Source organism: Phocoena sinus, chromosome 9, assembly GCF_008692025.1.
Source record: "Phocoena sinus isolate mPhoSin1 chromosome 9, mPhoSin1.pri, whole genome shotgun sequence".
In the NCBI taxonomy this organism is placed as follows: Eukaryota; Metazoa; Chordata; class Mammalia; order Artiodactyla; family Phocoenidae; genus Phocoena; species Phocoena sinus.
The window spans coordinates 75903320-76029874 of record NC_045771.1 but is presented as its reverse complement, the minus strand read 5'-3'; the positions used below and the strand labels follow the sequence as shown (position 1 = coordinate 76029874).

Here is a 126555-nt window from a genome sequence, read left to right as displayed (position 1 = left end):
TGGGGACAGATCCCACAAAGTCATAGACTGAAAAAAATTTGGGAAACACTGATATTGAGGAAGAAGAGCGGCCAAATCTTCTAAAAGTATATAAAACCCACCACATCATAATACTCTCTTTACAGAGCTGGCATTTCGAGATTTCTAGGTTTAAAAATTATATTAGGGCTTCCCTGGTGGCGCAGCGGTTGAGAGTCCGCCTGCCGATGCAGGGGACACGGGTTATTGCCCCGGTCTGGGAAGATCCCACGTGCCGCCGAGCGGCTGGGCCCGTGAGCCATGGCCGCTGAGCCTGCGTGTCCGGAGCCTGTGCTCCGCAATGGGAGAGGCCACAACGGTGAGAGGCCCGCGTACCGCAAAAAAAAAAAAAAAAAAAAAAAAAAAAGGTATATTATTTTTCTTGCTATTACTTGTCCTTGTTTGATTGTGTCTTCATTTGCTCATCTGCTGAACTGAGTGTGCAGAGGTTCATAAACAGAATGTGAAACACATGAGTCGGGAGAATCAAAGGGGCCACCTGTTGGGGCAGGCTGCCAGAGCCGGCGGCTCTGAATCACAAGGGCCCGGATCACATGCTGGGCATTGGTTTCACATCTCTCTGGAACCTGTGTGTTCACATCCTGGCCTTTCTTTCCTACACGCAGCAGCATGCTTTGGTTGGAAGCCATTACTATCGTCCTGTTTGATTGCTTGTTTAACCGTTGTGAAAGAGCACTCCCGTGATCCTGATGGACCAGTCATTATGCATATAAGAGTTTTGACTATAAGAGGGCAGGCTGTGGGATGCTATTCAATTTATGGCCTCCCACCATGGGACTCTGTGCAGCTGAGGGGCCTGACTGTGGACCGTTAAATTTCATTAGAAAAGACCATGCAGAACTTGTAAAAGCTACTCAGTCAATTTTGGTGCTTCTACAGTTTGAAAACCATCTGAAACTATTTGAAAAGTTTATTCTCTCTTAAAATGAGTTATCAATCATAGGGAAGGTTGGAATCAAGCTATTGCTTGGTTCCACTCAGAAAAAAATAGCTCAAATTTTTGGGTTGCCTTTCCAAGTTCAAAAATCAGCCTCATCGTTAGTTAATCCTTAGGCAGACGCTATTCTTTGCCTACTCCAAAGCCATGCCTTATTCCTCGTTCTCTGATGCCGTTTGAGTTTTGGGTGGAGATCTCTAGCTCTCAAGGAAGGGGGATCCAGTCCCTAGCCTAACTGAGCACATGATCCACTTCTGGCTAATACCAAGGGGGGAAGTCTGCTGGGATGGGGGTGTCTCAGGGAATATTTTCTTCTCCTATAAGAGAAGGGTATACCAGGTCATTTCTTTGCCCTTGTTGCTGCCAGTTTTCTGTCTTTGAACATGGTCACTTGAAGAAACTCTCTGAGGAGCTATCTCTATTCTCTTGCAACCCTGAGGGGACAGGGGAAGAGACCTTGAGCTGTTGAATCAGTGCCAGCCCTATCTCTGGATTCCTTGTCACGTTAGAATTAAAAACCCTATCGGTAGGGTATTCTGTTACTTGAAGGCAAAAGTAGTCCTATGTGTTATAAATAGCACTGGTTACCTGCAAGGCCCTGTGCTAAGACATCAGGGAAATAAAAGACCTATTGGATACGACTCCCATCCTCAAGGGGCATGCAATCCAGGTGGCAGACCTTTTCCAGTCAAGGGCCAGAGAGTCAATACTTCAGGCTTTGGGAGTTGTACAGTCTCTGTCACGACTACTCAGCCCTGCAGCTGCGGTGAGAAAGCAGGTGTAGACAAGATGGAAATAAGTGATTTTGGCTGGGTTCCAACAGAACTTTATTTATGGACACTGACATTTCATAGGTTGTTCAAGTGTCACAAAATATTCTTCTTCTGTTTTTTCCTCAACCATCTGAAAATGTAAAAACCTTTTTTGGCACACTGTACCAAACTGTGAGGTAGGCTAGACTTGGCTCATGGGCCATAGATTACTGACCCCTGAGCTGGATGAAGGAAAACCCTAGAAAAAAGACTATCTCTTTGATTTACAGGAAGGACGAATTGAAAGTTTTGTTGTTCCACTTTTGTTTTTAAACAAAAGATAACCTCTCGGCAATTGAGAAGGGCTGACCAAGAGGTGAGGGAGGACTGGAAAACCAAGGTGAATGGAAGAAATGTTCAAGGACTTTCATGCTTTTGAGGTTTAGTTTAAGAAGTTCTCTACTCCGCCAGGTCACTTAGATAGTCACCCACACCTACTTCTATTAATCCCATTGTTTCAGCTTTCGGATATTGGTCTTTAATTGATCTAGAGTTCACTTCGTACGTAGTGGTAGGTGGGGATCCAATTTTATTTTCATCCACGTAGTAGCAAGATTTCCCAAGACCATCTTCTGAGAACCCCTCTCTTCCCTGGTTTGTTGTAGAGGATGTTTGGGAGCAACTTGGGTGTCTGTCACCTGAGGACCAGGAGAATCAGATGTAAGGATGGGTGCTCTGGGGTACTAGGCAGCAGGGAGAAGAGAAGCCTAGAAGTCCTCACAGCCACGTGGACCTTAAGACGGTAGGGGGAACATCACACACAATACATGTGTAACTTAAAGACATATGCATTCACCACTGCCACACCGCCTTTTCACAAAGCCCGAAACAGAGAGTCACCTTAAACATAGAATGCTGGGGTGGGGGAAGATGGGAGTGAGGAAAGTGAACAAGAGAACAAGGAAAATATAAAACAAGGGAACAGACTTATGTGGAGACTAATGAGAATGTGCTTCAAACAGAGGGATAAAGTTAACTCAACTTTCCATCTAAGTTAACATTTTTTAAAAGTTTTTTAAGTTAATGAGGACCTTGAAAAACCAGATCTGTTTCATGTTGTGACCTGGAGTTTCTTGATCATTTCTGCCTTCTGAGTGAAAGCCTGGTGATTTATCCTGCCACAGAAATGAAACTTCCCCCAAGGGGGAGTGGCAGATCACTTGATGAATGAAAAAATGCCGGAGGTTTTGTCAAGTGTGGGCTAGTGTGAGAAAAGAAGGTAGCAGTGCTGCAGGAAGAACATTCTGGCAGGGCTGTGAGGCTAGAGCAGAGAGAGTTAATGGTCATCCACCCAGGATAACAACAATGGCAATGACAATGATTGTTTTCCATATGTTGGACAATAATTTTTTTTTGTGGTACGCAGGCCTCTCACTGTTGTGGCCTCTTCCGCTGCGGAGCACAGGCTCCGGACGCGCAGGCCCAGCGGCCATGGCTCACGGGCCCAGCCACTCCGCGGCACATGGGATCTTCCTGGACCGGGGCACGAACCCGCGTCCCCTGCATAGGCAGGTGGACTCTCAACCACTCCGCCACCAGGGAAGCCCATGTTGGACAATAATTTAAGTGTTTTACATCCTCACAACAACCCACCAAGGTGAGGAGAGGAGACAATAGGTACTCTAATTGTTCTGATTTTTCAGATGAGGGGACTAAGGCACTGAGAGGTGAAGCAATTTGCCCAAGGTCACACAGTAAGTACTAGAACTGAGATTTGAACACCTGCAGTCTGGTTCTGGACTCTGCCACTGAACCCTCTTGCTGGGCTGAGGGTTTCACTAGGTGTTATCAGTACCTGATGAAGCTATATCACTGGTACCACTTAACTTATGCTTGTGGTATTAGTGGTTTAACTACAAAAGATTTAACCTTTTAAAAATATGGGGGCATTCAGTATTACAGGGGACAATATATAGATTTTTTTGCCTTAAAATCTTCTTTCAGGAATATTTGTTCTGTGGTTTTATTTCTCAATAAATTCATATACCACCAATTATTTTTAAGTAAAAAATATTGAGGGTCATATTCTTTGCTGGTGCCACAATATACTGTGAAGTGTTCTTCCTGGGTTTGGATATTGAGAATGACACAGGTGAGAAGGGGCCGTTTTGATGGAGGTACAGCTATGACAAATTAACAGGTTAACTGGACCTCTTAATCTCTAATTATATTATTCATAACTGAATCAATGGAAAGGATCCTGGCATGTCTTCATTAGCCTCAAAAACAAATGGTTGCATTTTACACTACCAAACAGATAAAAATACTGTCAGTGAGCAGAATAAATGAAGAGGAAAGAAAACGATAGAATAATGTCAGTGAGCTGTAGCAAAGGGAAAGTTAAAGATTTTTGTATTCAGTGCTGTCCAGTGTTAAACTGATCTTTCAGGCCAGTGTTTTGGAGTGTGTTCAAACCACGAAAAAAGAGCAACATTCTTCATTAGCTGGAGATAATAAGAGGCATTTTCAGTGGGATTTAATGCTGGGTAGAGACTGCACCAAGCATGGAAATAACTGAGTCTGAACTCATTGAACTGATTTGTGCTGTTTACTGATGTTCAAAAATAAAAAGACCCCATTGATTCAAGTTTTCTGCGCCCAAATCCTTTCATCAAGTGTGCAAGGAATTGGCATGACACTCAAGGCCACAAAGAGCGACACCATGAAAAAGAGACTCGTAAAGGAAGTGGACTTTTCTGGCAGGAACACGCCACGGCCTGTGAAAGGGAACACTGAATGTCTGTAGGGCCAGGCCAGGGGCCACAGCTGTCAGATGGGGCCTGAGCGGACACATGGCTTCTGCCGAAGGAATCGGGTTTCTGAGAAAGAATTAAGGCTCGGCCGAGGTGCCGGAGGAGAGCTCAGAATGGTGAAAAAGACAGCTGGGGTTGGCACCAGGAGAGCACGCCAGGCCCCCTGAAAGGCAGCAAATAAGGGCCATTGTTCAAGGGCATTCCAGCCCCCAGGGGCTCAACCAGACCTGCTGAGAGGAGGTGGCTGTCCCCCTGTGGGGGCTCACACTGGGCTCCAGGACACACAGAGCTGGAGTTTGCAGGCTTAATCCAACTTTTAAGAGGAGAAGATTATAAAAGTATGCTTTAATAGGGACATCTTTTAGAAATACAGTCCACCCAAAGGGGATACCCTCGTGAGACAAATGAAAGCGACAATTAGGAAACATCAACATAAAGAAGGAAGAGGAGAAACGGGCTTTAAGACAGAATTCTCTCTCTATACACACCCATCTATATGTATTTACATTTTAATATGAAAAATTTCAGACATATCTGAGAGCAGAATAGCACAATGATTCCATGTATATCCATCACCTGGATCTAGTAATTACTAACATTTTACCGTGTTTTCTTCATATATTTTTATCTATTTATTTATTTACCATTATTTTAAAATAAATCCCAGACACTTCCTGCATATTTCTGTATGTATCACTAATAAAAAATCACCTTGTTTTTTTAAAGTTGGAATTGCTTTCACTGGGGTGAGCACCGCTGACCCGCCGTGGTCAGGTTAGTGTTCTACCCCAGAAGGCAGTTGAAGCCTGGCGCATCCACCCACCACCTCCCTGGGTCAGTGGAACATGCAAAGCCCAGTCAGAGGGTAGAGGCAGGGGTGGAAGCCACCAGGACCTGGGGCTGGATGAACAGGAGCGGGTGGCATCGGGCTGGGCTGCCTTGGTCAGCACATACTGTCCAGGCAGCGTCACTGGGCCCAACACAGGGGTTGAGGCTCTCTGGGAGAGGCAGGCAGGCAGCACCCCAGGGTAAAAAGAACATGTTTTGTAACTCCAAATTGTAACAGTTCTAACTTAATAATTCCTTAATATCACATCATACTTAGCCAACTGTATTGGTTATATGTTGCTATGTAACAAAACAAATATAGTGGCTTAAAATAGCACAAATTCATTATTTCCCAGAACCCATGATATGGAGGACCACCTGCATTATTAATTAAACAATAATTATTAATTAAAACAATAGTAATTATTACTAGAGCAAACACACTTCTTCTGTGACAGGTATTGTTTTAAACACTTTACAAAACTTAACTCATTTAAGTCTTCATAGCAACCTTACTTAGGCAAATGCTATTACTATTCCCATTTTATAGGTGATAAAATTGGAGACACAGAGATGTTAAGTAACTTTTCCAATGTCACACAGCTAATAAATGATATAGGTATGATATGAACACCAGCAGACTGGGTTCAAGACCCAGACCCAACCCAAGACCCAGAACCTGTGCTTGTACCTCTATATTATGCTGCAGCATTTTATTCCCCTGCCTACTATACACCTCTACTATTATATCTAAAAGATACCTTAAAGCTACCGTGTTCAAAACTGAACTCCTGATTTTGTCCCCCAAACAAACTCTTTCCACAGTGTGATGGGTATTGTGGATTTGCTTGCTCTACATCTACCCCAAGCTCCTTCTAAAGTACCTTCCAGGGCTTCCCTGGTGGCGCAGTGGTTAAGAATCTGCCTGCCAATGCAGGGGACATGGGTTCAATCCCTGCTCCGGGAAGATCCCACATGCCGCGGAGCAACTAAGCCTGCATGCCACAACTACTGAGCCTGCGCTCTAGAGCTCACGTGCCACAACTACTGAGCCCGTGCTCCGCAACAAGAGAAGCCACTGCAGTGAGAAGCCCGCACACAGCAACGAAGACCCAACACAGCCAAAATAAATAAATTAAAATAAAGTGCCTTCCAATACTGCAGAGGCTGGAAAGCTAAAAACTACATTGCCCAGACTTTCTTGAAGCTAGAGTTCCAGATGTCAGTTAGGTTTCGACAATCAGTTGCAAGACCTGAATTTGGAACTGATTTTATGAGGAGAGGCGGGGCACATGCATCTCTTTACTAATGAGGAGCGCAGCAGAAGTGGTAGAGCTCTGAGGCCTGCAGAAGTCAGGGTGGCTTCCTAGCTTAGCAGAGGCAGCTTGCTGACTCTGGCTTGGTCATGAGACTGAGAGCTGTTCCTAGAAGCTCAGGGTAGAGCCTCTATTGTTACATCATTTTATACTCTGAAATGTCTTTTTCTGCTTCAACTAGAGTGGAATTTTCTGCTAGAGTGTATTCTGTTCTCTGCAGCTGAATCTTGACCAATGATGTAGTCTGCCATCCCTCAGCAGCAATTCCATTCTTCCTGGATATGTATGTGTGTCAAAGTTATTTAACTGTACACGTTAAATATGGGCAATAATTTATTATTATTTATTACTATTTATTATGCCTCAGTACAGCTATTAAATTAAATGTGAAAATGAAAGTATGGTCCATTTGAATTAATTTTTATGTATGATGTGAGGTATGGCTCAAAGTTCATCTTTTGCATGTGAATATCCAGTTGTTCCAGCACCGTTTGTTGAAAGACTACCCTTTCTCCGCTGAATTGCCTTCAGATATTCGTCAAAAATCAGTTGTCCACCTCTGCTTAAGGACCTGGTATTAAACAGCCCTGTGAAGCCACCATGCTGCATCCTAGGGACGTTATTGAGGATGCTATTGAAGGCATCACATGTACACTAGAAACTCCTCTGGTCTCAGCACATGGAATGGTTAGCCTTGTCCTGAGCAGCTGTTTGTTTGTGTTCTCTTTTTAGGAAAAAAGTCAGGGTCACTATGGGCTCATCACTCATTGTTGCCTTCACGCTGTGAGGAAGCCTAGAGGCTCCTGTGCCACCACCGCTAGAAAGCGCAGAGCCCGTACTGCAAGCATGTTGGTGACAGTCCTCATTCTTGGCTCCATTTTATCTTTCCTGCTCTCACTTTCCCTTTTTTTTTGCGGTACGTGGGCCTCTCACCGTTGTGGCCTCTCCCGTTGTGGAGCACAGGCTCCGGACGCGCAGGCCCAGCGGCCATGGCTCACGGGCTCAGCCGCTCCGCGGCATGTGGGATCTTCCCGGACCGGGGCACGAACCTGTGTCCCCTGCATCGGAAGGCGGACTCTCAACCACTGTGCCAACAGGGAAGCCCGCTCACTTTCCTTTTGCCCTAGTTTCCTCATCTACTTGTTTAAAGTTTTATCTTACTGTGAATATTTTTGTAAGTCATCTCATATCCTTTCTAGAATAAAGTTATACCTGAATAAATAAATAACAATTGTTAAAATAAAATAAATTAAGTCCTACAAGATCAAGCACCTTCTTCCCATAAAATTCTTATAACATAAGAAGATTTTTCCAGGACCTACTCACTTGAGCAGTATCATTCACAGGGGCATTCTGGCACAACAGTGAGTGGGGGCAGTCCCACGGAGTCATGGGATTTGCTCTGCAAGGGCCCGAGCCTGGTGTTGAAATGCCTCCAGGCCAGCAAGTCCTGTGACTCTGAGTCAGCTGCCCAGGGCTCCTGGAGAGAAGATCATTACCTCCCTCTTCGTCTTTCTCAAAAGTAAAACAAATGCCAAAGAACTCACTAGCCACTGAGCAGATAAATGACCGGCATCTTCTCTGATGCCCAAATTCAGCACAGTTAGTTCAGCAGGTGGGTTCTGCTTTAGCTGCACCAGCTACGCAGGAAACAGGGAGCACAGAAAGCCAGCCACTAAGTTAACTCACCTTGCCTGTGGCAGACTATTTGAAATATTGCAGGAAAAAGGATGGATGAGGGTCAGGTATCACACTATTGAACTCTGATGAAGGACCATAATGTTTCAGGCAGCATGAGAGAGAGAGCAGGGTCTTCTCAACCTCAGTCACCCTTGTACCACCTTCCTGATTTTTGTCATATCTGTGTACTTTTTATTGTAGTTTTTACTTAATATTTATCTTTGGATCTACTAGTGATACTTTAATCTCACCCTAAGCAATAGTACTCATGAACTCAGGAGTTTGACACGCTAGCTATGTTTTTTTCTATCTGTAGAAGAATAATCTACTGTAGCTATAGAAAAGTAATCTATTGTAAAATAAATATTGGAAACCGGTTGAAATTTAAAAATGTGTTCACATACCTCCAAAAGTCATCTCAGGTACCTCCGGAGGTAGACATGCCGCACTCTGGGACAAACCAGAGGAAAACAATCCTGGATCTCATAGGACTGCAGAAAAGTGTTGGCTCCAGTGGGACTTGGGGGATCAGAGAATCTGTTCTTTAAAAGAGTCATATGTGGGACTTCCCTGGTGGTCCCGTGGTTAGGAATCCCCTTTCCTAACGCAGAGGACGTGGGTTTGATCCCTGGTATGGGAACAAGATCCCACACGCCTCGAGGCAACTAAGCCCGTGTTCCTCAACTACAGAGCCCACGTGCTCTGGACCCACGCCACAACTAGAGAGAAGCCCACGCGCCGCAACAAAGAGCCCGCGTGCCACAAGTAAGACCCGACACAGCCAAAATAAATAAATAAATAAATATTTAAAAAGGAAGGAAATTTAAAAAAAGAGTCATATGTACATATGTGCATTATTATAGACTGAGACATTGAATACCATAAACGTAATTCACCACCCCCCAAATTAATCAAATCAGCAAACATTCGTATATTGATTCACCTTCTTTTTTGTTTGGCCACGCTGCATATCACGTAGGACTTAGTTTCCCGACCAGGGATCAAACCTGTGCCCCCTACATTAGAAGTGTGGAGTCTTAACCACTGGACCGCCACGGCAGTCCCTTGATTTACCTTCTTAATTAGGTAATGGAAATAGGCCAGCTGGGGTTTCTTCTGCTTCAAGCCTTAGTTATTTTCTTATTTTCTTTTTTTTTTTTAAATTTAGTTTCGGCTGCGTTGGGTCTTCGTTGCTGCGCATGGGCTTTCTCTAGTTGCTACGAGCAGGGTTACTCTTCGTTGCGGTACGCAGGCTTCTCATTGTGCTGGCTTCTCTTGTTTCAGAGCACGGGATCTAGGCATGCGGGCATCAGTAGTTGTCGTACGAGGGCTCAGTAGTTGTGGCTCGCGGGCTCTAGAGCGCAGGCTCAGGAGTTGTGGTGCACGGGCTTAGTTGCTCCGCAACACGTGGTATCTTCCCGATCCAGGGCTCGAACCCATGTCCCCTGCATTGGCAGGCGGATTCTTAACTACTGCGCCACCAGGGAAGCCCGCTTAGTTATTTTCTTACTAGAAATTTTGTTTCAAGTTGAATAACTTTCCTTTTGAGCTCCTCTCTTCTAAATCTTGTGAGTAAATGGGAATTAGGGAGCTATGCAGTGATAAAGTGCTACTTTCACAGGATAAAGAATCACTCATGTATGCAGGTCTAGAAAAAAAATTACGCTTTGGAAAACCAAAATAATCACAAGGCAGGGACTATAACTTGCACACCATTCCTGATTCTGTTTTGAAGCTTCTGATAAAACTGAGTCTTTAAAACAAATGTGTTAACTAATGTCAATAGTGCAGTGTTTGTAACACCCTTTAGAAACAATGCTGGCAGTTGTAAGTTCTCTCTATATTTTATGAGTAGTACTTAAAAAAAAATTATTTATTTGGTTGTGCCAGGTCTTTAACTGTGGCATGTGAACTGTTAGTTGCGCCATATGGGATCTAGTTCCCTGACCAGGGATTGAACCCGGGCCCCCTGCATTGGGAGCACGGAGTCTTAGCCACTGGACCACGAGTGAAGTCCCTATGAGTAGTACTGATACTCGTTCATTCAGTTTACTAAGTGCCAGTAAAAGAAAGTTTCATTTACAAAATATCAGCAAATGTGACCCGAGGGAAGACCGTGTTCCAAAGGGGGCTGGGATTTTCCCTGGGAACCCCTGTGGAGTTGCAAATGCTGAGGGAGAGGGGCAGGGATCCCATCAGAAAGGGCTAGGAGAGAGAATATTTTCAGTCTGTGTTTTCACTCTCTGCTGGGCATGGGGGGAGAAGGAGGACAAAGAGGACTTTTGTTGTAAGGACGGGAGAATGGGGTTGGTGGTGTTTGGTCACGGCACTGAGCATGTACAGGCACAAGAGAAAAAAATGCAAAAACAATTTTCCACAAGTCAAGGAAGAGAAAGCTTATTTATCAACAATAAAAGGACAGGAAGGGGCCTCCCTGGTAGCGCAGTGGTTGAGGGTCTGCCTGCCAATGCAGGGGACACGGGCTCGTGCCCTGGTCTGGGAAGATCCCACATGCCGCGGAGCGGCTGGGCTCGTGAGCCATGGCCAGTGAGCCTGTGCGTCCGGAGCCTGTGCTCCGCAACGGGAGATGCTACAACAGTGAGAGGCCCGCGTATCGCAAAAGAAAAAAAAAAAAAAGGACATGAAGTGTAATCAAGTATTAACTGCAGACAGATCTGGATAGTGTTAGAGCTGAGTTCTAGGACTTCTAAACTGAAGCTAGCCCAGAGAGGTTTGTAAAGATATTATTTTTTAAAAAAATCAGGCATCAGAAGCAGAAAGAACACATGACATTCTGAGAGATGCTCCATTTAGTTAACCAGAAGTGCTGATTTACAGCTTCAGAGTGATGGGTTGGCAGGATAAGGGCATTGTGGGACAGGCAAGGCCAGTACCACAGAGCAGGGGATCAAGACAAGGGCTAAGACATCAGGCATTGGTCTGGGGGTGCTGTCACCTCCTTGAGGATGGAGGTTGGAGGGATGTGGTAGAGGCTCTCTCTGCAGCTTGGGTCATAGCAGCTCTTAGACAATGGCAAAAGAAGGGAAACGGGAAATTTCAAGGTTTTTAACAGTTCCTGCGAACTGTTATGGTGGAAACAGAGGCTACAGGGCAGAACAGATTAGGAGAAAGTTGCCTCCCCCTGTACCCCCAGGTCACCCAGAGAAATTAGAAGGCAACTGAGACTTCCATAGAAATTTGAAGCTTTTTTTCTTCTAATTTTAGGTTAAACTTCATAGAGCTCCTTTCTTGACAGCTGGACTACATTTAGTGAACTGAAGGCAGTGAAGACAAAGTCTAGACATTGCAGCCTCCAGTGTCCCCTCCCCCCTTCTCTTCCACATAGTGGTCACAGGAACATACAATGTGACATGTTGGTGGTGTGATGGAAAGATCCTCAAAAACACAAAAAGCACAATTCAGCAGTCATGAGCTCTATGAGTTTGGTGAAGAAAGAACTGTGTGAGTATGAGTGTGTATGTAGGTGGGCAAGGTCTAAGAAAGTGCCTCCTGGCATTATTTATGTTAGTAAATTGCTAGAAAAACCCAAATGTCCATTAGCAAAGGAGAGGTTAAATGAATAATGATACATTCATGCAATGGAATACTATGCAGCCATTAAAAAGGAGACCTTTGTATCAGAGTTTGGTCAGGACATCAGAAGAGCCTCTGTGTATTCCATGACTGATCCAGGATGGGCACATAGCCCTGGGCAGAGCCAGAGAGGCTGTGAGAATTTTGCTTGGAATCTTTTTTTCTTCACTGACTTTCAGAGAAGATGTAGAGTCTGGAGCTGTGGCAGGAATGTTGTCAGATGAAAAGAGAGCCTGAAAAGAAGCCTAACTGGTAGTGAGACCTTACCAAGGACAGTTTCAGGCGAATGGTGGGTGGGAGACAAATGGGTTGAAGAGTGAGAGGAGACTGGGCAGAGGAGGGGAGCCATCAAGTGAAGCTAACATTTAAAGACACATGGCTGTTACAGGGAGTAGAGAGCTGGAGTGGTGGCGAGAAGATGAGATGGAGAGCATTTTGCATTTGTTTCTCCACCCCCCAAGCAGGGAGGAGATGCTACAGCATGTGTGACATTTATGGGAGACTCGGTGAAGGGGGAGTGGATAACTGGTGGTGTCAGATAGCATGTGTGAAGGGCTGGACTTGGAGTGCAGAAGAGAATGACCAATGTCTTCTTGGATGGCTTCGAATTCTCTGTGAAGTATGAGGAGGGGGTCATTCTTTCAGAGAGAAGGTAGATTAGGCGACAGTGGAGAACGGCTTAGTTGGGAACAGTGTAATCAAGTATTAACTGCAATCAAGTATTAACATTTCGGTACTGGCCGAGCCCCCTGGAGGAACTGTGTGGATTTCTGGGCAGTGTCACCGAGATCGTAGATCGTGACTCACAGCGCAGCTGTCTGTAGCACCACTCTGCCCTGCAGGTGTGTTGGTCACAGGAGACAGCCTCTCTGGGTTTCAGGTTGGCCAGGCAAGTACCTGGAGGAAGGGGGTGCAGAAGAGTTGCAGTTACGTATCTTTAAGAGTGATTGACTGATGGGCCATGGGCTCTAAGCTAGATAAGGAAGCATGTGAGGTCAGGAGGTGCCTCAGTCACTTGGGGATAGTTCTCTCTCCCTTAGAGTTTCATTTACCTCTTCCTTTAGCAGCTTGTTAGAAGCTGCTTGGCCAGTTAGAAGGCTAGGGTTGTTTCTTAAAGCCATCCCTGTCCAATTCTGCCCCCAGCAGTGAGCTGCCTAAGGTGGTACTTTCTGCCAAGAAATTTTTTTTTTTCCTTTCTGTTTTGATGAGATTCCGCTGTTTGGTCAAGCACAAAAACTGGTCTGCAGGGCAGATGGCATCTTCAGAGCAGTTGGGAATCCTGTCTCTCTGGGTCTCTGGATTGTTCTTTTTGTTTTTTTGAAGGTAAAAGAAAAGTTTTATTTTTCTTACTGTTAATTGATCTAACAAATATCAGTCTGCTCAAAATAATAATAGCAACAATGTATCTGATTATGTATGCATATGGATGTATTATATATATATATACGGATCTCTGGTTTTGATGAAAAAAAGCACATAAGACCTGAGGCAATGTCCATAGAGGACTGGTCCAGGGGCTCACTGGAAGGGACTTACGGCAACGCTGCTGATCAGTCTCCCAGTCTTCATGGCTATTATTGCTGTATATTTTCAATGACAAAAAATTCATCATCTATTATCCTTTGAAATGCGAATAGGTTATGTCTTCTGTTTTCAGCACCTACATGGTGGGGAGGAAAGTGGAGAGGGATAAATCAATAAGACTTTTCAAAGGACAACTTAACAAACTCTATTAAAATGAAAAATTTTCAACTCAGCACTTTTGCTTCTTACAAAACACTACCACAATGCAAAGATATATGTTCTAGAATGTCCTAGTGAAGGACTGTTGGTCCATAAATAGGGGCCTGGTTAAGTAAATTAAGCAATGGACACACAGTGGAATACTATGTGGACTTTGAAAACAGTGAGGTCAGCCGCTCTTGCCTTTTGAGATGGCTCGCACCCTGTATGTGGAGCATGTTTCTGCTGGGGCCACTCTCGCCTTTTGGGACAGACCGCATTCTGCCCATGGAATGTGTATCTCTGCTTTCAGTTTATTATGGCTCACTCTTGAATTCTTTCCTGTGCGAAGGAAAGAATTGGTGGCCCATCCCAGGGACCCACCTGGGACATGACCAACCTCTTGTGTCCAAGTTTCCTGCAATAACTTTACAAAGGAAGAGGAAGAAGGTGGTCTTTTCTCCCTCCCCACTTTTCCTTTGATTATAAAAATGTAGCCCACTTAGTTCTCGGGGCAGAGCTCTCTTGCTTGCCTGCTTCTATCCTTCATAAGCATCCTATATTAATAGATCTACTTATCTAAAAAAACAAAAAACAGTGAGGTAAATCTATATGTACTGACATGGAAGGTTCTTCAAGACGTTCTGTTCAGTGACAAGATGCAAAATAGTATGATAGCATCGATAATGATAATAACTATCCGAATGTGTATAAGGAATAAAAATGGAAGAAATGCACACAAAAATGTTAAAGACAATGTTATTGGGAACATGGAGTATAATTTTCATTTTATGTATTTCTGTGTGGTCTGAATTCTCTATAGTAAACAAGCATAATTTTAGTGAATAATGGAATTATTGAACATAATTTCCCTCCTAAGCATGTTACATTCACTACTGATCACACAATCTCTGGGTGGTGAATATTACCTATTCTACAGATAAGAGGATTAGAAAAGTTAACCTGCCCAAGCTCACATTTAGATCATCTGAAGAGATAATCTTTTCAAACTCTATATCATAAAGTGAATATAGTCTTCCCAGGCTCCGCTTATTTCGCTTTAGAAGCTCACTTCTGGCCCTTTGAGCTATTTCTCCTTCCCATTATGATTTCACTTCTCTCTCAAAACTATTAAAATTCATTTCCTCTGGGAAGTTGCCACAGGCTCATGGCTCCTCGTGACTCCATTAACCTTACTCTGTAGCATTTTGATATACTCACTGCAGTGCTTTTGTATATATGTTACCGTTTGAATTTGATTCTATTCTCCTTCATCTTCATCTTTGATGATGAGCTCCTTGATAGACTTGACACTTTCTTTAGAACTTCCCATAATCCTTCAGAGCCTGTTTCCAAACCTCAATAGGTCTTAGGACTGAATCCTTAGTGTAACATTTGCATTTGGTGGGTCCTTAATATTGATGATCAACAATTCCTATAAATCAGGCAAACTTTTTCTTACACAGCACTGTATGTTTTCTCTACTGAATTATGTAAATGTCCCTCAGTTGAATAGCTTCTAAATTAATAGATAATTCCAGTAAAGTCATGTCCTCTTTTGAATTTTTTTTTCTTGGTGTAGGGGAGATGTGAATCATATAGAGTCAATAGAAGGTTTCCAAATGGAAAAGCTTGACAACCATTGTGATAAAAAAATGTCAGTGGCAGAGAATTCCTCTATTTCTCCACTTCAATGCTTACAGGAATAAATGCTGTTTACGTTATAAATCACCAAGGAAATAAGACTAGACTTCCAGTTGGTTGATAACATATGGTTGAGAAAAGAGCCTCAAGGTTATCATAGTGATTCTAGATTATCTTCCTTGTCTGGCGTAAGTAGAGAGACAAACACATATTCTTACCCAAATAAGTGAATCAAATGTAGTTTCCATTTTGCTCCACAAATATTTGAGTGTGTACCTTTAACATTTCATTAGCAGCAAAAATAACATGGTCTACATCCACAGTCAGTTGTTCTTTAGAGTAGTCTTACTCCTTGTACTTCAGTACTTGAATGAATGGAATCTTCAGAGTGGAATATTTAATTCAAGACTTGGAAACAATTTGACAAACTAGTTGATTCATAGTGATCACTTCAGAAATCTAAAAGCTACTCGATAATACAAAATTTAGGGTGGGAAAGAAGGCATTCCTTTTTTTGTTTTTCTAAATTAAACCTTTAAAAATTTGTAAACTTATTTCAAGTACATGGAAAAGTACAGAAAAAATATAATGAATAATTATGTACTCATCACCCACTCTATAAAATTTTACTATTGTCATATTAAGTTTAAATTTTTAAAAAGTCACAGATATAAAGCCCCCTGTATATGCCTCCTAAATCTCATTCTTTTTTTTCCCCACCCTGAACAAGCTCTATTCTTGCTTATTATTCTCATGCTGTTATTCCTTTACTATGTTTATAAATTCATAAGCAATATATAATATTGTTTTGTACTTTCAGTGGTATATTATACATATCATTCTGCACCTGTGCTTTCTTGGCTGTTTATACATGTAACTCAAGTTGTTGTACAGATGTGTCCTATTATACCAAAGTGTATCTGTTATCATGGGCATGAACTTCTGGTTTTTTCCAATGTTTTGCTACTACAAGCAATTCTATTTAAAGTTTTATACATGTCTCCTTTTCCCATATGCAGTAATTTCTCATATATTCATGTGCATATAATCATCTGGTGAATCTTGTTAAAATGCAGACTCTGATTTGGTAGGTTTGGGATGGGGCCTGAGATTCTGCACAGTTTCCAGATGGTGTTGATATTGCTAGTCCTAGGACCATGCTTTGAGGAGCAAGGGCCTTGCAGAGGAGTAAAACTTCTAGGTTGTAGAGGATGATCATCTTCAAAGTTACTAGATATTGCCAAATGGCTCTCTGGAGTGCTTGCACCAATCCATACTCCTATCAGCAGCTCACCAGAGTCTCCACAATGTTACATCTTCATTAACACTGTTATTGTAAGACTTTGATTTTTGCCAATTTGATGGGCATGAAGTGGTATTTTGTTATATTAATTTACCTTTGATGAGTATTATTGAAGTCAGACCCCATTGAGTTTCTTCTTCTGCAATAATTTTTTTTTTTTTTGCAGTATGCGGGCCTCTCACTGTTGTGGCTTCTCCCGTTGCGGAGCACAGGCTCCAGACGCGCAGGCTCAGTGGCCATGGCTCACGGGCCCAGCCGCTTCGCGGCATGTGGGATCTTCCTGGACCGGGGCACGAACCCGTGTCCCCTGCATCGGCAGGCGGACTCTCAACCACTGCGCCACCAGGGAAGCCCTGCAATATTTGTTAGCATAAATTAATGTTTTGGGTAAAGAAGATGTCTTCATTCATCTGTTTCATACTTTAAAGCATCCTTGTGCAGCCATGGCCAACATTAAGTCTTGAGACTTTCAGGCTAGAAGAAGGAGGAGCTGCTGAAACAGATGGATGACCTGAAAGTGGAGCTGTCCCAGCTGCATGTCTCCAAAGTGACAGGCAGTGCAGCTTCCAAACTCTATAAGATTCGAGTTGTTTGCAAATCTATTGCCTGTGTTCTCACTGCCATTAACCAGACTCAGAAAGAGAACCTCAGGAAATTCTACAAGGGCAAGAAGTACAAACCCCTGGAACTGCAGCCCAGGAAAATATGTACTATGCACTGCCAGCTCAACAAGCATGAGGAGAACCTGAAGACCAAGCAGCAGCAATGGAAGTAATGGTTGTGACCACCATCGAAGTACACGGTCGAGACCTGAGCATTGTGGTGTCAATAGAAAACAAACTGGCTAGGAAGAAAAAAGGAAATACTGAAGGGAGTCCTTCAAGTTAAAGCAGAAGGATGATAAAGAGCAACAAAAACCATACAAAAATATAAAACTCCTTGGTAAAAGTAAACATATAGATAAATTTAGAATTATGTAGTATTGTAATGTAAGTGCATAAATCACTTTTAAATCTGGTACAGATTTAAGAAAACAAAAGCAAGCATAGAAAGTACTTATAAATTTATGTTAATAAATATGCAATGTTACAAGAGATAATTTATGTCTCAATAACATAAAGTGGGTGAGGCAGAACTGTAAAGGAGCAGAGTTTTAATGTGATTAAAGTTGTTTTCAGTTTAAAACATATTATTGTAACTTTAAAATATTTTATGTAATTACAGTGATAACCACAGAGAAATTATAGAATATACACAAAGGGAAATGAGAAGGGAATCAAAATATGTTACTACCAAAAAAATCAGCAAAATGCAAAATAAGGCAGCAGGATGGAGAGAGGGACAAAAAGTTTATAAGATACAGAAAACAAAATGGCAATATAAGTCCTTTCCTGCCTATAATTAATTTATATGTAAATCGATTAAATGTACCAATTAAAAGACACATTGGTTGAACGGATAAAAAACAAGAACCAACTAATATGCTGTCTACAGAGACATGCTATAGGTCTAAAGACACACATAGGCTAAAAGCGAAAGGATGGAAAAAATATTCCATGCAAACAGGAACCTAAAGAGAGCAGAGGTGGCCATACTTAGATAAAATAGACATATGAGACAAAGAAGGACATTGCATGATGATAACAGGGTCAATTCACCAGGAAGATATAACAGTTATAATATACATGCACCTAACATTAGAACTCCCTAATATACGAAGCAAACATTGACAGAACTGAAGGGAGAAAAAGACAGCAACACAATAATAGTAGGATACTTCAATATTCCACTTTCAGTTATGGATAGAACAGCCAAACAGAAGATCAATAAGAAAACAGAGGACTTAACACTATAGAATAATTGAACGAAACATATACAGAACACTTCACCCAACAATAGCAGAATACACATTCTTCTCAAGTGCACATGGACATTCTCCAAGGTAGTCCATATGTTAGGTCACAAAACAAGTCTTAGCAAATTTAAGAAGACTGAAATCATACAAAGTATCTCTGACCACAATGGAATGAAATTAGAAATCCACAGCAGAAGGAAAAAACATAAGTATGTGGAAATTAAACAACATACTCTTAAACAACAAATGGATCAAAGAATAAATCACAAGTGAATTTAGAAAACACTTAGAGACAAATGAAAAATACAACATACCAAAACTTACGGGATGCAGCAAAAGCAGTGATAACAGGGAACTTTATAGAGATAAACACTTGCATTAAAAAGAAGAAAGATCTCAAATCAATAATCTAATTTTTTTTTTTTTTTCGGTACGCGGGCCTCTCACCGTTGTGGCCTCTCCCGTTGCGGAGCACAGGCTCTGGACGTGCAGGCCCAGCGTCCACGGCTCACGGGCCCAGCCGCTCCGCAGCATGTGGGATCTTCCCGGACCGGGGCACGAACCTGTGTCCCCTGCATCGGCAGGCGGACTCTCAACCACTGCGCCACCAGGGAAGCCCCAATAATCTAATTTTATACCTTGAAGAAATAGGAAAAGAACAAACTAAACATAAATTTAGCAGAAGGAAAGAAACAATAAAGATTAAAGGAGAGGTAAATGAAATAAAGAATAGAAAAACAATAAAAAAAATCAATAAATCCAAGAGTTGGTATTATCAATAAAACCAACTGAATGTTTGTGCCCCCTCACCTAAATTCATATGTTGAAGCCCTGACCACCAAAGTGATGGTATTTGGAGGTGGGGCCTTTGAGAGATAATTAGGTTTAAATTAGGTCATGAGGGTGGGAACCTCATGACGGGACTAGTGCCCTCGTAAGAAGAGGGAGAGAGAAATCTATTTCTTCATGCACATGCATGACAAAAGGCCACCTTAGCACCCAAGAAGAAGGCAGCTATCTGCAAGCTAGGAAAAGGGTTCTCACCGGAACCTGACTATGCTGGCACCCTGACATGGACTTTCAGGCTCCAAAACTGTGAGAAATAAAGATCTGTTTTTTTAGCTATCCATTCTATGATGTTTTATTTTGGCAGCCCAAGCAGACTAAGACATGGTCTTTTAAAAAGATCATCAAAATCGACAAACCCTTATCTAGATTAGCTAAGAAAAAGAGCTAGAAGATTCAAATAACTAAAATTAGAATTGAAAGAGTAGATAGTGGGCTTCCCTGATGGTGCAGTGGTTGGGAGTCCGCCTGCTGATGCAGGGGACGCACGTTCGTGCCCCGGTCCAGGAAGATCCCACATGCCGCGGAGCGGCTGTGCCCGTGAGCCATGGCCGCTGAGCCTGTGCTCCGCAACGGGAGAGGCCACAACAGTGAGAGGCCCACGTACCGCAAAAAAAAAAAAAAAAACACTCAACAAACTGGGGAAAGAAGGAAACTACCTCAACATGATAAAAGCCATATATGAAAAGGCCACAACTAACATCATATTCAATCACGAAAGACTGAGTTTTTCCTTTAAGGTCAGAAACAAGGCAAAGTGGAGCGACTAAGCCCGTGCGCCACAATTACTGAGCCTGTGCTCTACAGCTTGCAAGCCACAACTACTGAGCTGACGTGCCACAACTACTGAAGTCCGCATGCCTAGAGCCTGTGCTCCGCAAAAAGAGAAGCCACCACAATGAGAAGCCTGCGCACTGCAATGAAGAGTAGCCCCCACTCACCGCAACTAGAGAAAGCCCATGCGCAGCAATGAAGACATAATGCAGCCAAAAATTAAAATAAATGAATTTTAAGAAAAGCAATTAGGATTAAAAGTGTCCATTATAAAAAAAAAAAAAAAAACAAGGTAAAGATGCCCCCTCTCACCACTCGTATTCAACTTAGTACCGAGTGTCCTAGCCAGAGCAATTAGAAAAGAAAAAGAAATAAACCCAATTCCGAAAGGAAGAAGTAAAGTGATCTCTGTTCACAGATTCCATGATCGTATATGTAGAAAACCCTAAAGACTTCATGCACACACACAAAAGAACCCTGTTACAATTAATAAGTAATTTCAGCAAAGTAGCAGGATACAAAATCAACATATAAAAATCAGGTATATTTCTATACACTAATAATGGCTAATGTGAAAAGAAAATTAAGAAAACAATCACATTTACTATGGCATCAAAATGGATAAAATACATAGGAATAAGCTTAACCAAGGAGGTGAAAGACTTGTACACTGAAAACTATAAAACATTGCTAAAAGAAATCAAAGACGACACAAATTAATGGAGACATCCTGTGCTTATGGTTTGGGAGACTTAATATTGGTAAAATGTGCATATTACATAAAGCGATGTTAAGATTCAATGCAATTCATATAAAAAACCCAATGTCATTTTTTTGCAGAAGTAGAAAAAAAATCCTAAAACTCATACGAAATTTCAAGGTACCCTGAATAGCCAAAATAATCTTGAAAAAGATCAAAGTTGGAGGCCTCACATTTCCTTATTCCAAAACCAGCTACAGTGCAACACCAGCTGAGACAGTCTGGTACTGGCATAAAGGCAGATATACAGACCAATGAAACAGAGACTAGAGCCTAGAAATAAACCCTTGCCTATATAGCCAAGTAATTTTTGGCAAAGAGGTCAAAACTACAAAATAGGGAAAGATAGTCTTTTCAACAAATGGTACTAGGAAACCTGTATATTTACATGCAAAAGAATGAAGTTGGACACTTACCTTATACCATGGACCAAAATTAAAATAGGTTAAAGACCTAAATGTATAAAACTACTAGAGGAAAACATAGGAGAAAAGCTTCAGGACATTGGACTTGGCAACGATTTCTTGATTGTGATACCAAAAACACAGACAATAGAAGCAAAAATAGACAAGTGGGACTATATCAAACTTCAAAACTTATGTGTGTCAAAGGAAACAATCCACAGAGTGAAAAGGCAATCTGTGGAATGGGTGAAAATATTTGCAAATCATATATATGATAAAGGGTTAACATTCAGAATACATAGGGAATTTCTAAAACTCAACAAGAAAACAAATAACCCTATTAAAAATGGGCAAAGGAGTTCAATAGATAGATAGTGCTCCAAAGAAGATATACAAATGGCCAACAAGCATATGAAAAGATACTCAACAGCACTAATCATAAGAGAAATGCAAATCAAAATCACGAGATATCACCTCACACCTATTAGGAAGGCCACTGTCAAAACAAGGAACTAAGTGCTGGGGTGGATGTGGAGAAACTGAAACCCTGCTGTTGGGAATGTAAAATGGTGTAACTCCTATGAAGGGCAGTGTAAAGGTTTCTCAAAAAACTAAACACGGAGCTGCATATGATCCAGCAAACCCATTTCTGGGTATATATCCAAAAGAATTCAAAGCAGGATCTTTAAGAGATGTTCATTAAAACATTATTTACAGTAGCCAAGAGGTAGAAGCAACCCAAATTCCATTAACAGCTGAATGGATAATCGAAATGTGGTTCATACAATACATACAATGGAATATTATGCAAACTTAAAAAAAGAAGAAAATTCGATCACAGTCTACAAGGATGAGCCTCAAGGATGTTATGCTAAGTGAAATAAGCCAGCATAAAAGGACAATTACTGTATGATTCTACTCATATGAGGTATCTAAAGTAGTCAAATCATAGAAACAGAAAGTAGAAATGTGATTGCCAAGTACTGGAGAGAGGAGGGAGGGAGAATTAATGTTTAGTGGGTAAACAGTTTCAGTTTGACAAGATGAAATAGTTCCAGAGATCTGTTGTACAACAATGTGAATGTAACTTAGTGCTGCTGAACTTAAAAATGTTCAAGATGGTAAATTTAATGTTTTATTTTTTTAACCACAATAAAAAAAAAACCAAACAAATCTGAGCTATTATTAATTTTAGGCTTTTTCCTCCCATGAATATACACTTTCCCCCCAAACTGGACCACATTGTACATGCTGTTTTATAACAGGTTTTGTCCATTGACTACAGAGTGAAAACTTTCCAAGTTTATTCCCTATTCTTCTAGGTCATTTAGAAAGGCTGTTTAGTATTCCAATATGTGAACCTACCACATTAACCAATTTCCTGTTGTTGGACACTGGATTGAATTATTTTACTCTTATGAACAATACTATGTAGCAAAATCATATTATGCCTTTTAAATAGTTTTAATATCAGCTTCTCTCTCTCCTTCTAGTCAGCTCTCGGCTGTCACACTTCTCCCCTTCTAATCTGTGATCAGATAATCAACCGAGTTAAATCAGTTTACTTGTAATAAAACCTTATATACAATTCTGTCCCTTGCTCTGAGTCCTAGGTAAAAGGGACAGCTGTTGTAGAAGCTGTGAAGGGAGGCTGTTTGTGCTTACTTTGGGTCTACTTTCAGTTCAACCAGCTCTGCTAGAATTGGTTCTTACCTCACTGAATAAATCCAGATGGTGAAAAAAAAAAAAAAAAAATCCAGACGGTGGCACTTGCTCTTGTGCCTTGCGGTTGCCTTTTCCCTTCCACTCTCTCTTAGGGTCTTGAAACTCAAACTACCTTTATGCCTTGCCACCACCACCTCAGTGTTACCTGTTTCTGATTTTCTGAAGCCCTGCTGCCCCTTAGGGCCTGTCTAGGAGTTCCTGGCCTCCTTGGACTCCTGATACCAGTATGCATGCATACTGCTGACTTCTACTTTGTGGACTTCTTTGCTTCAGTTTCTCACACTTTTAAGGAACTCACAGCACCTATTTGTACTTTTTGACAAGTGCACTATCTGACAACTTTGGATCTCATTTTTGTGTGTGTGTGTGTGAGAGCACAGAAAATAGACTTCCAACAATTACAACTCCCAAATTGCATATTACTAAGTAGCCTAAATGTAGTTGGATAGGCTAGTTTCCCAAACTTGCCTGAAGGATCTCATGGGTCACTTGGTAAAAAAAAAAACACATTCCCAGGCCTAGCCCAATGGATATATTATTTAATCAGTACCCCAGGTGATCCTTACAGTCAGGCAGATTTAGAAACACTGGGCCCTTAATCTGCATCCTCAGAGCTTCCAGGACATTGGGAAGTTCAATTGGGACCCAAGGGAGCCTGGTAAGCCTGTAACCAACCTAATGGTAGCACAGGGTTCATTCCATCAGGGTAGGACAACTCTAGGAGTCAACTGTGTTGAAAAAAACATTGGAAAGTCTTTAGAACTTACGACCAAAGCAGGAACTTAGGGTCTATTTATCACCTCTATACCAAGGATGGTTTCAAACATACACCCCCTTGAGTAGGTTTTATTCTAAATGCTGGGGTTCCACAACTGTTAGTTTGAGTCATACAGTTCTTCAAAAAGTTTAACAGAGAACCTGGATCCCATGAGGATTAAACCCTTTGCATATATGCTAAAATCACGTGGAGTGCATATCTTTTAAGTTTTTATTTTCACTTAAAAAAATGACTTCAATGCCAGATCTGTGTCAGGAAACTGTTCTCACAGTGCTAGCTGTGTAATTTTTGAGGCTTGAGAAAGGAACACAGAACTCTGACACATATGCTTCAACTCATGACAGGTCTCTGGGTATTTGGATCAACCATATGTAAGATATACAAGATATTACTCCCTCAATCTGAGGACACAGGGAGATCCAAACATGTCTGAGAATTCTAATAGAAACTCTAGAAACAGCTGGTGAATCCTCACCGCTCTACATAAACTATTTGGGGGAAGCAGGGAGAAGATTACTGAAAATTTTAATTTCTTTGTTGGAAATTTCCAAATTTATTATAATAAACATATTTTATAAAAAAGTGTTTTAAGAAATATACCATAAAGGAATAAGAGCATACCGTAATAATGTAAATGGAGGCGGAAGAAAGCAGCCTAGATTTGTTCAAAAACTTTTTTCCAGTTATAAGTCCCTTCTCTGTTACTTAAAAAAGAAGTCTAGAGAAGATGCATCTTGAATAAAGAGTTATTTGTTAGTTTAAAAAAAATGCTTTTCGGGCTTCCCTGGTGGCACAGTGGTTAAGAATCTGCCTGCCAATGCAAGGGACACAGGTTCGAGCCCTGGTCTAGGAGGATCCTGCATGCCGCGGAGCAACTCAGCCCGTGTGCCACAACTACTGAGCCTGTGCTCTAGAGCCCACAAGCCACAACTACTGAAGCCTGCACGCCTAGATCCCGTGCTCTGCAACAAGAGAAGCCACGGCAATGAGAAGCCCGTGCACCGCAACGAAGACCCAACACAGCCAAAAACAAAAAAAAAATAAGTAAATAAATTTATATTAAAAAAAAAATGCTTTTCAAAAATGCAGCTAGAAAAACTAGCTTCATCTTAAGTATCATTAAACTTGCCAATAATGTTGCTGTTTATAGTTGAAAAAAGCTTCCTAATCCTTTTTTAATTTTCCTGATTTTCTTTCAATTAAAAAAACAAAGTAATGCATGTACATGGTAAAATATTCAAACAGTTCAAAATGGTATATAAAGTATTTCTCCTAACTCAGACACCAATTCTTTTCCCAGAGGTAATCATTGTTAGCAAGTTTCTTAAATATTCTTCCAGAAATGTTTTATGCAACTACAAAGGATATTTATATACTATTTATTCACAGAAGATCATAATTTCTACTCCTCTTACAATCCATCCACTTGATGGGATAATGTGAGGAAAAAATAGAATTACATAAAAATTAGGCCAAGATAAAAATTAGCCCAGAATTGTTGAAGAAAACTCAAATGGTCCATGAGAGAGCCAAAACTGAGGAGGAAAAAATATGAGGGGAAAATGCTTCTTAGGTCCTAAAAAGTTTTCACCCTTTAAATATTGTTATTTCTCTCTTTAAGAGAATCTTCTTTAACATGAAGTTTAAAGTCATGCTACTGATGTTTATTTGGTACGTAGGCTAAACATTTAAGCATTTTTTCTCTGCTGGTTGGTTCTAGAAATTATCTCCTTCCTTTTAAAAAAAATGTTTAAATGTAAAATTTTAAATGGTAAGAGAGTAAAGTGATGTAGAATAAGAAAAGTACTTTATTCACTGCACCCTGACAGTTTTTTCAGTTCCATTCATAATTATAGCAAAAAAAAAAAAAAAAAAAAATCCGTTGCTGAGTTTTTGTTTTACTTAAATAGTTACACTCAAGAAAATGCTAAATATAAAAACTCCTATTATTGAAAGTTTATACTTCTTATAAATATATATGTATATATATAATATATATGTATGTGTATATATATATCTGCCCTTTTATATGAACCACTCAAAACAATTTTAAAAGCTGTTCTTTTCTGTATTTAAAATTACTCTTTTAAATATTTAGAAGTTCCACAGGAGGTGGCTTTAATGGAATTTTTCCCAGAGTAAATTTCTTGGATTGAAATTGTTCCTGTTCTCCTGCTGTTAGTTGATCCCTGGGTGTGAATAATACATTATTTGTTGTGGTGCTGCCATTTGAGAATGAGAGAGAGGTGGATATGCTGCTGTTTCCAAAGGTGCCACTGGATGACTTGGAAAAAGCAGTGTGAGACTGTGAGCCTGGACTACCAAAACCAGCTGAAGAACTGCCGCTTCCAAAGGCTGGGGTCTCTGGAGCTCTAACAGGTCCTGCTGCCATAGAAGCTGGAAATCCTGAAAATCCGGATGATCCAAAACCAGAAGCTGCAGGGCTTTTAAATGAAAATGAAGCAGCAGATGTGATTTGGGGTTTCCCAAGTCCAAAAGCTGGAGTAGAAGCAGTGATGGCAGAATTGGCGGAGGGTACAGCTCCAAATGCTGGAGTACTCCCAAACACAGAAGGGCTTCCAGAAGGGGCAGTAGCAAATCCAGCGCTTGGTTTAAAACTAAAATTCTGAGCATTAATGCTGCTGTTGTTATTCACTGGAAAACCTACAAAAACCAGAAAAAGAAAAAAAGAAGCTATTAATCAGAAAATGTAGCTATATTACTACTCCCCACCCGCCCTTTTTTTTCTTATTTCTGCCATATTTAGATGATAATTAACTTATTGGAAGGAAGAAGAGAAAAGTGAAAATGAGAAACTAGGACAAACCCACTAAACCCTGTTGTCCTGTCTTTCTGCTACATTGATCTCATTTGCACCATAATTTACACTCAAGGAGGCAGCTCTTGAGAAACCTCAGGGATTAGGGAGTAAACCTTCACTTCACCTGTCCCCTCATCTCATCGGAACTGTCATTTGAGGACAATACTATGCTGTTATATACAGGGACAACAAAGTCCTCAAAGGTGCTGCTACCCTAACTATGTATTCCTATGGAAGTCTTGAAAAACCATTCCTAAAATATACTTCTAAAGCCTGAGCCATAGGGTCTTTCAAAGACCATGCCCATTCTGAATCCCATTTCGCAAATGCTTGATGAGCCAAATTCTTTGAAGCTCTATTATGGAAGGTGGTAGAATTTGCAAGAGTGACTTAAAATGGCACTAAACAAAACTTCAGGCTTTATATTTGAAACCTATAAAATCCTATTTTTTTGAATCAGTGAAGTCCTTCATTACTTTGTCACTTACCTGGTGACCCAAATGTTACTGATGGCCTACTGCCAAATCCAAATGCAGGTGCTGCTTGATTTACTCCACCCTTTATATCAGAGAGCTATTAAAAAAAGGTAGGCAAGTGAATAATTCTCAAGTACCTTTTCTATACACTTTATAGCCAAATTCGATTTTTAAAACGTGTACTTAAAAACGTCTTCATTTTGTTTAATATAGAAAAATGCCTGCAAGTGAATGTTCATAGGAAAAAATGGGCCAACCTCAATGAGTTCGAAGTGATTGTGTGGCTGATGAATTATGAATGATTTTAATTTTACTTATGCTTTTAGAACACTTTCTAAATTTCTTCAATGAACACATATTAAAATCAGGAAAATACTTTTTAATTCTGGATTTTAGTTTCTACTGGTTGATCTGCATTTATCAAAAAACCTAGATATTAGGTAAAGGACCTTTAGAGGCTACTCAGTCCACTTACTCAAATGCTTGAACTGAAGTTAATTTGCAATTACATTATTAAAAGCTTACCACTAAAATCTATTAAACATTTCCTTCTCCCTGAAAATATTTTATGCTCTTGCTATTTTCTGCTCTAGAAATGTCTTTTGTCTCTGCTTACTGAAATCTTAATCTCCTTTTCAAGGCACTGTTCACTTAATCCTTACCTCTAAGAAGTCTTCCCTCAACAACCTAAGTACATAAGATTTCTCTCATTTTAAAACCCTATTGGCATTTTTTCTTTAAAAACAAAATCAACTTTACTGAGGTACAGTTTACACAAAATAAAATGCGTCCATTAAAACAATCTATCTATATTTTGATGAGTTTTGACAAACTTATAACAACCACTACAATCAAGATTTAGAATATTTCCATCACCCATAAAAGTTCCCTTGTGTCCCTTTCCAGTCAACACTCTCCCAAGCTCTGGCCCCAGGGAACCATTCACCTACTTTCTATTACTAGAGATGAGGTTTGTCTTTTCTAGAGCGTCATATAAATGGAATCATATAGTATGTACTTTTTCTTTTTTTCGTCTAGCTTCTCTCCCTCAGTCATTAACAGGTATGTGGATAAACAAATTATATCCATATAATAGATTAAGGAATAAAGAATAAACCACTTGGCGGGGACTTCCCTGGTGGTCCAGTGGTTAAGAACCGCCTTCCAATGCAGGGGACGTGGGTTTGATCCCTGGTTGGGGAACTAAGATCCCACATGCCACGAGGCAGCTAACCCTGCACGCCACAACTACTGAGCACGCGGGCAACAACTAGAGAGAAGCCCGCGCCTTGCAATGAGGAGCCTGGGTGCCGCAGTGGAGGATCCCGCATGCCGCGATGAAGACCCCGCTAACCGCAACTAAGACCCAAAACAGCCAAAAATAAAATAAATAAATAAATATTAAAAAAACCCCAATCACTTGGCATGAAGAATTGACACATGGTAAGCCAGTTGTAGGCAGGCTGTCCAAGATTCTCACCTACAGAAGGGCCCCTAGGAAGGTGGCAAAGAACATGGAACTTCCAACCTTGAAGGAAGCTCTGTAGTTCTCTGGACTCAGTTATCCCTTCTACATCAGCAATGGTGATGGCGGGCCATCTCTCATCTAGAGAAAAAATACTTCCGAGGAGTCCTACTGAATTCAAATGGCATTACAACAACTGAAAGGTAGAAGAAATTAGCTTGCACAGAGTCTAGTCATTTGGGGGGGTGTGAGGAATTGGGACATTGGGGTTGACACATATACACTATTGATACTATGCATAAAATAGACAACTAATGAGAACATACTGTATAGCACAGAAAACTCTACTTAATGCACTGTGGTGATCTAAATGGTAAGGAAATCCAAAAAACAGGGGATATATGTATATGTACAGCTGATTCATTTTGCTGTACAGTAGAAACTAACATAACATTGTAAAGCAACTATACTCCAATAAAAATTAATTAAATAAAATGCAATGGCCCCCAAAAAAAGACTCTAGTCATTTAGGAGCATATATTTAAGAAAAGAGTAGGGGGACTTCTCTGGTGGTGCAGTGGCTGAGAATCCGCCGGCCAATGCAGGGGACATGGGTTTGACCGCTGGTCCGGGAAGATCCCACATGCCGCAGAGCAACTAAGCCTGTGTGCCACAACTACTAAGCCTGCGCTCTAGAGCCTGTGAGCCACAACTACTGAGCCCGCGCGCCACAACTACTAAAGCCCATGTGCCTAGAGCCCGTGCTCAACAACAAGAGAAGCCACCGCAATGAGACGTCCGCGCACTGCAACGAAGAGTAGCCCCCTCTCGCCACAACTAGAGAAAGCCCACGCGCAGCAACGAAGACCCAACACAACCATAAATAAATAAATAAATAAATAAATAAATAAATTTAAAAAAAAAGAAAGGAGTAGGGTGTCAGGACTTTCAAACAGTCATTCACTAACTTTAGACAGCTACTACTCTCATAGCCTTTTTCAGAAAGTACAAAGAAAAACCACCTCGTAGACTGGAAATATCAAATTCTAAATGTAAATATCTTATTTAAAAATAATATTCTTAAGAACTTCTTATGGGGGTAGCAAAATAAACTACTGACGGAGATAATGAATATGCTGCAGTAGGATCATGTATCTTTGGGGACAAGTGGGCATGTATCTCCTAAAGGCATTTCTGTATAAGACAAGGAACATATGGTCCTTCAGTCACAAAAGTATACATTAGTCTAAATATGCATTCATATTTTTCAAAGCAATTTCTTTTTAAACGCTGATAACCTGGCATACTTGAATTTATGTAATATTTTCCAATTTTTAAAACTAGTACCACCAAAGTTAAACATCTTATCCTAAAAATAGTTTTAGAAAAGCATAATTATCTGTGCTTTTCTGACTAAGGAACAGAGAGAAAACAATTCCAGGACCGTGACTCTAAATGATAATACAGTTCTTGAGAATATGTGTATCACAATTCTTGACAGAGAATTTTAGCTTTGCTTTCCAAATCCAAAGTGAAATTCTGCAAAAAAGCAATAGATAAGACGTTTCCCTGTAGAAAATTCTCCAATACTCACCAAAGCTATTGTAGTTGATGTATTTAGACTTTTCAGTTCATTTACCTTGTTCCTCCACTGATTTATTAACTGTTGGATGGAATGTAGCTGGAGAGAAGACAGAAAAATGATGAGTCAATATTGAGTGTTTAAGATAATCTCTCCAATAACTTCATGTTTATATTTCCAAAGTTACAATAAATTTATAAAACATTTTTACAACCCATAACTTGTAAAATTTGCATTGACCTACCCCTACTTGCTAAAGATACTCCAGCTGTAGACCCCCTTCCCTGTTCTCCAACTCCTTGTATCACCTAGTTAAAATCACAAGTACCTGGCAGTACAGAGACAAACATGTGCACTAGTTGAAACACATGATATTGACTGTAGACAATAGAAAAATACATGATTTATGTCATTTCCTTTAGGCACTGAACTTATTCAAGCCCAGCTTTTCAATTTTTTGATATTTGATATATGAGAATGTTAATCTATATACAACACTGCATTTTATTTAAGTTTGTTTTTCTAGCATTCATTGTGGTGTCTGCACCTAAGACATACTCCATAGATGTTTGCCAAATAATGAAAGGTATGATTTCTGGGACTGACTGCTGGATAACCCGTAATAAAAATAATGACATTCCTAGTTACTACAGTCAAAGTATATTATCACCATTTTAGATAACCAACCAATTTCAAAGAAATTCTAAAGTTTAATTTAGAATATAAAAATAGCCTTGTTCTGAAAAAAAATTATAGACCTCATCCACTTTGCCAACACACAAGCAAGCCACTACAGAGAAGACAATAATTAACAGCTAATCGGTTAGGTAGATGAATAGGAAACAAACTTACATAACTCTGTAAGCTATTGCTGGTTAAGAAGTTATGGTATTCAAGTCTCAACTCCTCTGGTGAAATATCTGTAAAACCTGAAGTGAGGAATCAATTGGAATCTTTAAATACCAATACTTTTGATAGTAGAGTAAAATAAGAGGTACTAGACAGGAAAATATGCTAATCTTGATCATTAGAAAAATTTCATAATCATAAGGAAAAAATACAAAGCCTATACTCTATTTAATAAAGTATAAAATTAGAATAAAATATAGTTGTTAACTGATCTTTGAAGGGGAAAAATTTTCTAAAGATAAATGGAGTAGAAAGAATAATAAACAAAAGAAACAAGAAAGAGTTGACTACATATACGTTCATACTTCTAAAAAAAATATTCTGTAAGTCAGAAACTACAATAGCAAAATTGAAAGGCAAACAGTAAACTGGGAAAACCATAATTGCAACATATATAACAGGAGAAGAGCTAACATCGATGTATAAATAGCTATTACAAATCAGTAAGAAAAATTAGTATGGGCAAAGATAATGAATGGGCAATTCACAAAACAATTCAAATAGCCAGTAAATAAATGAAATTAAAAAGTTCACGCAAAAAAAAAAAAGTTCAATTTAAAAATACAACTTAAATAGAGATACAATGCTTTATTTATCAGACTGACAAAAATTAATAATGAATAATTGTTATTAAGGATGTGGTGAAATGGACATTCTCCTAAGTCGCCATTATGGAAATCAAAAAGGTAAACTTTTCTGGGAGGAAAATTGTCAATAAATGTCAAATGCCTTAAAAATGCTCATACCTTTTGACCTTAGAATTTCTAGGATTTAACCTCAGGAAATAATTAAATGTATAAACAAAGGGTGTTACATAAAAATATGTTCATTCTAGTATTTTTAGTAATGGAGACACTGAAAACAAAGCAGAATACAACACTAGGTTATGATTCCTAATTATATATATAAATAAGAAATATGTGTGCGCATGTTTTGAAAGAAATACACTAAAATGTTACAGTTGTTATTTCTGAGATTAGTTGATCTTTATTCACATATTTCTGTATTTTCCAAGTTTTCTATGGCAACAGCTGTAACTTTCATAATTAGGAAAACTTTTTAAGAAAGGGAAAAAAAGTTCAGGATATTTTTCTACAGAGAATTATTTATAACCAGACACCATTAACTCCAAAGACCCTTACCTCAGAATAAAGAAAAGACTAAACATTCAAATCAGAATCCTGGAGTTCTCTAACAACTTGTCTTTACCACCTTTATTAACTGCTCAGGCCACAAAACCTAGAATCACTTTGCATTTCTCTCTTTCCCCATACCTAATTAATAAGCCTCTTGCCAGTACTAGCTCCAAAACAGAACACGAATTTTGACCTATTCTGTCTCCACTGCTAGTAACTCTCGGTCATCAGCAGTTGTCTCCTAACTCATTGCCCTGCCGCTATTTTGCCCCCCAACAGACCATTTCTTTTTATACAACAGTCTAAGTGAGCTTTTTAAAAATTAATTAATTAATTTTAATTATTTTTTGCTGCATTGAGTCTTTGCTGCTTGTGCGCGGGCTTTCTCAAGTTGCAGTGAGCAGGGGTTACTCTTTGCTGCTGTGCGCAGGCTTCTCAGTGCGGTGGCTTCTCTTGTTGCAGAGCACGGGCTCTAGGCGCACGGGCTTCACTAGCTGTGGCACGCGGGCTCAGCAGTTGTGGCTCGCGGGCTCTAGAGCGCTGGCTCAGTAGTTGTGGCACACGGGCTTAGTTGCTCCGCGGCATGTGGGATCTTCCCGGACCAGGGCTCAAACCCATGTCCCCTGTGTTGGCAGGCGGAGTCTTAACCACTGTGCCACCAGGGAAGTCCCTAAGTGAGCTTTTTCTAATCAGATCATATCCCTCCTCCTGCTCAAAGCTCTTTCTGGCTTCCTAGTGCAATTAGGCCCAACATAATCTGGCCCCTGGCTGTCTCTCTCTGGCCTTATGTCATATTACTCTTTCTCTTATTTACTCTCCTCTGGCAAATTCAGGCCTTGCTAGACGAAATACATGGCAACCTTGTTTCCACAAGTGCCTCTGCACTAGCTATTGTACTGTAAGGAACATTTTCCCCCAAATCTTCCCATAAGTGACATCTTCTCTTCATTCAGGACTCAGCTCCAATACTGCTTCCTAAGAATAGATAACCACTCTCTGTGAAGAAACACTATCCCTCTGGCTACTTTCTCCTCCTTCCATCTGTTACTCATCTGAACCATGAAGACAGAAAATGATTTGAGTGACTATTTCCTCAATTCTTTCAAGGGTGGTACAAATGTAGTATCATTCTAGCTGCACAGGAAAAATTAATTCATTATAATGGATGCCTACAGACAGTGATTCTCCAACTTTCTGGTTTCAGGACCCATCTACATTCTTAAAAATAAATAAGGATGGCAGACCTTTTGCTCACATGGGTTACATAAATCAATATTTACCATATCTGAAATGAAAACTGAAAAATTGTAGAAAATATTAATTCACTTAAAAATAAGAAATATATCAACATAAATGAAAAAACTATTTTTCAAAACAAAAAATAAAAATTTAGTGATATAAGTGGCATTGTCTTATGTTTGTAAATCTCTTTAATGTATGGCTTCATAGAAGACTGTTGGATTATTATATCTGCTTCTGCTGTTCAATCTGCTTCAACCTGTTTCAGTATATTCCCTGGTTCAAGTATATGAAGAAAAACTGTTCTCACACAGATGTGTAGCTGGAAAAGGATGACTTTAATGGCCTTTTCAGATAATTGTGGATATCCTTCTTGATACTATACCAAAACTTGACAGACAGTAGTTTCTTAAAGGTTAGCTATAATGTGGACTCAAATCATATTAATGAAATCATATTAATAAACCAAAACTATTAATTGTTTTATCTTGCACTTAGAAAGGATTTTTCAAACATGCATAATTTTGTAACGTCACACATTGGTCATCTGGAAAATATTGGTTCACTGAGTTATCCAGAACCTCCAAATGTTGGCACATGTCATCTTACAATATCAAAAAATTTGTTAATGTTACTTTGTGTGTGCTTCCCATTTTGTCACACAGAATATTTAAAAGGTGTACACTTAAGAGTCAATATTTAATAAACTTAATAATTTTTACCTCTTCATCAAGGACATTCTTAAGTGAAAATGGCGTTAAAATTTTTTTATTGACTATTATAATCTGCTAGTACAGTTTGTTGCCTGTGCCTCATCAAAGCTTTTGTAAGAACACTGCAAATGTCAACACAGTGAAAATGGCAATTAATGTCTTAGTATTATTATGAAAATATTTCTAAACTTGTACAGCCCCTAAAAGGATTTTAGCAATAGGGTTGCCAGATTTAAGCAAAAAAAAAAGAGGATGCCCAGTTAAATTTGAATATTTGACAAACAACAAATACTTTGATAAAAGTACAAGTATGTCCCGGGAATTCCCTGGTGATCCAGTGGTTAGGACTTGGTGCTTTCACTGCCGTGGGCCCGGGTTCAATCCCTGGTCTGGGAGCTAAGATCCCACAAGCTGCACGGCACAGCCAAAAAAAAAGTATAAGTATGTTCTAAATACTATATGGGATATTCATATACTAAAAATAATGTTTATCTGAAATTTAAATTTAACTGGATGTCCCATATTTTATCTTACAACCCTGCTTATGGATCTACATTTCACACTGAGAACCACTGCTCTAGGGCATTAGGCATTATGTTCAATTCTGAACTTTTTAAAAAAGGCTTAACACTTATTTTCTTTACAGAAAAATCACTATCTAAAAGTATCTTATTTATTTGTATTACTTATTGCCTCCATCCCTCAAGAACATAAACTTCATAAGGGATGGATCCTATCTATCTTACTCATTGCTATATCTCTAGCACCTAGAATGAGGCCTGGCACAAAAGAAATTCAATAAGTATTTGTTGAATGATTAAGTAAATAAACAACTAAGGAGTGGTGTGACACAAATGCTCACAGAGAATGAGCAGGTAGAGCAGAGACAGACAGAAATCCCAGAGTTCTGAAAGAATGAAAGGGCTCTCATCTTCTAGGCACTTGCTGTTCAACTTAATAGGGCCCAGGACCACCCAGAGTAGGCTTATAAAACTGTGGTGGTCTAACGCAAGAGGGAGGGGATATGGGGATACATGTACGCATACAGCTGATTCACTTTGTTATACAGCAGAAACTAACACACCATTGTAAAGCAATTATACTCCAATAAAGATGTCAAAAAAACAAAACAAAAACAACTGTGGTGGTCTAGCTTTCAGCCCCAAAAAGGGCTATGGACAAAAGAAAATGGGAAGGAAAGGAGTATTCTAAAGAAATGCTATCTCTGTAGCCCAGCTAAGGCTCCTTACCTTCAAATATTACCCCCAGAATAGATCTCAACATGCTTTATGAAAAGTAACTATCCTTAGAAAAAAAGATAGGGGAGAAAGAGCAGAATCAGGCAGCCAAAGCCTTGGCATAACGGGACTCTTCTATTCACTGCAGGCAGCTAAAGGGTTCTGAAGTTGTATCTACAGGAAACCAAGGAAGCAGAGCCTCTTCTTGGGCTTACAGAATTGGAAAGGTGGTGGTTCCTGATTCTACTATTTTTCCCAAGGGATCTATATATCTTGAACTATATCTTCCAACCTCAATCTCTGAATTATGAAGTTCTGCTAGAATACTTGGATACCTTAAACAATGTCCAAACTCTCCTAACTGTAGCTAAGTTTGTGGTCGATTTCTTTATTTGACATAGTCTTGGTTTTAGAAAATAATAGTTGTAAAACACATTTTAAAAACACATAATTTCTAGTTACCTGAAATATTAGGTTTCTTTTTCACTGGTGAATAAACAGAAAACATCCACTGCCCTGATGATTCCCAAACCTCCATATCTTTTACAATTCCTTCCCTGAAAAAAAAAAAGGGCAAAAGATCTTTTTCTACTGATTGTTAAAATTTACCATTTATAATTTTCAATGATTGAAATTTTAAATTGTAGTAAATATATAATTTTAGGTTTTTCCGTTATATTTTCTGAGGAGTGTTCTTTAAAGCAGAAGCTTATAGAAATATGAGCTACCTTTCATGATTATAAATAATATCAAAGTTCATAATTTTGGTTTTCCAATACACTGAACCATTAACTGATACATTTACTGAGAACTCAACTATCATACCATACATATCTTAAAGAACTGAAATATAATAAAATACACAATACTAAGTTTAATCTTTCTTTGTTCATTATTAACATCAATGATCATTTAACTGGGAAAGAAAGAACCAGTAAGTAATAAAGAACCATAAAATATTTAAGTGGTTAGGACTTCAGAGATCATTTTGTCTAATTTTCACATTTTGCAAAAAGGGAACAGACCCATGTCCATGGTTAACTTGTTGGCAAAGTCATGGATATATCTGGGTCTAAATTAAATATTTTCCCCTTATCCAGAATAGCAGAATTAATCAAATAAGAATAACTGATAATAAAATAATAATAAAATTTAGGATTTTTATGATGACAACATCAAATATAGGAAGGAGGGTTTCTTTTTCCTTTTTTAATTTTTTTAATTTGGTTTTTTACTTTATTTATTTATTTTAATTTATTATATATGGTACATGGTTCAAAATGTTTACAACTAGTCTAATTTAGTTACGGGATGTAAAAGACTAATGAGTATATTTAAGTTCTGTCCTAATTGCTGGGGGCTGACGGAACAGTTATACACAGCCAGGCACTGTTTCGGCACCAATCATAAATTCTACTATGAATGTTCTCAATAAATGGTAAGAAATCTAGTCCACAATAATGAAGGAAATCAAATGAAATGTTTACATGGGCTTACTGAAGTAAAAGTTTTAGAAAGAAGAATACGAGATGCTATAAGTGACCTCCAAGATTACAAGTTGCTTTAAATCACCTCATACTTTGTAAAGAACTCATAATTTAATATAAGCAGGACTACATTAGAAAGATATTCACCGTATGGTGTTATCAATAAAAAAGTGGAAAAAGCATAATTATCCCCAAGAACTCATTGTATCGATAAAGAAGAATGACGTTTTTAAGTGAAATAAAGTCTAGTATGATACCTGCAAAATAGTAAACTCTGATCATGGATGTTTTTTCTGCTTTTTGCTTATTCTGATTTTTTAATAACTTAATAAAGTAATAATAACATTACCTCTTTTTTAAGGAAAGTACTGTAGGTACTTTTGAAAAAAAATAAGCAAATGGGAAGGAATTTTTCTGAAGGCTTTCACTTACAGAAGTTTCTTTTCATCTTTCTGCCCATCAGAGCTAGGTGAAGCAAATGGGTTCTGAGACAATCCAAACCCCCTGTTCCTGCTAGCTGACGCTCCAGAATCAAAAGCAAAAGATGGCTTTTCTTGATCTTTGCTGCCCCCCCATGGTGTGGATCTGGAGAAACTGGATGGCTGGATAACACTAGAATATCTCTGGCTGGTGGTATTCCATCCTCGTCTGTTACTACCTGAAATAAACAACAAAATAAACAATTTTACTAGCGACTCATTTTTAGAATCTCTTAAAATTTCATTGTAGTTTGTTTTATTATATGTGCAGACCTTATGTAAAGATTCAACAAGCACTACATTTCCACTCATTTTTTTTTTGCGCTACGCGGGCCTGTCACTGCTGCGGCCTCTCCCGTTGCGGAGCACAGGCTCCGGACGCGCAGGCTCAGCGGCCGTGGCTCACGGGCCTAGCCGCTCCGCGGCATGTGGGATCTTCCCGGACTGGGGCACGAACCCGTGTCCCCTGCATTGGCAGGCGGATTCTCAACCACTGCGCCACCAGGGAAGCCCTCCACTCATTTTAAATTACAAAACTCTTCACTTTCAATTTATATAGGTAAGTGTAGTATCAACAAATCACATAATGGTCTAACTTAACATGATTGAGAAGACTGTAAATCCACAGAAAAATAATGATATATTACTAAATTCAGCTGACCTAAGTTTATTAGGTAAACAACTGTTCGATAATGGAGTGGATAGAAGGCATGTACCGAAATCATAAGCTCCTTCATGATAAAAAGATGTGTCTGTATCATTCTTTGCTCCCCAACTGGGCCCTATATATTAGTAAAATCTGAAAAACAGACAATGTATTGAGAAGTGTATTGAATATAAAAGATTAGAGTCTACCTTCTGTCCTTGAATAGATGGGTTAATCTATTTGACTCAGTATTCTCTCTGAGAAAACAACACCAACCCACCTACCTTCCATAGGGAGATTATAGAGGTAATTTACATATGAATAAAGTGTACTGAGTTCCTCTATTATGAGCAAATTTTTAGTATTCTACAATTATCAAAATGAGCCAACATTTTTATCCTCTCTGTCTCTATATTTTACAAAATTTTTTCACTTCTACTGTCTCAATTATTCATCACTTCTTAGTTGGGGTCAAGATAATTCACCTTGTTTCTGACTGAATTAGGAGATATGCCATTAAATACGTATATTAAAAACTCGAGGGATGGGAGATACACTCCTTTATGAAAATTCACCTCCCAATTCTAAAACTGCTTAACGAAACCTAAGAGGAAAGGGGGCAGATTGCTAGACCAGATCCCTCAAGTATGGGTTAATGATATTTTATTTTCCTAGAGTTTCAAATCCTTTGCGGGGATGACACAACTGAAGAAATTCATTCCATCTTTTGTATACAGCTTTTGGTCTTCATACTTACTAATTCCATAAGCATTTATTTGTTTCTGGGCATTAAATACACTGTTTACTTGACTAGTTTTATCTCCACTTTTAAAATCCATTAACATTTATCCATTCAACATTTATCCTCTAATTACTGCATTTAGAGTGAGTCTCAACAGAATGTCATATTACGTTTTGTTGTTCCTGGAAATACTCGCACATTTATCAGATCCTGAGTCTTAATTTTTGGTTTGGAATATTTCACTAGACCAATTGTGGGTGATGCAAAAAGACTGCCCCCAAGAAGAGGAATCAGACGTGAAACCACAATGTAACACAAGGTTTAAGGGTCAGATGAATAGCCCTAAAGGAGGAAAGAGAAGGGAGAGGTGGTCAGCATCTTGTGGTAACTTTAAGGACTAAGTTTCAGTCCTAAGGAAACCTAACGATTCATCTGACCTCTAAAACCTTGCATTGTACTATGATTTCATTTCGGACCCCTCCTCTCCTCGAAGACAGTCAATCCTTTTGCATCATCCACAATTGGTTTAGTGAAATATTCCAAAAGCTTCGACAATGACTTAGGCCAGGAAGCAGGTCAACGTAGTCCTGCACCCCCTTCCCTCATAGCCCAGAGTTCTTAACTGAGCATCCCACTCTCGATTTTACCCCAAATTTTATGAGCATGTGCATTTATCTGAGGTTAATGGCTCTGTAGCTTTTATTAGATCTTCAAAGGTGTTTCCCAAAGTTAAGAATCCTTTGACCCCAGTTGCTAGCCTCTCCCTAGAAAAAAAGTTTAGAAAAAATTATATTCAAGGCATCAAGGGGAAAAAGCAAGTACGCAGAAAGGTAGTAAAGTAGTAAAGAAAGGAGGCGTCTGGGTCGACCTATGCCAATTCTGCGAACCACTGCTGCCCAAAGACAAGGTTAAGTTCTGACACGTATTCCTGTTTTTCATTAGTAAACAGGACCGAGCCCATGCCTCCAACCGCTCAACAAAAGCCAACCGAGCTCCCAATAAATGAATAAAAAAGCCGGTGGGCGGGGCGGGCGAGGGGACGACGCGGGCACGTCCGCGTCACCTGACTGGTGCGCCACGGCGCTGTGCCCAACGGCTGGGCCCACGAGGGACGGCCGTTCGTCGCCGGCTCGGCCCCACGCCAGGCCTTCCACAGCTCGGCTAGGGGCGAAGGACGGAGGAGAACGTCACCTGAGAGCTGCTGCTGCCGTCCTTCGCCCGCACCCCCGGCGCCGGGATGTTCGTTCCAGCACCGATCTCCGAAGCGACACCGGCCTTGAAGGAAGAACTGACAAATGGTCATGGCGACTGCATCGCGGACGGAACTGTTTTCAGTCGACACCCTCAGCCAGCAGAGCCCAAAACAGCCGGAGGTCGCGGCTCCGCTACTGTGACGTCATCTTCTCGCGCCTGGGAAAGGCCCTTTATCTCTTGTTCCGTCCCCACTGCGAAGAGAGGCGTGGATTTTACCCAATAGGATTTGAGAAGAGTGGGACCGCCCCCCACGCACTGAGCGTGGCCTGGGAAGGCAGGATGATTGAAAGGTTACGTGGAGAAAGGCGTCGAAGACCGTGGTGCAGCGTCTCGTTCATCAGGGGAGGCTTGAGGTACAAAATGAGAGGAAAGAAAGTTGGTCGGACAAACCCATAACTTCAGCAAGGCCTGAGAGGAGGATCAGCTGTGGTTTGAGAGGCCGAGTCGTATTTTTCATTTGTAACTGCTGAGAAAGTAAAAATCTGCCCAGCCATTCATCAGGATGGGTAACAGTATAAGATAAAGCCAGTTGTAACGTTTACAGGAAAGTTTCTTTTAAGGACAAACTGCAACTAAAAAGTATCATAACAACCCGCGTCTTTGGATACATTCTTACACGGAGAAACCTTGTTCTTTAAAGTACATGTAAACGTTGCTATTTGAAATTTTATCAGTAAGAATGAAACATTCCACTTTTGCCTGGAGGATCTAAGACACTTTGACACAGAGAAGCAGCTTCTATTTCTAATCAGGTGCAGAGCTGCAGACAAGGGGTTCCTGAAAAGAATATTACTTATTCTCTTAACTTTGTGGTTTCCAAGGGAACATGATCCTACACCCACTTCTCACTCCAGATGTGATGTTGATGCCTCTTTCCACCGCTCTGCTTTGCTTTGAGGCTATCAAAACTGTTTCATTTAGATTTTATCTTAACTCCACCTTTCCCACAAATCCCACATCTACCTTTTCCATTGTGTGGTGAGACACCCTACAGTTCCTCTAGTGTGCGGTCTCCTTGGTTGCAATGCGTCAATAAATCTGACTTTGTTGGCTTACAGGTTCGTCCCGGGTGGTTTAAGATGACTAGCCATTGTTCTTGCTCATATACTTTGTTTGGATTTTGATGACAGCAGAATCTACAGGAGCACTGGTAATAACTGGTGCAACCTAGTTTATTATTTTTTTAAATCAGTTTAATTCATTTATTTTGAAAAAAATTTATGGAGGAGTTACATGTATATATAGTACAAAGATCTTTTTCCTGAACCACCTGAGACTATATTGCAGACCTCATGCCCCAACACCCAATTATTTATTTTATTTCCTACAGACAAGGACATTCTACTTAACCACAATATAATCACCAAAATCAGGACATTAATATTGCTGCATACTACTATCTAATCCTTAGATTCTATTCATATTTTGCCTTTAAAGGAGTAATGTCCTTTAAAGGACAAGGATGCAGTTCAGAATCATTGTTGCCTTACTCATATTTCTTCAGGCTTCATTCTGGAACATTTTCTTAGTCTCTCCTTGACTTTCATGACCTTGACACAAACATTACAGCTAGTTATTTTGTAGAATTTCCTTAATGCAGACTTATCTGTTTTCTAGTGATTAGATTTAGATTATGCATCTTTGGCATCCACGGTCTTCACGATGTACCTGTCGAGTTGTGCACAATTTCTGTTTGTCACATTGTCACGTTCACTTTGATCACTTCAGGTGTTGTCTGGCAAGCTGCTCCACTGTAAAATTACTCTTTTCCTCTTTGTTAGTAATAAGGATTTTGTAGGGAGAGACTGTGAAAGCATATAAAAACCTCATTCCTCACCAAACTTTTAGTTCACTCATTTATTTATTCCTATCAGTATGACTTATGGTTTCCAATTTTATTCATTGGGTTATAATTTGTTACTATAATTTATTGTGATGCTCAAATCATCCAGTTGACACATCCCATGATTCTTTGAGCACTTCACTTCCTGACCTAAAATATGCTCCAGGGTCATTTGACACTTTCCCTGCTTCAGTCCTGGAATCAGCCTGTTCTCCAAGGAGCCCTGAGTCTTTTTTGGTGGCACTCAGAAGCCAAGATCTGAGCTCTAAATTTGCTCATTGCTATTGTGGTATCTTTGTTCCCAAATCCTTTCATGGGCATTGCTAGACAATACATACTATAGACAGACACATTTACATTAATACATATTCCTATATCTATATGTCTATTAAAAACTATGACTGCACACTGATAACCTCCAATTTCAACCCAAGATCACAGAATTCATTTTTATTTCCCCTTTGTATTTCTTTCATAGTGAGAAACTTAGCTCCCATCATTCTTAACATATCTATTTTGAGCAGTCCCCTTGTAGTAATGAATCTCTCACTGTGTTCACTGACTTTTCATCCATGTAAATGCCAGCATGTGTAAGAACTTTGCTGGCATCAAAGACCTAAAATAATACCAGTTAGGCTGAAGCTTAAACAAGGGTGTGTATGGTGCTCCGTGAAGGTGGAGAGGTGGGCAAAGCCGGAATCCTGACTGAAATCATCTGGATAAAGTGCTGTGTGAGATGATGACGGCCTAGGGCTGAGGCATGTAGAACTCAGTAGTGATAGGGGAGGGGTAGATGGAAATCAGGAGAGTCAGGTCATGGGAAGGAAACGTCTGGTTTCAAGGTGGCAGAGTAAAAATGCCTCTGCCACCCTTTCCTCTTGAAAATATCTCAGAATGAGGGGGAAAACAAGCAAAAACATCATCTTTGATTATACTAGGAGATAACTGTAATTTCAAACCACAATTTATGAAGACTGAATGCACATAGAAGAGTACATAGTAAATTACTTAGAGGAAGAATCATATTCCTGTAAGATGGACAACTGATGTCCCCAGAGAAGGCTGAAAAGCCACAAGAATTAAGAACCACTAGGTATCACAGAACAGTGGACTGTTTGAAAATCTGTATGAGGTTCAGTTAGAAATCCATTAGGTGACTATCCTTACCTGTTGGGAGATAGGTTCTTTTCTTGAAAAAAGGGAACAAGAGAGGCTTTAGGGTCCAGGATGTAAATATAGAGGGTCAAGTTATGGTACTGACAAAAGAGGAACCGAACTCTGCCTGTTGAATGGCGCTTTGCCTGAGCTCCAGAAATCCTGCAGCCAGGCTTATTGTCAGTCTCTTCCCAGCTTGCTCTCCCACACTCAAGGGGCAGGAGTTTTTAAGTTTATATTCTGGAGAATCAAACATCCCAGAAAAAGATCTGTGGATCTCTTACGGATCTCCAACAAAAACAGGCAGCCAGGGGCTTCCCTGCTGGCACAGTGGTTAAGAATCTGCCTGCCAATGCAAGGGACCCGGGTTTGAGCCCTGGCCTGGGAAGATCCCACATGCCGCGGAGCAACTAAGCCCGTGCGCCACAACTACTGAGCCTGAGCTCTAGAGCCCGCGAGCCACAACTACTGAGTTCATGTGCCACAACTACTGAAGGCTGCATGCCTAGAGCCCGTGCTCTGCAACGAGAAGCCACAACAGTGAGAAGCCCGTGCACCGCAACGAAGAGTAGTCCCCACTCACCACAACTAGAGAAAGCCTGCGCACAGCAACCAAGACCCAACACAGCCATAAATAAATAAATAAATTTATTAAAAAACAGGCAGCCATTTCCTTAACATATGATGAGATTCACTGACAATTCAGCTCAACTGAATTAAAAAGTTCACAACTTTTTAATGTCTAATTTTAAATATAAAATGCACAGCCAGGCACCAGATATTTGAGGAAAGACTCCAACAGGAAAGAGCAAAGCAATCTAAAAAGAAGTCAGAGGAAAGAGAAACACACCAAAAATATAAGTAATGTTAAGGAAACTAAAATATCCTCAGACAGGGCAACATGAAACAAGACCAGCATGCTATATAAAAGGACAATCCTAAAAAGAAAATGCTCTTGGAAATTAAACATGGATAGTGGAAACAAATTCAATGGATGGCTGGAAGATAAAGTCAGGGAAATCCCCTACAAGAACTGAATAAATTATACTCCAATGAAGATGTTAAAAAAAAAAAAAAGAACTGAATGAACCAGACCTTGAACCCCATTTTACAGCTTTGTTATCAGAATAGGTTTAAAGCTCTGGAAAGTAAAAAAGCTTTCTAGTTAGTAAGGATGACATTTCAGACAATTTCCCAGTACAGATTTTCTCCTAAAGTAGTTTGAATTACCTTGGGAAGGAGGAAAGTTAGGAAGATGAAAGTAGGTTCAAGCTTTTAAAAGTCTTTTGAGGCAACTGTAAGGAGAAAGGGGGTTATTTAAAGGAATGATTTATCAAGTGCTGAATGATGTAACCTGTAAAATATTCTTTCATGTTAACAAATTACGGGGACTTAGTGAGAGCTGTTTTGGTGCCATGTTTGAGTGGATTGAATTTTTGAAGTTGTTGATGTGTGTTAACACTACCACCCTTAAAAAGCAAAATTTCCTTCAAATATCTCCTTTACCCTGGCCTCTGCAGCAAATCCAAAATATTTGCCGTTAACAGTGTATGAGGCAAAAGGAAAATAGACTGCTGCTTTTAAAAAATGGCTCTTTTCATGACTCTAAATTTTCCATGACACTATATGTCACATTTTTGAACGCTAGGTCACAATTGTAATTAATGACTGTTTTTGACAGCAACAATTTTTTTCAAGACATTAAAATTTCATGTTCACACTGTGATTTTCAAAAGTAAAAGCTAAACTGCTATGTCATCAAAGTCGTGTCACTGTAAAAAATATAACATTAACAATCACATATCTACTAAAAAGAAAGTAGAGCACTATACAGAATAGGAATTTTGGGTGGGGGAGTAACAGAAAATATACTCGCCAATATATTGTATTTTTACTCATTATCATGATATTGACAATATCATAGACTATTTCCAGGACAGAAAACAGACACTAATTAGAATTACTAAGATTACTAAGGAAAAAAACCACACACACTTCATTATAACCTACATCAAAGCTGTCTACATACTTATCGTAGTGTGCTCTCGTCAGCAGATACAGCCTAAAGGAAAGGGTAGTTATTTAAAATACCTTAAACAGCTGCACATTCCCATATGGGAAATTATTGTATCAAATTAAGTAATATAACCATTATAATATGATAAATGGATATTCTACCCTCAAAAAACATTGACACATTTTTTTCAACGGAGAGGAAAATTCAAAATTCAACATAAAAATGTTCAGAATGGGCAAATCTAGAGACAGAAAGATTAATGGTTACCTAGGGATGGGGTGTTTGGGAGATGCAACTGGGTTGAATAATGTCTCCCCAAAACTCCAAAATGTGACCTTATTTGGAGACAGTGTCTTTGCAGATGTCATTGGTTAAGATATGGTCACAATGGATTATGAGGAGGGTAAGCTAAATCCAATGACTGTTATTCTTATAACACCACATGAAGATGCAGAGAGACGAGACACACAGGGAAGAAGGCCCTGTGAAGACTGGGGCAGTGACTGAAGAAATGTAGTTATAAGCCAAGAAACACCAACATTTGCCAGCAGCCATCAGAAGATGGCTACAGGAGAGGCATGGCAAGTTTTCGCCTCAGAGCCTCCAGAAGGACTCAACCCTAACCGCACCTTGATTTAGGATTTCTGGTCTCCCAAACTGTGAAAGAATAAATTTCTGTTGCTTTAAGCAACAAAGTTTATGGTAATTTGTTACAGGAGCCATAAGAAGGTAATGCAGGGAAAATGGGGAGTGACTGCTAATGAGGATGGGGTTTCTTTTTGTGGTGAAGAAAGTGTTCCAAAATTATGGTGATGGTTGCATAACTCTGTGAATATATTAAAGACCATTGAATAGTACACTTTAAATCAGTGAACTGTATGACGTGTAAATTATATCTTAATAAAGCTGTCATGTACATAAAACCTTACATAAATAGAAATATATCTACCATAATCTTTTTATAATTCCTTTTTCATATAAACATTTTTAGGTTTTAAGCTTTATAACCCCCATTATAAAGAAAACAATAAAAATTTAAAGAGAAACATTGTTTCTCAAGTTCAAAAAACAACCATTACCTAACACATTTAAAACGAAGAATGAACTTAGCGGTCTACTCGAAGTTTAAAAATATTTAATATTACCAGGTAAAAACATGGATGGTGACAGCTTTACATGGCTCACTCCATACATTTCATAATGTAAAAGGGCAAAACATTACTAGGAAAGAAATGAAGAGTTGGTTTTGTAAAAGATTTACTGACCACATATAAGCAATTAATACAAGATGACAGATATTTAACTCAACTAAAAAACTTTTAGAGACAACTGGGTCAAATATCAATGATGTGCTCTGCTAAGGAAGAGAAATCATGTACCTTTCTAATCTGTAAGAAGTTCAAAATGTATAACTATCAGTGCTATTCTAGTGACCTAGAAATTTGCTATAAGTAGCTTTCTTTTGCTAGGTAATAATTCTTATAATGATTGGACTTTATTTAACAGAGTGAGCACTGAAGAGGCATAATCCCTTTTTAACCCCTGGGAAAAAAAGTGATATAAATTAGTGATGGGTACTAGGCTTGACATTTTGTGTTAAAAAGATGGAATTATTTAATTGGACAGAATATATTTCATGAGGAGTTGGGTACATTTTTAACTCTCAAAATGTGTTTATGTAGTTTTGTGAGATATAAGTGTATGCTTTGACTCACTCTGGCTTGCTTTTAAAATGCAATACATTTGGCACTAAATGGAACAAATGAAGACAAGCAAAATTACGTGAGACTGAGCTGTTCCAACAGAACTGCCTATCTTTGACTTACAATTCATACTATTTCTTAGTTCTTGACTGAACAGAAACAAACAGTCCTAACTACACAGCACTTCTATGATGTATGAAAATAGAATCTAGAGCTAAGATGAGGTTGCTTCTATGGTGAGTCAATCCCCCATTCTGCCATAATCATAGTTACAAATGTGAAATTCATTTAAGAATTCATACTTTCACCAAGTGCTTATAACTTTACAAGTTTTCTTGCTAGATATGTTCTTGGTTATGTGGCCAGCTGAAATATGGTCTTTGAATGAAGTAAGAAATCCCATATAAAAGAAAATCTATTTTATAGGAATCTTACTTTACTTGAAACTTCCTTGAAAAGAACAAAACACCAAGCTAACACTTTGTAACCAAACTCTTGGAACAAAGCACACTGGTGGCCATACTTTTGAGTCTCCAGTGAGTCTTGAAGTTCACTCATTTTTCATGTTTCAAGGGTTTCTTCATTTGCTCCACAAGTATCAACAACACAAATTAAACAACTTGTTACTGGAAAAGCTCGGACTTTGGAGTTGGCGATCCATTTGTCTGTTTCAGTGTTATATTCAAGGATGTGTCCTAATCGACCCACACCCTGAAAACCAGCCAAGACATAAACTACAGAGCCGACTGCTGCACACTTGACTGTTACACCCTTCCATGGCATTGGTGAGACCATCTTCCATTCGTTTAATTTAATATCGTAATATTCCACATTGTCCAGACCACCTTCAAAAGAATAAAACGTGAACAGCTATATGAACAATTCTAAGATCTCTTAAAGTAATAATTCTTTGTATTTTTTCCAAACCTCTCATTATGAAAAACTTCAAACATGCAGAAGAGTTGTAAGAATTTTACAATGAATCCTCACATATCTACCATTTAAATTCCTATTCCTACTTGAACATAACAGAAATTTAACTTAATTTTCATTTGTCATTTTAGAATCATAAATACTTATATTTATTCTATAAAATTAAAGATGTTCTATCTGCTCTGGAAACATTAAAAAGTAGACCAGTGAAGTTTCCTTCTGATTAAGTTTGATTATAATCATTCAAATGTCCTCCTTTTTCCTTCTACCATTTATCTGTCAGCAGCTTATGAAAAACAGCAATGGATAGAGACAGAAGAAGGAAATAAAGCTATTTCTTTGTTATACTTAAGTAGTGATTAAAGGTACTGACTAAAATAAGCTTTGTGGAATCTTTATCTATAGATTCAGTCCAAATTCTACATTATTAAAAGCAATTTTTTAAGATTCTTTAGTACAACATTATTTAAGAAAATAAAAAGATCAAATTTACTCATTTAAAAAAGTAGTACCGATATTTTCATGCAACGTTTTTAAAAAATGTTTAGGAAACACTGCCATTCAGAGCCTGGATACAAGTCCTAAAAGTTAAATTAAAAAGTTTTAAAAGTTATATTAAAGTTCAAATGTTTCTGTCACCCAACAGTTTTGTTTTGTTTTGCTTTTAAATATTTATTTATTTGGCTGTGTCAGGTCTTAGTTGTGGCATGTGGGATCTTTAGTTGCGGTACGTGAACTCTTAGTTACAGCGTGTGGGATCTAGTTCCCAGACCAGGAATCGAACCTGGGCCCCCTGCATTGGGAGCATGGAGTCTTAGCCACTGCACCACCAGGGAAGTCCCCACTCAGTAGCTCTTAAGCTAATGTGATGTGATACCATTCCCCAGAGGGTATTTGGAAATGTGCTAAAGCCACCTGAGACTGTCACAATGACTGGTGGCTATTACCTACATTCATAGACAGAAATGTTAAACGTATTACAATGTTTCATAAACCGTTAGTTCACAGAAACTATTAAAAAAAAAGTCTATGGATGTATGTGATCAAGAAACATTTTCATAACTTAAGATAAGGAAATATCAGCAAATTCATTGCAAAAGTTGAAAAAGTGAACTAATTTCACATACCTAAGCCATTCTGACCACCCACAGCAAATATCTTGTCTTTTACAAATACCAGTCCATGATTCTTCCTGGCTTCAATCATTGGACACAGCTCAGTCCATCTGAAAAAACAAAGGAAAGTTTTTAGTATACATGTTCACAAGAAGTAAAAGGACTCATACGAATTTATAAGAAAGGTCTGTTATCCCAAGTAAGCGCTCATTTACCACTCACATATGTGTACACATGCACACACACACACACAAATGTGCGCCTGCACGTCTGGAAAGGTAGAAAACAAAAGTTTAACAGTGGTTTTCAGTAAATTATAGGTGGGGTAAATAGGGATTTTATTCCTTTCAACTCCAATAGGATATGGGAAACAGAGGATATCCGGAGACTATTAACATGTCTTTGGAAGACATCCATTTCCTATAGTTCACAATAACTTGTAAAACAGTAACAAACAAAACAGGGAAGATATGTAAGAAAATATAAGGTACTAATATGGTTTTAGTCACATGTGGTTTTAATTAATATTTACATACGGTAAGTATAACAAATTTATCATGGGCCTCTAGCAATCAGCAAATTAGCATATCTGTTACTATTCACACATACACCTTTAAATATATACACTTAGAACTTCAGGCAGCTCCTATCATTCTGTCACGTTTAATAACTTATTAGCATGTTGCTGTGATCACAGGCACTACTATAAAGAAAGAGATTGAGAATATAAATGTGGACACAAGGGTTGAAGGCTACTAATTCATAGGTAGCAGCATTAAACACACAGACAATTTTGTTATTGTTTTCTATGAGATTCATCTCTCTTTTTTTTTTTTTTTTTTTTTTGCGGTACGCGGGTCTCTCACCGCCGTGTCCTCTCCCGTTGCGGAGCACAGGCTCCGGACGCGCAGGCTCAGCGGCCATGGCTCACGGGCCCAGCCGCTCCGTGGCATGTGGGATCTTCCCGGACCGGGGCACGAACCCGTGTCCCCTGCATCGGCAGGCGGACTCCCAACCACTGCGCCACCAGGGAAGCCCCCGTCTCTTCTTTTGCATTTACTCCCATACAGATAACTGACATCTGTGATTGTGAAGGTGCTACCAGCACACAACTCTTAACAGCTGATATAAATCGAAAGACTCCAAACAAAAACAAAAAAAAAGGGCAATTTGGCATAAGTGTAATGCTCTAATATGGTTATTATTTATTTATTTATTTTTTGCGTTACGTGAGCCTCTCACTGTTTTGGCCTCTCCCATTGCGGAGCACAGGCTCTGGACGCGCAGGTGCAGCGGCCATGGCTCACGGGCCCAGCCGCTCCGCGGCACGTGGGATCCTCCCAGACCTGGGCACGAACCCGTGTCCCCTGCATCGGCAGGCTGACTCTCAACCACTGCGCCACCAGGGAAGCCCTAATATGGTTATTCATAACTCTTCTTTTAAATAATTTAATACATTTAACTTTTCAAAACATAATTAGAGCATAATGATGAACTCTGAAATATCAACAACTCTTGTTGCCTTATATTTACATACTTTTGGTTTGTTTTAAAAATGGTTTGACAGTCACCACTTCATTTTCTGAGCATTCAGTTAAAGTAAGTCCTCCTGTTTTTCAGGATGAACACACGTGCTCTTCCAGCTGAAAAGACCGGCATTCAGCTCGAAAGTGGGAGAGCCAGTACTCGACCTCCACAGCCTCTCCACACAGTGAGCTGTCAGTGTGTTAAACAGAGGATCTGACTTGGAAAAATTCAATATACATAGCCCTTTCTTCTCTAAATATGTCTATGATATAAAATAAGAGAATGTTTTATGTATATCTAAGTCTCCTCAAGGTTTAGAATTAAGGAACTTCGTGAAACACTCTTCCTTCCTCCTATAATTCACATGCAGAGTATGCACTAGGTCTCTGCTCTCTCCAACCTGAGTTTAGTGTTCAGTAGCTTTCCTCAAAATTCTAACTGTGTTGTGTTGTTTCCATAGGTTTCATTTCTTAGCTTCCAATCGAACATATTCTAGTTAAAAAACACATTAAAAATTGTCAAAATTGGGAAGAAACAGTTTTACAAAAAATACGTTGGATGGACACAACATATTAGAAAGGAAATCATAGTAGTATATAACATCTTTCATTATGAGATTTGGATAATTATATTCACACTAGCTTTTCACTTAGGAAAATTTAGAGAATATAGAGAATTCAAACTTAATACATAAGCTCAATATATACAAAAGAAATGCTAAGTTGTGTAAGTTTTAAAATATTCCCTAAACTGATTATATTCACCTAGTTTTAAAAAATATTGCAGTTGTAGAATCCCTTTATACTCTTTCTCTGCTACTATAAACAAGAATATATTGATTTACACTGATACTGCCTGAATAAAGATCTCAGAATTTAGAAGCCTGGAGTTCATATGGTATGGGTTCTACTCTAAGATATTTTTTAGAAACGAAACAATAATTAGGCAGCAGAATGAATGAGATTACAGTTTTCCAACTAGTATGCTGTAATACTTTTTGAGTATAGGATTTATGGGAGGTAAAGTAGAGACTGATACAGGAGGGAGGACAGTTGGTATATACCCTGCTCCTATGGTTTAGGATAAGAGGGGATGGATAGATAGCTGGATGGATGGATGATGGGATTAGGAAAAGGTGTATCCCCAGTGTGCCCTGGCAAGTACAAAGGTACAGTCTAAAAAAACATTGGGAGAGAGAGACTTCCGGGAAGATGGCGGAAGAGTAAGACGCGGAGATCACCTTCCTCCCCACAGATACACCAGAAATACACCTACACGTGGAACAACTCCTACAGAACACCTACTGAACGCTGGCAGAAGACCTCAGACCTCCCAAAAGGCAAGAAACCCCCCACGTACCTGGGTAGGGCAAAAGAAAAAAGAATAAACAGAGACAAAAGGATAGGGACAGGACCTGCACCAGTGGGAGGGAGGCTGGTGCAACGTCACGCGGGCCTCTGCCACCGCAGGCTGCCCTGAACTCCGTGACCCTCCCTACCCCGGGCCTGAGTGAGCCAGAGCCTCCGAATCAGTGGCTCCTTTAACCCCGTCCTGTCTGAGCGAAGAACAGACGCCCTCCGGCGACCTACAGCACAGGCGGGGCCAAATCTGAAGCTGAGCCCCTGGGAGCTGTGAGAACAAAAAAGAGAAAGGGGAATCTCTCCTAGCAGCCTCGGAAGCAGCGGATTAAAGCTCCACAATCAACTTGATGCACCCTGCAGCTGTGGAATACATGAATAGACAACGAATCATCCCAAAATAAGGAGGTGGACTTTGAGAGCAAGATTTATGATTTTTTCCCCTTTTCCTTTTTTTGTGAGTGTGTATGTGTATGCTTCTGTGTGAGATTTTGTCTGTATAGCTTTGCTTCCACCATTTGTCCAAGGGTTCTATCTGTCCGTTGTTTAAAAAAATTTTTTCTTAATAATTACTTTTTATTTTAATAACTTTATTTTATTTTACTTTATCTTCTTTCTTTCCTTCCTTCCCTCCTTTAGACAACGAATCATCCCAAATTGAGGAGGTGGACTTTGAGAGCAAGATTTATGATTTTTTTCCCCTTTTCCTCTTTTTGTGAGTGTGTATGTGTATGCTTCTGTGTGAGATTTTGTCGGTATAGCTTTGCTTCCACCATTTGTTCCAGGGTTCTATCCATCCGTTTTTTTGTTTTTTCTTATTATTTTTTTATTTTAATAACTTTATTATATTTTATCTTACTTTTATTTTACTTTATCATCTTTCTTTTTTCCTTCCTTCCTCCCTCCCTCCTCCTCCTCCCCTCCCCCTCCTCCTCCTTATTCTTATTCTTTCTACTTTTTCGCCCTTTTCTTCTGAGCCGTGTGGATGAAAGGCTCTTGGTGCTCCAGCCAGGAGTTAGTGTTGTGCCTCTGAGGTGGGAGAGCCAACTTCAGGACACTGGTCCACAAGAGACCTCCCAGCTGCACATAATATCAAACAGCGAAAATCTCCCAGAGATCTCCATCTCAACACCAGCACCCAGCTTCACTCAACGACCAGCAAGCTATAGTGTGGGACACCCTATGCCAAACAACTAGGAAGACAGGAACACAACCCCACCCATTAGCAGAGAGGCTGCCTAAAATCATAATAAGTCCACAGACACCCCAAAACACACCACCAGACGTGGACCTGCCCACCAGAAAGACAACATCCAGCCTCATCCACCAGAACACAGGCACCAGTCCCCTCCACCAGGAAGCCTACACAACCCACGGAACCAACTTTAGCCACTGGGGACAGACATCAAAAACAACGGGAACTACAAACCTGCAGCCCGCAAAAAGGAGACCCCAAACACAGTAAGATAAGCAAAATGAGAAGACAGAGAAACACACAGCAGATGAAGGAGCAAGATAAAAACCCACCAGACCTAACAAATGAAGAGGAAATAGGCAGTCTACCTGAAAAAGAATTCAGAATAATGATAGTAAAGATGATCCAAAATCTTGGAAATAGAATAGAAAAAATGCAAGAAATATTTAACAAGGACCTAGAAGAACTAAAGATGAAACAAGCAATGATGAACAACACAAAAAATGAAATTAAAAATATTCTAAATGGGATCAATAGCAGAATAACTGAGGCAGAAGAACGGATAAGTGACCTGGAAGATAAAATAGTGGAAATAACTACTGCAGAGCAGAATAAAGAGAAAAGAATGAAAAGAACTGAGGACAGTCTCAGAGACCTCTGGGACAACATTAAATGCACTAACATTCGAATTATAGGGGTTCCAGAAGAAGAAAAGAAAAAGAAAGGGACTGAGAAAATATTTGAAGAGATTATAGTCAAAAACTTCCCTAATATGGGAAAGGAAATAGTTAATCAAGTCTAGGAAGCACAGAGAGTCCCATACAGGATAAATTCAAGGAGAAATACGCCAAGACACATATTAATCAAACTGTCAAAAATTAAATACAAAGAAAACATATTAAAAGCAGCAAGGGAAAAACAACAAATAACACACAAGAGAATCCCCATAAGGTTAACAGCTGATCTTTCAGCAGAAACTCTGCAATCCAGAAGGGAGTGGCAGGACATATTGAAAGTGATGAAGGAGAAAAACCTGCAACCAAGATTACTCTACCCAGCAAGGATCTTGTTCAGATTTGATGGAGAAATTAAAACCTTTACAGACAAGCAAAAGCTGAGAGAGTTCAGCACCACCAAACCAGCTCTACAACAACTGCTAAAGGAACTTCTCTAGGCAAGAAACACAAGAGAAGGAAAAGACCTACAATAACGAACCCAAAACAATTAAGAAAATGGGAATAGGAACATACATATCGATAATTACCTTAAATGTAAATGCACTAAATGCTCCCACCAAAAGACACAGATTGGCTGAATGGATACAAAGACAAGACCCATATATTTGCTGTCTACAAGAGACCCACTTCAGACCTAGAGACACATACAGACTGAAAGTAAGGGGATGGAAAAAGATATTTCATGCAAATGGAAACCAAAAGAAAGCTGGAGTAGCAATTCTCATATCAAACAAAATACACTTTAAAATAAAAAATATTAGAAGAGACAAAGAAGGATACTAAATAATGATCAAGGGATCGATCCAAGCAGAAGATATAACAATTGTAAATATTTATGCACCCAACATAGGAGCACCTCAATACATAAGGCAAATACTAACAGCCATAAAAGGGGAAATCGACAGTAACACATTCATAGTAAGGGACTTTAACACCCCACTTTCACCAATGGACAGATCATCCAAAATGAAAATAAATAAGGAAACACAAGCTTTAAATGATACATTAAACAAGATGGACTTAATTGATACTTATAGGACATTCCATCCAAAAACAACAGAACACACATTTTCCTCTAGTGCTCATGGAACATTCTCCAGGATAGATCATATCTTGGGTCACAAATCAAGCCTTGGTAAATTTAAGAAAATTGAAATTGTATCAAGTATCTTTTCCGACCACAACGCTATGAGACTAGATATCAATTACAGGAAAAGATCTGTAAAAAATACAAACACATGGAGGCTAAACAATACACTACTTAATAACGAAGTGATCACTGAAGAAATCAAAGAGGAAATCAAAAAATACCTAGAAACAAATGACAATTAAAATACAACGACCCAAAACCTATGGAATGCAGCAAAAGCAGTTCTAAGAGGGAAGTTTATAGCAATACAATCCTACATTAAGAAATAAGAAGCATCTCAAATAAACAATGTAACCATACACCTAAAGCAATTAGAGAAAGAAGAACAAGAAGGAAAGAAATCATAAAAATCAGATCAGAAATAAATGAAAATGAAATGAAGGAAACAATAGCAAAGATCAATAAAACTAAAAGCTGGTTCTTTGAGAAGATCAACAAAATTGATAAACCATTAGCCAGACTCATCGAGAAAAAAAGGGAGAAGACTTAAATCAATAGAATTAGAAATGAAAAAGGAGAAGTAACAACTGACACTGCAGAAATACAAAAGATCATGAGAGATTACTACAAGCAACTCTATGCCAATAAAATGGACAACCTGGAAGAAATGGACAAATTCTTAGAAAGGCACAACCTGCCAAGACTGAATCAAGAAGAAACAGAAAATATGAACACACCAATCACAAGCACTGAAATTGAAACTGATTAAAAATCTTCCAACAAACAAAAGCCCAGGACCAGATGGCTTCACAGGCGAATTCTATCACTTAGAGAAGAGATAACACGTATCCTTCTCAAACTCTTCCAAAATATAGCAGAGGGAGGAACACTCCCCAACTCATTCTACGAGGCCACCATCACCCTGATACCAAAACCAGACAAGGATGTCACAAAGAAAGAAAACTACAGGCGAATATCACTGATCAACATAGGTGCAAAAATCCTCAACAAAATACTAGTAAAGAGAATCCAACAGCACATTAAACGGATCATACACCATGATCAAGTGGGGTTTATTCCAGGAATGCAAGGATTCTTCAATATACGCAAATCAATCAACGTGATACACCATATTAACAAATTGAAGGAGAAAAACCATATGATCATCTCAATAGATGCAGAGAAAGCATTTGACAAAATTCAACACCCATTTATGATAAAAACCCTGCAGAAAGTAGGCATAGAGGGAACTTTCCTCAACATAATAAAGGCCATATATGACAAACCCACAGCCAACATCGTCCGCAATGGTGAAAAACTGAAAGCATTTCCACTAAGATCAGGAACAAGACAAGGTTGCCCACTCTCACCACTCTTATTCAATATAGTTTTGGAAGTTTTAGCCACAGCAATCAGAGAAGAAAAGGAAATAAAAGGAATCCAAATTGGAAAAGAAGAAGTAAAGCTGTCACTATTTGCAGATAACATGATACTATACATACAGAATCCTAAAGATGCTACCAGAAAACTACTAGAGCTAACCAATGAATTTGGTAAAGTAGCAGGATACAAAATTAATGCACAGAAATCTCTGGCATTCCTATACACTAAGGATGAAAAATCTGAAAGTGAAATCAAGAAAACACTCCCATTTACCACTGCAACAAAAAGAATAAACTATCTAGGGATAAACCTACCTAAGGAGACAAAAGACCTGTATGCAGAAAATTATAAGACACTGATGAAAGAAATTAAAGATGATCCAAATAGATGGAGAGATATACCATGTTCTTGGATTGGAAGAATCAACATTGTGAAAATGACTCTACTACCCAAAGCAATCTACAGATTCAATGCAATCCCTATCAAACTACCACTGGCACTTTTCACAGAACTAGAACAAAAAATTTCACAATTTGTATGGAAACACAAAAGACCCCGAATAGCCAAAGCAATCTTGAGAACGAAAAACGGAGCTGGAGGAATCAGGCTCCCTGACTTCAGACTATACTGCAAAGCTACAGTAATCAAGACAGTACGGTACTGGCACAAAAACAGAAATAGAGATCAATGGAACAGGACAGAAAGCCCAGAGATAAACCCACGGACATATGGTCACCTTATCTTTGATAAAGGAGGCAGGAATGTACAGTGGAGAAAGGACAGCCTCTTCCATAAGTGGTGCTGGGAAAACTGGACAGCGACATGTAAAAGTATGAGATTAGATCACTCCCTAACACCATACACAAAAATAAGCTCAAAATGGAATAAAGACCTAAATGTAAGGCCAGAAACTATCAAACTCTTAGAGGAAAACATAGGTAGGACACTCTATGACATAAATCACAGCAAGGTCCTTTTTGACCCACCTCCTAGAGAAATGGAAATAAAAACAAAAATAAACAAATGGGACCTAATGAAACTTCAAAGCTTTTGCACAGCAAAGGAAACCATAAACAAGACCAAAAGACAACCCTCAGAATGGGAGAAAATATTTGCAAATGAAGCAACTGACAAAGGATTAATCTCCAAAATTTATAAGCAGCTCATGCAGCTTAATAACAAAAAAACAAACAACCCAATCCAAAAATGGGCAGAAGACCTAAATAGACATTTCTCCAAAGAAGATATACAGACTGCCAACAAACACATGAAAGAATGCTCAACATCATTAATCATTAGAGAAATGCAAATCAAAACTACAATGAGCTATCATCTCACACCAGTCAGAATGGCCATCATCAAAAAATCTAGAAACAATAAATGCTGGAAAGGGTGTGGAAAAAAGGGAACACTCTTGCACTGCTGGTGGGAATGTGAATTGGTACAGCCACTATGGAGAGCAGTATAGAGTTTCCTTAAAAAACTACAAATAGAACTACCATATGACCCAGCAATCCCACTACTGGGCATATACCCTGAGAAAACCACAATTCAAAAAGAGTCATGTACCAAAATGTTCATTGCAGCTCTATTTACAATAGCCCAGAGATGGAAACAACCTAAGTGTCCATCATCGGATGAATGGATAAAGAAGATGTGGCACATATATACAATGGAATATTACTCAGCCATAAAAAGAAACGAAATTGAGCTATTTGTAATGAGGTGGATAGACCTAGAGTCTGTCATACAGAGTGAAGTAAGTCAGAAAGAGAGAGACAAATACCGTATGCTAACACATATATATGGAATTTAAGAAAAAAAAAATGTCATGAAGAACCTAGGGGTAAAACAGGAATAAAGACACAGACTTACTAGAGAATGGACTTGAGGATATGGGGAGGGGGAAGGGTAAGCTGTGACAAAGCGAGAGAGAGGCATGGACATATATACACTACCAAACGTAAGGTAGATAGCTAATGGGAAGCAGCCACATAGCACAGGAAGATCAGCTTGGTGCTTTGTGACCGCCTGGAGGGGTGGGATAGGGAGGGTGGGAGACGCAAGCGGGAAGAGATATGGGAACATATGTATATATATAACTGATTCATTTTGTTGTGAAGCAGAAACTAACACACCATTGTAAAGCAACCATACTCCAATAAAAAAAAAATTGGGAAGTATTAAGTTTGATGATCTCAAGAGATTTCCTAGTCTAGACACTTAGCAAAAGATAAGTTTCAAGATAAGCTTCTTTCAATTCTATCCCTAACAGGGGTGACTAGTTGAGCAAAAAATGAGAAAAGAACAATTGTAATTGCACTTTTCTTTGGGAAAGGAGTTACTGATTTTGCTTCCTTAAATCCTTCAAAAATAGGTGTGAAGCATAAATAACTACAAATGACAATCATATTTTATAATTAAATCTTTACTCTTAATTTAATAAAAGCAATAGCTGGAGTAGAAGACTTCTATGTTTTGTAGCCTGGAAATACTTCCTAAGTACAAAATTTGAGTATAAGAGTTTTGGTGCGGCTCTTTGGCATAACATTTAAGTTGAACATAGTTGCCCAATAACTTGTTCTAGTAAAGGAAGAACAATCCTTTCAAATGAGCAAGTTAATTTTCTTATTGAAGGTCTTTGGATGTTTCTGATTATCAACAAAAGGTCTGATTGGAACATCACCTGTCTTCATTTTCTTGTTAGTTAATTACACTATACTTACCACCTCCCACTATCAATAACTGGCTCATATACTTTGGCTGTATTGAATGGGTTCCATCATTAATTACAAGATCAGAAAAACGGGCTAACCGTTTATTTCTTTGTATTTTGCCTTTTAAAAGCAGTTATTTTACTTCCCAGTTGACTTAAGAATATTTTACTTAGGGACTTCCCTGGTGGTCCAGTGGTTAAGCCTCTGTGCTCTCAATGCAGGGGGCCCAGGTTTGAGCCCTGGTCAGGGAACTTGATCCCACATGCCGCAACTAAGACATGGCACAGCCCAATAAATAAGTAAATAAATATTTTTTTAAAAAAGAATAATTTTATTTAATAAATATGAATCCAAACTTACTTTAGTAAGCACAAACTCAAAAAAGACATTATACCTAGGGGTATGATTCATTAATGCCATGAACCAATACATAATATTTCTAATTAAAGGCAAATTTACTTCTGGTCATAAATTGTTTCCCCCTCTCTACACTTCCCGATCTCTCAAACAAAAATATTTTGAGTTTGATGAATCAGTCATATTTTCTTATTCACAGACATTTATTTATTGCACAAGCAGGAATAGAAAGAGAGGGGCTCCCACGGGGTATAAGGTCAAGCTATTTCTTAAGGTGTAGAGGAAGGGTCAAGGCTATAAACATGCCCCTGACCCTAGCACATTCAAAAATCCTTCTGCTGGGTTCCTTCTGCCTTTTGACATCTTCTTCCATTGAGCTTATAGAATACAATTAATTGTGTAGCAAGAGTTTTAAACTGATACATACGTTTCTGTGGCAGGATCATAAACTTCACAGGAATTCAGCACTCGCCCAGAAACATTGTTCCCTAAACTTCCACCGCAAACATAGATCAAGCCGTTGGCTTCCACCATCCCATGGCTGCAGCGCTGAGTCAGCATGCTGGGCTTTGTGTGCCAGCTTTCAGTTCTTGTATCATAGCACTCAAATAAATACAGAGCCGAGTTTCCTGTAAAAGAAAAGGACCCCATCTTGCTTAACTTAGTGTGTATGTGGGCCTGGAGTGAGTTGACTGTAGAGTTGAATCATTAATTACTGGAGGAAAGAATTTAGGGTTGTAGAGTCTTTACTCAATCAACAACAACAAAACGTAGAAATAGTTTCAGAAAAAGCTACCCCTGTTTGTATAGACCTTGGAAAATATTCAGAAAAGGATCTGCTGGAGAGACTTATTAATTGGTAATTAAACAACAAAAAAAAGAAATTGGTTTGATTTCAAAAGATTTTCAAATAAAATAAGAAACACTATGTATGTCTTCCAGCCCAGTTATGCATGGTGGGAATTAACTGAACCTCAAATGTTTATAGAGAGGGGGAAAGACACAGCTGTTTACAGATGGTTAAGTCTATACCTTAAAATATGAAGACTACTATCTGAGAGTATCCTCAGGCTTGTCATTTAATGTTCTACAACAGCCACTGCATCATTAACAAAACTGTTCTTCCTGACTGCTCTCAGCAGTTGTGTGGGTAGGCCCTGAAGTCATGGCGGTCCATGCTTGAATATACACTCAAAGTATCGTTATGTGTTTCTGGTGTACTTTGATTATACACTTTAACGGCAAAACACACCCATCCTGTTTTGCAACTTCTGCACATTTTAGGAGCTCAATAAAGACTTTTAGAAATGATACCATTAAAGATCAAGTGCTTTTTTTCTTTCCCAAGAAAAACGAAGCTAGAACTTTATCAAATTATTGCTCCCTTCCCACTTTTCTGGACTTTTCTAACGCTTAAAAGCAGTAACACCCTTGTAAGTCTCTATCAAAACCAAAGCCTATGAAGAACAAAGTTCAAAGAGTAACCAACAGAAGAAGTAATAGTCATGACTAACAGTAACTTCTTTTTAACTTTTTAAACATTTCAAATTTGGCAGATTCAGTCAGTTGACACTAAAGGGAAATATAAAGTATATAGCAGATTAAAAAGAGTTACCATTTAAGTGAAAAACTGACTTAGTAGAGTAAATGCTGAAGAAATGAAGTTATCTACTAATACTTTCCACAAAAAAGTATATCTATAAGACACTCAAGTGTTTTAGAAAATCATAATCTTTTATGATTTTCAAGTCACATTTAGAAAATCATAATCTTTCTTGTATTCATTTTGCATCTAGTGGGAGTGGGGGTAGAAACTTAAAACAAATAAATATGCTGACCAAAAGTAAAACAGTCTTTGGGCTAATATAAAAATCATAAAAGAAAACAAAAAGACAACGTTTAAATTCCATACTTTAGATTTACTTGGTCTTCCTAGTTTTCTTTATAAGCCCATTATTTAGCTAAAGAGATTACTTGCAAAGACGAAAGCATATAAAAGCTAGTCTGCATCTAGAATATTCATTTAGAAAAATTATTCATTTAATAAACGAACACTAGTGGACACTTATAAATTATCTGTCAATGAGAAAGGTTTTTATACCCATACCCACACCCTGTTCTGATCAATAAGCTTAAGATACCACTACCAATCATTACATTAAAAAGTTAAAGAATAGGGAGTTCTCTGGTGGTCCAGTGGTAAATAATCTGCTTTCCAATGCAGTGAACACTGGTTCAACCCCTGGTTGGGCAACTAGGCCCACGTGCCTCAACTAGACAGCCCGAGTGCTGCTAACTACAGAGCCCGCGTGCCACGACTAGAGACAGAAAACCTGCACGTCACAACTAGAGAGAAGCCCACGCGCCGCAACAAAGATCCCGCATGCCACAACGAAGACCCGACGCAGCCAAAAGAAAAAAACAAAGTTAAAGAATAAAGCAAATGAAAAAGATTATTCTTACTTTTTTCTGATACAAAGAAAGCAAAGATAATACAGATTTTAAAAGCCTGAATGTGGGTCTATGAGTAAGCCAAACTCCAAAATCTTTAAAGCAAATAATATTACGTATATAAAATAACTAATCCAGATGGCAACAATGAAACTAAAATCCAGATGACATCAATGAAACCGTTGTCATGACAAAAAATGGACAGTTAACATAATCTAGGGAGTTGAAGTTCTCGTAAATTAATGACTTAGAAAGAGTAAGGTAAACCTTCAGGGAAATGTGCTCTAAAATATGACAGATCTGTATTTAAATTTGTCAAAAAGTATCTGAACAAATAATACCCACTCTGTTTAAATATGAAAGCCAAGACCCTCAGCTTTAAAGCACACACAAATACTGAATAAGTCCTTACCAACTTCGGAACCTCCAGATGTATAAATTTTGCCTTCTGCAGCGCAGGCAGCAAGGCTGTCTCGAGGTGTTGGAGGGCCCAGTTTGGAATACCAGCTATCTTTAACGACATTATAGCAGTCCATTCGTTTTATGGGGAAAAGCTGAGAGCCACCCAAAATGTAAACTACATTGTCCCAAAACACGCATGCTGCGTCTCTTCGTTTTTCAAAGGGGCAGCGGATGTCTGTCCAGCTATAATCCTGTAACAGGAAAGGACAGGAAGATTTCAGTAATGGAAAACTATAATAGGAAAGGATGAAGCAAAGATATAATTGAGAACATACAAAACATAAGAATATGTTAAATTTATCAGAGTACATATAAGAATGTTTGGCTTGAGACTATTATTTAATCTTGCGTGATTTCTTCAGAATGTTGGTTAGTTGTGGCAGAAGGCAAGAGGAAGACAGTGACGGCTTTGGGTCTTTTCTGGCTCTAAAATAAACTTTAATACATTTGTATGTATCACCAACACCCCGTCTTCTATTCCTTCTGTTACTGAGGATAACAATACAAGAAAATACTAAAATAAGCAGTTTTGTTATTTAAAGAAAGATTTTTTTTTCAAATGTAAATACGCACATCCCTTCTTTGCCGGATGTATAGGGATATAAAGAATCAATGGATAATCTGAAGCTTTAACTGCCATTAACCTACTAATGTCTAAAGCCAGAAGGCATTTTGTAGACTTCTGAGAGATATTAATTTTCCGTAAATATTCAGGTGAGCCAGACTCTTAAAGCTGTGATATTATGAAATACTTGAATAACCTGAGTAGTCTGGAAACAACTTTTTCCTTCTCAATGAGAAGAAATGGGCACCTATCAGTACTTCACAATAAAGGCTGTTCACAGCACCACTGATTCCTATGTTTGATGACATCCAAGGACACCTGTGCCCTTCTTCTATGTAAATATGTGGGGGAATGCTCCCAAAGTTATAGCTTGTTGGATTCTCCCCCTTTTAAAGCAAGGAAGTTACAGTGTTCCTGCTGCTTTCTGAAAATGGCTGAAAATAATTAGGGTCAGATAGAAATCCAAACAATTTCCAATCTCATCAATCAAAGCACTGTGATTTATTAATGTGGATTTCCCTTTGGGAAAATTTGATATCTATCATGCTAATGTCCTGTTTTTCAGGCATTCACTGAATTAGATCAAAGCATTGTAGAACGTAAGAAATGGTCTCTTAGGTAAAAGAAGAGTTCCTGATTGAGAATATCTTGACTCCTAGTGATGGTAAACACTCTGCTTTTTAGGTGACCAGAGAAACAGAGCCTTAATCCCTTTCTTATTCTCAAATTAGGGTCTATGAGGCCCCCTGGGTTACTCAGTGGTATTTTTATTGGTAGGCACACAAAACTGCAGGATAAATGTAACATCTTCCTGAAGCTTCAGTTTTACTCAATGGATTTGAAAAACTGAGGAAGAATATTTTAAACATTTGTTTTCTTGGGGAAACTGTGTACCACAGAGTGAAAAAAAGTAAGCGATAAAATATTCTACAGGGAGCAATACCTCAAAAGTAAACAAAATTACTCTTACATGTTATGCAAATCTACTCGTAGCTCCTACCTGACCAGGTTCATTAGCAGAAAAATACAATTTCATTAATAAGGTACATTAACTTAGTGAATCTCAAGTCTTGCCACTCTTACACCCAATTTATTTGATATTATTAGAAAGTAATATGCAAATTTTCCCATAATTTCTAAAGACATCCGTAAAAACATTATCTTTCTAAACTCTTCCTTAATTTCAGGATGAGAAAGTTGGCCAGATGTTTTTTGAAATGGTCTCCGAGACCTGATATACTCTTCAAATTAAAAAGAACTGCCCAGGTAGAAGCTGGAACTGAAAAAACAATATACTACTTCTTTTAGCTAGATGAGCTTAAACACTTAGACACTAAGATTATGAGGTTCCAAAGAATGAAATAATTTCAAAGAGCTTGGTAACAGAATAATTCTAACTTTCCAATACTACTCAAGGGTCTGAGTAGGGAACAGATGATCATAAGTCATATAGGACTTGGTTATACTTCATATTTAAAAATTAAAATGCATTGCTCTCTCGGAACTCCAAGCTCAAGGGAAAATTGATTAGCTTGTGTGTCTGCAGTGTGTGTGTGTGTGTGTGTAACACGGGAATAGGCACATGTTTCTATCTACTTGCAATGTGGGCTCTCATTTCTCTAGAAGTCCTCAAGTTTTTAAATCTTTTCTTACTCTCCCAATACTGTCATTGGTCACCATACATGTTAAACACTATGCTTGATAAATACTAGCTATATATAATATTCTGCCTAATAGTTCATCTTCTACACAGGTAAGTGAAATATCTTTCTTTTTACCTGGAATGCAAAGTAGACTTCATTTCAGATAAAATGTAATGCTTTACATTTGGGCTCATTAAATATACCTGTCAGGTGTTAAATGCACCTGTTTGAGCATATCTGCCTTTGGTTGTACACAGGGGAGCTTATGGTCTTTTTTTTCTGTGCGTGTATGGGCCAACCTCCCTTGGAAATCTACCCAATTCCCTCAATCTACCCCCCATCCAAAATAAAGTACTGAGAATGTGATTTAACGTTTGCCCTTTGATAACTTGTTATACTACCTAGGAGATGTGTGCAGTTGAAGAAGCAAGCAGAGAGGGGATAAAAACAGATGGGAAGTCATGCTTGTCAGCTCAGTGGGTATCTTTGCCAGGTCTTATTCTAGTCATGGGACCACTCCCAACCTGGGGCCTGTAGGTGGAGGAAGAATTACTTATGGCTCCCAGCACTCACAGGCTACAAGGCAAGCTAGAAGGGCATGGAGCTTTCATGTTAGCAACAGATGGATGAAGAGCACTAGAGTCACAGTGTATGTGTGTGGGCAGGAAATTGTTACCCTAAAAATATAATTTAATGCAGTTTTTACTGAGTACCTATTCCAGGCAAGGTTATATGCTTAGCTGCTGAGAAGATATGAAAATGAGAAAACCGGAAAGCTTAGAAAAAACACAGGTAGAAGGATTTCTTAAGTTTCGACACATCACCCATGTATGCGTCCACACATATATATGCAGACATACCCATGTATAAAGTCCTGTCTTTCCTGGTCCCAGTCAGTCTTTCTTGCCTCTGCTGTGATATATCACATTCTAGACTTTTTTCAAGCTCAAGACTCCTTTTCTTTTTGCAAGCTTCCCTGATTTCCTTTTTCTGAATCCCCACCACACTGAAGTCTGCAGTTGATGACTGAGTATGCCATTACATCTTGTCTTGTGTGACTTTTCAGCTGTAGGACACTGCTACAGGAAGTGAAAGTGAAAGCCCTTCTTGAGTTGAAGGGCTGTAATATTTTTCTCCAAATGCCTTAGGGTAAAAACATCAGCCTGCTATTTTCCTTGAGAGTAAGGATTGATTTAATATAATCTTTATTCTGAAAACACATGAATCCTCTAATAATAGAAACACTACAGATGTAAATTTTAACAATAATCAAGACAACCAAAATGCAAAATGAAAGAAACTTTTTAGTTTTAAGACTTGAGAACTTTACTTTGCATCATTTTGAGAGAAAATCAAGCAAAGCTAGGGGAGAGAGGAGGTATATGCCAGATGCCACAACATTCCTAGAAGCAGTGTCATGAAAAGTACATCAAAACACTGTGGCTTATAAAAAAGGACAAAATAATGCCATTTACAGCAACATGGATGGACCTAGAGATTGTCATACTGAGTGAAGTGAGACAGAGAAAGACAAATATATGATACCACAAATATATGATATCCACATATAATGTAGAATCTAAAAAAATGGTACAAATGAACTTACTTACAAAACAGAAATAGAGTCACTATTACAAATAAATGATAATATTATATATCCTTATGAGGAATACTCCACAGCCCTTAAAAAGGATGGTATTTTCATTGACATGAAAATACCACCACAATATAAATGCTGAGAGAGTTAAAAAAAAGTTTTCGTAAAATAGCACGTATGGCATGATCCCACATATATATAGTGAGAACACTGGGGACTTCCCTGGCAGTCCAGTGGTTAAGAGTTCGTGCTTCCAATGCAGAGGGCATGGGTTCGATCCCTGGTCAGGGAAGCTCTGCATGCCATGAGGTGCGGCCAAAACAAAAAATAAGTAAAAAATAAAATTAAAAAAATAAAAAATTCTAAATTAAAAACAAAAAACGAGAGAACTGGAATGATGTTCACCAACTACTGAGGACTGTTTGTTATGTTGGGAGCACTTTGGCTTTCTCCTTTTTATCTTGCTATGTTTGAATTTTCTACAATGAGCATATATTATTTTTTTTAAACAGAAAAAGTAAATACAACAACTAGGCAAGTAGTACCAAAAGTATGGCACAAAGAAAACAACTTCTCACGTCAGATGCTCATAATAGTACTAAATGTTTTAACATAAATGTGGACTTAAAAGTAATTTAAGTTAAGGCTTTAAAAACTTAAACACCTAAATAGCTATTATACTATGCAGCTGAATTTCAACTACAAGATGGATCAGAAACAGTCTTTGCCTTCCTTCCAAATAGCACACTATTAGGGCATATCTAGTTTTTTAGAAGTGAACACTTGATTGTACTTCATTTCCTAGGCTGTACCCACTTTGAAATGCACTCATTTTCAACGGGATCACACAGATATTTCTGTAAACATATTAACCTCCCAAAGTCCAGAAAGGGATTTAATAATCAGCCATTGGAAGAAAATACTCTTGTAACTTAAGTTCTTCATAAAACATAGCATCACAGCTAGAAAAAAGGCTTCCACAATTGGGGGTGGGTGGGCAGGGAGTGACTGTGCTACTGTAAGCTGCTAGATAAACTCAGGAACAGTGAACATATAAACGGGCAGTTCCCAGCTACTCATCAGTTAAAACTAGCAAGGAGTGGGAAGTGAGGCCAGACACCAGCTCAAAGGGAATTACTAATTAAGAATCACTACTGTTTTATAAAGTCACAACATGTTCTCCCCCCTCCACTCTCAAACTAAAACCATACCACCAAGACACACAACTCAAATCTACTCAGAAATTTAAGTGAGATGAAACTCAGTTCAAAAGTGAAACCTGATATGAATATTATGCTCAATATCAGCTCTTGTCCTTTCAGTAGAAAATACATGAAATAGCAGGGGAGCATCTCTGCGCTAGCACCTTGCCAGATATCTCAATGACAAGATCTGCTTTTAGATGAACTCTGACGTGTAATTTTTTATCTTGGCACAGGAAGGCATATTATACTTTAAATGATTGTCTCAAATCTCAAAATGCAGTAACATACCCATTTAATAAAATGTTCTCACCAATGGGACAAACATCAACTCTGTCTCAGATGTGTGGAGTATAGGAGATAATGCACCCAGTCAGGAGGTTTGGAAGAGTTAGGCAGGGTAAAGAAAAAAACAAAATGGAGATGGCAAGCCTTTTTACATTTAAATATGGGAAAATGAGAAAAACTTAAGGATGGCAGGGAGAAAGAGACTCAGTGAATGAAGATCAAAGAGTCAAATGAACATAACTGATATTAACGCAAATCCTAAGATTTAAACCTTCTGTTAATAGACCAGAAAACTGAAGTTCAGAAAGGCTGACTTGACTAAGCTCCTATACCTAGACTTGAAATGCTCTTTCTACAAAACAGCTTCTTTGTTTTAGAAATAAAGAAAGGAAGGAAGGGGCTTCCCTGGTGGCGCAGTGGTTGAGAGTCCGCCTGCCGATGCAGGGGACACGGGTTCGTGCCCCGGTACGGGAAGATCCCACATGCCGCGGAGTGGCTGGGCCCGTGAGCCATGGCCGCTGAGCCTGCGCGTCCGGAGCCTGTGCTCCGCAACGGGCGAAGCCACAGCGGTGAGAGGCCTGTGTACCGCAAAAAAAAAAAAAAAAAAAAAAAAAAAGGAAGGAAGGAAAGGAGGGAGGAAGGAAGACAAGGGACCCAAAAAAAGGTCTCACAAAAGAGAAAAGACCAATGGCTGAGTCCTTCAGTTCTTCCACCTATATCTAAATTCTTTTTTTTTAAAGCAAAAAGTTAGACTCCATTCAGTTAAATAATACTTTGTATGCATTTAATGAAAACTTTTAATACTCATACTTATCAAACCAAAAAGATATATTCATACTTAGGACTCAATATATTCTTTTCTTTCTCTTTCTTCCTATCTAAACTCTACCAATAAGTGTCCCTCAAGAAAACTTCCATGAAGCTTCCATGGACAAATTCAACCCAGGGGAATCTCTTCTTTTTAGACCACCAAGGCTGTCATTACCTATCCCATACCGGGACTTTTAATTGACTACATTCGGTGGCAGCTTCACCAACCTCAGCCTCTTGTTCTCTAATTGTTTCAAGCCTGTATACATCTCATACAATTTGAGTTTGACTCCTTCATAATCCCTGCTGCAGCCTAACCCCCAAATTTCAAATTCTAGAGGAACTGTCATACTGGTAATATATGACAAAATATTTGTTCAAACTGCAGTTTATAACCAGCTAACTGTACAATATGCTATGGTACAATCTGCTGTTGTTTATAGCAACTGAGGTTAGCTTTCTCTTATACTGATCACCAATTTTCAAAGAATATCACAAGAAACCTATCTGAACATGATTTAATACTTCTAGGATAAAAGATCTTACTGTGCTGTGCCTTTGCGTCATCATATGAACAATCACCAAAGGTAGCCAACAGTAATTTTTGAATGACATGGTGTAGCAAATATTTATTTCATTCCCCGTTGGTTTCCCTCAGCCTCTTACCCTCTAGCCCTGCATTTATGTAGCCACTACCCTCCAGCTAATTCCAGGATGACGAGAGTCCTTTAAAGCAACACCACACAGATTTATCATTCCTAGTCTCCTTATCCCTTCCCACCTGTGGCCCTCAGTCAAATACCTACAGCTTTGTTTCTGCCCTCTCTGTCCCTTAAGGGGACTGATCTGTTAATTCATAATAATTATAGCTGGCTGTGGCTTACAGAGAGTCTGAAGTCATCCCTCTCTTGGTGAGTCGTATTTTTACTGGGGTTTTTTGGAAGGCACAGTGACTAAACACAAAAGGAAACTGATCCCTGAAGGTGGGAACTTCAGGTACTGCACCTCTGTAGGGTACCAGGGCTGTGAGGTTGACTTTACAACAAAACTACAAAAGTGTGTTATGGAGATGCTTGAAAAGAAAACAAAACAGAGGCTCTCAATATTCCTATTTTGGAAGACATTCTAGGAAGACACTCTACTGAGAATTTACCTCAGAATGTGTTCCAATCTCTTCTACTTGAATGTGAGGACCACCTGTCTAACCAAACTGCCTGCAAACAATCAGGTATGAGAAATACTTACTGTGCATAAGCGGCAAAGAACACTGATTTTTACCACCGGCGCCTGCTATACTGACCACTAAGGAAGCTTAAGGGATACCCATGTTGACCCACACTTGCATTCCAGCAACGTCAGTCCCTGCAGGACACAGCTATAGGTCCAAACCACCTGGGATTACTGCTGTCCATTTTGGATATTTCGTTCTTACAGGTGCCCCTGATCATTTTAAAAGCACTCACTCTTTGACTCCAGCACACTGCTCCTACAACACTCTTTTGCTGGTGACAAACACTACTGATGCACTCTTACAAAAGCTTCATTAATTTTTTAATGTAACACCATTTTCCTATAAGGTTTACACTTCTTTTACACACAGGTCTTTTAAAATCACATGCAACGTATAACTGCCAGTTTCCACCGTGATGACAGTGTAGGACTGTCTCCTTAGTGAAGGCCTGTTTAAGAGGGAAGGTAGCTATGATACTGTGAGAAAAGGCACTGTGATACCTTTAGTAAACAATATTTCCAAGAGGAAAATGTGTTTTGTGTTGAAAGTAACTTCACTTCTTTTGATTTAGGGCCCACCTATATTTAAATCCAGTCCTATAAAACCAACTGACAACATTGCTTATGAAATATTATATAAAGTTATACTGGTTCATTCATCCTCACAAACTTGACTTCCCACATTGGGCCAGACACTAAGCTCAGTGATGAGTCTACTTCAGTTTTAAGTAGGAGAAGGTACTAAGAGGGAATTCCCTGGCAGTCCAGTGGTTAGGACTCTGTGCTCTCATTGTCAAGGGCCTGGGTTCAATCCCTGGTCAGGGAACTAAAATCCCACAAGCCCCGGTGGTGAGACCAAAAAAAAGAATAAGAAAAGGTACTCAGGGTAAACCTTTTGAACCTGATGGTTCCATAAAATATGGCACCATGTGGTTTTCTGACTTTGCAATTTACAGGGTCTAGTCCTCACTCTGCTGGTCTTACTCCTTGTTTGGTTTTGGCAGGGAATATGCAGAATCCCTTTTTCTCTAGAGCATACGCTCCTATTTTTTTTTTTTTTTTTTTTGGTTGCGTTGGGTCTTTGTTGCTGGCCACAGGCTTTCTCTATTTGCAGCAAGCAGGGGCTACTTTCACTGTGGTGGCTTCTCTTGTTGCAGAGCACGGGCTCCAGGTGCTCGGGCTTCAGGAGTTGCAGCACGTGGGCTTAGTAGTTGTGGTGCACGGGTTTAGCTGCTCCGTGGCATGTGGGATCTTCCTGGACCGGGGATCGAACCTGTACTGGCAGGCAGATTCTTAACCACTGCGCCACCAGGGAAGTCCCAGAGTCTCCTATTTCTCCACCATATGAAAGTGGTGAGCCAAGACCCCTACAAAGTTTTAAGCCCTCAAAGCTGATCATTTCACTGACAAGAATACTCCAAATAATCTGATCAATTAAGTCAACTTTTATTTGGCATCAATATCATAAAATGTTCCCATACTACAATTTGAGAACACCAATTCTAAGAGAACAGAGCACTGGATTCAGAAAAATAACTCTTTTAGTAATCAATAAGCACTTGAAAACTTTAAAAACAGGTACAGGTGGGGAAGGGGAGACTCAGCAGGCTTCATGAAAGGACCCTGACAAGAAGACTATCATTTCAATTCAATATAGCAACCCAAGATTTCTTTATCAATTCCTTTATCTACTTATCTACTAGAAAAATTGTTAAGATTTTCTTTCTTATCATTTTTCAGTCAGCAGTTAATACAAATATTTGCCGCCTCTCATGAGCAATATCCAAGGAATATCTAAAGATAATAGTTTATAAGGATGTTGGCTTAATTCTAGATAATTCAATTAAGTAGTACTGCTTAAATTGTCTCTTTGAAGGAGATCAATTCAGTGAAAACAATCATTTTGGGTTGGTATAGGACACACTCAATGGGTTCCGTTTAATGACAGTTAAAACCATTTTAGTATCTCTGAAAATATTACGTTCAAGAATTTTAAAACAATTCCTATACAGTACTTATTATTAAGCAGTCTACTTAAATAATGAAATAATGTTCACCTTGGGAGATTCAAGGTAAATAATAATAACATAATGAAATCAGCCTTCACAATGGTTTTAATATTAGAAATAATAAAGACAACCAACTTATATTAAAATATTATAAATAATAGTAAATGGTGAATATTTTCAAGATGAAGTTTTTAGCAGAAAGAAAGGAGAGGTTGGTACTTCTAATAGAAATATTTAATAAATATTGTAATGGGATTCTAATGGTGTCAGCGTTAGGGAATAAAGTAATAACTGATGAAATGAGGATGTTTTTATTGGTAGTTATATCCTCAGTTATTTACATTTTTCCACTGGAAGTCTAAAAACTTGTGACTGAGTATACAAAACAGCACTAGGAACGTGCCATTTATAAGAGCAAAGTAAAACATCAAATGAGAATTCTGAAGTTACAGTCTCATTTCCAGGCTCGTGCAGAATATCCATCTTTTTTTTTTTCATCTGTCCAATTTAAAAAGAAAAATTAAGGAAAGTTGTACAACTACAGACCAAAAACAAAGTGCTAGTTGTCATTCCATATTTGCCTTATTCTAAAAAGAGTGCTGTCTCCCAAATGGAATCAGGATTCCCCATGTCCCCCTGTACATCAAAACAGACATCTACTTTAAGATAAAGTATTTTCTATCAAAACACACTTTATTGCTTTTTAAATGTCAAAATCAACACCAAAGTTAGGCTTCGGGAAACAAGAGGGGTGTAACTATTGTCACCACCTGAATGCTGTGGTTCATAGATTTAAGCTCCTATGACTTCAGATTTTCCTTGGGAAAAAAAAAGTTTATTTATAAATTTCCTGCTGTTGACTCAAAAGGATCCTAAAAAATTAAAAAACAGTGAAATTAAATAGCCACTGAAATGTCAGTAGTCTTAAAACTTACCTGGTGTGAAACAGATGTGTAGGTGTATCGACCTGTCAAGCACACTGACACCGTGCTTATTGAACTATATTGCACAGGCCATGAAACCTCATGGTACCTGCCAGTCACTCAGTCTTCTACTAAGAAAGGAAGCTAGATGTCTTTAGTAAAAAATCAGCCTATATATTGGACATGGAGGAATGGACCAGAGATAGATATATGACCTGAGAGCAGCCCACAGGGACAGTCCAAATATGATGGTATTTAACCAATCTAACCTGATACTCTTTCCTTGGAGGTCTTTTTGATATCTGGCAGCATATATACTCTTATGATTTATATGACTCACACTGGTGACTAACTATTGTAGCAGGGCCAGATGTGGTCTCCTTACTGGACCACATTGACTAAAACTTGGTCTGTAGTTAACACTCTGGGTAATGTGTATTTCTGTTACTATTTACCCAGATCATTACATGGAATTTCAACTGGCAGGGAAAATAAAATTATTTCATAGTCTGACCTCAAGATCTCTAGACTCTAACTCTCTGCTATAATCTCAGCTGCAGGAGCCCTGGTCTATCTCACCTTGCCAAAGGTCTCCTATATTGATGCCTATAATACTGATCAGTTCTGGAAACAGAACTGAACAGAAAATGGAAAGGATCCCGTATGTCTTGGTGGGACAAGTGCTTCACAGGACAGGAGAGAAGTTATCCTAGAGTACAGAGTTGGTCACTTCAGAGTCCCTAGATGTCCACAGGTCTGCAGCAGGGGTTGGCAAACTATGGCCTGCAGGCTAAACCCAACCCAATGACTGTTTCTGTAAATAAAATTTGATTGGAGGGATTTCCCTGGTGGCGCAGTGGTTAAGAATCCACCTGCCAATGCAGGGGACATGGGTTCAAGCCCTGGTCCAGGACGATCCCACATACCGCTAAGCAACTAAGCCCATGCGCCACAACTGAGCCCATGCTCTAGAGCCCGTGAGCCACAACTACTGAGCCCACGTGCCACAACTACTGAAGCCTGTGCGGCTAGATCCTGTGCTCCGCAACAAGAGAAGCCACCGCAATGAGAAGCCCGTGCACTGCAACGAAGAGTAGCCCCTGCTCGCTGCAACCAGAGAAAGCTCACGCACAGCATCAAAGACCCAACATAGCCAAAAATCAATCAATAAATAAACTAATTAAGAAAAAAAACCTCATCACACTGTTTAAAAAAAATCTGATTGGAATACAGCCATGGCCACTTGTTTACGTTATTACCTATGGCTGCTTTCCTGCTACAGCATCAGAGCTGAGCAGTTATGGCAGAGAATGTGTAGCCTAAAAGGCTAAAAATATTCTCCGGTCTTGTATAGAAAAAGTTTGCCAAGCCCTGATCTACAGCATGTTGGCATAGCCCCTTGGAAAGGAAGGACAGCTTGCTGCCCCAACCATCTTCTAACGTTTTACAGATGACACATATCCTGTGTTTGGGTGTCCTACATTTACACTTTTACTGGGTAAGCTTTCTAAGCGGGACAGGCTATAATCACATGGCTCAGCTGCGATCCTAGGGCATTGGGATGCTGAATGAGATGCTGCATGTAACTTCAGGCATGTCTCAGTATGACCAGACAGCACACATGTGGGATTCTGGAGCAAGGCCAACCTACTTTAAGCAGGTACCATTTTTTCAGTAAATAGCTCCTGGCTGGCTGCTAGGGTCTGACAGACAGCAAATGTCTGACACCAAGGGACACCATATCATTAACCCAGTTTGAACAGTTTTACATGACCTACCAACTCACAAATAGCATGCTTTCAACCCATGATCTAGTATTTAAACATAAAACTGGGCATATGGAGGTCCCAAAGGCACAGAATACCCAAATGGGATAATCACAACCCTTACTCAGTAGGCCTTCTCTCTCACCCAGGGTTATGTCTTCATGGAGGTGGTCCCTACAGATCAGCTGACAAAATTGAGAGACCTGAGCTTGGCTCATTTGTGACAGTATTAGCCAAAAGTGGACTGCTTAAGTATCATACTCCCTTCAGGAATGGTACTGAAGGATAATACAGAAGACACATATCCTGATATGGCAGATTTTCAAGCAGTTCCTTTTATTGTCCGTTATACCTCTCAGTAGAGAAAGCCTCAGGTCAGTTTTTATCCATTCTCGGATGGTGACTAATGGTTTTCCCAGATGGATACAGACTTAAAACAAGCAAGCACGAAAGACTGCTGACAAGGAGATCTGAGGAAGGATAATGTAGAACACACTCCAGAAAGGCAACAAATTTGGGTCCCACATGAATTCTTACCAGAGTGCCCACAACTGCAGCAGAGTCTCTTAATAATCATGTGGACAGGACTGCATCTATATCTTTCCTCCCCAATCCGATGCTTGCTCAATGGGCTTATGAGTGATTCCAGCGACAGATATGCATGCAGTAACTGCGTAAGTCAGTGGCTACAGAAGCTAATGGACTTTCCCTCCCTGAGGCCAATGTGGCTATCCACTACTGGCTAGCACCCACTTTGTTGGCAATATTGACTGATTCTAAGAACTTGATTTGTTATCACACCTTGAGGGAACCAGTTAGTTACCTAATACCAAGCTAACTACACTGGAACGCTTCCATTGTTGAAGGGACAAAGCTCTGTCCTCACTGGAATTGATACTTATTCTGCATGTGGATTGGCCTTTGCTGTCTTTTGCACTCTTGACAACACCATCATATGTGTTTTTATAAATGCCTTGTATATCACCACTACAGTATTACACAGAAAGCCTCCAAGGACACACTTCTCAGAGAAAGAAGTATCAGAAGTATCCTGATGTAAAAAGGATGTTCTGGACTCGCCAGGTTATCTATCATCAACAAAAAAATGGGCCTATGAGATGTTGAAAGAGACCATTAAGTGCTGAGATTCAACATCAGTTATGGGTACCACCTTGCAAGGTCGGGGTGCTATCTTTTAGGATTATGGTATCTGCTCTGCTTGGGCAATACATGTAGTAACAGCAAAGTATGGTATTATCTCCCCCACAGCCAGAAAACACAGTTCTAAGAAACAAGGGGTAGAAACAGGAGCGCATTTTCTCATGATCTATTTTTAAAAATTGTGTTCCTACGGCTTCCCTGGTGGCGCAGTGGTTGAGAGTCCGCCTGCCGATGCAGGGGACACGGGTTCGTGCCCCGGTCCGGGAGGATCCCACATGCCACGGAGCAGCTGGGCCCGTGAGCCATGGCCGCTGAGCCTGTGCGTCTGGATCCTGTGCTCCGCAACGGGAGAGGCCACAACAGTGAGAGGCCTGCATACCGCAAAAAAAAAAAAAAATTGTGTTCCTAGACCTATGACTCAGGCTCTGCTGTCCAACTGGCATAACACATAATGGAAAACACATTAAAATTGGTAATAATTTCTAGATGGTTGGGGCTTCCCTGGTGATGCAGTGGTTATGAATCCGCCTACTACAAGGGACATGGGTTTGAGCCCTGGTCTGGGAAGATCCCACACGATACGGAGCAACTAAGCCCATGTGCCATAACTACTGAGCCTGAGCTCTAGAGCCCACGAGCTAAAACTACCGAACCCACGTGCCACAACTACTGAGCCTGTGCGCCTCGAGCCCGTGCTCCGCAACAAGAGAAGCCACCGCAATGAGAAGCCCGTGCACCGCAACGAAGAGTAGCCCCCACTCGCTGCAACTAGAGAAAGTCCGTGTGCAGCAATGAAGACCCAACGCAGCCAAAAATAAATAAAATAAATTTATATTTTTTAGATGATTGGATTAAAGGTAATTTTATTTTTTTTCTTCATGATGGTCTAGATTCTCCACATTTTCTAGAATGACTGTGTATTATTTTATATTCAAACGTAATTACTAAGGGGAAAAAGAACAACCCACATAGCTCTAGAAGCAGATTTTCAATGAAAATCGCATATTACGAAAGCAAGGAGCTGTAATGAACGCAAGGAGCTCCTAACAAAAGACAACTGTTTCCCGTTTTCTTTGATAATGGTTACTATGTAGCACTCCAGAGCAATCATGGAAACATTTGAAATCTGACTAAGCCTCAGTTTCCTTATTTGTAAAATGAAGGTGATAACTATGTATCTTGTAAGGTCTATGAAAGAACACCATGAACTATAACATCTCCTATGTGAGTTATTACTGCTGGTGGTAGGTGCGTGTCTATACGCTCAGTGCTTTTAAAAACAAAAACAAGAATAAAAATTAGTTACCTTTGGGTTAAAATATCTACAAGACTGTGGTTGGGAGCCTCCAAATAGCGCTATGCGGTAGTCATGTTTCTTTCTTCTGGGCCTTGTGCCTTCTACCAGTTCTTCTCGATCCTCTGGAGACAGGAGATGATACCTCATTCCACCTGTAGAAAAACACATGGCAACTCTTCAAGAACTTCAGGCACTTTAATACTTTGAAAAGGAAATACCCAAACAAAATAGTGTTTTTATTTCTGGAACTTTTTTTTTTTTTAAATCATCCCTCTATAGCATTTAAGGAAAGAATGAGGGAGAAGAGGCAGGAGAAATATTTAATAATCTGAGTCCTAATCAATTTATTATTCTCAGCAATCACCATTAATGCTAAGATTGTCCCACCCACTTACTAAATACCAGGGAATTATCTGGCTTTTCAAGCAACGGTTGCCATAATACTAATTACTGAAATTCGGATCTCCCAACGAGGCTGTTCTCAATCTTCACTGTACATTAGAATCACCTAGAAAATCTCAGAAACTATCTATACCTGGGCCCTACCACAGGCCAGTTACATCAAAATCTCTGGTGGTAGGGCTGAAGCACTGGTATCACCACTTAAATGTGGTTAAAAGATCAGCAGCTTCCGCACCTGGGAGCTTGTTAGAAACACTGAATCCCAGACCTACCGAATCAGAATCCGCGTATTTAACAAAATCCTAAGGTAAATCAGATGCACATAAAACTGTGAGAAGTACTTACTGCTTATTCTAAAATGCAGTGAGGATTCAGAACTATTGTGATCTAACATGACCCTTTTCCTTTAAGCAAGTCCTTAATTTTGTCAAGTCAGGGGACACTCAACAGTTAAAAACTTTGAAGATGTCATTTCAAATCAGTGTGGGAAAGGTGGATTGTTCAATAAATGACGTTAGACAATGATACGGAGAAAATATTTGTACCGCTACCTCATATTTTGCTCTAAAGCAAATTCCAAATCAATAGAATATTTTAAAATGTAAAAAACCTCACAAACGAACTATAGGAAAAATCGGATAGTTAAAAAAAAACAGGCCCAGAACGAGGAAGCCTAAGAAAAGACAAATAACACAGAAACTATGAAAAAAAATTCAGAACTACATAAAATTTTAAGTTAAACTACTTCATGGCAAAAAGAAAAAACAAAATCCAAAGACAATGACAAACTAGGAAAGTATTTATAAATCATATAAAAGACCTAAAGATATTCTTAATAATATTAAGACGATCAACTAACAGAAGATTAATAATCTGAACAAAGTTCACGGAAAAAGAACTAATTACAAATGACTCTCAAACATGAAGAGATGCTCAACTGCTCTAGTTAGAGAAATACAGATTAAAATCATACTTTCTCACTCATCAGATTGTACAAGATCAAACTATCTGGAACACAGGGTATTGATAAAGGAAGCAGCAAGCTCCTACACTGCTGGTGCGGATGTGGATGGGTACAAACTATCTGGAAGGCAATACAGGATGATCTGTGAAAATTACAAATGCACACACCCTTTAGCCAGTAATTCCCCCTTTAGGATTTTAGTAACCTAAAGTTCACTGTCAGGCAAGCGGTTAAAAATTATGGTCTATCCACATAATGGAATACTGTATGTGGCTCTTCAGAAACACGAGGAAGGGTAACATGTACACGAGATGATTTCCAAGAAATAATGTGGAGTGAAAAAAAGCAAGATGGGAAGTTTCCTGGTGGTCCAGTGGTTAGGACTCAGGGCTTCCACTGCCAAGGGCCCAGGTTCCATCCCTGCTTGGGGAACTAAGATCGTACAAGCCATGTGGCGCAGCCAAAAGAAAAAAAAGAAATAAAAAAAGCAAGACATAAAAGAGTACACAGAGTGGGATACCGTTTTAAAAATTTATAGCTTTATTCATATATATTTTTATACATAATTTATACAAGTATATGTCAGTAAATTACTGTATATGCACAAACTCAAGACTACCTTTGGAAGGATATACAAGATAATAATGGTTACCTCCAGTGAGACTTACTTTTCACCATATACCCTTTTATACCTTTTTGAATTGTAGATGATGTGCAGTATTACTGATCCAAAAATAAAATAACGTAAGCAATTCTCAATACATGCAGAAAACACTTCTGTTCACGAGGCTGTGTTGGGCCTTTATAAGAGAGATAGAGGGGACACGTTTGGAAAACAGGTTGTGAATGAATGAAAATCAGTATATTTCTAGCATCTCCTTCCATTACAGAGTATGAGTAGAAGCACTGTGCATTAGAACAGCTGGAACACTCAGCAGCCTGCTCTAGGTCAGGGGTCAGCAAACTCTCTCTGTAAAGGGCCAGACAGCAAATACTTTAGGCTCTGCAGGCCACATATGGTTCCTATTATATATTCATTTGTTTGCTTTTTACAATCCTTTACAATTACAAAAACCACTTTTCCTCATTCCCTCCTCTCCCACTCTAGGTCTAAGACTGCAGTTCTTAAGGTATATAGTTCCCTGACTAGCAGCATCACTTGCAAACGTGTCAGAAATCCAAATTATTGAACACTACGCCTGAACAGATCTTGTGGGGTTTGAGAGCCGCTGCTCTAGTGAGGGCTCCACACAGGGCAGAGGTGTATTGTGAAATCTATGAACACGATACTCCCAACAAGAGAAGACAGAGAGCAGGGAAGGAGAGAAACAGGAGGGAACTGTTCCAGGCAACAGGCCACTGGGTAAAAGTGGCTGACTGTGGCTAACCAGGTCAACCCTGGAGGAAGCACAAACTGTGGCTCCTTCACTGACGGGAGGTTTCTCTCCCAGGACAGGGCTGGGGACAAACTCTCTGGCACCTTTCCCTGAGAAACGCCTTGCTCCTTAGGCTTTTTCCTTTGGGAGTTATTCCTTTGAGAGTCAGGTACTTTCATTTGCAAATTTTGAATAAGAACTTAGTCTGACCCTTTGTTATGGTCTTTTGTAAATATAAATTTATTTATTTTTGGCTGTGTTGGGTCTTTGTTGCTGCATGTGGGCTTTCTCTAGTTGTGGCGAGCGGGGGCTACTCTTCGTCGTGGTGCGCGGGCTTCTCATTGCTGCGGAGCACAGGCTCTAGGTGCGCAGGATTCAGTAGTTGTGGCACGCAGGGTCTAGAGCGCAAGCTCAGTAGTTGTGCACAGGCTTAGTTGCTCCGCAGCATGTGGGATCTTCCCAGACCAGGGCTCAAACCCATGTCCCCTGCATTGGCAGGTGAATTCTTAACCACTGCACCACCAGGGAAGCCCCTTTGTTATGGTTTTGACTGTGTTCTTCATTTTGTTTTTATGACTTGTTTTCTTTTAGTTGTAAATTCTTTCAGTTTAGTTTTATTCTACATTCCTATCATCTTCTGTTTTTCTTCTTCTCTCAAAAGGCAGACCCTAAATCAGATGGTAGAAAGGTAACTGATGATCTGAAGAAGGGAGGCCTTCTTTCCTCCACTGAGCTCTACCCAGGCTCCAAAGCCTGGAAGAGTCTCAGCTGCTTGTGCCTAGTCAAGGAATTTTAGAACTCATAGTTCTTTATTAGAACAAGACAAAACAAAAAAGGAAAAGAAAAAGAAAAAAATGTAACAAAAAACAAAGATTCCTGCTCAAGAGCCTAATCCCCACACTTGTTTGGATTTCTTGAATAATCCTGGTATCCTGTTTCTAAATCAATTCAGGATCCACATAAGAACTAAATACTTCACTGACTGGCTAATTTATCTTCAACAGCTTACACCATGTATGAAGAAACAGGTGCAGCTCTCTACCCAATGAAACCAGAAATATAACAGAGTTTGCAAACAGAGGCATGACAAAAAATCTGATATTAACTTGTGAAATCCAAAAGATGAAAGTCCTAATCTCAAGGCATCTTCTTGGTCCTGATTTTCTTTCACGTCCCTGTACTTCAAGAAACTAGCAGCAACCTATGCTGTAATTCTTAAAACTCCCTACATCTTGGTTATCAAGATACCAGCCTGGGAAGGGTAAGCTGGGACGAAGTGAGAGAGTGGCATGGACTTATATACACTACCAATTGTAAAATAGATAGCTAGGGGGAAGCAGCTGCATAACACAGGGAGGTCAGATCGGTGCTTTGTGACCACCTAGAAGGGTGGGATAGGGAGGGTGGGAGGGAGATGCAAGTGGAAGGGGATATGGGGATATATGTATATGTATATGTATAGCTCATCCACTTTGTTATAAAGCAGAAACTAACACACCATTGTAAAGCAATTATACTCCAATAAAGATGTTAAAAAAAAAAAAAGATACCAGCCTGTGGTTGAAGTAGCTTGGTGAATTCTCCTTTCCCGGTTCTTTGTCTACTACCCCTTAAACGTAGATATTCACAAGGATATATCCTTGCTTCATACCCTCTTCTTTTTTCCCTTGACACCGTAACTGTAACCAAAAGGTATTATACCATGCACTGTCTTATGCTTTTGCCACTCATGAAAAATTTTTATATTATTAGATATTCATCTAAAATATTTTTAGTAAATATAGAGCATTCCATTGTATGGATATATTGTAATACTTTTCCAAACTAGGGGACAGTATTGGGTCAACTTACCTAAAACCACAACAATATTAAGTACTAGCTATGTGATACGTTTGACAGAAATTTTACTTTACTTCCAATTTAATAATTGGGAGTAATTAATAATTATTAAAGTAATTATTAAAGTAGGGTAATTAATAATTATTAATTACTATTTAATAATCAGGGCACTCAAACTTATTGTCACTCTTTTTTTTTTTTTGGTGGTACACGGGCCTCTCACTGCTGTGGCCTCTCCTGTTGCGGAGCACAGGCTCAGGACGCGCAGGCTCAGCGGCCATGGCCCATGGGCCCAGCCGCTCCACGGCATGTGGGATCTTCCCGGACCGGGGCACGAACCCGGGTCCCCTGCATCGGCAGGTGGATTCCCAACCACTGTGCCACCAGGGAAGCCCACTGCCACTCTTGAGAAGGGTATCTCAGGCAGGAATCAAAGTTGTCGTTTCTCTTTTATTTCCTTCCTTAATTTTGTGTCTGAAACCAGCTATACCTTAAACGAAATGTGCAAATGAATGCCAAAAACAACTTAAGGTTTCAAAGTAGGTTTCTAAATACCTTCTAGGAGAGGCTTTCTTGCTCGTGACATATTAATTGAAACCTATACTGCTATCCCATGTGTGGATACTGTCCATGTGGTTTTTGGTTTAAGATGAATGGGAACTCAAGAAGAGCCTGGCAGAGTTAGCAGGAGCATACTTACCTCAGCATATCACAGTCATACACTACACATTTCAGGCCTGTTTAAAGAACAAGCTGAACTTCCACTTACAGCAGTATGACAGTTGAGACTTTGAGAAATAACTTTCTGCTACAAAATTACTACGATGCTGGAAAGAATAAAACAAACATTCTTTTAAGTGCATAGCTAAGATCAGAGGGCCAAAAATGGAGGGCGAACTAAACATCAGAATAGTGATTGTTAAGAGACCCTGGAGCTACTCTGAGAGCTTTCGATAATACTGGAAACCTAGAAATTGATGTTATTGGCTGCATGAGGGAAATAAGATTAGGTCTTGGATTTGCACAAGTGTTGGAACTGAGAGCTCTATCTAAAGCTGGATCACTTGTATTGGTTATACTTTTAATGAAGATAAGCTAAGAAAACTGTCTAATGGCAAAAAGGAAAAATAGTAATCTGCCTATTTCAATTTCACCTCCAGGCAGAGGTAAAGTCTCCCTCTTTTGAGAATTTATAATGACAGATCATACAGGCTTGAGGTTTGAATTTACCTGTCTACAAGTCTAGAAACCCATAAGTCGAGAAAAATTCAAAGTAGTCCTGGATTGTTGTGGCCCAGGGCACTTGGCAAAAGCAAACACTATTCTCCTCTTAAGGAAAACAGGGAAAACCTGGAGGAATACAAACCACACCTCCCAATATTTCTGGAGATTAAGACTGATCAAATATAAGTTCATGGGACTTCCCTGGTGGTACAGTGGCTAAGACTTTGCCCTCCCAATGCAGGGGGCCCGGGTTCGATCCCTGGTCAGGGAACTAGATCCCACATGCTGCAACTAAAGATCCTGCACGCCGCAAGGAAGACCCGAAGCAGCCAAATAAATAAATATTAAAAAAAAAAAAATATATATATATATATATATATAAAAGCTCACAATCCAAAATTATAAAATACAAAGAATTAAGCCACCAGGAATAAGTCAATGAAAAAACAGCAGCATTTGGTCTTCAAAGACTTCAGATATTGTTATTATCAAACACAGAATATAAAATAACTGTATTTAATGGGACTTCCCTGGTGGTCCAGTGGTCAAGACTCTGAAATTCCACTGCAGGGGGCACAGGTTCGATCCCTTGTCAGGGAACTACAATCCTGCATGCCACACGGTGCAACAAAAAAAAAAGAAAAGTGCTGAAGGAAAAATTAAGCCTATCTCCAAGAAGATAGAACAAAGAGACAAAGATGGATAACAAGAGAGACTTAAGATTAGAGACTCAATGCCTAAAGAATCACAATACCAATAATAAAGAACTGAGAAATCTGTGGCTGAAAAGATAGAGAATGCCCAATATGATAACTTTAAAAAAAGAAAAAAAAAAGAAAAGATGCACACCAAGGTACATTACTGTGAACTTTCAAAACACCAGGGATTTAAAAAAAAGATTTTAAATGCTTACAAGGAAGAATAAATAAACTGGCATCAGTTTTCTCAAAAACAACAATGAAAGCTAGCAAATAATGGAGAATGCTTATGATTTTCAACATAATTCTACACCCGGTTTAACTATCCTTCAACATTTTATGATAAAATAAAGATATGAGATTTGTCAAATCTCCAAATATTTGTTGATCATATATCCTTTCTCAGGAACCTTTTAAGGATATGTTCAATCAAACAGAATTAAGAAAGGTGAAGACCTGGGGTTGAGGAAGATAGTGAATCTAACTTAGGAAAGGAGTGAAAGAACATCCCAGTATGGCAGAGAAGGGAAGTCCCAGGACAAGAACTGTGCCTTAAGCCTAAAGGGCAAACACTCCATCCTGGAATAGGCAGAAGGAAGGCTCTATAAATGTGTTTCCAAAAAATAAAATCAACAGATTGTTTAATTGTACAGACAATTTTATTAAGAGGCATTTTACAGAGGGTTTGGAACTTAGCCTGCAAGTCAAGAAAAATTAAGTAAATGAAAAAAAAAAATGTGGCAAAATATGTGCTCCACGCGCAAGAAACAAACCTTTTTCTTTAAGAAAGAAAATGTGATCACAGTACACTACTTGGCTAAATTATTTTAAAAAGGAAACACAAAAAACAAAGTGAATGAAAGTTATTGTACACAAAAGGAGACAGAGCATAAGTAATTTTTAAACTTCTATCACACATGTTCCTATAAAATAAGGGCTGAGGCTAAGTTCCCTCCGGATAGACAGTTGAGAACCCCAATAGATTAATTATCCAGCAGGGCAAAGCCTTGAGTGTTTCTCCCTGGCTACCGAGTCTGATCCATTCTGAAGGGTTTTAAGCCCATGAGAAACTGGCTACACGATAAGTTATAAATGGATATTAAGGCAACTTACTTATCACCATCTTAAGGCATTCAGGATTGTCTTGAATAAGTGGTTCAGCTTGTACTGTTTTACTTAAGAAATTCTTTGATATAAGAGGAAACCTGACTTTAGCAAGGATGTCAACCATAAATGGCTGGCGGTTAGGTTCATCATATTTCAACCACCTGACTGCAGCATCATAAACCTAAGGGGAGAAAAACAGCATAGTAAAGTTCTTAGAAGGCAGCGGCACTTCCAATTACCTATGTTTACTCTCACGTTGAAAGGGGAGTCTCATGAAGGCACAACTTCTTATTCCCAATATTTTATTCAGATATTTGCTTTCATCCCCAAACACCATCTGTACTTCAGAACAGTTTACACAATGCTCTAGTGATGCTTCTAGGTAATATGTTTTTTAGAACTAATTACTACTACTTCTAGGTAATATGTTTTAGAACTAATTACTACTACATAATGTAATGACAGGTAGGATGTTGAATCTATAATCGTTTTTAAACAAAATATAGCTTCCTTTTAGGAAGGAGATATGATGTACATTTCCACTGAAAAAAATCTATTGGTCAATGATAGTTTGAATATATGTTCATGTGGTACCAGGAGAACAGGTTAATTTCCTCAGAGGCCTTCTACCCCAAGAGATATGAAGGTCATCTATGATTTTATTCCTGAATTATGAATTGACAGACTTATTTACTTTCTGGAAACTTTATGATATAAAAATTCTATATATAAGAAGTAAATTACAGGATATTTACATAAGAATTGCTTTCCAAAATAATATGGTAGCATTCATTTAACTGTACCAAACAAGCCCAAGTTTATTAACATAATTGGATTTATAAATCACTAGTTTAAATACACTGAAAACAAACCCATTATTTCATATACATATACATCTACCACACACATTTGAATTAGTTACATTAGTTATTTTGGGTTGGTGTTAATAAGCCCTAAGTCTGATATAGTTAATTTTTTATGGGAATCGGTCTGTTTTTTTAAATAAACTATTTATTGGAATATTTTTTGATTTACAGAAAAGTTGCAAAGATAGTGCAGAGTTCCCATACACCCTGCACTCAGTTGTTAAAATAGTACATTAGTATGAAACTCTTATAACTAATGAACCAATACTGATACATTATTTATTAACTAAGGTCCATACTTAAAAAAAAAAAATCCTTTAGTTTTTGTCTAATGTTATTTTTCTGTTCCACAATCCCATAAAAGATACCACATTACATTTAGTGGTTATCTCACCTTAGGCTCTTCTAGACTATGACTGTTTCTCACACCCTCCTTGTTTTTGAGGACTTTCTGACGGCTCTGAGTTCTGATCAGGTATTTTATAGACTGTCCCTCAATCTGGGTTCGTCTGATGTTTTTCTCATGATTAGGCTGGGGTTATAGTTTTTTTGGGAGGAAGACACAGAGGTAACATGCCATCCTCATTACACAAGAGTACATGATATCACTGATGATATTAACCTGTAGGTAGTGTTCATCAAGTTTGTCAGGTTTCTTCAGTCTAAAATTACTTACTCTTCCCTTTCTATACTATATATAAGTCAGTCAATTTTGCTCATATAACTGAGTTTTTTCTTTATGCCTACTCAGGTTCTCCGGGTCCAACCTGTCAACTTGCAAACTAATACTCTGGGCCATGAAGACTGGGAGAAAGAATATGGTTCAGTGCAAACCTTTTATCTGTAGAACAAAAGTAACCCAAAGCATGCGATCTTACTGTACCTCTATTAGTTTCCTATTGCTGCTATAACACATTATCACAAACTTACTGACTTAAAATACAGAGAAGGAAAGGGAACTGAAAACAGGGTTTAAGTGAATGTCTGCATATCAAAGTGTTACCCCATCTAGTTCCCAACACCTGTACCCAGCTTACACCTCTGACTGTTTATCTGACAGTTCTGGAGGTCAGAGTCCAAAATGGGTCACACACTGGGCAAAAATCAAGGTGTCAGCAGGGCTGCCTGAAGGCCTACAGGCGAAACCATTTCCTTGCTTTCTCTAACATCTAGCAGCCATCTGCATTCCTTGGCTTGCGGCCCTTCCTCCATCTTCAAAGCCAGCAATGGCCAACCAAGTCTAATTCATATCACATCACTCTGACACTGACTCTTCTGTCCCTCTTCCATATTTAAGCACCCTTGTGATTACACTGGACCCACCCAATAACCTCCTCCTCTCATGATCCTTAACCACATCTGCTGAGTCTCAACTGCTATGTAAGGTAACACATTCACAGATTCCAAGGATTAGGGTGTGGACAACTCTGGTGGAGGCATTGTTTTACCCACCCAACAGCATCTCTACAAGTGGCCTGTCTCTCAAAGAGCCAGCCCCTACAAGCACCCAAAACTTATTTTTCCTATGAAACAGAATTTGGAATTAATGTAAAGAACACATTCTCTCCTAATATGATTCTTTTCTTTGTCATGTATCCAAAAATGAAGCATAAGAAATCCATAGGGACATTTTTACTAAGAAAAATGTGAGAAGCCAGTTTAGTCACCTGATCCTCTGCCCTCACAGTCAGAGTGTCCTGGTTGAGGAGATGTGTAACTCGCTTGACATCAAGTTGTAGAAATTCATCAGTTTTATAAACTTCAGTAAAATGCTGATGAATAAAGTCATCTGCGGTTGCTTTCAATTCAGGACAGTCTAGACACTCTGCTAGCACACTTATACCTGAACACAGAAAGACAACAAATGAATAAAAGATGAATACCTTAAAAAACAAACAAACAAATATACATGAAAGATTAAGTATGACTCCAGGAAAATGAGACAATAAATTTCATAAATCTGGATCCTTTTCTTTTCCATTGATTTGTCTATTGTTATGCCAATATACTCTCTTATGTGTGGCTGAATTTGGTACTTTGTAGGACAGGCCCCCTTCAGTGTTTTTTCAAACTTTTCTTGGCTACTGGTATAACATTTTCTCTTGTAAATAAATTTAAAATAAGCTTATAACATTCTACTTTTTAAAAATCCTGATATGACTTCACTTAGGACTGCTGAATTTTTGGATTACATTAGGGACAGTTGCTTGTTCTGCAACATGGAGGAGTTCCACTTAGGATCATGACATAGATCTCCACTTACATTTTTAAATGATCTTCAATGTAATTAACAGTTTTTTTCATAGAAACCCCATATATTTTCCATTCAGCTATTTTATTTTCTCTTTAGGAGGGAAGATCCCCTTAATTGATTATTAATGTTCTGTATCAGGAGTCTGCAAAATACTGTCCATGAGCCAAATCCAGCCCACATCTAGCTGTAGGGTCAGCAGCTAAGAACGTTTTTCATATTTTTGAAGGGTTGTGAAAAAGGGGGAAGTGGGGAGAAAAGGGGGGAGAGGAAGGAGAGGAGAAGCAGGAGAGGGAGAAGTAGGAAGAGGAGCAACAAGGACCACACGTGACACATGGCCCACAAAGCCTAAAATATTTGCTATTTGGCCCTTATAGGAAGTTTGCCAACCTCTGCTAAATAAAACCACTGATTACTGTATATGATCTTGTGGCAGGCCTCCATTCAAAGTCATTAGTTAAATTTATTTTAGTTTATTAGCTTTGGTTTTCCATGTTTCAACTTCAATGCTGTCTTCAGATAGTTTTGACACTTTCATATTTATAACCATAAAGGTTCTCATAACTGATGCCTGCTAGTGAGTTAGACTAGTTGCCATTTTCTAAATGTACTGACCAATGCCATGGCATGCTATGTGCTCAGTCTGCTACACCTGAACATTTATGTTCCCACCAGGGAAATGATATTTTCACCAAGAACCAGTATTTGTTTTTTAACTAACTTTTGGCAGTTGAATTTGTTGTAATTATGCTACTCAATTAAATATCATGCAGATCAATAAAATATGAATGTGAAAAGAAAGCAGTTGCTTCTATGAAAACTAATTCTAAGGTTTACAACAGACTTGAAAACAGCTCAAATTAAGCATGACCAGGACAACGGATAAAATCGGGGAAAACACTGCAAAATTCTAGAGGGATTCTATAATCAGACTGTCTTGCTCAGTTATCAATTCGTTTTAAGGAAATAAAAAATCATAGATAATATATTATTGATGTGACTTAGGTAAGACAGACAATGGATCAGTATTCAAATCATAGACTTGGTCTTACAGTCACAGATTGGCAGACTGGTATATTTTTATGTTACACCAAAATAACACCTTTATGGCAGATATAATCTTGTTTAACCACTCACTGCGTTAATGAAATTTTAAATTAGCCAACAAACTACTGTTATGATTATGCCTGATAAGGAAACTTTTATTGTTACCTTATTTTTTTTTGATTGACTACATTGGTGGAAATCTTCAGCACGAAGCTGAATGGTAGCACGTTTCCATGCAAAGAATATTAGCTTTAGGTTTCAGACGCATACAGGTTAACTTAGGTATTTTATTTCTAGTTTAAGAGTTTTTTTTAAACATTAGGAATGGGTACTGAAAACACAAAAGTGCCTTCAGCATCTGTTGCTATGATTTTAAGTATTTTTTTCCTATAGCATGTTAGTATAGTATATTATGTTTGTTTTTTTAATACTGAATCATTCTGTCATTTCTGAAGTAAATCATTACTCGTTTTCCTAAACACACAAAAACTCATTACTGAGGCTATTTTTTATTTTGGAAAATGTTGATACGGTATTTTATGGCTTGTTTCTGCCCAGGTTAATATGTACCTCCCTAACCTCCTCTTAAAATATATTACTAGGTGACCACCTATAGCAGTGGGATAAGGAGGGTGGGAGGAGACACAGAGGGAGGGGATACGGGGATATATATATACATAGAGCTGATTCACTTTGTTATATAGCAGAAACTAACACAACATTATAAAGCATTTATACTCCAATAAAGATGTTAAAAATAAATAAATAAAATAAAATATATTACTAGAAAATTTTGTACTGGACAACACCTTTAAGATTAAATGAGGGTTAAAAAAAGATTAAATGAGGACACTTATAACCATGCTTTTTTTCTTTATTAAAATATACATTAATGGTGTTTTTTGTTTTAAAAAATAGGAATCTCATTCCTTACCAAGACAATTTGAAGCATCAACTTGTTCTTTCAAAAAATCAACACACATTTTCTTCACAGGTTCAATCTGGTACTGGTTTGCTGCATCTAACAAAGACTGAACATTGTTGCTATTCACAGAAATTCTGTAAGTAAGTTAAAGTGAATGTTAGTTTCCTACAATTTATTATTTAAATAATGCTACCATAGAATGTATCCTTCTAGCCCCCGAAATTAAACAAAAAATTAAACTTTACAGCCCTTGAATTAGTATGGCATAGGATCCTCAAACCCCGCCCCTACCATCCGTGTAGTTTTTCATTCTGAAGACTCTGGAGCACACCAATTTGTTACAACAACGCTTTGTCATGGCAGATCCTGACCTTACTCCTCCACAACAGAAACGATCCTTAACTTACCTAGCGGTATAAGCGAATTCCACAAGTTGTTCAATAATGTCAGGTTCGGCATCTTTGAGTTCCACTTCAAAGGACTTTGATTCAAGCATGTTAGCTAATACAAAGAGAAGAAACATAAATGGCATGAGTACTACCCTGAGTTTAACTGAAGAACCCAATCATTCTAGGCTGTGTTAAATGTTGGAGAAAAATAACAGGACAGAGACCTCCCTGAAAGAAAATACCTCAGAAAGCCCAACACATTCCTATAATAAATGCAAATTAATTCTCCATACTTGACATGTGCCTTAAAATAATTTAAGAAATGAGTGAATTAGTGTACTTCTAAAAAAAAAAAGCCCAAATGAACAGAGAGACATAAAACTGCATTTAATATTTCCCCAACTCCTAAATTAATTTGGTAGCATTCTCTTAAATTGTTATGGGCAAAATGCCTCTGATGTAGCTGGAACAAACCTACAAGAACAATGACAATTATATGTATAGTCAGCTTTCACTAGCAAAGCTCTCACTCTTCCCCAAAACCCTGGTAGGTAGCCAGAGCACTAAAGAGAAAACTTGAGGCAGATATATAACCCAATCAAGCTCACGAGCAGTACTAAGTAGAACCAGGACTTGGACCCAATTCTCAACTTTCTAGTATAATGTATTTCATTTTTCTTTAGTTTAACTTGCCAGATAAAATGCCATAAGACTTATCTGCTCCTTTGCCTTTCTACCGGAGGTTAAGATAAAAACCCGGTATTCAAGCAGAAGCTATATCTCCATTAATAAAGACTTCAGGCCTTTAGGGCTAACGAAAGGACAGTTTTCCTTTGATCAATTATCACCATGACCACTCTTCAATCTCTTCACTGTTCTGTGGACTTAACTTAAAGTGCTTTTAAAACTGGGAAAAATGGCATATTTTCAATTAGACCCCACCTAATTCTCATAGAAAAATTATGTTTTATCTTAAGATACTTACTTGTGAACATTAAGTTAAAAAAATGACTCGCTGCAGCAAGGACAACACGATGAGCAGGTATCTTTCTTTCCTGGACCATAAGGATCACATCACACAATGTTTTCTAATCAAGAGAGAAATAAATAAAATTAAAAGGGGTTCAATGGGCATGGCTTAGCAAAGATATAGAACAGGCACTTGCCAAATGCTCTATCTCTATTTTGTATTTAAATCCAGTCTTTTTCCAGCACAGATTTTGTTTTTAATATAAAACCTATTTAGGAAAGACTTACAGAGTTTGCTGTATCAAAATTTGGCACTTAGCTTCTCAACAGTCAGGAAAAAAAAAAGATCTTTATAATCAGAAAAAAAGTAGTCTACTAATCTTTGGGGGAAGCCAAATTTTTTTTCTGACACAAATTCTAAGGTATTTCTCATGGTGAGATTTTATGGGGACATTAAATGACCTAATGGCAATGTCCTTGATGGTTTTTCAAATATAACAATCTGCTTCTTAAAAACTGTCCTTGATAAAATGCAGGTGCACACTGCATTTTCCAAGAAAGTTGCCTTCATAGATCTAACCTGCAACAGAAACAACTCAGAATATACAGAGTGGATGAACCAAATGTCCATTCAGCACTCTCTCCTTAAATAACATCTCTCTAAAATGCACTTCTGATGGGACCCGGATAGCAGCCACTTTTAAATTGTGATTTCTGACCTAGGCCAAAATGTGTCGCTCTAGGTTACTGAAAGAAGGCAGATCTAGATTATACACTTAAAATGTTGGAAAAATGGGGTATATTAAGGAAAAAAATTAAGATTTACTGGAACCCTTAAAGATGAATTCCAAGGAAAAAGAAATGTCCTTTTTATCAAACAAAATTTCAATTTTTTAATGAAGTTAAAGATAATATACAGCTTGGGCTCAGAAAAAATTTTGTAAAGCACCCTCTTAGGCACTGGGAATATGAGGTAAATAATATTTTCAGAGTAATTTCACTCACAAAACTAAATAATGGCTCAAGAGCTCAGAGGATATGGTATTTTCCAAATTTTAAGTATTTTACTGAAACTACTGATATAGTTTCTGATAGATAAATCACTGCTATTTCCTACTTTATTACTTCATGAATAAAAAACCCAAATAAGACGGTAATGCTTAGAATGAGAAAAGAAATGGGTCCCAATTAATGGGCTAAGGGATGAACATTTCACTCTTACAGCTTACTTAAATATTTTTTATAAGGCCTATAGACTACTGCTTAGAAATTATATGCAGATTATAGTTAAAGCTACTGTTACTCCAACAGTGTCTTAAATTTTTATTTCCTTTTATTTGGGGAGGGGGTACAGAACAGGCATAGCTCTCAGGTGATTTTGCTACACCCAAAAATACCAGGTAGCAAAACCGAGCCAACTATTTGGTTACTATCAAAACAAGCTGATCAAGTTGCTGAAGATAAAGAAAGAGAAAGGGAGGAGGGAGGGAAGGAAGGAAAAAAGGAGAGGAAGAATACTGACAGAATAGCAAGCAAATTAGATAGGGGAGGGACCTATGGCTGCTGATGGGAAGTTCCAGAAAATGTAAAGCTAAACTGAAATGTAGCAAAAAACCTTTCCAAGGCATACTCAGGAATGGGGAATGTTAGTGTAGTGCATTTACAGGCACTGAAGGAAGTTAGAGAAATCAGAGGGATCTTTGTACAATTTAGTCTTAGTCTAAGATTAATCTCTAGCCAGATAGTAACGTTGTGTGTGGCGAGTAGGAGGTGAAATGGGAGCAATCTTTTATATCCAAACGGTGCATTTATTTGACTGGACTACAATAGATTAATAGGTCCTATTCAACAAGAAATGAGACCGACCTAAAGGCAGAGGTCCCTCCTGCTATCAATCCTCTGGGGAAGAGGTGTATGCAAAGCCAGGAAATGGGAAGAGACAGAGATTCAGGTGATCTGAAGAATGAGAGGTAACAAGTCCTAGGTGAATGGAAGAGAAACAAAACAAACAAAACTACCTTTTGAACAATACATCTTAACTGGATTAAACCAGAAAACCTTGCAATTTCTCTGTTTATGTCCTCCCCAAATTATATCTTTGTATTTATTATTTTCAGCTTCTGAATCTTTAGTCTCTCATAAACAGCATAGATTTTTGTGTAACTTAGTCTGAAGTTCTCACCATCTAATAATTATTTTTAGTAGGGTTTAGTTGAATCCCTCCTATTTATTACTGATAACTTACATTTCATCTTACATATGCCATCTTTTTAAATATTATTTATTACGTTTCTTTGCTGTCTTCATTTTTTTTAAACTGTCGGTTGCTATTTTGGTCACATTTTCTTTGGACTTTTTCCTCCTTTAGGTGTCTCATTTACAGATCTGTCAAGTATTTGCAAACTGAATCCAGCAGGGTATTGTTCTAGGAATGCAAGAAGGGTTCAAGAATGATAATTCTATAAATGTAATTCATCATACTGACAGGTTAAAAGAGAAAATTTTCATGTAGTAGAAGGACTTCAGGGAATTCCCTGGTGGTCCAGTGGTTAGGACTCCCATGCTTCCATTGCAGGGGGCACGGGTTCGATCTCTGGTCAGGGAACTAAGATCCTGCATGCCGTGAGGCTTGGCCAAAAAAAGAAAAAAAGAAAAACTTCAATATATGGGCAAAAGAGTGTTTGATAAAATTAAAAATTCATTTCCTGAGATTCTTTAATAAAGAAAATGATGTGTCTGTATGTTGAAGGTCATTCATCAGAATCAAGAGCAATCTAGTGAAGCAGGAGAGACATTCTCATTCAAGTTTGAAATATACACACACACACCCTGTCACATTGTTCTGGAAATTTTAGCCATATCACTAAGGAAATAAAGATAAATCAATTTAACACTTGTAGAACTAATATGAAAAGTTGGTAAGGTGGCTAGATAAATAAGATAAACATGAAAAAGCAATTAGATGTGAGTAATATGCCATTAGAAAAACACACAAACGAGAGAAATAAAAATCCCAGTCATAGCAGCGACAAAATAATTAAATGCTGAGAAATAAATCTAAGAAATGTGAGGGATCCACAATAATGGGCATTTGGCATATGATAAAGATACCATTTCACATATGTGGTGAGAAGGTGGAGCACAGGTAATGTTTAAGGCAGTGAAATTATTGTGTGTGATACTCTAACAGTGGATATATGTCATTATACACCTGTCAAAACCCACAGAATGTACAACACAAAGAGTGAACCAATAATGTAACAATGGCTCATCCATCGTAACAAATGCCCCACACTGAGACAAGATGTTAATAATAGGGGAAACTGGGGCGAGGGGGAGAGGCAAAGGGGGTAAATGAAAACTGCACTTTCTGCTCAATTTTTCTGTTAAACCTAAAACTGCTCTTAAAAAAAAAGTTTAATTTAAAAAATGTGGTGAGAGATTTGATAATTGAAAAAATGGGATAACATATCAATTTGAGAAACAACAGATTTCTCTGTCATGAAGTACTCTCTCTTCCTCTGGGGAAGGTAAGTACTGGGAAGGAAGTTTCAGTCCTTTTCTCCAACTGTCGCTTGTTCTAGAGCGACTACAGGATGAGCAAGAGCTATGGCAGAGGTCACTGACCATACACTGCCAGGCCTCCTGGCTCACTCTTCTTCCATTAATCTGCCCCCAAAGTAGAACGTAATTCACTGGGAGGCTTGCCCCTATCTATGGCAGGAGAGGACTGTTCCCATTCCTCAGCGGCTCTGCCTCAGACTGGTAAGTTTTTAGTTAAGGGGAAAAAGAAGAGGAAGCCCATTTTATGCTCAACTCAACGCCATGTTCACTAGTCTGTCATCACCATTAATTTATCTGTCTCCTACCTTTACTGCTCAAATATTTAGAACCAGAAGAAGAAGAGGGCCCCTGAAATCCATATGCATAGACAACTCAAACAGAGGCAAACAGAAACTTTGGTGCTACTTTAGTGTTTGCAAGTATTAGACACTTTTGAGGGAAGAGTCCTTTGGTTTGGAAAGACCTCAAAACAGGCAAGCATTTTAGGCATGCATTAGTGGAATAACCTTTTGCTCTCTGTATGTATTTGCCAGACAGGACTGCAAAGGCACTTCAGGTTCCTGAAAGCTCCACAGCATTGCATGAGGTTCTAGCTTTTAACAATATGTGCTGGCGTTAGTAGGAGGCATGCAAGCAGCTGTCCCAAATTCTATTCTTTATTGCATCCCAAGGAGAGGACTGAGGAATGACTAACCTTTGGATTTATGTAGCTTGTCAACAAGGTTCTGCAATCAGTCCCTCCCAGCGTGATTTCAAGTTGACCCTGGGTACAAATCCCTGGGTAGACTGTAGATTCAACTATAGTTGGGTGGTGGATTTAAATCACTGAAAGGATAAACGAAAATGGAACCCTTATTATATAGGGTAAATCATCATGTTGGATTGAGATACTAGAAAAGTCTCAACAAAGCCATAATAAACCCAAAGGTTAAGAGAAAAAAAATTAAAAGGCCTCTTTAGAAATCATCTTTGTTCAGAAAAGCAAGGAAAACAGCACTGGGCTTAAACACATGTATAACCACAATAAGGCAAGTGGGAAAGTTAAAGAAAAACAAACGAACACACTTAGATTAATAAAGAAAAAGGGGATTTCCTTCCTTAAGGGGAACATATGTATGACAAGCTAGGCCAAACAGCTTTGAAAGGGAAAGGAGATAAACTTTGGTATAACTGTTCTTTAAAAGACGAAATTGAAAACAAAAAAAGTTATTTTTATTGTTATTTATACAAAAGCAATATGGACCAAAGAGATATAATGAAGGAAGAAAGAATTCAGGAGCAGACTAAATCGTTTCTCTCAGAAAGAAGCTTGGTCCTCGAATTTTTTTTATAAGATTTCTTTTAAAGCTAAAGGTAAGAAATCAAACACATAATTAAAGGACTGACCTCAAAAGCCTGGGACAATTATAGTAGGTGATTACAGAAAGTTCAGATTGATTTGAAAAGGGAAAAGGAAGAGCAGCAATAGAGTATTTCATGCATTGTTAAATAATCTGCAAGGTGATCTGGTGGGAAGACAGGCAAGGTATATGCTCTAGTGCAACGTATATGGGAAGTTTGTAGAGATAAGACTAGGGACAGTAGTAGGACACCTTAAGGGAAGCCAAATAATTCAGACATAGTCCAGACCTAAGTTAGATGCTGGGCTTCCCCATAATTAAAATTACTTTACTGAGGGTGGTAAGGGTTGGCAGTAATCCTGAACACACAGACCTCTTATTTTCCACCATGGCAAAATCTACAGACTTTGAAAGGCACTAGTAGAAGTAGGTTAGCAAAACATCTGGGCCCAAAAAGAAAAGGAAAAGAGGCATTTGATCTAAACAATGTTAGCTCTACAGGATAGGAAAGTATTCAATTTAAAAACAGGTTAATAACTCAGCTGGGGCTGTCTGGAAGGAAGAGACACAAAGACACAGCCCATTTTGACACAAATAGGTAACAGAAAGGAATGTGTCTGCTACCACCAAGTTTCCAAGGCCTGGAAAACAAAAAATGAAGAAAGGCAAGGTTTTGAGGAGCACACTGTAAAAGGCCACAGGCCTTAGAGGAATCTGTTAAAGGTCACACTCCAGCTGAGACAAATGGAGGGGAATAGAGGAAAGGCTCTTCCAAGAGATAGGATTAATGTATATAAAGAAACTGAATCGCTTTGCTGTACACTTGAAACTAACACAACATTGTAAATTAACTATACTTCAATATATTTTAAATATATACATGTATATATATATAAGGAATTTCACAGGAGGTGAGGCTTCTAATGAGGACACAAAGGTGCAGAACAACCAGGAGGATTACAACTGTAGAGAATTCAAGGCCACAAACTGTGCTCTGCACAACTGCCTGTTACAAATGTGGATCACTCTCCTCCCAAAAGGGAGGGAAGAGTTTGTCACTAGACAAAACTCAATCATTTCTGCCAGGACCACAGGGTTCAAAAACGAAAGGAAAATTAATCTTTAAACATGCAGGATGGACAAGGGGAAAAAAGAAACTCTAAGAGACTGAGCAGCTGAGAAATCCCCCTGGCAAATACCTAACACTTTGCCCATGAGAAACAATATACCATATGCCAATGAAACATTATTATGCATATGTGAAATTCCTTCCCTATCCAGTAAACATAGTGTCTCTATTGGCCTCTTGATAAGTGATTCCTCCCAGCTGAGTTTACTCTTACTTAGGGTCTATCAATTACAGAGAGCTGACACAGACTGGCAAGCTGTCAAAACCAAAAGCCAAGATTTTCTTACTTTGAGAACCCTGTTCCTCCAGAAACGAAGTTTCTATCTGTTTTCGGCTGGGAACAATAAGGTGGGTTAGGACTGTATAATAATGTGTCAACATACGCACTATTTACTGTAGAGAGAGTAGATGTGCTTGTATCTTTTCAGGTTTGTAGGGGTGGGGGTGACACTATACTAATCTTAAAAGTCCCAGAGACCCTTTGACATACTGAAAACATGTGACGCAAACTACCTTGAAATTGGAGACGTTCAGCTTTGGAGGTGCTAAACTAACAATCTATTCCAATGGAAGACAGCCTACGCTGAAGCTGCTGAAGAAGTTACCCTGACTTGACCCAAACACTTAAGTGAATGCCTTCTGGCTGAGACTGAAGAGTTTAAGAAACCAGGGAGAGCAGACTTTTGCCTTTCAATTGCTTTAATTTTAATTTACAGGGAGATTACAGATGTGGGAATTTAATAATGAGGGTTCATAACAGACAAATTTGGGGAATTTTCTGTTGCTAGTATGGAATTAGATGGAGTGCTGTCATTTGGTTCACTGCAGACAATCCGGAGAGCTATGAATGACATCTTGGCTGAGAAAAATTTAAGATGAGAAATGGAAATGACCTTCCAGTCTGGAGTTAACTTAAGAGGTATCAACCCATTCCAGAGCTTTCTGGAGTAAAAATTTAAATAACCTCTTCAACTGTTCTTCAGAGGCTACAAAAAGGAACAGTCATTGATAGAGGCTGCCTTGTCAGCCTTTAAGATAGAACAAAGCACTCCCTGTGCCAGTAAGAAAACAGAATAACTAAAAGACAAAGCAAACCTGGGAATTTGAACTCACAGTACTTTGTCCAGCCAACTTTTGTGAGGGGATTTGGTGCCGGAATTCTACCATTCAGCTCTTGAGATTCTCAACTCAGGGAGTTTATGCAAAGATCAATAGCCAACTGAGACATAATAGAACACCCTATTGACAGATGGGCAACTACCTGGCAATCCCCTATATGCAGTACTTTTCTAGTAAATTAAGTTGGAAGATGAGGCTTTGCTTAAGAGCACCCCTGCAAATCCTCTGTTCTCAACACCGCTTAGACACAGAAAGACACACACAGTTTATTCTCTTTTCAGGGAAAAGCCTCAGATCAGTGGTCTTCAAACCTTTTTCTTTAAGCAGCTGAATCCATTTTCAATCCATTTTTATTCTATCTATACAAATTAAGTGGTTTCACTTAATTTGTATAGATAGAATGGGTTCTAGCCAGAACTAGCCTGGCAACCAAGGCATGGAAGAGGCTCCCCTCACTAATATGCTTAAGGATTCATTTACAAAAATTTTGTTTCTTATCTCAGCAATTAGTCTTTCTGGAGGTGGGTTCTGCTAGCAGTTTAGAGACTTGGGGACCCAAAAGAGGAATCATTTAATCAAGAGGTATAACAACATTTCCACAGAATTGACAGTTAAGACTGTGACCTGGCCATTTTGGCCTCCTCATGCCACTGGGTAAAAAGTTATTACATTTGGGTAGGCGCCTGATCCTGGCCACCAAGAAAAAAGTTGTTGCTCTTCCTCCATGGGACAGAAGATGACTGGAACTCGGGGACCCCCTTGGATACCTCCTGGTTGTTGGGAAGTATCTATGGGTCTCGAGTTCCTGCATATCTTCCTGGACATGCCAAGAATGCAAGGCTCTACCACTTTTTACCCAGGCCATCATTTCTCAGGGTTTTGTTGGCAGAAAGCGGCCATAGGATAAACAGCAAGCCTGCCTATCATTTGCTATAAAAGTGGCAGATTCCTTATTGTTTATTCCTTAGCTGCAACACAAACCCTAACATCCATCTGGGTCCCACCATGTCACCCTCATAGTACTTGTGGGGCAAGGGGAACTGATGCATACATGCTGATGCTGGTGATGCTGTGAACAATCAAGTCTGTTCTCTCTCACCTAGGAGTCTCATGTCTTCTGCCAGCATCCATTAAACAGCAACAGGCTAACTAATCGGCTTTTAAGTAGCATAAAATCAAATCCCAGACCCAACACTAGTACTGCCAACTGCAGTGGTAAATGTTAATGTAAGACTAAAGTAACCCTATACAGGCAAGACCAAAGGTTCAAGATACCTAGGAATAAAAGACCTGGTCACCCCATCAGATAAAGAACCTTAAGGGGTTGGCTAAAGACAAAGAATAGGAATAGCCAGTGAAGGAAGAAGTCACAAACACAACAATGAACAAATAATAAACAATGAATGTGGCTCATACTTTAATTTTCATCTTTGCTTTTATATTTACCTAAGTTTTAACTAGTTTCCTTTCCCCTCCACGATCATATAAAGAGTCTATTATTACATATACCCTTATGGTCTTAAAATGCCTATAGAAGGAATGGATATCACCAAGTGATCCTGGAGTTAGATATGGTAAGTGAAAAAATTGGTGATATATATATATATATAATTTTTTAAAAAATTATAGGACAGGGCTTCCCCGGTGGTGCAGTGGTTGAGAGTCTGCCTGCCAATGCAGGGGACGCGGGTTCGTGCCCCGGTCCGGGAGGATCCCGCGTGCCACGTAGCGGCTGGGCGCATGAGCCATGGCCGCTGAGCCTGCGCGTCCAGAGCCTGTGCTCCGCAGCGGGAGAAGCCACAGCAGTGAGAGGCCCGCGTACCGCAAAAAAAAAAGAAAAAGAAAAGAAAAATTATAGGACAGAATAAGAGCATGCATGTTTGCATTGGACAACCTAAGGTATAGGTCAGAGTGGATATTTGTGGATTCTGGCAATCTAGCATCCAATTTCCCCTGCCTCCTAGAACCCCGAACTCTCATTTCTGGAAAAAATGTTCATTATGAACTATCTTGGGGAGAGGGCAATTCTCAGAGCCTGCCTCTCGTTATGGAATCAGATAATTCTTCTATTCACTCCTTAGCAGAGCCCTAATCTGGCAAACAATCTAAGGCCAACCAATTAGATACCTACTTCCAGGATTTTGAATCTTGGGTGAATGACAGAAAGATGGGGCGGTGTGTTGTGGGACGACGGGAAGTCTTTATGGTGGCACCAGCAAGTCGTCAAGACTGTTCCTGCATTGTAACCTTGACTCCAGGGTTTCTGCAGCCTAGCTACCAAAGAATCCCTGGGCTTGTCTGCCAGGACTGCTCATCTTCCAGCCTACGGTGAATGGCGTTAAGTTCCCGATACCCTTGCAATAAATTACTTTTACTTAAGACAGAACGGTTTCTGTTGCTGGTAACCAAGAATCCCAGCAGATTCACTGTGATAATAACAATACCAACAATATCTGTGTAACACTGGATAGTTTATCAAGAGTGTTCACATTCTTTCTCTCATTAGTCCCAACATCAGTAAGGTAGGTTCAGTAATGATATGATCATTGTGCACAGAAGAACATAAAAGGCTGAAGAATCGACCTGCTCAACGTCACACAATTAGTAAGACAGAGCAGAATTCAAAACCAGAAATCTGTTTGAATCCAACGTGCATGTTATTTCCACTATAGCACACTGCTTCCTAAAGCAATGAGTGACTAAAGGCAAAATTGCTAAAAGAAGTTTTACAGAAGACACAAAACCATTTTAAAATAATTTTTCACAGTAATAGCTTGGTGTAATATTAAATTGTGATCCAATTTAATTGCAACTCAAAGAGAAGGTCTAAGGCAGAACTCATTTAATCCTGGCACACCATTTTCCAGTAAGCTAACCTGAAATAAGATGGCATATTCTTTTTTTTTTTAAAACATCTTTAAGATGGCCTATTCTTAACAGTGTCTCTCTTAAACGTTAATCAACCACATTTTTTGACAGCTCAACAGAATGTAACTAAATTATATGCTATATTATGTACTAAAAAATTTATCAGTGATTTTACTAATATGAATCTTTGCAGTAGATGCCAGCTGGAGTAGCCATCTGACTTACAATTCCTCCTTCTCAGGAAATGGCCTCAATACATGGGCCTTTCAAGATCATGTTTGTGCTACACGGCCCTATTCTGCTTACGATAATTTATTCACAGGATTAACATTTAACCCAAACTACTGTCTATCAGATCCTCTCTCTCCAAGATCTGAAATTCTGAAAGAGAAACAGACTGCAAGTAGTCAGAGCTGAGGTGCAATTAAGGCAGTGTCCTAGAAAAAGGTCAGAGGCTTTTGGGGCTACCCTGGTTCTGGCATCTCCCAAATCTTGACTGTCCCCCTTCTTCTCAGAAGGTAATTTTAATACAATCATGTCTCTCTTAAGATGTGCTTCTGTACTCATTTATTCAACACACATATGGTGTCATGATGACAGTATGCACTAGATACTATAGAGTTTAGCAGAACATTGATACCATCTGGGAAAGCTTGGGCCACAAAGCGGGCAGTTTCCTCTCCATATACTCCCCACTCTGTCCCTGCTTTGTCCTCTAAAATTTGCTTCCCCCCCCCCACACCATTCCATTAAAACCTTACTTGCTAAAACCACCAATTTTCAAATCCACTGGACAATCTCTTTTTTGACCTCCCTAGAGCATTGGACACTCCTGCCTGGCTCTCCTTTGTAACTTAATCTTGGTTTCAATGACATTATTCCCTGCTGTCTTTCTTCCTCCCACACCTTAATCTCCAATGCACTTTTCTGCCTATCCTTTAAAATGTTGATGCTACCCAGATCCTCTGTCCACTCATCCTCTAGGTGTTATCAACCATACATATGATATCAACTATTGTATTAACAAATATTTGAGCACCTATGTAGTAGATGTTGGCAATATAGCTGAATAAGCCAAACACAGTCCCTGCCCTCATGCAGCTTACAGCCTAGTAGCAAAGACATGTAATAAACTAAATAGTGTTTATTGCCTTTATAGAGCTGATAAATGCATGAAAGAAAGGAATAGAGTTCTGTAAGAGTATATGTAATAGAGGGGCTTGACATAATCTAGGACATTCAGGGAAGAAGTGGCTTTTAAAGTAAGAACTGAGGGACTTCACTGGGGGTTAAGACTTTGCCTTCCAATGCAGAGGGTGCGGGTTCAATCCCTGGTCGGGGAAGCTAAGATCCCACATGCCTCGGGGCCAAAAAAAACCCCATAAACATAAAACAGAAGCAGTACTGTAACAAATTCAATAAAGACTTTAAAAATGGTCCACACGAAAAAATCTTAAAAAAGAAAAAAAAGAACAGAGGCATGAGTAGGAAGGGAAGCGAGTCATAGAACCTTTATGACAGGGCTCTGAAGGCCAAGTTAAGGATAAATATTCATTATAAGTTCATGATAATTAACCTCAAAAAATACTGCTGTCAATCCCTGGTCAGGGAACTAAGATCCCACAAGCTGTGCGGTGTGGCAAAAAAACAAAAAGACGACGACGACGACTTAGATAGTGGGAATTTGCTGGCGGTCCAGTGGTTAGGACTCCTACAGGGGGTATGGGTTTGATCCCTGGTTGGTTGGGTAACTAAGATCCCACACACCACGTGGCGCGGCCAAAACAGCAACGAAACAAAACCACACTGCCAGCCATCATACCATTTCTATTCTTCACAAAAACAACTTTCCTCAACCTCCAGCTTCATCTTCTTCCTCCTTCATTTTAGCAGATGATCTCATCTCCTACTTTACAGAGAAAACAAAAGCCTCTAGATAGGAACTCCTTCATTCTCTTGATTCCAAACACACCCACCTATGTACCTACCACTCCTATGTACTCCTTCCCACTCCTATGGAAGAGGAACCATCCTCCTCCCACAGGAGATTACTCACCTTTACTTTTGGACTTCATCTCAGGAATCATCTATCAATCACCCATTCTGTTTCACATATATTAAACCTCGCCATTTCAAATGAATTCTTCCTACTAGTTTTTAAACACACATACATCTTCCATTTAAAAAGCCTTTATTTGATTCCCTCACTCTCTTCAGGGCCAAATCTCAAATGAACTGTCTCAATTTTCTCATATCCTACTCACACTAATCTGACTTCCATCGTCTCCCCATCAAAACAACTCTCATCACAGTCAATAAGCCCCTCTTTGTGGCTACATCCTCTGAACATTTCTAGCTCTAATCTTACTCTGACTTCTCTTAGGCTTCAAAATTTGTCATCTCCCTTCTGAAACAATTTCTTCTCCGATTCTCAAAACTCTCATTTTCCTCCTACTCTTCTGGCCATTACTTTTTTGTCTTCTTTACAAGCTCATTCCCTACCCAGCCTTTATCCTAGATTCTTAACTCTCCACAGCTTCAATCAAGTCTATCTTCTATATGCAGGTAACTCAAAACTTTATACTTTTAACCCACAACTCTCCAGACCTGTCAACTCATCAGATACCTTAATGTCTCAGGGGCACTGCACACTAAACTATCTAAAACACAAACTATAATCCTTTCCTCAAAGCCTTGATCCATTTCCAGTATCTCCTCTCTCAGAGAACTGTGTCACCATCCATCTAGTTATGCATTTCAGAACCCTGGAGGTCATAAATGACATCTTGTACAGAACCCCTCAGCATCCAATCAACCACCACCATCACAACAACAGCAAAAATAGCCAACCTTTATTGAGAGCTTACTCATTATCAGGTTCTGTTTTAAGTTATCTTAATTTGCTTTTCTAATTTAGTCATCACAACCACATATCGTTACCATCACTAAGTCCTGTTGATCTTACCTCCTAAATCTCTTGAATATATATCATCTTTTCTTTATTGATACTGCTGTTGCTGCTATCACCTTAGTCCAAAGGACCATCTCACTGCGCTACTGTAACAACTTCCTGTTTGGTCTGCCAGCATCTACTCTGAGAGCTAATTCATTCACCATAGAGCAGTCAATCGTCTTTTTCAAAAGAAAAACGGATACACCTATTCCTCCTCTCATATACATATATATTTGAAAGGGTTTTAGAATAAAAGCAAAACCCCCTAACTTGACTTATGAGGCTATACACAGGCAGATCTTTAGCTACTTCTCCAATTTCATCTTGCACCATCCTCCCCTTATATTCTGTGCTCCAGTCACACTGGCCTTTTATCAGTCTCTTGTACATGCCATTTGATGGTAAGTAGGTCTCACACAATGGGTTCTCAACAAGTATTCACCTAAATGGATAAGTTAGAAAGCCAAACTGAAATAGGGGAATAGATAAAACAGTGAGCCAAGAGGCAGTGATTCTACCCACCTTTTGGTTTTAACAAGGGGGAGAGGGATATTATTTACAGGGAAATACTGAGACTAAGTTTGTTTGTTGGTTTAAAAGCTAGAGAGGTTAAAACATGCCTAAATGCTGATGGCTAGAATCCAGCAGAGAAGGAGAAGTTAAAGATGCCTATCAAAGAAAGAATAACCAATGGTGTAACTTTTCTGACTACACTAGTACTGAGAAAGTCAAAGCCCAGGTGAAAGTACTGGCTTTAAATGGCTTTATCCATTGTAGCAGAATTTTTAAAAAGTGCCAAAACAGGTTTATAGATTTGGTGGTGGAAAGTTAAAAGTTAGATAGTTCCAGACTAATCACTTCTATTTATTTGTGACGTCAAAAGAGGGATGATGTACTGAAAGTGAGGATACAGAGTAAGGGCTTGGGTTAGAGGAAACCAGTAAAATAAATAGTAAGTAGAACTGCTCACCAGTAGTACTGCCAGCCCAGCTGAAGTTAGGACTCACCTGGCAGAGGACTGCCCAGTAATGGGATATTCTTCAGCTGTGCTTAGAAGCGTTGCACAAAGAAGGTAAACAGTCATCAATGCTTTTTGCCCAAAGGATGTAAAAAAAGGACTGAGGGCCAAGAAAGCTTAGGACATTGAAAAGAGAGTGAAGAGAGAGATATATCTCCTAAACTGGACAGACAAAAAGAGAAAATAGAAGAGAGTTAAGAATAGGAAGGTCTGGATAATGGGAGTTGTCAATGGGAGTTGTTATGAAAATTAAATGAGACAATCATATAAAACACTTTGGAGAATGGCTGGTACAGAATAAGTGCTCGAGAAGTGTTTCTGTTATTGAGGATTTAATGCAGAGGGTTTAGATTATTCACAAGAGACCCTAAAGATTAATAACATGTAGTAATTGACAGTCTTGGAGAGGTGAGTATACAGAAGCTGAGTCATTTTAGTTAGTAAGTGAGCCCAGGTGACTGCCCAGCATCCAATCCTCAAATCAGCTTTGTGGTTCTCTCACTTAACTCTCAATGGGGCTTTAACATAAGCTTTCACATTCTAATTATGTTTTAATTCATTTAACCTGAGGAAACTGTGAACTGCAGTGGTACTCAGAAAGTTCTCAAAACATCTCTCAATTGTTAAGGGTATTCTGGACTTCATTAACACAAAAGCAACAGCACTGGGTACCTGCAAGAGTGACTGTGACCCTGCCCTGCTTTTTAAAGCCCCTTTCTAGTGTAACAGATAATAACATTAATCTAAAAAAAAGTTGGAAAAATGAATGAAAAGGTGCTCAACCAAATAAAATAAGATGCCACTATACGTCCACTAGAATGGCTAATGTTATAAAGGCTGACAATACCAAGTGTTAGCAAAGATGTAGAGCAAAAGCCTCTCTCATACAGAGCTGGCCAAAGTATGAACTGGCACAACTTTGGAAACTGTACCACAGGATCTATTAAAGCTGAATGTAGCCTAACCTATGACTCAACAGCTCCACGCTTGGGTATTTCCCAACAAAAATGCAGAAATGCATACATGTACACATCAAAAGTCATGTACAAAATGTACAAAAATATTCAAAGTAGTACTACTTTTAATAGTACATGATAGAATGGATAAATTGTGGTGTATTCATACAATGGGATATTACATACAATGAAGATGGACTAGAACACCACACAACAATATAGATAAATCTCACAAACAAAATGCTAGCTTTAGTGTCCATAAGTTTGTTCTCTACATCTGTGTCTCTATTTCTGCCCTGCAAACCGGTTCATCTGTACCATTTTTCTAGGTTCCACATATATGCGTTAATATACGATATTTGTTTTTCTCTTTCTGATTTACTTCACTCTATGACAGTTTCTAGACTTGGACATCAAGGCGGGAAAGTGGCGGGGGTGGTGGTGGTGTTGGGATGAATTGGGAGATTGGGATTGACATCTATACAGTAATATGTATAAAATGGATGACTAATAAGAACCTGCTGTATAAAAAAATAAAATTCAAAAATAAATGCCAGCTTTAAGAAAGCAAGACACGCAAGTATATACTGTATGATTCCATGTATACAAATTCAAAAACAGGACAAAAAAATCTATGGTAGTAGAAATTAGAATAGTGATTACCTTTGAGGGGGTAGCAACTGAGAAGGGCATTAGGTGGAGACTTTCTGGTGTACTAGCCAAGTTCTTTTACTTGGAGGGGGTGCGTTCGTTTTGCAATAATTCTTTGAGCTGCACATTGATGATTTGGATCCTTTTCGTGAATCCTATACTTCACTGTAAAGTTTACTTAAAAACAAAAGGCTGGAAATGACTGAAAGGATAATGGAGGAAAAGGCTCCACGGGAAGCTGAGGCTGCGGGCTCAGCAGAACCCCCTTTCACCACTACGTATAGACTGGCTGCAATGCTACAGAGGCATAAAATGACCTATATCTTTTCCTAATATCACAAAACTAATTAATGATAGAGCAGGAATTGGGATTCAGGAATTCTAATTTCACAGTGTTCTTAAATTTGTATAGGGATGTTTCTGGGGGCCCTTGTCATCCAGGCACTCATTATCCTGACCCCCAAAGTAATGAGATCATAAGGGAAAGCAAAAATAGTAATAACACAAAAGTATTCACCATAGAAGAACATTTTTAAAACTGGTCCTCACTCAAACATTCCTCCTCTGGCTCAGACCAGCTTCTATTTCTGCCACTTCCCATCAACTGCCCTTGTCAGTCATTCTTGGTGCGCCTCTTCAGTGTTATGTTAAACAGAACAATACATGAATAATGTAAATCAACTGCAAAGTGAAGCTGCCCATCTTACAAAAGATGCAGGATTCCAAGAATTTGGTAAAAGTGTTACTGGAGAACGGTCTGAATAACAAGCAAAGCCAATGACAAAAGGAGAAACTGGCAGATTAAGGCCAGTTAACCACTGTCGAAGAAATTCCTGATGTCTCACCCAGCATCCATTTTCCCCTTCCTACTCAGTAACAGAAACCTGGTATTTCAGTAACTTTATTTCTGTTTTAACAGTAAATAAGTAGATGCTAATATTGTTTAAAGCTAAGTCTAAGAAATGGATATGAATCAATTTTTAAACCCCAAAAGCTAAACATACAGTCTCAGACAATCCCCTCCTCCTCAACATCTGATGCTGCAACCCAGTTGCACCCCATCTACGCAGGAAATGAGGCAATGCTTTACGATGCTATAGTCTGTGTATGAAAACACATATTTGGGGGAGTGGGAGGGTTGTTGGAAACAAATGTGGGCACTGGTGAACTGCGATGCAATTACCTTTCAGAGGCAGGCACTAGTTAAATGCACCGGCAATGCAAAGTCAGTGGTGTCCTAAATGTAAGAAAGGTTCACAGAAAAGGAACATGAAGGTATACATGGAAACAGATACATGAAAGTTACATAAAATATTGAATTCAGGCATCCACAGCTACTTCAACCCAAAGACCAGGCAAGACATAAAGGCACTCCCACAAATAGCTACTGCATTCATGCACAATGTCAGGAGCTGATGAACAAAGACAAGACCCCAGCAGAGTCTGCCTAAAGAAACCAAAGTTAATATCTTCATAAAACTCTTAAAGTCCTCTACTGTTGTCCATAGACCCATCAGAACTGAAACAGGAGGAAAGGGGGCAGGGCACAACCTTTAAAAGAATGACACAGCCATAGAACATGACAAAAACTGGTTAGAACCAACTAGGTCCAAAATGGTGGAAAGATCTGACTTCCAGTGCACCTTCGTCCTCATTACACGCTCACTGCGATGTATTAGCATATGCTAAATGACACACCCATCACTGCCCTGACTACTCTGAGGTTAACCATAAAAGGCCAAAAAATGGGTGGTGGCCCAGTTCCTGGAAATCTCCGCCTCTTCCCCCCAAAATAGTTGGAATAATCCTCGCACTCATTAGTCTATGAAATTACGCAGCCCATAAAAACGAACCACCCCACATCTTGGGGCCTCTTGCCTTCTGAGATGGCCCGCACCCGTCTGTGAAGTGTGTTTCTCCCAAGGCCGTTCTCGCCTTTTGAGACAGACTGCATTCTGTCTGTGGAATGTGTATCTCTATAAATAAATCCACTTCTTACCTATCACCTTGTTTTTCACTGAATTTCTTCTGCCATGAGACATAAACTACCTGAGCTTTGGGAACTCCCTGGCGGCCCAGTGGTTAGGGCTCTGCGCTTTCACTGCCGAGGGCGCAGGTTCAATCCCTGGTCGGGGAACTAAGATCCCACAAGCCACACTGCGCAGCCAAAAAAAAAAAACCCCAAACAAAAAAAGCACCTGAGCTTCATTAAAGTCCTGAGACCAGGTGTGTGATCTCAATTAAAAGACGGTGGGTTCGAGTCCCTGCCTGTAGGTTCCAGTCCCAATCTGGGTTGTGTGGTTTCAGCACCACCCGATGAGCAAACTAGGTTTTGCAGTTACTTATACTCATGTCCTGCTTTTGTCATGAAAAACACGGTCACAAAACAAACATTCCCACAAATCTTCCTGGATGTATGTTTCTAGAAATAAAGCTTCCAGGACGAGAAAATAACCAAGTGACTTTTCTACGCCTACTGGTATAAGATGCTATGGAATTTAAAAACAAATAGATTCTCTAGTCTACATACTCTGGCGTTAAAACCCATTCTTTTCATAACCCACCTTTCGCCGACGTGCTGAAGACTTTCACTAATACGCCACACATCAAAGAACAAAGAACTCCTCTTAACAGAGGCGCACGGTGCCCTTAAAAGGCGGCACGGTATTTATCCACGACTATTTCTGCTCTAAATTAACACGTACAGGAGGATTTGTCTTCTACTAGCTCCACCCTGGCAACACAGAAGGGGGGCGGGGATCCTTATTTTAGAGGAGCTGATGTCAGGCGAGCAATGCTTCTCCCTTCCTTGGGGGGCTTCGGTTTGGGCTATGCCAGTGGGGTTCTTCGCCCGAGATCTCACGACACCTTAAAACGGCTGGCCAATGGAGGGCTCCTCGCCTCACAAAGAGATAACTAGGGCACAGCTGTTATACAACCGATACCCGACGCCGAATGCCGGCCCACGGGGCCCCATAGGAGTCAGGAGCCACAGCATCGACGGACGACGAGGCACTTTTGCTCGAGAACTGTTTAACGCGACCCTCCACCGACAGCGGCTTCGCTGGCGTGCGAAAATGCAAGGAAGGGCGAGGACAGAGGAAGAAGAGGGTCGCGATCCCCAGGGCGCGGGTTTCAGCCGCGGCTGACAGGGGCCCGAGTCCCAGACCACCTCCCCGACGCCGTCGGTCACTCCCACAGAGGCGGTACCTGTTTCCGCATGTTATTCATGACGCCCATGAAGCCCGCCAACAGTTTAGCTTCCTCTCGAGCAGCAAGTTTCTTCTCGGTCTTCTTCTTGCTGCTCTTCTCCACCCCGGAGGCTGCCATCCTCCGTCAACGCGGTTCACGCCCGGGGCTCGCCGGGCCGGGCGAGGGGTTGCACGCTCCCGGCACGCTGGGGCTTCTCTTTACCAAACACCGAGGCCGGGACCACGGCTGCAGCGCCCTACTCCCGAACAGCGCGGCGCGGCCACTGCGGTAGGACAAGGCCCGGCAGCCACCCGCAGAAGCACGCGGGGAGACGATGCCTGCAACTCGCCTGCGTCTCCTGCTGAAGCAGAGCCCGGAGGAGGAGTCTGCGCACTTCGCTCAAGGGGGCGGGGGCGCTATGAAGGGAGCAGGGGGCGAAGCCTACGCGTCACAGCGGCGCGCCGTTCCGAGCGGCGCTAGGCGAGGGCGCCCTCTTGCGCTTGGCGCCCTGCGTCCTTCCCGCACAGACTGAGTTTTCATTTCAAGGTGGTTCGAGGATGCACGTGCCGTTCCCTTTGCCCAAGACAGATTTTACACAATTGGATTACGTGGCGAGATTATCTTTTTTGGATAATTGGGTGGCAGAACACATTAAAGGGTCTCCCATTAATGTAAGCTCCGTAGGAGCAGGGTTGGTGTTTTCTTAACTGCTGTATCAGAGACTGGCATATTGCAGGCGCTCAATAAATATTTATGAAATGAGGAAAGACAATCACATACTGAAAGTTAAAGGTTTATTGCATGGAGTACAAGATTTATTTGCTTGGGATTCATAAGGCAAGAACACACAATCCCCATTGATGTCTCCTTGATGTAGAATGCCTGCTTGCTTAGGCTGTTTTACTCCTCAATGTTTGAGACTAAGATCAAGTGTCAGGTCCAGAAATCTTCAATTAGGCTTCCCTCAAGTGTTCTACAGGAACACGGAACTTAGTCACGGAACTCAGGAGCATGCTTTTGGTAACTATAATAATTTATTCTTTCTAGTATATGATAATATACAAGATTATTTGAAATTGTACATTATTTTACATTTTGAAAACATACATATCCCTTTAATTTGCTACCTAGGTCTAAATAGGAATACATAGAAACGTTTTAAGTAAAATAATTGACACTATAAAAGCATTATGCTTTCTCTTGATGAAAACAAAACAATATAGTATAGCTCAAATGAAAGAGCAAGTGACATATAAGCCTACATTTCTACAAAAAAAATAAGACATTTATGTCTTTGTGCACCTTTTCTTTTCATCTAAAGGTTCTCAGATCTTCTATTTTTTTTTTTTTTTTTTTTTTTTTTTTTTTTTTTTTTGCGGTACGCGGGCCTCTTACTGCTGTGGTCTCTCCAGACGCACAGGCTCAGCAGCCATGGCTCACGGGCCCAGCCGCCCCGCGGCATGTGGGATCTTCCTGGACCGGGGCACGAACCCATGTCCCCTGCATTAGCAGGCAGACTCTCAATCACTGCGCCACCAGGGAAGCCCAGATCTTCTATTTTAATTAGCCAATACAGTCATCGCTGGGTATTTGCGGGGGGATTGGTTCCGGAACCTGTCGGGGACACCAAAATCCATGAATACTCAAAGTCCCATAATGAGCCCTCTATATCCATATTTCTGCATCGGGTGATTCAACCAACCATGGATCGTGTAGTACTACATATATTTAATGAAAAATATCCATGTGTAAGTGGAACTGTGCAGTTCAGACCCCTGTTGTTCAAGAGTAAACTCTAATTTGAGAGTTTTAGAGCAGACCCTGGCAATGGAAACCATTTGTTCCTAATGGAATTAGAAATGAGGAAATTTTCATTTACTTTATTAAACGACTTAGGATACTGAAGAGTGAGTGTATTTAAACATTTTTTAATTGAAATGAAGTGGAAATCTGTCTTTTTACTCTAAGGCCTTGGCAGACACTAAGGATCCATGATTCAAAGGCAGAAATGTTGGTGATGAGATGGAATGCTATTCTGTAAGACAGCAAAGGAATCAAGGAGCAGCATCCTTTCTACCTGATGTTGGAACGGTCCTTTCACATATTGCAGAATATAGAACACCAAACGGCACAGAAGAGCCTTAGGATTCAGAGCTTAAAGAGACCATGGAAGTTATACAGCACAGAACTTAGGCACTAGGCTTCGCCTGGATGCAAAGTCAAACTCGCCGCTCTCTAGTTGTTCAATTTTAGGCAAATTGCTTAACTTCTCTTGTGTCTCAGTCTCCTTACCTGTAAAAATAGAACCTTCCATAGAACTGTTATAAGGTTTACAAAAATGCTTAGATTGGTGCCAGAGCAAGACAAACAGTATTACTTTATTGAGCTAATAATATTAACTATTATTATTTAATCCAGCATTTCCCCAAACGTGTTCTTCAGAATACTAGTGCTGTGAACCCTCTCCCTCTCCTCTCTCCTCTCCTGAAATAGTATCCCTGGGAATACAACTTTGCGAAATAAGTTAACATGTCATTCTCAGAGAAAATCTCAAATATCTTTGCATATTAAGTGTTTGGAGAAGACTTGTTGTACCTATTGCTTGAGCCTTGATTAGGTCTACTTTGCTGTAGTAGGGTACCTTTTGAGGTTTCTTAGCTTTTCTAAATGTCAGAAGACCTCCTTTGTTCCTTTTGTAAAGATAACTAATGAATGCAGGGATCATTCACCTGGAGGAAGAGTCCCAAGTGGAAAAGGAAACTGACTGCAAGCTTGGAGGCATTGTGATCACCATTTTAAAAAGAGCTTTAGATCCAGATTATGACAGTGGAACCCTAGGTTTTAGAGACCTTTATAAATATGACAGGCAAAAAATGATTTTTTGTGTTATTTTAAAAATTCCTAATGAGATTGAATATTTTTTCATGTTTATTGGTCCTTTACGTTTTTTGTTTCATGCATTTTCTATATTGTCTATGTCCTTTGTTCATTTTTCTTTTGGATATTTTTTTCTTATTGATTTGTAAGCATGGAACTAACCAGGACCCTATGGGATTTCTAGGCACAAAAGTCTTTCTGTGTCCCCCGTTTCTTGTTTGGAGGAAATAGGCTTCATTCAGCCTCAATGGCCTTCCCTGAGTTCCAAAGGGCAGGTTCAAACAGTTGCTAATCAAGGAAGGGAGGGAATGCAGAAACAAGAGGGGAGCAGTCAAGAAACAATAGTGCAGCCTTGGGGCAGGGTCCTGATTCTCCCTCTCAAGGAATATACATAACAATATCTTTGAGCTGTTTTGCAGATACTGAAACCCCTACCAGGTGGAAGAAGTTAACTGTGTGATGCCCACAAGCATGTAGACCCCATACTGGTTGGAAACAGAAGGTTGATGATACTGACTCCCAATTACCTCACCACCAACCAATCAGAAAAATGTCCATGAGCTGATCATGCCATCTGCTTTGAACCATTAGTATAAAACGCCCAGGGCTTTTCCTGGTGGCGCAGTGGTTGAGCGTCTGCCTGCCGATGCAGGGGACACGGGTTCATGCTCCCGTCTGGGAAGATCCCACATGCCGCGGAGCGGCTGGGCCCGTGAGCCATGGCCGCTGAGCCTGTGCGTCCGGAGCCTGTGCACTGCAACGGGAGAGGCCACAACAGTGAGAGGCCCGCGTACCGCAGAAAAAAACAAAAAACAACAAAAAAAACTCCTCATTACCTCCTCCTGGTGGACACATAGTTTTGAGGGCATTAGTCCGCTGTGGCCCCCTTTGCCTGGCAAAGCAATAGAGCTATTCTTTTCTACTTCACCCAAAACTCTGTCTCTGAGATTCAGTTCGGTACCAGGGTACAGAGGCTGAATTTCACTTACAAGCATTCTTTGTTAAAGTGGGTTTTAGGTAAACTGTGAGATAATATATGTGTAAAATATCCAGTAAGTCATTGAAGACTCAGGATGAGGACGCCAATAAAAGAATACAAATGAGGGAAAGTAGAATACTGATTTAGAACTCGTGGAGGAAAAGGATCCAGCAGAGGCAAAAAAGAAGTATTCAGAGTGATGTGGAAAAGCATGTCCTCATATGATCCTCACAAGCCATGCTTCCTTTTTTTATACAGTTTAGTATGGCATGCATGACTGCAGGAAGTCCAGTATTTTTTGAGTTTTCCTCCCCAAGTACTGTATATCCAAGAAGCTGGTTCATGTCCAAATGTTCATCCTTCTAGCTATTTTTCTTCACAAACCCAAAACTCAGTGTGTCCCCATGAGGCCAGAGGATTCCACAGAGCAGCCCTGATGCTGTAACTCCAGAATTTGCTGCTGACGCAATGTTGACTAAGGTGCCTGGTACACTGCCTTCTGAAACCTGAGCAGTCTGAAGGCATGCCCTGACCAGGCCATGCTGCTGTTGCCCAGTGACCATCTGCACTGTCACTGCTGTTGCTGACACTGAACCTCAGGATTGCTGTCTGCTGACCCATGCCAACCCAAACAGCGGTGGCTCTAATTCCACCCCAGGTCCTAGCCCAGGCTATGGTTGTTCCTCCTTGTACAAAGGAGAAATGCGCAATTTGTTATCATGCGGGATTGAAACTACAGGGTTAACAGAAGCTAGCATCTTAGAAATCCTTGAGTGTGTCTTACAGAACAGCAGATAAGGGAACAGCTTATTAAACCCCCCTCTGTTTGTAACCTGCCTTTACTAATTAACCTGCTTATTTGTTGTTTTTCTTTAATTGCCTACCCTACAAGCTTCACATAGCCTAGATAATATATTACAGGACTCCTTAACCACCCTTACAGATAACACCTCTGATGTATGGGTCACTATAGTAACAGGTGGGCTTAAGTTGTTTCCCAGGGACCTGGAGTTGACTCTCGCCCAGTTCAAACTGGCCAAGAGCGATTGGGACCACTGACCCCTAAACTGGGCCTGCCCAGGTGTTCCGTAAATGACCTTTTGACATCAGAAGACTAAAAACTGCACCATTTTTGAACATGTATCTCATGAAGAGGTATGTAATGCAGATATGTCTCTGCAGAACACCGATTGCCTCACCTTTTCCCTACCTCCAGTCACATTTCCCATGCCTAAGACCACCCCTTTTTTTTTTTAATTAATTAATTTATTTTTGGCCGCGTTGGGTCTTCGTTGCTGCGCGCGGGCTTTCTCTAGTTGCAGCAAGCGGGGGCTACTCTTCATCGCGGTGCGCGGGCTTCTCATTGTGGTGGCTTCCCTTGTTGCAGAGCACGGGCTCTAGGCACGCGGGCTCAGTCGTTTTGCCTCGCGGGCTCTAGAGCGCAGGCTCAGTCGTTGTGGCTCACCGGCTTAGTTCCTCCATGGCATGTGGGATCTTCCCAGGCCAGGGATTGAACCCGTGAACCCGTGTCCCCTACCTTGGCAGGCGGATTCTTAACCCCTGCGCCACCAGGGAAGCCCTCTAAGCTTCTTGTCTATCATCTTCTGCACATTTCTACCTACCTTTCCCCATACGCCACAAGTCTTTCCAACAATAGACAAAACAGAAAAATTACAAGCAATTTTCTAAATCCCCAAATAGGTTGAGCACAATTTCCAAGTATTCCATTGCTGTACCAACATTCAAAGTCTTTTGGGAAAATCTTTCAGAATTGTGAGGAAATGATTCAAAAAGACAGGCTTTGATATGGAAAGATAGGAGAACACATTGAAAATACATAGACAAAGTGTCTGGAAACCAAATTATAAACCAAATTGCTAACAGTGCTTATATATAGGGGATGAGAGATATTTGAACAGAAATAAAAAAGGAAAAATTTATTCTCATAATCCCTCAACAAAGGCTCTTCTTATTTTAAGTTTTACCACTTATTTTAGGGAAACAAATAAGGAGTAACAGAAACAGCAAATACATGGGAGTTACACATACTGCAAAGTTCTTTAAGAAAATGACCCAGGTACATTTCTCTTGGCACAGAGCTTTGGTATTTTATTATAGTCACATGGTTACATTGATGTACCTAAAAAGTCCAGGTCAGGTCCTTCATGGTGCAGTCAGCTGATGAGAGGCTGGGAAGGAGAGGTCTGGGGAGCTGCTGTGAGCTAAGAATATATCTCTCTTAGTTCCAACCACAAAGCCATAAAAACTATCAATAAAACATACTCTGGAATGAATGTTTAGATGGCTGCCTCTTTCTGTAGACAGGGTAGGAGCTAAGAAGAATGCAAGATAGATGAGATACCTGTGAATTTATGTCAGTATTTGAAGGGCAGGTAATTATCTCAGATAATGTGTGGAACAATACAGAGCTTTAAAAACAAAATTCTTGAACAAGTGTATTTGTTCGAATGTATCTACTTTTTATTAGTGAGGGAATCAGGAATTAGGCAATTAGACAAAAGAGTTGGTTTCCTTGAATGCTTTCACAAACACATAGATGTGTACACTGTTCACACAAAAAAATTGTGGCTAATTGAGATACAAAACTGGATAACATGCTACAGGGCAATAAAACCATGACATCTTCTGGGTTACTTTCTCTGAAGGCTATAAAATCTTAACACCTTATCAAATCCCTCAGGGTAACCTCCAGCTTTATAGGGCTGTGGCACCATTTGCCCTTTTATGAATTGTGGGCTGTTGGTCAAACATACTTTGAAAACAAAGCTACTAGAATACTGTAAGGGAGCCAGTATTTTCCTGTACCACCATGGCTAAAATTGTGTATAAAATAGGAATAAAGGCTCCAGGAGGCATGTCTAGGGATTCAACTTATGACTTTCAGTATTTGGAATGTGGGAAATTGGTTTTGGCTGCTCAGAAACATCTATTACCCACCAGTTAATTTCCCGCTGAGTTCAATATTTAGGCAAAATGACTGTTCCTTTCTAGCTGCCTTCACAACCAATGCTGCTTCTTTTTTTTAAATGCAAGAGTCAAAGAACTGCTTATAAAATCAGGACCAAAAGAAATTCTGGTGGCAGGGATTTGTTTTTCCTCCTTACCTTTGTATCAGTCCTAACACAAGGCCTGGCACATAGTAGGCATTCAGTAAATGAAGTAAGCATATACAAATTTAACTAGACTATAAATACTTCTTGTCTATAAATTTTACCTAGTACTGGAATGTGATAAAATTGGATAAATGGAGTTTGTGAATTGCCTGTTCAAATTTCAGCATCTTTTCAGAAAGTAAGGCAATAAGGTCTCCTGTTAACCTCACCCTCATGAGGTTTGGAAAATCTTTTATACATTACTTTGATTATGGAAAATCATCCATAATCATGGATTATGGAAAATCTTTTATACATTACTTCACCCTCCTCCATTTGTGAGGCTAGGTACCCCGAATTTTGTCTCTTACAAATGATTCAAAGAGATAGTAACTTAAATGTGTCCACAAATTTGGTTCATTTGTGATTTTTTTGAATGATTAAGTGATCAATTTTATTTATTTTTAAACTATTTATTTATTTATTTAGGCTGTGCCTGGTCTTAGTTGTGGCATGCGGGATCTAGTTCCCAGACCGGGGATCGAACCGGTGCCCCCTGCATTGGGAACGTGGAGCCTTACCCATTGGACCACCAGGGAAGTCCCTCATTTGTGATTTTTTTTTTTTCATTTGTGATTTTTAAAGGATAACTTCTCTTCTCTTGGGGTAATATTAACTTCTCAGTGATTAGAAATGAACAGAGCACTTTTTTGCTTCGTACTCAACATTAACTGCTGCTTCCTTCAGATAAGCAGAGAGGAAGTCATTTTCAAGATGGAAGTACAATATTAGTTGACAGACCCTACAGTATTCCCACAAAGTGCATACAAATCATTGAAGTCTATTCTTTACCTGGTAATCTGTGATACAGTTTTAGGAAGAATCTTATTATAATACAACAACATTTCATTCTTTGAGTATGTGTGTGTGTGTGTGTGTGTGTGTGTGTGTGTATGTTTGTGTGAACGGGGGGCACTTAAATTTTGATTTGCTTGTCTTTGAGAAACAATCTAGATTTTAAGAGAGAGGTTGGCCCCAAGTCACATGAGCTCCGTGCTAAAGCACAGCCAATCCATGGAGACAGGAGCTGTACTCTCTCTCCAACCTCTGGCTGCCTCACAAGGGAACTGAGAAGACGCCTGAGCCCTCTGACTCAGATGTGGCTGTATTTACTGCTTAGATCCAAGAATCTGACATTAGTCATGGTTCCAGTTCTCTGGGTGGGGCAAGATGCAGTTTGTTCTGATGAAAAGTGCAACTAAGGGGAGGAAACTCAGTGGGGAATTAGCTGGTAAGAGGAAAACTCTTTAGAATCAAGTGGTACTTGGTTTTCATAGCCAAAGTGAAAAACCTCACAGTGGAAAAAAAAATTGTATTTCCTGCTTTAGAGAAAGCTCCAGGGGATCATAAGCCACAGTTACAGAGCTCTTGGAGAACACTGACTCTCTGTCGCTACCAAGGGGGAGGCTAAGATGAATATTTTACTTCATCCAATTTGGGAATCTAGTTCGAACCCAGAGGAATGGAGATTGTTTAAGACAGAATAGTTGAGTTCTTGTTCATGGTTCGTATCTTGTCCTCATTATGTCCCTAAGTGATTTTCCCAAATCTTTGTGGTTTCCAGCTCTCTTCCCTCCTCTTGTCATATGTAAATAACTCTCCATACAAGATTAGGGAAAGGAAACAAGTTAGAATTAAGGTAGAAAGCTTTGTTTTGCAGCTGTCCCCCAAGCATTCTCCTTTGTATCTGGAAACCTCTGTCTCTGTGTTTTTCTATGGGTTTAGCATGTTTTCTTTAGCAGAAGCATGAGAAAAATTCTCAGAGGTCAGTAAAACCCCAGCCTATGAGAAAACTAGGACATAGCAATTTAATATACTTGGGGAAATGAGTATGAACTCAAGACTCCAAAAAGACTTATATTTTCCAACTCTGTGACTTCTCCAATGCCTCAATAGCAGTAGCATTCACTCACCACCAACTCTCATGTGTATTTATAATGCCCATATTTGGGTCTTTGATACTTTTCTCCACCAAAAGGAGCCTGGACTCCTTGGACTGTAGCAGTTTCCCAGATGACAGGAAAAAAATGGAAACAGGTCAGGAAATATCCTTCTATTGACAGAAGACAAAGATTCTTTAAAAAAACATTAGAGTCAGTGCTGAAAGGGCATAGGTGTAAATTAAAGGCGTTCCCATATTCTAAATTTCAAAAAATTAAGAATCAAATGATTATTTTTTAAGTTCACAATAATACTCAAAAGAAAAATGTTAAAATAATAAAATGTAAGAAAAAAGGTGGATATAAGACAAAAGAATGGTGAAGATGAATAGATTTGTTTAATTTTTACTTATTAATGATATTAAATAGTGAATAAGACAGTAAGTAGTTTTTTTCTTTTCAATTTCTATGTCTTGCTAAAGGATAATTTTTAAAAGCGGGCATTATTTCTATATGACATTCTTATGTAGACATAAAATAAATCCATGTGACTCATTAATTAATGAGGGTACCAGCCCTACGTTACTACTTGGTCAAAGGAAAATTTAAAAAAACACGTATATATAGAGGCGATAAGGAATGCCCAAAGAAATTTACAAATAGATGAAAATGCGTATATCCACAGGCAATAATAAATTGCATTCGATTGTAAATTTGCATTTCTATAGACAAAAATCCTTTGTACTATTTTTTTTTTTTTTTTTTTTTTGCGGTACGCGGGCCTCCCGCTATTGTGGCCTCTCCCGTTGCGGAGCAACAGGCTCCGGACGCGCAGGCTCAGCGGCCATGGCTCACGGGCGCAGCCGCTCCGCGGCATGTGGGATCTTCCCAAACCGGGGCACGAACCCCTGTCCCCTGCATTGGCAGGCGGACTCTCAACCACCGCGCCACCAGGGAAGCCCCCTTTATACTATTATTAGTTCACTACAGCTTACAGAGTTGTAAAATAGTTTACAGTGGAGGAAAAATATGGTTTTCTTCTACCTTTCTAAGTTCTTGGCTGGGACAAGAACAAGACAGATGCACAAGAGAAAAGCGTATGAATTTGTTTAATATAAATTCTACGTGACACAAGATATTTCATAAGAAAATGAAGACCTGAAGTGGTTACACCTGAGTGCTTGTTTTTTTTCTAATTTATTAATTAATTAATTTTTTGGCTGCATTAAGTCTTCATTTCTGCGCACGGGCTTTCTCTAGTTGTGGCGAGTGCGGGCTACTCTTCGTTGTGGAGCGCAGGCTTCTCATGGTGGTGGCTTCTCTTGTTGCGGAGCACGGGCTCTAGGCAAGCGGGCTTCAGTAGTTGTGGCACACGGGCTCAGTAGTTGTGGCTCGCGGGCTCTAGAGCACAGGCTTGGTAGTCGTGGCGCACGGGCTTAGTTGTTCCAGGGCATGTGGGATCTTCCCGGACCAGGGCTCGAATGCGTGTCCCCTGCATTGGCAGGCGGATTCCCAATCACTGTGCCACCAGGGAAGTCCTATACCTGAGTGTTTTAATGCTAGGTTTGATGAAGCGTAGAGAGTGGCGGAAAAATGTGATAGGGCAAAAAAGGGATATGAGCTAAGTACAGAAAACTGGGGTAAACAGCAAGGCCTGTTCAGATTCCTTTCAGAGTCTTGGAGATAAGGACGTTCTTTTCCTCCAAGTACAGGGAGGGCACTTCTAACATAAGGGTTTCATAAACTGCTTCAGAGTAAGGTCAGAAAGTCCTTCCTGCACACGCCATCTCTCCAATTTCTTCAGCTTAATATATTCAATATGCCAAGTTGCCATATTTTGTGGTAGTGTGTCCTGAACCCCATCAATGAACTGTGGAAAATTGTGCTAGACGGGAGAGTTGATAATATTTTTTTCTGATTTCAAAGTCTTTCACAATTTTTCCTCACAGTCTGCTTATGAAGTATATAAATGTCCTTATTTTTATGTCTGTATACAGGAAAGAATATACATGGGGAACAACAGAAGAAGTAGATATTGTTCCAAGAAACTCTTCAACACCAGCAGCCACATGAAGTAACCAACAGAATGGGGGTATGACAACTATTCAGCACATACGATAGCCATGCAAGAAGATAATGTATTCCAAGAAAATAAAAGAGCCAGTTATCCCAAAGAAGAGTGTTGGCTACACAAACATAATCCTTAACCACCCACGAGAAGACATCTCTATATCTTTGCTATGCAAAGTATGTTTCAAGGACCAGTAGCATCAGCATCACTTGGGAGCTTGTTAGAAATGCAGAATCTCAGGTCCTATTCCAAACCTACTGAATCAAAGTCTGTAGTTTAACAAGATTCTCAGGTGATTTGCATGTACCTTAAAGTTTACAAAACCCTGATCTAGATATTCTGCTAATTATGATGAGGTACTCATGAAACAGAAGTCGTCAATTAAAACTTCAGGTTAGACTATTAAGTCAGAGTGGTAAGCTATTTGGTTATATACTGCCAGACATAGAAAACATGAAAGAACATATCATTTTGTAGAGAGAAACCATGTGTCAAAAAATTAAAATCTATAAGAAAGGCAATTAATTAAAAGTAAGAGTGAGTATTCACTATAATAGAGGTTTAATAGAATAACCAGTGGTTTGGGGTAGAACTGTATGACTGGATTCCAAATCCAGTTGAGAAGCAGTCATTTGTCTACCCAAACCATTTAGTGCTACTATCAGTATAATATTGTGTGTGTGTGTTTTGTCTTTATTATAAGTTGTTTAAAACATTTATAAGAACCTATGTTAATTTGTGATTTAAAGTCATTATTTATTTATTTTATTTTATTTTTATTTTTAAATGTTTTGTCTGTGCGGCACGTGGGATTTTAGTTTCCTGACCAGGGATCGAACCTGTGCCCCCTGCCTTGGAAGCGTGGAGTCTGAACCACTGGACTGCCAGGCAAGTCCCTAAGTTATTATCTAGAGAGTATAATTAAATAAATTTATAATCAATGTTTGAATATCTGAGAAATTTGACTTGTAAATCTGTGATTTGATTTATCAGCAGTATGAATGTTGTATGAATATTTAGGATAATGCTGATTGTTTACTATTTAAAGAAATGCGAATTGCTTAATGCGTCAGTCAGGTTTCTTCTGCAATATTGATGTGTAAAGTGTAACACCCAAATTGCTTATTTCATGTTCACGGCTTGTAGTTGGGGGCTGGTGAGGATATCTTTCAGGTTGTGTGTTGAGTTTAGGTATGTTCCATGTGTTTCTATTGTGGGACCAGTGGCTACTCAAGGATCTTTTCAAGCTAGATGGCAGAAGTGCAAGAGAAGAGTAGAAACAGGTAATTACCTTAATACCTTGGCTCAAAACTGACAGGCTCTCTTTTCTACCCATATTCCATTGTCTAAAGCATGTCACATGGCCAAGGCCAACATCAAAGAGGTAAGGAAGAATGGTCTGCCTGCAGTGAACCATGGCGAAGAGGGGAGGGAAGGAAGAATTGTGGGCAAATAATGTAGTCTACCACATTTAATACATCCACGAGATTAAAATATTGGATAATAACCAAAGCACAAATAGTAGTGATCATTCTTCATGCACAAAAGCCTCTCATAAAGAAAAACCTTTATCAGTAACAAAGTTCTGAGGAATAAAAGACTATTTTTGTGGGGTCAAATGCAGTATGATGTGAACTTATTATTTATCTCAGTGTTTTTGTAGCAGGATTGCAAAATTACTGATGATAACAGAAATTTAGAAAAAATTTAGTTTCTTTATTTTGTCTATAGCTGATCTGGTCTTATGACCTGGTAGGTAGTGGGAAAGAAAAAACAAAACAAAACTAACTTGATTTGATCTGGTTTCAGCGTATTCTGATCCAGTAATTTAAACCACCTCATCAAATATTTCTCAGGTTCTGAGATTTCCCACATTTTCACTTCTCACTGCCCTCCTATCTGAGAATACATGGGGAAGCGTATAGTTTCTTATATTCTTATGGTGTGGGGTTGGGAGAGGGGGTCCGTATGGACTTGTCCTGTCCTGGCTTTTGATTGTGCACTGGTCAGTTCATCCAAGTTTTGGCTACAGACTTCAGTTGCTCCTAAAGTTGTCTATTTTTTCCTGTTTTAATCAGGGCTTGGTCATGCCTTCCTTGTTTGCTTGGCCCTCGTTCAACTCTCTCTGGCTGCAGACCCTCTGGTTCTCTCCCCCATCCAGCCCCCGGCCAGGCTGTCCATCCTGAAAACACAGTGGGATCATCTCTTCCATTGCCACAACAGGTCCCATGGCAAGCTTCTGGCTGCCAATTCTGTGTCCATGTTACATGGGTACCAAGGTAGGCTTCGGAGTGCAAATTAAGTTCTCTCTCTCATTCTCTCTCTCTTTCTCTCAGGGAGGGACCTCAGCACTGCAGTCTTCTAATCATACTAGGGCATCACATGGTGAAGTGAAGCCACTCAGCATAAGTCTCCCGGAATCCCGCACGCACAAGAAGAGCACCTTGGAGCATGAGTTTCTCATTGCCCACTTTCCCTTCCTCTGCTCCCTCTTTTCCTTCTCACCATCCCAGAGACCACAGAGGAAGGTTTTCTTTTACTTCTTCTCTATCCATCCTCTTTCTACACACCTACAGAGTAGGAAGTTTCTTGGCATAGTGTTTAAGTGAAAGAGGAAAAGCTCTATGATTTTGTTTGCCAAGTCTAGCTCCTAACATGTTAAGTGGGAGCCAGAGAGATGTAGAAAATAAATCTCCTTCCCTTTGACTGTTTCTCATTGTAAAATCCTAGTTTACATGTCAGAAGCTGCCTGTTGTTTCTTTCATTCCTAATTACCACCCTTCCCCAAAGATGGGTGCTTTAACTCTTTAAAGAGAAGGTCAAGACTAGGAAAAGCAAAAGAGAAAAACGTGAATTTTTCAAAGTTCAGCTGCTGTTGCACTGACACTCTGTACTTGTCAGGGCTCAAGTTGAACAATACTTCAGACAATCAGATTTGCTTCCACTCTTAGGTCTACTATCTTCATAGGCAACATGGTGGAGCAGAGTTTAGGGCATACATGACCTGAGGTTGACATTCACTTGTAAACAGCCATTAATTTTGTGTGTGTGTGTGTGTGTGTGTGTGTGTGTGTGTTTTGGGGGTTGGGGGGGCAGCCAGGAGTGATGAGACTTATCTAAGAATAGGAAAGAAAAATAGATTAATCATCTCCCAATTACTTATCATTACAGGCTAGGCAATAGAAATCATTTTCATTTATCACCCACCCTTAACCTCTGATCAAAACAAGTCTCACTTGGGCTTCCCTGGCGGCGCAGTGGTTGAGAGTCCGCCTGCTGATGCAGGGGACACGGGTTCGTGCCCCGGTCCAGGAGGATCCCACATGCCACGGAGCAGCTGGGCCCGTGAGCCATGGCCACTGAGCCTGCGCGTCCGGAGCCTGCGCTCCGTAATGGGAGAGGGCCACAACAGTGAGAGGCCCGTGTACCGCAAAAAAAAAAAAAAAAAGAAGTCTCACTTGCATTGTCATGAATCCTGTGCCCCCTCTCTGTGGCCAGACTCTGGGATGTACAACCTTAGGACAATGAGTTGCTGCACTGTGACATTCAGCGTCTCAGAAGGAGATACCACCTCTTCTCCTGGTTGACAACCACCTGGGAGGATTAAGAACACTGCTCTAATAGGAGCCGTAACTCACAGAATTAATGCTGCTCCTCCTGTTCAGGGCTTTTAAGAAATAGAAACCACTTCATACATGCTCCTCTCCAGAGTAGAGTTTTGTAGAAACTCCTAGAGGAGATTTCAAACCAATTCCCATATCCATCAGGACTTGTTAAGATCTGGGAAATGATTCCTCCAATGAGGAATTGCCACATCTACTGTGTCTATTCTATTACTGGGCTGGCAGCTGGGGTTAGCAGAGGTACCTTGGTAACAAAACACTTTGATAGCCTCGTGTCCTGTGGAGTGGTACTCTGAGAGTTACAGCCTTCTTGGTAGAATATTTTCTCCTTTATATATCTCCTTGGGCCTTTAAAATCCTTTTAAAACTCCGAATCATATTGATATAGACTTTATGGGGAAATCCAGACTCTTAGATTGATGACCTAGTCAAGAGGAGAGCTGCAAATGTTTTAGAACCATTCTCGGCAAAGGGAGAAACAGCATTCTAGGGACAGCTACTGTATTACTCACTGCTCTCTGCAGTGTGAGCTCAGTTGCCATGAGAATGAGGCCAGTGAGGCTAAAGTTGTATGTTCAGGTCTCCAGGCTACAGTCATTTTGACTCTGCTTCGTGGCCTTATATGAGCATTCCAACCCCAAGCTGCCCCTGACCATAAGTAAAGCAAACAAGTGGCTGAAATGATGTCTCAAAGCTCAGGTCTTACTGACCCCTTAGACAGACAGAGCCTTTCCAGTTCTAATGACCTAGGGGACTGTAACTGTAGCATGGCCGAAGAGTCTCAGCATTTTCAGTTTTTGTTGTAAACCTTGTCAAATGCAACCACCAGTTACAACTCACCGAAGTTACATATTGTATCTGGGTAGAGGTCCCTACAGATCCTTGATCCCAGGTACCAAATTTGGGTGGATTCAAAGATGCCTGGGGATCCAAGAAAAAGTTCAAGAAGATTTAATATTTTTTATGTATAAAACAGTGGTCTGGACTTCCCTGGCAGTCCAGTGGTTAAGACTCCGTGCTTCAGTGCAGAGCGCAGGAGTTCTATCCCTGGTCGGGAAACTAAGATACCACATGCCTTGGCACAGCTAAAACAAAAACAAAAACTAACAGTGATCTTCCTCAGGTACATGGGGGATGGGCACTGCCCCTGGAAGGAATATTTAAGAATCTCTGAGAGAAAATATTCATTTTTAAAGTTTATTTAATATTATAATATACCTTGGGAATTGGGTATTAAATGAACTTTTCCTGTTATCTCAAAGTTTCAGCAGAAGCTTTGTAAGAGAGAAAACTTTTCCTCTACCCTTCTAGGTTCTTCTGGCTGCTCTATTAGTTAAGTTACCATAAGAGAGATTAATAGGAGATAAACAAATTTAATTACATATGTATAGGAGCCCCACAAAATCAATGAGATGCTCCTGACAGACAATTGAGGCTTAGATGCCTTTCTGAGCTAAGAAGAAGTGGGTAGGGTCCTGGGGCTTCTAAGTGAAGGAAAACAATTCGCAAGAAGATGGCAAGAGCAAGTGTTTGGTAAACAAATGTTCGCCTTGCCATGCAGAGACAGTGGGAGACAGAGAGGACTTTGAATAAACAGGCCCTGCCCAGTTCCCCCCAGCCTATCACACTTAGCCCATATTCTCTGTAGTTGTCTCTGGTGATATCATTCTTCCTGGACCAGGCCCTTTATCTATGGATTAAAGATCTAAATGTAAGGCCAGACACTATAAAACTCTAAGAGGAAAACATAGGCAGAACACTCTTTGACATAAATCACAGCAAGATCTTTTTTGACCCACCTCCTAGAGTAATGAAAATAAAAACAAAAATAAATAAATGGTACCTAATTAAACTTACAAGTTTTTGCAGAGCAAAGGAAACCATTAACAAGATGAAAAGACAACCCTTAGAATGCGAGAAAATATTTGCAAATGAAGCAAGTGACAAAGGATTAATCTCCAAAATATACAAGCAGCTCATGCAGCTCAATATCAAAAAAACAACAACCCAATCCAAAAATGGGCCGAAGACCTAAATAGACATTTTTTCAAAGAAAACGTACAGATGGCCAACAAACACATGAAAAAATGCTCAATATCACAAATTATTAGATAAATGCAAATCAAAACTACAATGAGGTATCACCTCACACCAGTTAGAATGGCCATCATCAAAAAATTTACAAACAATAAATGCTGGAGAGGGTGTGGAGAAAAGGGAACCCTCTTGCACTGTTGGTGGGAATGAAAATTGATACAGTCACTATGGAGAACAGTATGGAGGTTCCTTAAAAAACTAAAAATAGAATTACCATATGACACAGCAATCCCACTACTGGGCATATACCCTGAGAAAACCATAATTCAAAAAGACACATGCACCCCAATGTTCATTGCAGCTCTATTTACAATAGCCAGGACATGGAAGCAACCTAAATGCCCATCAACAGATGAATGGATAAAGAAGATGTAGTACAGGGCTTCCCTGGTGGTGCAGTGGTTGAGAGTCTGCCTGCCGATGTGGGGGACACAGGTTCGTGCCCCGGTCCGGGAGGATCCCACATGCCACGGAGCGGCTGCGCCCGTGAGCCATGGCCGCTGAGCCTGCGCGTCCG

At 39.5% G+C, this 126555-nt stretch overlaps 3 protein-coding genes across 5 annotated transcripts; 1 reads left to right on the top strand and 2 right to left on the bottom strand.

The window, feature by feature from the left end:
- The first annotated feature begins 17060 nt into the window (after positions 1 to 17060).
- On the top strand, positions 17061 to 17403 carry LOC116759660 (60S ribosomal protein L35-like). Its single transcript, XM_032643668.1, has one exon. It carries the CDS (start codon positions 17131 to 17133, stop codon positions 17401 to 17403), a length of 273 nt encoding a protein of 90 aa, XP_032499559.1. The 5' UTR covers positions 17061 to 17130.
- A 7730-nt stretch (positions 17404 to 25133) lies between these two features.
- NUP42 (nucleoporin 42) lies at positions 25134 to 43281 on the bottom strand. The gene is made up of 7 exons (XM_032643669.1): positions 39895 to 43281; positions 37269 to 37494; positions 35812 to 35906; positions 30967 to 31043; positions 30127 to 30213; positions 27080 to 27164; positions 25134 to 26434 (listed from the first exon to the last, which is right to left on the bottom strand). Exons 1-7 carry the CDS (start codon positions 40004 to 40006, stop codon positions 25857 to 25859), a joined length of 1260 nt encoding a protein of 419 aa, XP_032499560.1. The 5' UTR covers positions 40007 to 43281; the 3' UTR covers positions 25134 to 25856.
- Positions 43282 to 46090: 2809 nt separating this feature from the next.
- Positions 46091 to 109758, bottom strand: KLHL7 (kelch like family member 7). Of its 3 annotated transcripts, XM_032643449.1 has the most exons (13): positions 109357 to 109723; positions 108711 to 108880; positions 94807 to 94937; positions 90565 to 90667; positions 89598 to 89691; positions 89200 to 89324; positions 86635 to 86810; positions 84108 to 84282; positions 76501 to 76643; positions 61951 to 62191; positions 59515 to 59716; positions 48736 to 48833; positions 46091 to 47520 (listed from the first exon to the last, which is right to left on the bottom strand). In XM_032643449.1, exons 4-13 carry the CDS (start codon positions 90641 to 90643, stop codon positions 47237 to 47239), a joined length of 1617 nt encoding a protein of 538 aa, XP_032499340.1. In that variant the 5' UTR covers positions 90644 to 90667; positions 94807 to 94937; positions 108711 to 108880; positions 109357 to 109723; the 3' UTR covers positions 46091 to 47236. The 3 variants fall into 3 exon arrangements, with proteins under 3 accessions (XP_032499340.1, XP_032499339.1, XP_032499338.1); XM_032643448.1 differs by lacking the exon at positions 108711 to 108880 and having other exon boundaries at positions 109357 to 109758; XM_032643447.1 differs by lacking the exons at positions 94807 to 94937; positions 108711 to 108880.
- Positions 109759 to 126555: the final 16797 nt, after the last annotated feature.

What these genes read in the sequence shown, in the direction of transcription:
- LOC116759660 (XM_032643668.1), top strand. Translation starts at nt 17,131, where the DNA reads ATGGATGACCTGAAAGTGGAGCTGTCCCAGCTGCATGTCTCCAAAGTG.
- NUP42 (XM_032643669.1), bottom strand. Translation starts at nt 40,006, where the DNA reads ATGACCATTTGTCAGTTCTTCCTTCAAGGCCGGTGTCGCTTCGGAGAT. An exon ending in GCAATAGCTTACAGAGTTAT is followed by an intron (nt 30,214 to 30,966) that starts GTAAGTTTGTTT and finishes TCTTCTCTCCAG; the next exon opens with CTACATTCCATCCAACAGTT. An exon ending in CATCAACTACAATAGCTTTG is followed by an intron (nt 27,165 to 30,126) that starts GTGAGTATTGGA and finishes TTTTTTTAATAG; the next exon opens with CTCTCTGATATAAAGGGTGG.
- KLHL7 (XM_032643447.1), bottom strand. Translation starts at nt 109,476, where the DNA reads ATGGCAGCCTCCGGGGTGGAGAAGAGCAGCAAGAAGAAGACCGAGAAG. An exon ending in TGAATAACATGCGGAAACAG is followed by an intron (nt 90,668 to 109,356) that starts GTACCGCCTCTG and finishes TCTCTTGATTAG; the next exon opens with AAAACATTGTGTGATGTGAT. An exon ending in CTGTGAGGGCAGAGGATCAG is followed by an intron (nt 84,283 to 86,634) that starts GTGACTAAACTG and finishes TTCTCCCCTTAG; the next exon opens with GTTTATGATGCTGCAGTCAG.